Source organism: Durio zibethinus, chromosome 28 (assembly GCF_047325235.1).
Source record: "Durio zibethinus cultivar Kanyao isolate XHJ-2024 chromosome 28, ASM4732523v1, whole genome shotgun sequence".
NCBI classification, from domain to species: domain Eukaryota; kingdom Viridiplantae; phylum Streptophyta; class Magnoliopsida; order Malvales; family Malvaceae; genus Durio; species Durio zibethinus.
The window spans coordinates 4563706-4683909 of NC_143189.1; the positions used below are offsets into that span (position 1 = coordinate 4563706).

The 120204-nt window shown below is 33.1% G+C and overlaps 10 protein-coding genes, 1 non-coding gene and 3 pseudogenes across 18 annotated transcripts; 7 read left to right on the plus strand and 7 right to left on the minus strand.

Annotated features, from left to right (window-relative positions):
* The first annotated feature begins 5824 nt into the window (after window positions 1–5824).
* Window positions 5825–15458, plus strand: LOC111280565 (peroxisomal (S)-2-hydroxyacid oxidase GLO4-like; annotated as a pseudogene). The gene is made up of 11 exons (XR_016335180.1): window positions 5825–6009; window positions 6084–6209; window positions 6290–6336; window positions 6414–6487; window positions 6629–6757; window positions 6943–7000; window positions 13296–13357; window positions 13629–13698; window positions 14332–14432; window positions 14761–14864; window positions 15026–15458. The product of XR_016335180.1 is annotated as a peroxisomal (S)-2-hydroxyacid oxidase GLO4-like (transcript).
* A 123-nt stretch (window positions 15459–15581) lies between these two features.
* Window positions 15582–23940, minus strand: LOC111280297 (protein PHYTOCHROME-DEPENDENT LATE-FLOWERING-like). 2 transcript variants are annotated; one of them, XM_022867526.2, is made up of 12 exons: window positions 23425–23940; window positions 22777–22858; window positions 22612–22676; window positions 22411–22491; window positions 21351–21431; window positions 20759–20920; window positions 20576–20674; window positions 19123–20495; window positions 18585–18805; window positions 18338–18495; window positions 17630–17668; window positions 15582–17537 (listed from the first exon to the last, which is right to left on the minus strand). In XM_022867526.2, the coding sequence occupies exons 1-12, from the start codon at window positions 23551–23553 to the stop codon at window positions 15939–15941; spliced, it is 4089 nt and encodes a 1362-aa protein (XP_022723261.2). In that variant the 5' UTR covers window positions 23554–23940; the 3' UTR covers window positions 15582–15938. The 2 variants fall into 2 exon arrangements, with proteins under 2 accessions (XP_022723261.2, XP_089613494.1); XM_089757368.1 differs by lacking the exon at window positions 21351–21431.
* A 570-nt stretch (window positions 23941–24510) lies between these two features.
* On the minus strand, window positions 24511–44970 carry LOC111281336 (nuclear pore complex protein NUP107-like). Of its 2 annotated transcripts, none has more exons than XM_022869065.2 (24): window positions 44672–44970; window positions 43586–43965; window positions 42946–43015; window positions 42335–42450; window positions 42058–42089; window positions 41794–41919; window positions 34865–35023; window positions 34469–34561; window positions 34222–34389; window positions 33783–33881; window positions 33049–33284; window positions 32894–32951; window positions 32181–32269; window positions 31803–31931; window positions 30779–30901; window positions 29070–29168; window positions 28794–28982; window positions 28422–28593; window positions 28170–28326; window positions 27781–27983; window positions 26990–27131; window positions 26546–26706; window positions 25724–25840; window positions 24511–24966 (listed from the first exon to the last, which is right to left on the minus strand). In XM_022869065.2, exons 1-24 carry the CDS (start codon window positions 44749–44751, stop codon window positions 24898–24900), a joined length of 3267 nt encoding a protein of 1088 aa, XP_022724800.2. In that variant the 5' UTR covers window positions 44752–44970; the 3' UTR covers window positions 24511–24897. The 2 variants fall into 2 exon arrangements, with proteins under 2 accessions (XP_022724800.2, XP_022724802.2); XM_022869067.2 differs by having other exon boundaries at window positions 42352–42450; window positions 44672–44883.
* Window positions 44971–45842: 872 nt separating this feature from the next.
* On the minus strand, window positions 45843–52800 carry LOC111280369 (oligouridylate-binding protein 1C-like). Its single transcript, XM_022867686.2, has 12 exons — window positions 52342–52800; window positions 50525–50586; window positions 50076–50178; window positions 48887–48963; window positions 48751–48812; window positions 48559–48646; window positions 48290–48365; window positions 48160–48190; window positions 47669–47788; window positions 47405–47490; window positions 46737–46913; window positions 45843–46412 (listed from the first exon to the last, which is right to left on the minus strand). Exons 1-12 carry the CDS (start codon window positions 52438–52440, stop codon window positions 46128–46130), a joined length of 1266 nt encoding a protein of 421 aa, XP_022723421.2. The 5' UTR covers window positions 52441–52800; the 3' UTR covers window positions 45843–46127.
* A 1253-nt stretch (window positions 52801–54053) lies between these two features.
* Window positions 54054–56302, minus strand: LOC111280370 (protein TIFY 11B-like). Of its 2 annotated transcripts, none has more exons than XM_022867687.2 (5): window positions 55875–56302; window positions 55448–55634; window positions 54897–55195; window positions 54726–54783; window positions 54054–54360 (listed from the first exon to the last, which is right to left on the minus strand). In XM_022867687.2, exons 1-5 carry the CDS (start codon window positions 56008–56010, stop codon window positions 54222–54224), a joined length of 819 nt encoding a protein of 272 aa, XP_022723422.2. In that variant the 5' UTR covers window positions 56011–56302; the 3' UTR covers window positions 54054–54221. The 2 variants fall into 2 exon arrangements, with proteins under 2 accessions (XP_022723422.2, XP_089613481.1); XM_089757355.1 differs by having other exon boundaries at window positions 54196–54355.
* Window positions 56303–63678: 7376 nt separating this feature from the next.
* Window positions 63679–66097, plus strand: LOC111281161 (pollen receptor-like kinase 3; annotated as a pseudogene).
* A 2462-nt stretch (window positions 66098–68559) lies between these two features.
* On the plus strand, window positions 68560–71389 carry LOC111280709 (exocyst complex component EXO70A1-like). The gene has a single exon (XM_022868122.2). The coding sequence runs from the start codon at window positions 69142–69144 to the stop codon at window positions 71002–71004; it is 1863 nt and encodes a 620-aa protein (XP_022723857.1). The 5' UTR covers window positions 68560–69141; the 3' UTR covers window positions 71005–71389.
* A 1156-nt stretch (window positions 71390–72545) lies between these two features.
* On the minus strand, window positions 72546–76281 carry LOC111281332 (uncharacterized). Its single transcript, XM_022869060.2, has 5 exons — window positions 75916–76281; window positions 74520–75438; window positions 73732–73827; window positions 73336–73472; window positions 72546–73045 (listed from the first exon to the last, which is right to left on the minus strand). Exons 1-5 carry the CDS (start codon window positions 76122–76124, stop codon window positions 72871–72873), a joined length of 1536 nt encoding a protein of 511 aa, XP_022724795.2. The 5' UTR covers window positions 76125–76281; the 3' UTR covers window positions 72546–72870.
* A 1458-nt stretch (window positions 76282–77739) lies between these two features.
* LOC111280566 (protein DEEPER ROOTING 1-like) lies at window positions 77740–78582 on the minus strand. The gene is made up of 2 exons (XM_022868022.2): window positions 78035–78582; window positions 77740–77958 (listed from the first exon to the last, which is right to left on the minus strand). Exons 1-2 carry the CDS (start codon window positions 78575–78577, stop codon window positions 77746–77748), a joined length of 756 nt encoding a protein of 251 aa, XP_022723757.2. The 5' UTR covers window positions 78578–78582; the 3' UTR covers window positions 77740–77745.
* A 7656-nt stretch (window positions 78583–86238) lies between these two features.
* On the plus strand, window positions 86239–88034 carry LOC149510674 (uncharacterized; annotated as a pseudogene).
* Window positions 88035–93214: 5180 nt separating this feature from the next.
* Window positions 93215–94877, plus strand: LOC111280699 (uncharacterized). Its single transcript, XM_022868107.2, has 2 exons — window positions 93215–93589; window positions 94086–94877. The coding sequence occupies exon 2, from the start codon at window positions 94098–94100 to the stop codon at window positions 94578–94580; it is 483 nt and encodes a 160-aa protein (XP_022723842.2). The 5' UTR covers window positions 93215–93589; window positions 94086–94097; the 3' UTR covers window positions 94581–94877.
* A 3110-nt stretch (window positions 94878–97987) lies between these two features.
* Window positions 97988–104267, minus strand: LOC111281212 (aldehyde dehydrogenase family 7 member B4). 4 transcript variants are annotated; one of them, XM_089756999.1, is made up of 16 exons: window positions 104119–104267; window positions 103834–103968; window positions 103286–103368; window positions 103059–103190; window positions 102271–102343; window positions 101919–101941; window positions 101765–101828; window positions 101422–101467; window positions 100605–100785; window positions 100183–100359; window positions 99911–100075; window positions 99282–99422; window positions 99041–99138; window positions 98695–98844; window positions 98452–98526; window positions 97988–98362 (listed from the first exon to the last, which is right to left on the minus strand). In XM_089756999.1, exons 4-15 carry the CDS (start codon window positions 103095–103097, stop codon window positions 98472–98474), a joined length of 1212 nt encoding a protein of 403 aa, XP_089613125.1. In that variant the 5' UTR covers window positions 103098–103190; window positions 103286–103368; window positions 103834–103968; window positions 104119–104267; the 3' UTR covers window positions 97988–98362; window positions 98452–98471. The 4 variants fall into 4 exon arrangements, 3 of the variants coding, with proteins under 3 accessions (XP_089613125.1, XP_022724609.2, XP_022724607.2); XM_022868874.2 differs by having other exon boundaries at window positions 98460–98526; window positions 103282–103368; XM_022868872.2 differs by having other exon boundaries at window positions 103282–103368.
* A 915-nt stretch (window positions 104268–105182) lies between these two features.
* On the plus strand, window positions 105183–105264 carry TRNAS-GCU (transfer RNA serine (anticodon GCU)). The gene has a single exon. It is a non-coding gene; the product is annotated as a tRNA-Ser (tRNA).
* A 1624-nt stretch (window positions 105265–106888) lies between these two features.
* On the plus strand, window positions 106889–107611 carry LOC111281379 (uncharacterized). The gene has a single exon (XM_022869122.2). The coding sequence runs from the start codon at window positions 107015–107017 to the stop codon at window positions 107417–107419; it is 405 nt and encodes a 134-aa protein (XP_022724857.2). The 5' UTR covers window positions 106889–107014; the 3' UTR covers window positions 107420–107611.
* Window positions 107612–120204: the final 12593 nt, after the last annotated feature.

Here is a 120204-nt window from a genome sequence, read left to right on the forward strand (position 1 = left end):
TAAACTTTATCAAACAATTTGCAAATAAAGTTAGAAACTTCACTTTTGATAAAATTCCTTTTTTTCTTTTTAACTTTTAGTCATGTTCTATGACTCCAGGAGAGAGTTTTAGGCTTTTCGCGTAAGATAGCAGCTTGGATTTGTTATGCTTGAAGCAATAATCACAACAATACAGAAGTAATAGACAACAATCAATAATCAAATACGCAGAATAAATAAAGCACACCAAGATTTACGTGAAAAACCTTCCAGTGTAGAGGAAAAAAATCATAGGCCACCAGAAAAATCTTCACTATCAAATAATAGTTATACAAAATTCTTCTCTAGCTAAAACTAGAGCTAATCAACAACTAGAGAAACAATTGGAAAAATATCACCAAATAAGTGACTCAACAAATACACCTTAGATTTGTTCTTAGAGAGCTTCAAACACGCTCTTCACCGTTCAGAATGTAGAACTCTAAATCATAAACCTCCTGACAAGGTTCTAACTCAATCGGACCACGGATCGACTTTCGTTCAACCAACTCTCCCTTCTCTTTTTTCTCTCTTTGCTTTTCTTGGCTTTTCTTCTTTTTCTGCTTGGTTTTCGACACACACCTAAAACAACCCCACCTCTTTTTTATTAAGTAGTTAAGGCTCTGTGTAAAATAAAAGATCAAGGCCCATAGCCTTTACTTGGTCCAAAATCACTTACATGGGACTAGACCCCATTTTTCTAACAATCTCCCCCTCTAGCCCTATTAGGAGGAGATTCATTACCATAGCAATTTCATTTGAAACTTACCTTGGCTAGGGAACTCATTCCGACCAAGTTACTACAAAGCTCAAGCTTTTCCCTGGGAAGTATCTTAGTCAACATATCTGCTATATTCTTATCAGTATGGACTTTCTTCAATAACATCTGTTGTTCTTCAATCACTGAACGTAACCAATGATATCTAACATCAATGTGCTTTGTTCTAGCATGGTACATGGTATTCTTACTCAAATCTAAAGCACTCTGGCTATCACAAAATACCATATACTCTATCTGATTCAACCTCAATTCAAAAAGAAAACGTTTCATCCAAAGCATTTCTTTACATGCTTCGGTTGCTGCAATATACTCAACCTCTATAATTGACAAAGCAACACACTTCTGTAACTTAGATTGCCAAGATATAGCTCCTCCTGTAAAAGTGAACAAATATCCTAAAGTAGATTTCCTACCATCAAGATCGCCTGCCATGTCAGCATCAGTAAACCCTTGTGGAACTCCATAAGTCAAGCACATTTTTTAGGTACCCCTCAAATATCTAAAAATCCATTTCACTGCTTCCCAGTGAACCTTCCCTGGATTAGAAAGAAATCTGCTCACTACACCAACTGCATGAGTAATGTCAGGCCTTGTACAAACCATAAGATACATTAAAGAACCGACTGCAGAAGAATAAGGAATACTAGACATAGCTAGTTGCTCTTCCTTAGACACTGGACAAGATTTCTTACTTAGATGAAAATGGTTGGCAAGTGAACTGCTAACTGATTTAGCATGTTGCATGTTGAATCTACCAAGCACTCGTTCAACATACTTTTCCTGTGACAACCACAGCTTTCCAGCTCTCCTATCCCGGATAATATCCATACCAAGAATCTACTTTGCTGGACCTAAATCCTTCATATCAAAGGACTTAGACAATTGTTCTTTCAACCTGCAAACCATACTAGCATCTTGTCCTACAATCAACATATCATCAACATATAATAATAAGATAATAAAGTTACCATTAGAAAATTGTTTAACATACACAAAAGAATTCGTTGCTGTTCTTTTATAGCTATGACTCACCATAAAAGAATCAAACTTCTTGTACCACTATCGTGGAGCTTGTTTCAAGCCATACAAGCTTTTCTTCAATTTGTAAATTAAGTGCTCTTTCCCTTTCACTTCAAAACTCTCAGGCTGATTCATATAAATGTCTTCCTGTAAATCACCATGCAAAAATGCAGTTTTAACATCAAGTTGCTCAAGTTCAAGATTCAAACTAGCTGCCAATCCTAGTACCACTCGAATAGAACTCATTTTTACAACTGGAGTAAAAATCTCATCAAAATCGATGCCTGGTTTTTAAGAAAAACCTTTTACTACCAATCGAGCTTTGTACCTCACTAGTTTGTCACCATTTTTTTTCAACTTGAACACCCATTTATTCTTTAATGGCCTCTTCCTTGTTGAAAGTTTAACAAGATCATAAGTACCATTCTTTCACAATGACTCCATCTTTTCTTTCATTACTTTTAACCAGTGCTCTCTATCCGAAGTAACCTGCACATCTTGAAAGCTTTCTGACTCCCCTTCACTAGTAACTAAAATAAAATCTAAACTTGGATACCTGGTAGATGGTCTGCGCTCTCTAGTAGATCTCCTGGGCTGAAACTCTATATCACTTGATGTCGAAGGTAGCTCTCCCTGCTCAACACTCTTAAGCAGAGAAGATTGCTCCCCTTACTCAAAACTAATAGCATCTGGCTCATCACTAACTGTGGCTGGCTCATTCATATCCCCAAGTTCTATTTCTTGCTCATTTTCACCATCTGTGGCTATTTCCTATGAAATCCCTGTCGGTGTTGAAACATCATACTCAACAGTAACCTGTGTAGTCTTCTCATTTTTTTTCAAAGTCTGCTATGGTTTCTTCTTCATGAAAGACCACATCCCTGCTTTTGAATGTCTTTCTCTTTACTGGATCCCATACCCTGTAGCCAAATTTTTCATCACCATATCCTACAAACACACACTGTGTAGCTTTACTGTCAAGCTTTGATCTCTGCTCTTTCGGCACATGCATGAATGCTTTACACCCAAAAACTTTCAAGTGAGAGTATGAAGTATCTTTCCCTATCCATACTTTTTCTGAAATGTCAAAGCCCAAAGAAACTGATGGTGACCTGTTAAGTAAATAACAAGCTGTGTTGACTGCTTCACCCCAGAATGGCTTTGGTAATTTTACCATCCTCAACATACATCTAACTTTTTTCACAATGGTGCGATTCATTCTTTCAGCTATACCATTATGCTGCGGTGTTTCAGGTTCTGTCCTCTCATGCCTGATCCCATGCTTTGAGCAATACTCTTCAAAGCCTTTAGATGTGTATTCCCCACCATTATCAGTTCGAATACACTTCAAGGGTAACCCTATCATCCTTTCAACCATGGCATGAAATTTTTAAAAATACTGCAGTACCTGACTTTTGTATTTCAACATATACACCCAAGTCTTACGTGAAACATCATCAATAAAAGTAATAAAATATCTGCTACCACCTAATGACTCAACTTCAATGGGACCACATACGTCAGAATAAATTAATTCCAATCTATTTTCTTTTCTCTGAGAACTTTTACGAAAAAAAACTCTATGATGCTTACCAAACAAATAATAATCACATGAATTGAGAGACATAAATTTGGTCAAGGGAATGAGAGAGTGCCTTGCCAAAATCTGTAACCCTTTTCACTCATGTGTGCCAGCCTCCTGTGCCACAAGTTTGCTGAAGCATCATTTTCAACGGTATTTACCTGGTTACCGTTCAATTGCATCCATGTCTTATACATTGTGCAGCATAGTTTTCCCCTTGCAACTACCATAGATCCTTTGAGAAGCTTCCACTGTCCATTCTTTTATCGGCTTTCATATCCCTCCTTATCAAGGACATTAATAGCAAGCAAGTTCATTCTCATATCTGAAATGTGTTTGACATCCCTCAAAGTCAACATGCAGCATGTACTAGTTTGTACAACAATATCACCAATCTCAACAATCTATGACACACTCTTATTTTTCATCTTGGTACAACCAAAGTCTCCTGCTTTGTAAGTTGTAAACAGCTCTCTCTTAGGAATACAATGATATACCGCTCTTGTGTCAACTATCCACTCAATGCCGGGATCACTAACATGATTACAATCACCATGTGTACAAATCAAAGTAACTGAATCACTATCTGAATTCACTGTTGTAACATTGCTGTCATCTGAACTCTTGTCTTTCTCATTTTTTCGCTCTTGCTTCAAGATTTTACAGTTTCGTTTTATATGACCCGCCTTACCACAATGAAAACACTTCACTTTACCTCTAGACTTAGATCTATGTTTAGACTTACTACAGCCTTTTGAGTCCTGACCTCTGTCGATGTTTCTACCCCTGTTTTCTGTGACTAGAGCTTGATTCTCAGGGTCTAAATCTTTTCACTTTGCTTCTTCATTAAGCACATTATCCTTTATCATCTCCAATGTCACCTTATAATCAGGAGCTGAATTAAGAACAGTCACAACTAGAGTATTTCAGCTGTCTGGCAATGAACCCAAAGAAATAACGCCTTCATTTCATCATCCATCTTAAGCTCCATATTAGTCATCCAATTAAATATATCTTGAAAATCACTCAAGTGCTCTGTAACAGATCGTCCATCCCTGTACTGTAAAGTTACAATCTTTTTAACAAGCATAACTTTATTCATATCTGTTTTTCTCTCATACAATGCTGCCAATTTTTTCCAAACAATGTGAGTATCTGACTCCTGCGCTACATGATGGAACACACTGATATCAACCCATTTTTTGATTGTAGCCAGCGTCTTTCTACTTACTTCTTCCAGCTTTCATCTTTCATATCTGCTGATTTAGCCGAATCACCCAATACTGGCTCATACAAATCTTTACAGTATAGATGATCCTCCATCATAGGCTTCCAAATTGAATAATTCGATGCTATCAATTTTATCATGGAACCTGTATCACCCTTCATGATCTCAAACAGAATTTACTTCTATCCTGGGTTACTTCTGTATCGATGTCTCAAAATAACCCTTGCTCTGATATCACTTGTTGCGCCTGAAGCAATAATCACAACAATACAGAAGCAATAGACAACAATTAATAATCAAATACGCAGGAAAAATAAAGCACACCAAGATTTACGTGAAAAATCCTCCAATGTAGAGGAAAAAAAAACCACGGGCCACCAGAAAAATCTTCACTATCAAATAATAGTTATACAAAATTCTTCTCTAGCTAAAACTAGAGCTAATCAACAACTAGAGAAACAATTGGAGAAATCTCACCAAATAAGTGACTCAACAAATACACCATGGATTTGTTCCTAGAGAGCTTCAAACCCGATCTTCACCGTTTAGAATGTAGAACTCTGAATCATAAACCTCCTGACAAGGTTCTAACTCAATCGGACCACGGATCGACTTCCGTTCAACCAACTTTCCCTTCTTCTTTTTCTCTCTCTACTTTTCCTGGCTTTTCTTCTTTCTCTGCTTGGTTTTCGACACACACCTAAAACAATCCCACCTCTTTTCTATTAAGTAGTTAGGGCTCTGTTTAAAATAAAAGATCAAGACCCATGACCTTTACTTGATCTAAAACCACTTACATAGGACTGAACCCCATTTTCTTAACAGGATTTTCTGGGAAAATTTATATGTTTGTATTATGTTCTCCATGAACTTTGTTACTGTAATTTTTTTCATGAACTTTGTTACTGTAATTTTTTTATTAAATTTGACTTTTTCCTATTTCCCGATTATTAACCATATTCTGAATAAAACCTGATGCTTATGAGACCAGCTTTTGTCAAACTAGTCTAGTTTTTATCCTAGTAATATCATATCTCAAGATCCTTTCCTTTTATGATTAAATGCTAGTCTTTTAAGGTTCTGGGTGGGAGCAACATCATTGTAGGTTGGTTTTGCAATAGAAATTCAATTTTGACCTTAAATCGATATATAAGTTAAAGATTCTGGAGCATTGAAAATTGATGATGCCTTTTTTTTTTTAGCTGTATCAGTAGCTTTATTTCCAGGACAAATGGCAGCTGAACCAGTTAATGTTAATGAGTTCCAAGAATTAGCTAGGCCAGCACTTCCCAAAATGTATTATGACCACTATAGTGGTGGAGCCGAGGATCAGCACACACTAAAAGAGAATGCGGGAGCATTTCATAGAATACGTAAGGTGTTAAACCTGCTGATGAAATTAATGTAGCTAGCAAGGTGAAAAATTCTACTGATTTGGTTACTTCCATTCTCAGGATCCGGCCAAGAATACTTGTTGACGTCAGCAAAATCAATTTGTCAACTACTGTTCTAGGGTACAAAATCTCGGTGTCTGTTATGATTGCTCCAACCGCTTATGCATAAGTTGGCACACACTGAAGGTTTGGATCCTCTTAAGCTGTCTGTTTTATTTTTTTTATTTCTAGTGCCAATTTTACTAGTTATGTTGTGCTTTTAACAGTTGAGGTTGCCACAGCCAGAGCAGCTGCTGCATGTAATACAATAATGGTATAAATATAATATAAACATTTTTAGGCTCATTGGCTTGGCTTAATTTTGAATACCGAGTTGTGTTATCAATGCAGATTTTATCCTACAAGTCTACCTGTACCGTTGAGGAGGTTGCTTCAAGCTGCAATGCTGTTCGGTTCTTGCAATTATCCATATTGATGCTACTTCAACTATTTTAGTTAATCTTCAATCTGTTTTTTTTTTACAGCGGTCTTCTTTATCCTTTAGAATTTCCAATGCTACAGCCAAGAACTGAATTTGTAACAGTTTAATATTTATCCTTCTGTGAATGGGTATACAAGAGGTGATATATATCAGCTAATTTAGTGCAGAGAGCTGAAAGGTGTGGATACAGGGCCATTGTCCTAACTGCTGATACTCCTAGATTTCGTCGAAGGGAGGCAGACATAAAGAACAAGTGACACAGTGTCTCCTTTTATTCATTATGTATCATTCTGATAGATTGATATAATTGCTTTGTATGCTGTGGATAGGGCACAAACTGTTCCCTAATGTTGTAGAGAATATTAACTCATCCGTCCAGACATTTAACAAGAAGCTGAAATTTATGCCTTTCATTTGAAATTTTTCGTACTTTTGCAGAATGGTTGCTCCTCGGTTGAAGAACTTTGAAGGTCTCATATCGACCGAAGTTTCCTTTGTGAGTGAAAATATTTTATTTTCCCAATCATTGCTAAATATACCAGGATGCAATGTCTGACCACTACTATTTTATTGGAAATTGTGAGAAAACACTTATTTACAGTGATTTGTAATCTTGTAATCTGTATATTTATATTTGTATCTCTAGAATTAAGTATTTGTATCCCTAGAATTAAGGAAGATTTAGTTTCCTAGTTTAACCCCTAGTTAGTTGTATATAAACCTAAGATCCTTGTATAATTAAAAATAAGCAGTTTTTCAATATACATTCAGTTTCACATGTATCAGAGCTTTAGGCTCTTCTTGGGAAGCAAAATTTTCAGCCTTCATTGCTGACTTTTTTAAGCCTTCATTGTCGAATCTTGTTTAGGCCTTAATTGTCGAACCCTTTTAAAGAAAGATATTACTACCACCCAATTTGAGAAAATATTAACTGAAAAAATCACTGGAGTACTACAGATGTCTCAGAAACAAAGAGAGTTCAACAGGGAAGAGATTGAAAAGCTGATAAACTTATTGAAAATCTTTGAAAAGCCTACATGGTATGTTCTTTGGGTAAAGTTTCTAGTTCAGGTAAAGCTTTCGGTTATCATAGATTAAATGTCTCGGTTAAGTCTATTCTGAGTTCTTGGATCATTGACTCAGGAGCCACAAACCACATGACACATTACTCACAAAAGTTTAGTACTTATAACATGTGTCCTAGTAATAAAAAAATTGTTGTTGCTGATGGTTCACTTACCACAGTGGCAGGATTAGGAAATGTTCAAATTAATCCCTTGTTTGTTCTAAAAAATGTTCTTCATGTTCCTGGATTGTCTACTAATCTGATATCTATATAAAAATTTACCAGAGATATGAATTGCAAAGTAACTTTTTATCCCTCTTATTGTGAATTTCAGGACCAGAGTTGGGGGAAGATGATTGGACTTGCTAAGGAGAAGGATGGACTATACTATCTTGAGATATCAAATAACACAAATAGTATTAAAAATAGTTTACCTTTGTCATTTCTTTCTGAAAAATCTTCCAATAAAGATAAAATATGGCTTTATCATTTTCGTCTTGGACATCTTTCTTTTGAAACCTTGATAAATATGTTTCCTTCTTTATTCAAAGGATTAAATGTTGAAGATTTTCATTGTGATATTTGTGAGTTTGTAAAACATAGACGTGTGTCTTTTCCAATCAATAACAAAAAAAGTTATACTCCCTTTTACTTGATTCATAGTGATATTTGGGTTCTCTCTATAATTTCTAATATTTCTGGTGCGAGATGGTTTATTTCATTCATAGATGATTGTACTAGGGTCTCTTGAGTTTTTTTACTTAAATCCAAATCAGATCTGAATAGTATATTTTTAAACTTCCAAAACATGATCCAAAATCAATTTGAAGTGAGAATCAAGAGATTTAGGTCTGATAATGCAAGAGATTATTTTAACCAGAGTCTATTCACCTATTTCTAAAAAGAATAGATTATCTATGAGTCATTTTGTGTTAATACTCCACAACATAATGGAGTGGCAGAGAGGAAAAATAGCCATTTACTAGCCACAACCCGAGCTTTTCTTTTTCAAGCAAATGTACCTAAATCTTATTGGGAAAAAATTGTTCTCACTGCCACACACATTATAAATAGGTTACCTTCAAGAGTTTTGGGATTTAAAACTCCTATAGAACTACTCTCATAATTTTATCCCAACCTCAATACCACAAACAATCTCACACTTAGGATATTTGGTTGTACATCATTTGTTCATGTTCACAGTCATAACAGAGGAAAGTCGGATCCAAGAGCGATTAAGTGTATTTTTGTGGGGTATTCTTCAACTCAAAAAAGATATAAGTGTTATCATCCTCCTACCAAAAAATTTTGTGTCTGCAGATGTCACTTTTGAAGAAAATAAACCATTTTTTACTCAACCTTATCTTCAGGGAGAGACTTCATTCATGGAAGATAAGGATAAAAACTTATTTTTGCTTGATTTGCCCTCTTTTTCAACATTTACACCCATTAATTCTTTTGAATCAAAACCTGTTTCTGCTAAGCCCAAGTCAAACATTGAATTTGAGTCTGAACCCATTCCAAATGCAAAAGATGTGACAAAGGATAATATTATTCTTGATTCTATGAAGGAATTATAGGTGTACTCAAGAAAAAAAGTTTCAGATCCTGAACCAGTGCCAGTCCAAGAACCTGATCCTAACTCTGAAAATGAAGTAACTACAGTTATTAACTCTGTTTCTCAAAATGAGCATGAATCTCCTAAAACTATAACTAGTAATTATGATTTGCCTATTACCATTAGGAAAAGAACTAGAGAATGTGTCAAGTATCCATTATACCCAATATCTAATTTTGTATCATTTGAAAAATTCTCACCATCCCATAAAAATTTTCTTGTGAGTCTAAACACTATTTCTGTTCCAACTAAATTATCCGAGGCATTATCCAGTGAGAAATAGATGCAAGCCATGAAAATAGAAATGGAGGCCTTAGAGAAAAATCAAACATGGAAACTGGTAGAGTTACCTAAAGAAAAAAATTCAGTAGGGTGTAAATGAGTTTTTACTGTAAAATATAAGACAGACGGTACTATTGAAAGGTATAAAACCAAGTTAGTGGCTAAAGGCTACACTCAAACCTATGGAGTGGATTACCAGGAAACCTTTGCTCTAGTTGTCAAGATGAATATAGTTAGGATTTTGTTATCATTGGCTATAAATTACAATTGGCAGCTTCAACAATTTGATGTAAAGAATGCTTTTCTATATGATGATTTGGAAGAAGAAATATATATAAAGGTTCCACCGAGATTTGAAGGTCATTTAGAAGCAAACAAAGTATGCAGGCTGAAAAAAGCTTTATATGACCTTAAACAATCTCCTAGAGCTTGGTTCGGGAGATTTACCAAAGTGATGCTAGCAATGGGATATAAACAGAGTCAAAGAGATCACATATTATTTATCAAGCACTCTGATTCATGGAGAGTCACAATTCTATTAGTGTATATTGATGATATAATTGTAACTGAAGATGATAAAAAAGAGAGAGAATCTCTAAAACAGTGTTTGGCTAGAGAATTTGAGATAAAAGAGCTAGGGAGATTGAAGTACTTCCTAGGAATTAAAGTAGCTCACTCACGACATGGTATTTTTATCTCACAACAAAAATATGTGATGAATCTTCTGAAAGAAACTGAGAAGCTTGCATGTAAACTTACAAATATCCCTATAGATCCTAATCATAAAATTGAAAAAGCTAATGAAGATGCTGCTGTAAATAGAGAGACATACCAAAGATTAGTTGGAAAACTCATTTATCTCTCACATATTAGACCTGATATAGCATATGCTGTGAGTCTGGTAAGTCAATTTATGCATAGTCCTAAAGAAATGCACCTACAGGCTGTCTACCGTATATTGCACTATTTGAAGGCCAATCTTGGAAGAGGTATCTTATTTAAAAGAAATTTGGGGTTAGTTCTAGAAGCATATACAGATGCTGATTATGCAGGTTCTGTAATTGATAGAAGATCCACCTCAAGCTACTGCACTTTTTTAGGTGGTAATCTTGTGACTTGGAGGAGTAAAAAATAGAATGTAGTGGCAAGATCAAGTGCTGAAGCAGAGTTCAGAGCAATGGTTTAAGGAATTTGTGAACTACTATGGTTAAAGATTATCCCAAAAGATTTGAAGATCAAGTGGGATGGACTAATAAGACTCTACTGTGATAACAAGTCTGCAATAAGCATTGCACACAATCCTGTGCAACATGATAAAACAAAATACATTGAAGTAGACCGGTATTTCATAAAGAAAAAACTAGACAGTGGGTTGATTTGTATACCTTATGTATCAACCAAAGGTCAACTTGCAGATGTGTTGACTAAAGGTCTCAGCAGTGCAACATTTCAAGAAATTATTTCCAAGCTGGGAATGGAAAATACCTATTCACCAACTTGAAGGGAGTGTGAGAAAACACTTATTTACAGCTGGTTGTAATCTTGTAATCTGTATATTTATATTTGTATCTCTAGAATTAAGTATTTGTATTCCTAGAATTAAGGAAGATTTAGTTTCATAGTTTAACCCCTAGTTGTTATATATAAACCTAAGATTCTTGTATAATTAAAAATAAGCAGTTTTTCAATACACATTCAGTTTTCACAGAAATAAATATGAATTGATGCTTATATCCATGTTCATGGAAAAATAGAATTTTATTGTCTGCTATGTGGTTTATAGTATTCTTAAAAAAAAAAAAAATTGGCCCGGTCATATAAAGGCATATCACCCTTGGGTAAGACAAGACGGTATCTCCAAGCCAGAAGGCTCAATGCCAGCTTGGGGTTCACTGTGTTGGGCTAAAAGCCTCCAATCAAATCACACAAGCGAAAGCAAAATCAAACAATAAATCAAACACACAAGAGATAATAATTTCACATGGTTCAGTCCAACTGACCTACATCCACGGATGAGAAACAAGATCCACTAGTTATAGAGAATTACAAACTTACAGCAAATCATCAACCTCACTCAACAATCAATACTCATAAGACACTCTCAATCTCCTCTAGTCCTATGGAGTATTCTCAACCCAAACAAACACAAACTTAAACCCTTGTGCATTCTTTCAACATAACCAAATACATACCCATATGCTCCCATACATCATACCTATGTGGACCCTCTCAATCTCCTCTAGTCCACTCATAAACAAATATACACACCCATAAGACGTAGAACTCCAATACTCTTATGGGGTGTCTATCCCACAAAACCCTACAACTCTTTTACATCTTTTTCTCATACCTAACCCTGTAAAAACTTCATCTATTTATAACCATACAAACTTGCCCATTAAGTATTTCTCTCCTCTTAGAATTCTTTTTCTATAAGTCAAACTTGCCTATTAAGAATCTTTTTCTTTTTAAAATACTTCTCTTGCATGTCAAACTTACCTATTAAGAATCTTCTTTCTCTTGGAATTCTTTTTTTATAAGTCTTCTTGTCCATCAAGCAATATCTGACAAATCTCGAACAAATCTCAAACAAATCTTTTATGGGATTTGAGTCAATATTCCCAACAATCTCCACCTTGACTCAAATTCCATCAATCATCTGTCTTCATGCTAGACATGCTTGGCTCCACCTGCAATGAAAGTCTTACAATCATCTTCTCTTCTCTTGTGTCTTCACGCTTCATACAAACTAATCCTTAATCTTCAAAACTCAAACTCGAACTTTTCTCTTGAATTGAGCTCCTCTAAGCTTACTTCTTCCCATGTCTCAAACCAAGCTCTTCCCATATCTCGAACTGTCAACTCTTCTCATGTCTCAAACCATCGGCTCTTCTCACATCTTAAATCTTCAACTCTTCTCACGTTTCGAACCTTCAGCTCTGATACCACTTGTTGGGGAACACCACAGCTCTGATACCATTTGTTGAGAAACACCACAGCTCTGATACCATTTGTTGGGCTAAAAGCCTCCAATCCAATCACACCAGCGAAAACGAAATCAAACAATAAATCAAACACACAAGAGATAACAATTTAACGTGGTTCGGTCCAACTGACCTACATCCACGGATGAGAAACAAGATCCACTAGTTGTAGAGAATTACAAACATACATCATATCATCAACCTCACTCAGCAATCAATACTCATAAGACACTCTCAATCTCCTCTAGTCCTATAGAGTATTCTCAACCCAAACAAACACAAATCCAAACCCTTGTGCATTCTTTCAACATAACCAAATACATACCCATATGCTCCCATACATCATACCTATGTGGACCCTCTCAATCTCCTCTAGTCCACTCACAAACAAACATACACACTCATAAGACGTAGAGCCCCAATACTCCTATGGGGTGTCTATCCCACAAAATCCTACAACTCTCTTACATTTTTCTCATACCTAACCTTGTAAAGACTTCATATATTTATAATCATACAAACTTGCACATTAAGAATCCCTCTCCTCTTAGAATTCTTCTTCTATAAGTCAAACTTGCCTATTAAGAATCCTTTTCCTTTTAGAATTCTTCTCTTGCAAGTCAAACTTACCTATTAAGAGTCCTCTTTCTCTTGGAATTCTTCTTTTGCAAGTCTTCTTGTCCATCAAGCAATATCTGACAAATCTCGAACAAATCTCTAACAAATCTCAAACAAATCTCTTATGGGATTTGAGTCAATATTCCCAACACACTGATGATATATATGTGTTGAGATTCATTATAAGCATGTAATATTCATCCAGTATATTGAACTTTTACAGGATGATGGCTCAATCTAGAAGCTTTTGCCAAAAATACGTTTGATGCCTTTTTGTCTTGGAAGGTATAAAACATAAACCAATAAACAGGATTGATTGACTTGGCACATGCTGTTTGGAATTCTTTTGAATATATTCCCATCCTTATATTAGAAGCAAATGATGAATATACAGGATTGTTCTAGATAGTTATGTTGTTTAATTTACCATCATGTTAGAAGCAAATAAGGAAGCTCCTATATGATTTTTCGCTGTTATTGTTACTCATAAGCACGTAAGCACCCTTGTTTTTTTTCATTCCTGTTAACTTGAAGCAGTGCATTGCAACATTTGCAGGACATAGGATGGTTAAGATCTATTACAAACTTGCCGATTCTGATCAAGGGAGTACTTACTCGTGAAGATGGTAATAAGAGGCTCATCTTATCAGTTGCATTGTAGTTTCTTGCTTTATAAAGTAAATGATGAAAATGGACATTCTCAACTTTTCAAATTTGAAATGTTTTTACTAGAAAGATTGCTATGGCTGTAATCTTTTTGAACTTTTTTTATAATTAAATGAATTCACAAAGATAGACTTTTGGAAACCTTATTCGCTGGAATTCTGGAAAGAGGCCCTTTTCTTAGCCGGACTTTCTGTTTTATGGTTAAATCCTATACGCTGCCAGTTCAGCTTAGCTAAGTTGGTTCAAAGGATAGAATATGGTTAGAGATTCTTAGTTCAAGTTCAAGTGCTCTGCCACTGTACGTAAGAAGAAAAGAAACAACTTTAATCTTTCTCATATTCATACATTTATGCAATTCTGCTAAAGAGAATGCTCTTGCTTGATTAGTAATATCAGCTTTCTTGGGAAATTTAAATAAGATATTTCTTCACTATAGACAACACCATAGGTTGATAATGTCATTCTAGTTTATAGAACACAATAGATTTTTTATTGTTTAATTCAAAGCTTTTCTCCTCTTTTTCTTTTTGGATACTCTGGTTTATTCCATGATATAAAACCATCACTTAAGATCTGATATATAAAATTGGTAGCAATAAAAGCTGTTGAAGTAGGCATTGATGGGATTGTTGTCTCCAATCATGGAGCTCGCCAGCCAGGTTATGCTCCAGCCACTATTTCTGTTCTGGAAAAGGTAAAACCTCTCGCTGTTGATCATGCATGGTTGCAAAGCTTTTAGATTTTCCAACATGATTAGATTTGTATAGAAAGTGATTAATGCAGGCTATGTTTTGCCTCTTTATATTTATAATCCATAAGAGAATCATAGTTGTTGGTCAAGTACACGAGGGAAAATGAAATTGCAAATTGGTTAAATGCATGTAAACAGCTTTGTTTCTCCCAATCCGTGTTTTCTTTCTTATGCTTTTTCAATTTGAATCTGCGTTTTCTTATGCTCTTCTCTTTCCATCCTTTTTGAAGATATGGAACCAATGAAGGCATAATTTTACCGTGGTTTTCAGGTGGGTCATGCTGTAAAAGGAAAGATCCTGTTTTATATGATGGAGGAATAAGGCGAGGAACAGATGTTTTCAAGGCGTTAGCCCTTGGTGGGCAAGCTGTCCTTGTAAGTTCATTTTGCATCCTACTGTTGCTATTGGATGCATACTAGATTAATTTTCCTATCTTGTTCGTGGAACTTTTAGGATTCTTGAATTACTTAAGACTCTTAACACTTTTTCAATCTTCAATCAACATTTTGTGGACATTGACATGTAAGAGTTGCAGATTGGAAGGCCTGCTGTCTATGGGCTTGCAGCAAAGGGAGTATATGGGGAGAAAAGGGTTGTTGAAATGCTGGAGGATGAGCTTGAACTTAGCATGGCCCTTTCCGGATCCCCTACCGTGAAGGATATTTCCAGAAACCATGTAATAACAGAGCATGCAAGACTCCACTTTATGCTTTAAGATCTTTCATTATTGTTATATCTTCTTAGTAAGTTTGTTCAGATCATTGTTTACGTCAAACAAAGTGTGGAATCTGTCATCACATAATTTCATGGTTATAAGGTGATATAAAACTAATTGTAATTGAAGGACTAATTATTCACATGACTTATATTTTAATGCATATTATATGTTTGATTGAACAATTAAATGTTTCATGCATTGGTTTTGATTTCAATGAAATTTACCGGTTAGATATGAAGGAACTCTCAACAAATCAAATTTATTACAACCAACAGAAAAATTATCAATTGGAGAAGGTAAAATTTTTCACAAAATCTTTGCCCGTTATGTAATTATATGAACAAGTAAAATTTAGTGGGGTAAAAATAAGACATTTTTAAGAGGGGATTCAAATTCATCTCTTTAAATGGGAAATACACACACCAACATTTATTCAAGTACTCAGGTTCTAAAAACTTTTATTAGTTACAGCAACACAAGAAATTTTTGGGAGTTCCGAAGTGGAAGCTGCCCCCATTGTAAATTGTCTGTGGATAGCTTGGCACCAAGCGGCTCAAGTATTAGCTTTTGCACTTACCAAAAAGTACCTCATTCCTTTTGATCAAGCTGCTTTCCACCGACAGACACTGATCTGCCTGCAAAATTAGCTTTACAGGTTCTTCTACGAGAGGTGTGGCTTAGCACCAAGGTGGCTCTAGTATTAGTTTAAGATAAGAGGACTCAGAACATGCTATGTATTGCCAACAGAGTTGCTTTTGTTCACACCTAACTCCATAGGAGAATTTGTGATGCTACTAACTGAGCCAAGGGTCTGGGAGCTCAGTTGGGGGCTAGCTGGACAAGCCTCTGGGTTACCAGCACTTAGTGCATGGATCGCACCTGAGCTCAGTTGTGGACTCATGGGAGTCCTTTGATTCATTTGTTGTGGGCTGGTCTGTTGCTGGGCCTGTTGTTGCAGAGGTTGCTGGTTCACTTGTGGAATTCCCATGGTTGATGGTGAGCCTACTTGTGAAGAAGAAACAACAGCCTGTAGTGGTGAGGTTGTTTCTTGCTGCTGCTGCGGCTGTTGCTGTTGTTGTAACTGTTGTAATCGATGCTGGTGCTGCAACTTCTGCTGGTGCTGCTGGTGCTGCTGATGCTGCAATTGCAACTGTTGTTGTTGTTGCTGCTGCTGCTGCTGCTGCTGCTGCTGCTGCTGGTTCATGTAAAGGTGGTTCATCCCAGGCATCATCTTTGGAGGACCCATGGGCCCCATAGCAGTCCGTTGCATTGAGTTCATGTTAGCCTGGTTCAGATTCTGGCCCAGCATAGAAATAGTAGCAGAACCTGGATGCATCTGTCTGGCTCCAGACATCCCAGCTATGCTTGATTGAGGACCACCTAACAGGCTTCCTCCGCCCATCCTTAGTTTTGAAATTAAAGCAGCTTGAGCTTGCGTTAGTGTTCCAGACCTAAGCTGCTGGCTTATTGCATTGGTAATACTTGAAGCTGGGTTACTACTAATTGAGTTTTGGCCCATATTACCCACGCCAGAAATAGGTGTCATTGGAGCTGAGATTCCTGTTCCACCAATTCCCCTTGCACCTCCAATTCCCATGGCATTGCCCAGGCCTCCAAGCCTGACCATGTTAGTGCTCATGTTTCCCATACCTACAGCAGTACCTAGTCCCATCATCATTTTCCTCGACATTTGTGCCTGCTGCTGTGGCTGCTGCTGCTGTTGTTGCTGCTTTATCATCTGAAGTTGAAGAGGGGAAGGTTTGCTGATCATTTGATTACCCAACTGCACGTTTGAATTCTGCCCAATTGCATTCAACTGTGGGAGAGGATTTGATGCAAGCATCATCGGTGATCTCGGGAACTGCTGATGCTGTTGTTGAAGCAAAATGTGTTGTTGACTTTGCTGCTGCTGCGGCAGCCGCGGCAGCTGTTGTGGTTGTTGCTGTTGTGCTTGTTGTGGCTGTGGCTGCGGCTGAAGTGGTGGTTGTGGATCTAATTGCGGTGGCCTTGTAGGCATTGAAACCCCAGATAGGAGTCCTTGAGACATCTGTAAGGCCTGAGGGTTTCCAGGAGGCGGCGTCCTAGTGTTTCCTAGCACACTCGGGGATGGATTTATAGATATGTTATTACTGCTATTCGGCTTTGCAACTTCATTGGTTGCCTGACAAGGAGCAGCTTCGGCATACTGTTGCATTGTATGCTGCATATCAGCTGCAGAATTGTTGGGAAAGGCTACAGCAGAAATCGGTTGACTGCTAGAGGCCATAAGCACTCGAGTTGGTTTTGCCTGAACATTATCTTTCACAAGGTGATGTCCTTCATGCTGCATCTGCATAAGCAAGTTAAAATAAAATTGATGTGAAATAATAATTGTAACCTAAAATCTTGAACTCCGAATATGAAGACCATTAGCAGACATACCAGTGAACAGAACTGCTGTGCAAGTAAGTCTGCCAAGTGCTGTTGCAGGAATTAATCAGATGAACATGTCAGAACAACAATGGAGAAATTCTTGCATGGATAAGAAAAGTGGAAAATACAAAGGCTCAATTGTTCAAACTTCAAGCTGCAGTGAAGCACAAAATTTGATGTTTACTATATTGTTAGCCATTCATCCCTTTAGCTTAATTATAAACCCAGAGTGGGATGACATAAAATACCAGTCTAAGAGAAAATTTCTTAATAAACAATTGCATTATTGACTCAGTTTTTCTATGCTTCTCCATATGGTTGAAGTCTGCAACTGAGTTTCACAGAACAGAATGTAGGCCCCAAAAGGAAACACGAATCAAAAAGACCATATTGAGGAAAAGATCTCTAAATTGACAGGGACGTGAGGTTAGATTAGTTGATGTTAGACCTGCAGGAAATCCTCCAGGATGCACCAATGAAACTTCAGAATATGTTGATAATATGTTAGTAAGACAACGGTGAGCAAACAGAACCACCCCAATGAAAGTCTAAGAGGTGAATGTTCAAAAAGAAAAATACTAGCAAAAAACTCTAAACATAGTAATGGCAGAGATTTGCTTTCACCACCCAAAAAACTGGGGCCCTGAAGTTCTCAATTTGTCTAAAGGGAATATTCTTCTTTCAGGACTGCAAAATTTAACAAGTAAACAAACTTACAGTATTTGGAAGCGTAGGAAGATGAGGAATATGATCCTCGACACCAAGAATGTCACCATCGTCTATGTCTCCATAAATCATTGCTACGGTCCCATCAGTTGGTTTCTCAGACATTATCATTCTAGTTTGTACCCTAGAAACTAGAGAAACAACATTCCCTGTTAAAGTAGAGCAAAGTCAAGGCAAGGGATATAAACCGCTAAATAGTTGAGGGAACCAGAACCTGACAATTAACAGCAAAGCAAACCTTGAACAACATGATCGCCCTGAACAAAATTTAAGATTCTCGTCTTGTAAGTATTCATGCTGCCACCAAAAAGTGACTTTGATAGTGGATACAAATCGTTTTTAAAATCCTCGTTACTGGAAAGACTGGTTAGACAGGCAGATAAAAGTTGAGGAGAATGTGTGCTGGGTTTCTGGATGTGGTACTCCTCACCCTTGCTCTTTTTGCTGTTGAGTTGATACCTGGAATCGAAACCAGAACATGAATATTGTCATCCATACAACTTTTAACACAAATGGTAAGACATGAATTTTACTTCCTGAAAACTATGAATAACACAACCAATCAGGTGTCATAATATAATAATCCTCCCAAACAACATTCATGTTTTCGCGTCGCACCAGGACAAATAAAACATCTAGAGTAAACTAGCATCCTATAAAGTCTAACAAGATGATGCTAACATTATATACAGCATGGAAACACAAATTTAATTTATTCAATGGCTAGAAATCAATCAGAAAACTTCAGTGCAGTAGTAATTCAATTAACATCATACCTCATAGTCACAGTTTCAATCTTTGAGAACCTTTCAAGCATTGTTTGATCAGCCAAAGGTGGGGTTCCAACAGAAGGACTGCTTGCATTGAATGGAACACTGATATTGCTAACACTCACAGGAGATCCAACTGCATTTATTGCTGGGGTCTTGGGGAGGGAATTTGATCTTAGCTTGGCAGCAACTTGAGCCTGGTGTTGTTGTTGCATAGAGTCATTTGCACTGGAAGTCAAAGAAGGGGTACCACCAACAGCAGGAACTGAGTTAACAGCTGCCTTCTCCTTTAGAGATGCTCCAAGTGCAGAAGTTGTTGCAACAGCCCCAAAGTGAGGTCCTACAGAACCACTTGAAAATTCCCCAGATTTTGATGATAATGGAGATTGAGGCAAAGCCCCACTCGATAAACGTGGACTCTGTACTGATTTCCTTTTTTGGAACTGGTCCTCCTTTCTTGCTTCTTTCTCTACATGCTGACTGATATTGTTCCAAGGTGTCTGAGGGAAACCAGGTCTGACAAATCCATGGGGCAATCTTGGTTGAAGCCGTGTCTGCTGTGGGTCCAAATGCTTTGTATCAGTTTCCCTATTGAGCTGAGACCCATCCAACTTGTCTGGATCAAATGGCTCTTCCTTGGCACCATATCTCAATGCTTGCTGTGCTGCAGCAAATGGCATTGCACCAGCCTCCTGATTCAGAACCCCTTCAAAAACCTGCTGTGGATACTTCTGCATGCCTGGATTTGCATATTGAATTCCTCTTGCCATTGCTTGCTGGGGCAGTAACATATTCTTCCAGCTGATATCCGGTCCATTAAGGCCATCCATATGTGGCACAACTTGTTGCTGTGGCATCCCATCTGGTCCAACAGCATTAAGCCTAGTTCTTTTATTAAGGCCAGATAAGGGTGACATTGGACCATCTGGATTCTCCCGTTTCGCAAGAAGAGAAGAACCAGAGTTTATGCTCTCAGCATATGGCATTGTCATGTCCTGCCCAGCAGCGGAGGCAGCTGCATTGACAACGGAACTAGACCCATGATCCTGCATGCTTCTTGCATTCAAAACCCCCATTTGATACCTTGGTGACGGGGATGTCATGGGTAGTGCTGGAACAGAGGAATCTGGGACAAAACTTTTAGGTCTTAATGCTAACATATTGCTTGGACCAATATTTTGAGGAGTCAGATTTTCCTGGGCTTGTTGCGGCATCAAATTCCCTGAAACAATTCCTGCCTCTTCCAACCTGCCGTTAGAGCATTCCGGCACTCTATCTATGCAAACCTTCTTGCCATGGATCTTACGAGTAGAGGTAACTGTAACTTCTGGAGCCTGCCTCAATCTCTTTCTCCGCAAGCTACAAGAAGCAAGGTTGAGCTGCAAGCTGAAAATGGTTAAGAAAGACACAACCGATGCTCAAAGCAGAAGAATTTGACAATACTCTCTGAACTCATTACCTTAGTTGGAACAGGGTTAGTACAGAGCCTGTCCAGTTTGGGAGTAGGATCTAAATAAAGTTGTGGTTGCAAGGCTTTCAATATCCGTGACTCTGCTTCCTGAAGTCAAAAGGGGATTAAATGTATAACAGCTTAGCAACATGTAAAACAGTAAATTGCAATGGAGGAGCTGTCTGTATGTACCATTAAATCACCATAAGTCCACGAATTATCTGAAATCAATGGAATATCCTTCACTACATTCTCCAAAGACATCCTAAGACGCACTTTATTGGTGATAGGTGACCCATCCATAGCTGGGATGTTAGATCCTTGTTGAGGTGCAACTTTTCGATAATCCCGCACCTTCAAATGGGAAAATACAAATTTTAAGTCCTAAATATGATTCATTAAATGCACATTACCTATGCTCTAATAGTTACAGATGGCAAGTATTTAAACAAACATAAACTGCTACATGCTAAGCTCTCTCTCAGAGACACTAACAAAGAAGTTAAAAGTCCTTTGTCCACAAAATGCAAGGGTGGAATATTAAAAAGACAAAAAATGGGTTGAGATGGTGTTCTTGTGAGTGACTTTTGAGTCCAATGTTGGACACAGACAGCATGGTGATAACAATACAGAGCTGGGTTCAAGGGCTAGTTCAAGTGCATTGAGACTTGCCTAATACTCATGTTAATACTTTTGGTAATAGAAAGGAACTAGCACAGATGGATACGCTTGACTTTTTACATAAAAAGATAGAGATGTAAAGTATGATAATTTTTTAACTCACCTCACATACGAGTGTCCCATCAACATATTTGCACAGTATATCATCCAAAATATCTCCTGGCAATCGGCCAGATTCAATTGCCTTCGAGCACATTCAGACATATTTGAGGGGAAAACTTATAAGTAGAGGTCATGGTAAGAGGGGAAAAAAAAAAGCAAGAAAACATTGAGAGTAATTATGCTGCAGTTTCAAGGTAATACCAAGTAATTGCCTCATTAAATTAATCCAATTCTTCCTGAAACCCAAATGATTTCTTTTCTCAAACCAAGCTTTAAGAGATGAGTAGGTTAGCTCCAACAGCGAACCAATCAACATCACAAAGGCTTGATTTGGATGTTACTTTTGCTACTTGCTTTTTGTTATTTAAATTTTGCTAAAACTAAAACAAAATAATAGTTGATTAAACATGAAGAAATGGCTAAAATGTAACACAAATTCCACTATCATGCTTCTATGTGAACAAAAAAAAAATGCTGTTTCATACAATGAAAGTCTTTCTTTTTTCTCAAAATATATTTTTCTTGTGTATCAAAAAGCAGTATTTCAAAGTAGCAATATTAACAACCAAAGAAAGTTACCACTTATCAAAGGTAAATATTCTCCTATCTTTCAAAGAATATTTATGAATGAGCTAATCCCAAGGCAAAATAAATGAAGTTTAAGTTAGGTTACTAGGCAACATAAAATCATGGTCAGGTATTATGAACATTGTTTCCTCAGATTGTTAACACCTGAACCTAGGGCACACCACTTTGTCAACCCACTTTTTACAGACAAGTGATGCAAAGAAGGGGTTATAAAAAAGAGTTCATGCTATCCCATCCACTATCCACCAAGACTCCTGAAGATGGAACCATACCAAAGACCTTTGTTAATCACACCATTTAAATCGAAGATTTATTCTTTACCATCTAAAAACGAACTTCCCAAACGTTTACCCAAAACATATTTGATGTAGGAGACCCCATTTTACAACATTTTAGGAATAACAAGGAAGATAAAAATTATTTTGAAATAAGCAGAATGAGGAAACAGGAAAACTATTAGATTAAACACTTACTGAGAAGAGAGTTTCAGATGACCTATCATATGGATGCAACTTTGAAGCATCCTGAAAGGTAGCCTGATGCAAAGCCTCCTTCTGAAAATTCAAGAATTGTTTTAACTTAAAAGTGACTTACAAGAAGGAAACAAAAGAGTCTGCGGGTTTAGTACACTTTTTCAAATGAATAGAGTATCACTAATATTGTCTTAAACAAACCTCTTGGGGTTTTCCAATAGAATAGCCATCCGGGTAAAGGTTCAAAGTGAAGGAAATTTCATGGTCTGCAAAAACAAGAAAAAACCAACATACTCACAATTCAAACATTATCAACTATCCGGAGAAGGAAAAATAAAAACAAAACACAAAACTAGTTTCCCTAACCTGCAGGAACACAAAAAGCTTCATCAGCAACAATTGATTGAGACAACCGCAGAACACGCTCAACACCTTGAATGACATCACCCTAGATCAATAACAAATCCAAATAATCAGACAAAATCACAGAAAGAAAAAAAGCATACAAACTAATTTCTTTTCGCTATTCCCTCTTCTCTCAGTTATGGGCTATGAATCAAACTGAAGAGAGAAATCGTTCTAAAATCAGAACTTATGCCAGTTACTAAAGAAGTTACAAACTTAAAACTAAACAAAATCCATTAATTACAGTAATTATTACACCAAAAACATAAGGGCAATAAAAAAAGGGCAAGACAATGTTGTATGAAACGAGCCAATACATGAAATCAAGCTCCTGCTTAACACTTATGGAAATTTATTTTCAATAAATAAAACATAAAAAAAAAAACTTTCAACACTTCAATTTATTTATAACTTAAAGTTAAATTACGGTAAAATAGAATAAAAATACAATTTAATATAATATTCTTGAAAAGAAAAAAAAAAGTGGCAGGATTTGTTCAATCAAAAAAAGTCCAGAATTTCCATCCACCCAAATTTATCCTTTTTTTACTTTCCAACAATATTTTAATCAACAACATAAAGGAGGATATGGGCTTTTATAAAATTTACCTGGAGCTTTCTAGGCCGTGAGCTTTCTTTAGAATCATCAGAGGGAACATCAACTGTAGCCTCTGATTGAAGACAAGGCTTCGGCTTGAACCTAGTACCGGTTTTTGAAACCTTAAACGAAACACCCATGTAAAGCCTTCTCTGCTTTATCAGGATTAAACCATGAGAAATTGAGCTTTAACGGGTTTTGTTTGGATCAAGAAAAAGATAATTAAGAACCCAGATTGAGTTTTCGAGTAAAAACTGGAGAAAAATTAGCAAAACCGTATTAAAAATCTTAAAACTTGTTGGGTTTATTATGGGCGAAATTGAGAAAGAGAGCTGGGGATTAATTGAATCGCTGGAAGGGCGTGTTTGGGTGGGGAAGAATAAAATAAAGAGAGACAGTTGGGGAAAGACAAAAACCAAAGTGAAATCTGAAATGTCGGGTTTGATGCAACCAAAGAGCCCTTTTAACAGAAAATAAGGCCTTGGGGAACTCAGAGTTCCAACTGAAAATCGAAATTGTAGAGCTCTGTTAGAAAAAAAAAATGATTGGTATTTGTTGGTGAGAGACAAGGAGAGACTTCGGTCCGGTTCGGATCTCGGATTTTAACAAAGTATACCCTCTTTGTCTGCGCTTTTGGTCGCCCAACGTTTTAATCCTTTTTAACTTGCAATAAAAACAAAAATAAGGGAAAATGAAAATTTTATGGCAAGATTTCCACCAACTAAAATCTTTTCTTGGAAAAATGTTCCCAAAAAAATACTATCTTTACATTTATAATCACTTAGATTTGGATTTAAGTTATTAATATAATAATGATTATGTTAAATTATAATACGATATGAAATAATACAAAAAATATACAAATATAATATTATTTAAAATTTTAATAAAAGTTATATATTAATTAAAGAAAAAATTACTCATGTTTAACATGTCAACACATAATAATTTTTATACTTTACATATGTTTAATACAAAATAATAAGAATATCTTTTTTTTCAGTCAAAATAATTGTAAAAAGTAAAAAAAAAAAAAAAAAAAATGAAACGAAAATTACTATATTGCAAAATTATAGAAAATTTTGAAAAGGAAAATCTAAAATAAATTACTCATTTTTCATTGAATGTTCAAAAGAAAATAAAACACAATAAATAATTCTTTCTTGCATATGGAAACCATGATTGGTTAAGTGTTCAACCTTTTCTTTTTTTTTCTCTCCTCCCCATTTCAACTTATTACCCTCAATTGTTGCCAAGATCCATATGCCCATGTAGGTTTAGAACCTCAAATTGTCGTGTCATGCAGATCCAGGCTATCCAGAAATTTGGAGTGTTCCCTGTTTCAGAACTCTCACTCATCCAGACATAGAGAGGCACATATAACTTGGTAACAAATCAAGCAAAATCTCATTTCATATAATTTACAACATTTGCTTCTCTTTTTTCTACTGAATAAAACCAGAATTTGATCCCAAGCTGCTAAATCACAAGGAGAGTTCCTCTTGAAGCTCCATTTTGCATATGGAATATTCCCTCTCAAATAATAAAAATTCCTGCTCATGAGACAGAAATAATTGTTTGGATAAAATTGTGATAGTCAGTCCCCAACAACATGGGAGGCAAAATGAACAAAAAAATCAAAACAATAAAGTAATTTAAGGAGCCATGCAATTCCAATATGGATGAATGAGTTAGCTGCCAGACACCACATTTAAAGCATCAAAATTATAGCAAAGTTGACAGAGTTCAGTGACATACTCCTACTAACATCATCTATACCTTGATCTTACTAGGGTCCATTATAATGTCAAGTCAATGAAAATGCAGTTTACTCTTCATGTCTACAGTTAATAGAGGATTTCTTCATCTAAGTTATAATTCTTTGTTTCAGGATTGGCTTCTAGTAGTTACATATGTCGATATTTCATACAGAGATCCCCATAACATACAAGGCAAGAAAAAAGTGAAGTGATTGAAAGTGGCACTAATATCAACTATAGAGGGGAACCTAAAATTTTGAAGGTTTAGAAAACTATTTACAGAGGAGAAACTCAGAAACACATATACAAAATATTATTCCAAACATATTTCAGGTGAATATTAGCAGAACAAAAGGAGTGCACATGAGTTGAGGGGAAGGGAAGTAGATTTGTGAATTGCATTTGTCATGTCAAGTCCGTTCAGCATGTTAAAGAACAGTAGGAACAAATGTTCCACTACTCTGACAGATAAAAAGGACGAAAAGTTGCTTAAGAGGAAGGACCTATATGAGCCTCTATTCTCACATAACCAATAAAAATATCCACTTACCTGCAATTGTTGCTGACTGAAAAGATGGATGAACCCAGTTTCCAAACTTGAGACTAGCTCAATCAACTGGTCATGGCTTTCGGTTGGATTACCTGACTCCATAAGAGAAACAGAAACCTGCAAATGAATCAAGATATGGTAAGAACAAAAATATTGACATGGTGAAAGTTCTAAAATAAATGCACTTCCACAACTGTTGCTTTCTTTTTCCTTGTTTCTTGTCCTTGCTTCAATTAAATTTGCAAAATAACGTTCCCACAATGATGATATTTTTTTTGTTGTTTCTAGTCCTCGCTTTTTGGCAAAATAACAGTAACAATAGTTGGTTAAAAATTAAAACAGGGCAGTATAACTCAACTAAGAAAACAGACTCCCAAACAAAAGCTATGTTACTATGATTCTTCATTTTCCTTGAAGTACCTATGTCCAACAAAGATCCTAAGGACATGGGTATGGATGATCAATCTTCCATAAGGAAAAGCTTAGAATAAATTGAATGTAGCCATGTTGGACACATACCCATGTCCAGAACTAACCACTGAGTCCAAGTAACATAGAGCAAAAAAGCAAAGCCATCGTTGCCAACGTATGAAACATAACTTTAATTTTTGAAGCCATAAAATTTTGCTACACTTAGGTGTCTATTCTTGCCTTTTCTTTCCCCTTTTGTCTTTTGGAAAACACTTCTTTTTAATGAATCATCAGGAAAGCGTTTTTAAACTGACTCTTTCCTGCTTTTAAAAGCAATGAGGCACTTTTCCTAAACAAGGTGCCCATATTAAAAATGATTAATGGGCATCATTCTTCCATAGAAAAGTTTACCTGCATGCATCGAAGAATGACTTCAGGAATACAACACCTACGACAGAGGCCACGCACAATATATGTTGCAGGCCCTTCCAAGGAACCATCTTTGCTTGAAAACCAAGCATCTAATCGAGATATCTCCATTGTAACTCCTGCTTGGAATCTAGCAAGCTCACCTGCATTTAACAAGTTCAACCAATATTGCAGAAATTTACCACCATGTTCCTATCACTTGCTACTTGACAGAGTATATTTCTTCCTCGACTAGTTATGATATCATACAAGATTTAAAAAGAATAGGTGCCTCCATCAAACAGTACCATGAATTTGCTCAACAATCATAAATAAGCAATTTTTAACATTTACTTTATAATTAAGTTTCTCCCAGGGGTACACAAGACTATGAAAGTCTGCAACTACAGACAAGCACAGCAGATTGGCATCTTCTTAGTCCCTTACCTTTGAAGCCAGCTGCCATAACAGAACCCAGAAGGCCACCATCATTCAGGATGTGTGAACCAATACCATCACCCTCTACAGCCAAGCAGCGCAACACAACCTCAACACTGTAGCTGTCCCTTGAAGAAATGGCAACATTTACCTGCCCATAAAGAAATAAGATAATGACTAAAGGAAAAAGGACAAAAAGAAAATTTCATAAACCTAGGTTCATTAATGCCAAGCAGAAATTCTGGCCAAAATTATATATACCGGTAGTTTAAATCTTATAATGAGGTTAAATCCAAACCATGTTTATTTTCTTATATCATTCCCTTTCCTTCCCAATTTCTTACGGTGTGCAAAGCCATTTACCAAGAATGACTCCTTTCAAACCACAAGCCGTGAGTTGCTATTCTTTCTAATATCCAGAACTAGAAGGATCCTTTTCCTCACTTGATCTCTCGAGCAAACCTACTCTCATGCATGCTTTCTCTCAAGGTTTTAGAGAAGCAACGATTCAGTGAATGATATCATCCCATCTCTCTTCAATTTATATGCAATTACCACTAGGATTAAGTGGAGTTGACATCTAGAATTTAGCCTTGAAATGATCCAAGGCCTCCTTTTGCAGAGATACATATGTTGGAATTTAATTGTTCAACATGATGAAAATACACCACTTACTTTTATAAACAACTAGATCATTGAGGTTTTGGAATTGCAAAAACTATAGCACATCAAATCAACAATTTAATATCTGCATGGGCAACAAAGTTGCTTAATTTGGATAACAAAATAAATAAGCATACCATTAACTGACGTTCTAAGACAATGTCCTCAGCCACTGAAGAGTAAAGTGCACTCATTAATGCAGCACAAACAGTGGCATCTGGAGACATGGATTCACCAGAAGGCAGGCGGAGCATTGCAGTAGCATGCAATTCAAGAAATAGAGGTTCCATCGATTCATTTACATGCTCCTCCACAGAAATCAGCCAAGGGTTTTCTTTTCCTATAGTAAGCATTAAGATCATTAACCATCAAAGGCATCAATATGTTGAGAGCAAAGGACATGTATAAAACCTCCACATTCAGTGGAAGCAAAGTTTATCACACAATTGCCAATCGAAATATCTCCTTCAGTCAGAACACTGCTTTTATGCATGGAACATACAAGTCCGATTGAAAATATACTTACTCATTAGCAATGACATAGACAAATTTAATGTCTCTTGTGCTGCTGCAATGGCTTTTTGTTTTTCATCTACTGAAAGTTCAACAGGAGAAACATCTGCATTTTCTAATTCAATTTTGAGCCAGTTGCGATACGTTGCATCACAGGAGTAGTATTCACTCTATTTAAAATGAGAACACAGATAAGCAAACAGAAGAAAGTAAAGAAAAACTTATTAGTGCCACTAATTTATTTAGTAGAAAAGTAAAAGCATACCCAGTGTTGAAACTCTTTCAGATTCTCAGAAACATAATCTTCAAAAGTATCAGGGGTTTCAGAAAGCTGCTTCAAAGGCTCAGCAAGAAGACTAAGTAATTCATGTGCACCTATGGGCATTGCTGGCACTCTCCACATAGAAATCAGAGCAAACTCCCTGAACAATATATTGCTGTAGAAAGAAATGATGGTTACATGTCGAACAGAAAAGTTTTCAAACCAGGTTAAATTAGAATTGAGACAACTTCAAGTAATGCATAAATATCTTTCATACTTAAAGCAAAATTAAAAATGGTACACCAAACTAAACCAGAAATTCATTCACGACTATCAATTCAATATAGCTACAAGTAAAAAAAAGGAAAAGATTACCTGTGTATTAATGCTCCCAAAAGAAGTTTAGCACTAACATCTTTAACATCAGTAATTGTGGAGGGAGGTGTAAAGCAGAGATATTGGACAACAAAAGCTTTTTGAAGACTCTGCAGCCTATGTTGCTCCACAACATCAGATGATTCATCATATTTTCCAACTTTGGTTTCTCGTGACCGTGATAAAAGCCTGTTATCATGCCAAAGAATTCCAATTTTATTTGAAAAGAAAGGATCATTACTGCCTCGAACATATGCTTCACAGACACATCAATACCTCTCAATAATTTCTTCAAAGCTTCCTTTCAAATCATCCCCTTGAGAAAATGGCAAATACTCCATGGCAGAAAGGAAGATTTTATATTTGACATGCACACTGTTACCAAGCGAAGAAACAAACACATTGCAACTTAAAACTAAGAACAAATGTGAAGAGTTATATATGGAGAAAGACTAGTAGGGTCTCATTTTGCAATATCTTAAACTGATAGCTCTAAGTTTTACACTTCACTTGGACATACATCTTAACTGATCTCTCAAACTAAGATCAGCAATAGACAAAGGAAAAGCATGGTTTCCAGCTATTTAATCACAATCCAGGAAGTCCATACTAAATGCATCAAAATTAAAGAAAAACAAAAGAAACAATAAACAAAAAGGATAATTACATATGATCCCAGTATTCAGGCATCAGCATATGCAAAGTACATTTAGAAATTATGACAACAAACAGTGATTCCAGCTGTCTTTTCTTTCCTCTCTCCTCTTTCCTTATTTATATTATTTTCTGCTTTTTTGGTGGTCTTTGGAAAATAAAACATATGGTATATAATGTACTCCCACCTCTACTTTTCATGGCTTTATTGGCCTCAAATATGGCTTAGCTTTTGCTTCTCCTTTTAACTTTCTTAAAAGATATCTTTTTCCATTTCCTCACTTTCCTCAAAATGCTTAAAAACAAGGGAAGAACAATTAACATTAAGAATATATTCTGGACAAAACTGCAGCGAGGACAATGCAATCAACTCCATCAGCAAGAAAAGCACCTCAGTCTAGTTGCCACTTTTAATGTTTGTCAAATTTTAGCAACATAATCAATTGTCTCACTGAGGAAGGACAAAGGAACATTTTTCCTTTAAAATATTTGAATGCAGACGATCAGGAAAACTATTCCAAAATTATTGATGTTTAGCATTTCCATAGGCATCCTTACTTTCTTTAAGTATACCAAAATGATATTCAAACAGCCTTGTCATCTGGCCAAAAAGAAAAAGAACATCCGTGACAGAAAATGTTTCCTGCATGGGTTACCTGTAAGACAATGTAGTCCTCACCCAGAAGAGCAGATGTCTTATAAAAAAAAACATGTGCTAAACAATAATAACAACCTCAATCACCAGAATTGAGTGAAGCAGTGGAATGTCCCATTCAGGAAATATTTTACAGACTCATGGTTTCTAACAATTTATTTTGTTTTAAAAAAAACTTCAGCGAATATTTCATTATTCACATATTTTGTTGCTTATCTACATAATTAGATGCATCATCAAGCATCAATCAAGCAGCAGCAAAAACCCAAACAAAAAATTGAAACACAGACTTAAACCCTTAACACCAAAATTAGGTTAACATTATTCATCTTATCTATTCACATTTATTCAGACACAGGCCGTGCAACAAAATATGGCACCACCAGACATATTATAAAAATTAAGGTGCAAGTAGTTCTAAAACACTTTCTTTCCTCTTCTGCAAATTAATATAATATACATAATTCTATAATACCAGGTCAAAAAGTTTTGGTTTTGATGTTTCTTTGTTGATTAAAATGCATTATAGTGTAAATAAATATGCAAGTCAGTGTTGTCCACGTAGACAAAACATCTTGCCATTAAGTACCCAATGATAAAATGTAGCCCATCACAAATACTCAGTATCGAAGAACGGCAAAGGAATAGAGGATAGAAAATATTATATAGCTGTTACCTGCTATTTAGCCTTAGCTCCATCATGTGCACAAAGAGGTCGACGCAACGATGACGTGCAAGCTGAGAAGCATAAATCCCCACCAATTCTTCATGATGCTTTGAGAATAGAAACATAGAATACCTGAAATTTTATTTTCCAATTAAGACAATCACCAACCAAATTGGGCTTATCACTACTGTCAAGGTAGTTTCTCTTTTTCATATAGAACGCATATTGAAGGACTTCTGAAATGTGGTTGACAGCCCAAAGGAACACAGTATTCTATGAGAAATATAATGGGCTGTGGGCATCTAAAACGCCTAACACACTAAAGTCATGTTCAATAACAAATTTTCCAAGAAAATAAAGACAGCTAGAACATGTTAGAAAACTAACAAAGCTCATCATGCTTTATTATTTGATAAAAAAGGATCTTTTTATTGGACAAATATATATACTACATGTAAAAGAAAGTGAAAATTGAACGTTTTAATAAAATAACAATGTTTGGGAGCTTATACAAAAGTGGGTAAGAAAAGGTCGCACTTCATAGCCCAATGTCTTCACAGCCTTTATATCTTTCTTACATAAAAAATTTCATCAACTGAAGGTTATGCATTCACAATCTTTATTCCTTTCTTAAATCAAAATTTTCATCAACTGAAGGTTATGGGTTTCAATCAGCTCAGATGATTGCATTTAATTCCATGTTGTTATGTTTAAGATGCATTTTTTTGCATAGGTTCCAAAGACTTCCAACATTTTTTATGTTTAGAAGAGCTAAGCTAGGCACTTGGAAATTCACTTTGCTCATTTGAATCATGATATTTCAACATAATGCACAAATGACAGTAACTAGCAATGCTTCTGTAGAAGTAAATCAATGCCTGCAGGTAGTGACAAGAATTCAACAGCTTTAACATACACAATAAGTGAGTTGATTCAAAAACTTAGATATTTCAGTCAGGACCACTATGCAGTTCAATTAGCTCCCCACCATGGTTAAGAGAGAAATGATAAGACCAGAATTTGAATTACTCACATGTGTAGAATACGATCACCAACAGTCATAAGCTTTTCTCGGAAGGGATCCTTCATTTCATCAGTAAGCAGATATCTAAGAACAAGTACAATGTGTGCACCAAACCGAATCATCTGAGGATCACGAGGCCTAGGAGAAATTAAGCACATGTAAGAAAGAATGTTCCCACACAAATGGGACACCAATCCCACTGATTTTACCTTTTCCTGCAATACAATATCAATTAAACTACCCAACCTACAACCCTTGTTAAAAAGCTCACTTACAAGAGTCAGCTTAAGTGGGAAACAGGATAGAACTGGGCCCAAAGTAATTTAGATTGCAATTGCTTCTATTTTATTAAATATTATTTGTTGCAGTGTTTTCAAGAAGCACTACCTGGAGATGCTTTGATCATCTTCTGAAGGTGCTATCCACAACCATATAAGCTCAAGGAGATGTGGTATATTCCCTAACATTAGATTCATCTGTCGAGTATTGTAAGGTTAGAGAAGCCACCAAAAAATTTATTGGATTTAATGAAATCCATTTAATGAATAAAGAAAACAAGACCTACGACACCACTTTTGATGTGCATGTATCTAGAAAGAATTACTAAACTCTTAAGGAAAAATTTTCTGTGAATGTCAATGGTGCATATGTGTTTATGGTGACTTCAATACAGGAAGTCAAACTACTGAAGCCTATGTAGCTAAGACCAGAGATTGAATGAGGTAAGGAGGGTGGAGTTCCCAGAAAAGGTAAAGGGAAAGGTTTTTAACCAAATACAAGCATTTTCTACAGCTTATGTGAATCAAAAGGGGAAAAAGACCATTTGCAACCAGGCTAACTAAACGACAACCAGATTTCTCTAACCAAATCTGCAGCTAGAAGAGGGAACTCTTTAATTCACAATCCCAATGCAAAAGACTCCACTTCTTACGATCTATAACAGCTAGTTTCAATTTCAGTTCTTCACACCCAACCCCTACCCTTTCCTTTTTTTTCTTTTCTTTTGATAGATCAGAAGGACTATTCAGATCATAGCACACATTTATGCAAACTTAGCATCAGATGAAAACCAAGTGTTCACATGTCTACTTGACAGAAACCTCAATTTGGCGTTGCTGCTCCTTGCATCCCCGAGTAACAGCTTCATGCACCATTTCACTACATCAGGGGAACAAAAGAAAAATAAAGGATAAACAAATTAAACAATACGTAAAATGCAAACTTAATTTTAGAAAAAACCACGTTATAAAAATACCCTGAATGAAGTTTCTGAAGAAGAGCAGAAAGGTCTCGTGGTTGCTGGTTCAAAACTGGCAGTGGCCAACTTTCAGGTCCAGATGAAGGCTGAGAGGTACCATCAGTTCCTCCAGGGCTAACATCAATAACATCTCCGTAGCTTTTTAATTGTTCAATCCTGCCAGGTTGTGAACGAGCTAATTCTAGATCTACCTGGATTTCAAGCCATGATTTGGCCATTGCCCAACAGGCTGTCTGCAGACATAAGGGACATCAGATTTTAATTACTTGATGTTTGGTAAAATTAGAAAGAGATTATGACCATTTCACAAGGGATATATATATATACATATGCATATATGATAAGTATCCAACCTAAAATCAATCAACAATAGGTAGAGAGGGCTAACTTGAATATAAGACCACAAAAAACCCAAGACTTAACATATGTGGTATAACCCCACTTAACACTCCCCGTCAACTCCCCCTCACGTGTAGCTCAACAAGGGCTTACACATGGATAACCTCACAAAGGGTAACAGGCAGGAAGAACATAACAAACCTGGGCTTTGATACCATGTTAAGCATCCAACCTAAAACCAATTTGTGATAGGTGGAGAGGCCCAACTTTAATATAAGATCACATGAAACCAGAGACTTAACAGATGTGGCATAACACCACTTAACAATAACAAGAACATATTAGCATTTAAATTGCCTCCTAAGAATGTTTATCTAATCAGAAAAGTATACCTCCCAGTCTGCACAGATCGGTAGCATGCGCTTTAAGTTGCTACATTGGGCTGCATATACAGCTATTTCATATTTCCCACCATTTTGCTCAGAAATTCTCTACAAAAGATTTTTAAAAAAATAAAAGAGAAATGTTAGTGGTATAGAGAGCTACGAATCACTCCATTAAGTCAAGATAACTCAATTGACCTTGTGCATTAACCACCATCCATGCATTTAAGAGAGAGAGAGAGAGAGAACTTGCAAAAGCACCAAGTTCCAAACACCAAAGAATGATATATATTATTCATAACCACCACAAGCAAAGAACTGAGATAAAATCTAAGAGTTTAAAACCTGAAAGGATAAATTCAACCAATAAAACTAGGTATCAAACATGTCTTGGGACCAAAATTAAAGTGGTAACAGAACCATCAGATAGGATTGTCGTTATATTTACCTCTGATGCACAATAGGAAGCCCATTTCCAAAGGCGTCGTTGATGACCAATACTGCTCTCCAGTTCAATAGCTTGCAGAGTTCTATTTTTCCCATTCTTTACTAGGGCTTCAATGGAAGGAAATAGGTCTAACCCTCCAAATGGGAATATAGTTGCCGATCTCCATGGCTGCGAAATTAAACTGCTTCTCAGACAGCATGCAAAGTAGGTTACTCTACATTTATTAACCTTGTCAAATTCTGAATACCTGTCCAGCAGACCGGCAAAGGTCACAAGCCTCTTCTAGTCTTCCAGCCCTTAACAGAGTCCAGACATCCTCAAGTAGAGACTCATCTTGTTTCTGTCAAGGAAAAACTGTCACTGCCACACTAAATAAACAATTGATATTTTAAAGACAGTTACAACCCTACCACAAACTCCTAAAGGAAATCAGACCAAGATGGTAAAACACAATTAGAAATATGTGCTTCTCGCATATATATATATATATATATATATATATATATATATATATATATATAAGAATTCTCCCTCTCACCCTCTCTTTATTCAAAACTGTGCTTCTGCACACATCACACTGGGAGATAAAACCACATAATCAAGGAAGTCATTTGAATTTTTAGAACAGTTTCAGAAAGAGTACTTTATCATCAGGTAGCTGATGGGCATGTTCCCGTGTTGGAGCATCAAAATCTAAGTGATGTACAGTGTTAGCAGCAGAGGCACCCTTTTTAAGAAACCTCTGAGTATGGTGCCAAATTCCAGAATTGGGAAGATAGGTACCAACATGGAATCCTCGCACCTGCAGAAAAAAATTTTAAAAAAATCAAATATTCAACAAATCTAATGCAATAGGGTATTTTTATGAAGCTTCATCACAAGCAAAAATTAACCAGAATCTAACAAAAATTTACTAAAACATCATGCATGCTCAACAGAAGCAACTGAGAACCAGGTTTTCCCGCCCACAAGTAAGTTGTCACTGAAACGGTTGAAGGTTAAAAGGTTACAGTTGTTAAAAGTTATAAATTAAGGTTAATTATCCAGAGAATTCCTGTGGTACTAACCCTAGGCATAATTACCTAAGACAGCTATACATAATGAATTAAAAGGAAAAGGAAAAACATTAACAAGAGAGACGAGAGAAGTGAACTGCATGGAAAGAATGATACCTTCCAAGGAGGCTAAAAACATGATGTTTCAAACAATTATGTATTGCCACAATAATCCCATCAGCATGGAAGCAGTTGCTAGTCTACAGAGTCAATAATCATAAAACAAGAATGCTGCTTAGCACAACCTACAATATCATTGTTCATAGCCTGACAATCCCCACGGTACTAGACTTCCCGAATGTGCCAGTTTGTTTCTAGTTCCACTCATGAAGTAAAACAAACCTGTTGCAAACCCACTTATTGCTTATGACACATGAAGCCTTCTCAGACATCAGATTAGCGATCAAGCATGCGACATGAAAGAGATGTCAAGCAACCTCATAGTTTGAATGGTTGAAACATACGAAGATAGCAAATGCTATACAATTAATAAAATAATGCCAACTATTCACCATATTCAGCGGATCTAATCAGATCAACCACTATGAAACTGCATAAAAGTGCAATTAAAAGGAAAACATGAGAAGATAGTGTAGAAATCTGATTCTCCATAAGAAGATAGTGTAGAAATCTGATTCTCCTACATTAGTGTACATATGATTCTCCTACATTAGTGCAGCTTGATTTCCTAATTTATTTTGGGAATATTTCTCATTTACTCTTCTGATTTAGTCAACTATTCTGATTGTCAAGTTTTTAGGGATTTGCTTCTATTTTAGAATAGAATAATTCTCCTTCCTTTTATTATTTTTTGTTTTCTGTTTCATGTAAGTTGTTTCCTAATAAGGAACTTCACTATTCTTATTTATTTAGATGCACTCCTTTATTGTAGATAGGATAAGAAAAAATAAGGACAATTGTTCTTTAAGTTTTCTACATGATATCAAAGCAAGTTGGCCTGAACCATTAGATTGTAGCCACACGAGTTTCCGTTATAGCTAGCAAGAGTGAGAACTCTTTTTCTATAGAGGTATGGCATGAGGAAAGTCACAAAAAGGTGATGCTCCAACAAACCCTTCAAAACAAGTTTGTAACCTTTGGAACTAATTTATTGCACAAAAGGTAATTTCCTAAACACCTTAAGTGTTCAACGGGGAAATACACAATCTTGGATTGTTGATTCAGGAGCATCAAATCACATGACTGGAGATGCATCCTTGTTCAACACATATAGACCTTTTTATGATAGTTCCACTGTAAAAATTGTTGATGACTCTCTCTCAAAGATGGCGGGAACAAGTTCTATTGTAGTTTTGTAAGACATAATACTCAACTCTGTCCTCCATGTCCCTAATTTAAGCTGTAACCTACTTTCCATCAATAAGCTTATGAAGGATAAATGTTGTGTCACTAAATTTTTCCTAACTTGTGTGAATTTCAGGAATTGGGCTCGAGGAGGATTATTGGCAATGCTACGATGTGTGCAGGGCTTTACCTTCTTCAATATGATGCACTTGAGAGACCACAAAACTCTTGTACAACCTTAGCCTCTAGTACTGGTAAGGATGACCTTATTATGTTATGGCATTATAGATTTAAGACATCCAAATATTTCATACCTAAAAAGACTATTTCCCTTATTATTCAATAACATCTCTAAAGATTTTCAATGTGAAATTTGTCAACTTTCTAAGCACACTCGAAATACCTACCCTAGCCTTTCCTATAAATCATCTCAACTTTTCTCAATGATTCACATTGACATATGGGGGCCGTCAAAAGTTAACAATACCATAGATTCTAGTTGGTTTGTTACATTCATCGATGATCATACTCGACTCACATTGGCATTCCTTATGAAAGTAAAATCCGAGGCTAGCCAAATCTTTCAAAACTTCGATAGCATGGTACAAACCCAATTCCAAGCCAAAATCCAAGTCCTAAAAACTGGCAATAGAAGGGAATACTTCAACTCTATTCTTGGCCCTTACCTCACCAATCATGGCATTATCCATCAAAGCTCTTGTGTTGACACTCCTCAGCAAAATGGGGTTACCGAACACAAAAACAAACATTTAATAGAAGTGACTAGATCTCTCTTGTTGACTTCCAATGTGCTTAAATATTTTTAGAGAGAAGCTGTCCTCACTACAACTTATGGTTAACCGAATGACTTCCCGAGTTCTTGGCTTTAAAACAACTTGTCAAACTTTCCCTGCTTCCTACCCACAAAATCAGTTGATCTCTTCCATTCCTATCAAACTCTTTGACTACATTGCCTTTGTTCATATTAGCCAACAAAACCACAGCAAGCTTGATCCCAAAGCCTTAAAATGCATCTTCCTTGGTTATTCCCCAAACAAAAAGGGCTATAGGAGTTATTCACCCGTCACAAAAAAATTCTATAACTCTATGTATGCCACTTTTTTTTAGGATCTTCCATACTACAGCAAGAATGATATTCAGGGGGAGAATACGACTTAGGAATATCAACTCTTAGCTGTTGACTTGCCAATTTCCCAACCAACCCCTTCAAAACTATATTCCCAACCAGCCCCTTCAAAACTAGAATCTCAACCAGCCCCTTCAAAACCAGATTCTCAACCTACCCAACCTATCAGCCATGCAGATTCCGAAACTCAACCTATTCAAACAACTCTTGACTCTTCAAACCCTAAGGTTATGCAAGAAAAAACAAAAGAACTTATAGTCTACTCAAGGAAGCAAAAACCACAAGAAGAAATGGACAACTGAACACAGCCCAACACTAAAAATCAACCTGATCCAAGTCTCCAAGAACCTAAAACTAACACAGGTAAGTCCCCTTCAGGGATTTAAATTGCGGTCGCGAACACGTCTTCGATCACGTTGTGTTTATCAGGGTTACGGATATAACGGATATCATCACAATCATTGGTCATGAATTTCTTTTAAATTTGCACAACTTGTTATAAAACACCGTAATTATAATTATAAGCATAAAAATTTTTTTCATGATTTTTAAAGTAATTAATGACACTTTAATCTTATTTTATTTATATAAAACAATTATTTACAATTTTTTAATATTATAGTAAAATATTCACATTTAGAAAATTAACAACATACAAATATTAAAATAATAAAATCATTAATAAAATCCCAATAAAAATAGAAATCAAAAATCAAATTAATACATTAATCATTTAATATTTTATTTTTTTCATCTAAATTATAATATAATATACCTCTCAAATTTACATTAAACTCTTTCATCTCAAATTTTTCAGTCAAAATTAATTCTCAAAACTTTTCAATTTTAACTAATTATTTTTTCCCAAAATTTTGCCCTTAAATTTATTTAAAAAAAAAAAAAAAAATTTTTGTTTGGTCAAGAATTGACCAAACTTAATGCCCACCAAACTCCCCACTACACTTAAATATTTAGGTGTCCTTATAGGTGCTAATACCAAAAGGATTACAGTCTAGACCCCAATCATAAATAGGGTGCAGTCTAGGCTTGTGATGTGAAAAAGAAAATATTTGTCTTTTGGAGAAAGAGTGACTCTAATCAACTCAATTCTGTCGAGCCTGCTAATTTATTACATGTCAATGTTTAAAGCCCCAACAAGAGTACTTAAGAAAATCGACCGAATATCCTCCAAATCTTTCCACTCAAACTTCTTTCATTTTTTTCTCAACCCTTGCTTTCTACCATTCTCGCAAATCATCCACCAGCCATGGCAACCAACCAGCATCCAAGCTTCCACCCTCATCCAACTTTCCACCCAATGACTAATCTAATTTCTTCTTTGATCCAACCAACACAGTCCCAAACCCATGCCCACAAAGTGCTCATAGATGGGTTTTTAAAATTTTAAAGTTTCAAGCAAAATCTCTCTAAAGTCCAAGTTTTTCTAAGTCCTATACAACACAAATTTGCAAACACTTAAACATGGAAGAAAAGGTAAATTTAAGTATTTTATTATTACTTGATTTCAATAAATTTTTCTTGATTTTTGATTGAGCCTTTTTTTTACTAAGTCATTATAAATCTAGAATTTCCTTTTTGTGTTTAGAGCTTTACTTTGTTAAATTTTGAAAATTTTAATGCTTGATGATAAAAAAATTCTTCATGAAAAAAAACGAAAATGGCGCCAATTGCGTCCCACTATTGCCGCTATTAGCCACTATGACCTTTTTTTGCGGCCGCAATGAACCGCTAAAGATGTGAATTTCTTCATGCCCAATATCGGTTAAATAGCAGTGGCAGTGGGTGCCGATTTTGCTAAATAGCAGCCACTATACTACTATTGCACTGCTATTTGAATCCATGGTCCCTATTGAATTTAAAACTGAAATTTGTGAGCCAGTTGCTGACCTTGACATTCCTATTGCATTAAGAAAAGGTGTGAGATCATGCGACCGGTACCCTATCTGCAAGTATATCTCATATGACAAGTTAAATCCAAACTTTCAAGCCTTTACTACTAACCTTGACAATGTGCAAATTCCAAAAAATATTCGGGAAGCCCTTAATGAACCAGATTGGAAGGCAGCAATTCTTGAAGAAATCAAGGCACTAGAGAAAAATGGGACATGAGAAATTTTAAATTTGCCCAAAGAGAAAAACCTGGTTGGATGTATGTGGATCTTCACAATAAAGCACAATGTAAATGGAAGTATAAACAGGTTCAAAGCTAGACTTGTTGCAAAAGGGTTCACTCAATCCTATGGGATAGACTATAAGGAGACATTTGCTCCAGTAGCCAAACTCAATTCAATTAGAGTTCTATTGTCACTAGCAGCCAACTTGGATTAGCCTCTCCACCAACTTGATATCAAGAATGCATTCTTAAATGGCGACTTGGAGGAGGATGTCTACATGAAAATTCCCTCTTGTTTCGAAAGGCAAGACAACATGGGCAAAGTGTGCAAACTCTGAAAATCTTTGTATGGACTTAAACAGTCTCATCGGGCTTGGTTTGAACAGTTAACAAAGGCAATGAAGAGGTATGGATTCCTTCAATGTCAATCTATCCATATTATGTTTGTTAAGTTCACTAATGAAGGAAAAAAAGTTATTCTTATTGTTTATGTGGATGATATAATCATCGGAGACCACAAGGAAGGAATAGATGATTTGAAGAAACTCCTTGCAAATGAGTTTGAAATAAAGGGGTTCCTTAAATATTTTCTTGGGATGGAAGTGGCTCAGTCTAAGAATGGAATATCAGTGTCTCAGCATAAGAATGTACTTGATCTACTCAAAAAGACCAGCATGATTGAATGCAAACTTGCCGATACACCCACAGACAAAGGGTGATACCAAAGACTAGTTGGGAAGCTTATTTACCTCTCCCACACACGACCTAATATTGGGTTTGCAGTAGGGATGGTGAGTAGATACATAAATAATCCAACCAAAGAGCATCTCAAGACTGTTCATCGCATCCTATAGTACTTAAAGAAGAGTCCTAATGAAGGTCTATATCTTAAGAAGTCAATGGACAGGACAGTCGAGGTGTACACAGATGCTGACTGGGCTAAATCAATAACAGATAGAAGGTCTACTACTGGATATTGCACTTATGTTTGGGGCAATTTGGTCACTTAGAGAAGTAAAAAGCAAGCTGTAGTAGCTAAGAGCAGTGCTGAGGCTGAGTTTAGAGCAATGTCCCATGGTATTTGTGAAGGAATTTGGCTGATGAGGTTACTTGGAGAATTAAAAGTTGACATCTAAGACACTATTTTGTGACAATAAGGCTACTATAAGTATTGCCAAAAATCCTGTTTGTCATGATAAGACCAAGCACATAAAGCTGGACCGACATTTCATAAAGGAAAAGATAGAAAATGGGTCAGTTAAACTGGCCTATATCCCTACAAGTTCACAAATTGCAAATATTCCAACTAAAGCTCTTCCTAGAAGCATTTTTTACGGATTGAAATCCAAGCTGAGTATGATTAACATTCATAACCCAGCTTGAGGGGGAGTTAGAATTCCGATTCTCCTATATTAGTGCAAATATGATTCTCCTACATTAGTGCAGCTTGATTTCCTAATTTATTTTAGGAATATTTCTCATTTACTCTTCTGATTTAGTCAACTATTCTGATTGTCAAGTTTTTAGGGATTTGCTTCTATTTTAGACTAGAATAATTCTACTTCCTTTTATTATTTTTTGTTTTCTTTTTCATGTAAATTGTTTCCTAATAAGGAACTTCACTATTCCTATTTATTTAGATGTATTCCTTCATTGTAGATAGAATAGGAAAAAATAAGGACAACTGTTCCTTAAGTTTTCTACAGATAGAAAAGGGGGAAAATAGTGAAAGATTGCAAGATTCATTTTTCAGAGAAGTCACACCACATGTAAGGGCATGCCATGCCACTGGCTTTATAAAATCCTTATCAATATTCAGGACAATGAAACCATGCTCCTTCCATCACAAAGTATGATGAAAACACAATAAAAAATAACACCAACAATGAAACAGTCAACATAATCCATATTAATTTAATAAAACCAATCACCTTGCTCTCCAGATCAAGGGCTTTAGAGGCCAATCCTTCTAGCCATTGAATAATACGGAGGCATAATTGTGCTGTGTGATCATTCACAACAAACTGGCAAGCCTCTATATGTGATGTTGAAGGGGACTGTCGCAAATTGAAAGATTTAAGTAAGAGTAAACCATTTTAACTTGAATTAGAAGGTAGTCAAAAGGAAATGCTAGCATTTATTAGGAGTAAAAGACTCAGTTCAAAGGAGAAAATATTGAAAAGAAAAAAAGATACCAGAATGAGCTCTTCAGGAGGTTCTTCAGTCACTGCAAGAAGAATAGAAACTGTCAAAAAAAAACCCAAAGCTCAAGGATGAAGTTTGCACCCAGTAGAAGTAATCAAAATAATATATATATATAAACAACTATTTGCAAAAGATAATGCACACACTATGAACAGTGTGATTTGAGAAACAAGATGCAGATAACTTCAAAAACTTCATAACTGAAATAATCTTTTTCCTAAGAAATCAATTGTTGCCAAAAGTTTTCAAAGGTTAGAGACTCATTTCCTTTTCCATAAAGGTACCAGAGTAGAGACCAAGTAGCAGCCTCATCAAGCAGAAGCTGAGCCTTCTGTCTCATCAATTTGTCCTCCACAACCCGATGACGTATGTTGGATTCATATCTGTGCAAGCAGCAAATCATGATGCAGTTAAAAGGCCACCCAAGAAATTGATGCTAACTAATTTACAAAGGCACTTTGAAAAAGAAAATGCTTGAGCAGCTCCTCAACAAATAAAAAAACTTCTGAAACACTTGTCTCTACTTCATAATTTTAAGTGAAAAATGATAATGCCGATGTTGGCATCCTTAACTCTCAATAAGACAGACTTAAATAATTATCTATCCATAGATAATAAGGTATAAACAAAAGCACATTAAATAGTGTGCCATTGGATCTTCTTTCTTTCTGGGAAAGGGGTTGCAGGAAAAAGAGGAACAGGGGATATGGCATACTAAAATGCTCAAAATCAAGACATAAGCCAAATGGAAAAAGAAGATGAAACAGTAATAAATTTGTAATCATAACCAAATCCATGGTATTTCAAGCACAAGTGCGCCTATATTGCAAGATACACCTACACCAAGTTATAAATATACTTGATGGTACGAGACAAACCTAATCGACTCTGAAACATTCCGGCATGATCTCTCAAATTGTAAAATCAGATCAGTAATTGGCATTAACCCTGCAAAACATGAAAATATGAACATATATAGCTGCAATAGAAATCAGATGCCATATCAGGGGGACTACAGGAAACAACAATATAATTTTAAATTACAGGGCAACTTATGGATATTCATAATATCTGCACCAGCAGGATACTATCTTTTCTTCTTCTTTTTTTCTTTTTATTGCAACCAAATATAGTGCTCCAATATAGAAATATAGACATATTGAGCAGTCAGTCAGGCTTCTCTACTTTACTGTCTCATATCTTAGAATGCAACATTTAATGGACTTGATGTACAAGAACTCAAAGTAAAACTTTATTTATAAACATGCTTATTACAAGGACCTTCAATCAATATTGCATTTTCTAACATATTCAAGCCTAATTTTATGCAATTATCAGTTTCCTAACTCCTAGAAATTAATACAGCTGATATGAATCAAGGATCTCAAACAAATTCTATGACATATTGATCAAAAACAATCATCAGTCACATTACATTCACTTGAAATAAGGAAAGCTAGTTCAATAATTTCAACTTTGAGTTGTTGCACTTAATAGAAGTGATAGTACTTCGAGCACCTTGAAGAGCAGAACCAAGGAGAGATGCAAACAAAACAAAGGTTGTGTCTCCGTTATCTGCCAATAAATCCTCCTCAATCTTGCAGGCTTTTAGTGCATGACTTCCTATTCTGCGAATTGAATCAACACCATTATCAACCTTAGCAATTCGAAGACCATCATTTGATGGTCTCCTCTTAGAAGCCAAGTGTGTCCCTGCAGGTATTTCTTCAAAATAGTCAGTATCAAAGGTCTCAGCCTCTTGTTTGATGTTTTCAAGAAGAAGTGCAGCATTAGTTGGGCTGTGGATAATTGGCCCTTCATACAACAACTTAGCTTCATTGAACTTTGAAACACCACTTTCTTGCCATGGAGATATGCTTGAACTTGAGTTTCTTTTCCTGCAGGCAGTCCATATTACATAATCCAACCAAGTGAGATTTAATTGAAAGGAGCAATACTTGTATTAAACAGCATAAAGAACAACCTAAAACAGAGTGACACTAAACATCTCAGTTTTTATCTCTTCTCCTCCCTTCATTTTCCAGGACCGCCCCTGTTATCTTTTTGTGTTAATTGCCACTTCTCAAGTCTTTAATCAACAGACTCCACTATTAATAGCACCTTTTAGTTTCTATTTATCTTCATTTATCTTTTTTTCTTCTTTTTTTTTTCTTTTTGGTGTTTTCTATTGCTTGATAATGTACATAAAACCAATGAATCGTGTCAGTAAGTACAAAACAGTAATTCATGTCAATAAGTAAAACCTTACATACTATTAACAAGTCAATCCAAAGTCTGAATATGAAAACCAGTTCCTCAACAGTCATACTCAAAACCCAAATTCTAACGATTAACAAAGAACAAAACCATCACCAAACAAACATAACACATTACTTTGAGAAATGGGTTGTATGGAATAGGCTCCAACCCATTAATTTCTAACATCAAAACAACTCCTAATAAGAAAAAACACTTTAAAGATTGCACCCAGAAAACCCTAATGAAACAACCAAAATTTCACATTATCATAGAAAAATAAGTAACTCTATAAAAATGTATAATGTTTTTACGAAAAAAAAAGAAATGGGTTTATTAGAATGGTACCCATAACGACGAAACTTTTCCCTAGCGGAGTGATCTTGAGGGTCAAAGTAGCTGGGAGACGTCTCCATTTCCAAATCCATAATGGGCGTGGGCGTTATAATGGGAGCGTGGATAGTTTTCAAATCGAAACAAACGCTGGGATTTCAATGGATTTGAGGTTTTGTTTAAAAACTAAAGAAGAAGCTTTTAATTTAAGAGCGGGAATTTGCGCTAAAAAAAAAAAAAAAGAACCTAAAAAATGGCTTAAACTTTGAAGCAAAACCCTCGACTTAGTCAGAGTTGAGAGAGCGAACACTGGCGAAATGGGAAAAAGAGGTCAGTCCTACTGTTTGCCAAACGAGGTCAGTCCTAAACGCACCGTTTAAGTATTAATTTACCTGATTTTTTTTTTTTTTTAAGAATAAATTTCACATACACCTACTGTTTGCAACTTTTTCACTTATGCCTTTAGTGTAAATTTTTTTTCACTTATAATTCTACGATTGACTTCAGGATAACAGCATAAAAAATCAATCAGATTTTGGTAAAATTACAAAAAAAATTCCTGATTTATTTTTAATACTGTTACTAAAAGCAAACTTCAAGATTATAAGTCAAAAAAAAAATCAGAAGGGCTGTAAGTGAAAAAGTAGCAAATCACAAATAATGCATACAGAGTTTACCCTTTTTTTTTTTAACTCTTTACTCTATATATTTGCTTGACTAAAGAAGATTTGTGTACGATCCTTTTTAAACTCGCAACCTCTAAACATAAGCAAAAATATCATGCCTGACTTAAATTTTGTTTGCCTTTACCTTTTATTTCAACTTGACTGAACAAAATATTTATGCACAAACTCATTTAAATTCGTAACTTATAAATGTAAAAAAAATCTCATGCTAATTAATTCATACGTCGATAAACATTTACCTGATTGGTATTTGGTATAGTGGCAAGCAGTAATTTAAACATTTTCCATCAAAAATATAAACGAGAAACAATGTTGGTTCTATTGTCTAACCCTTGTCTATAATGGTCATGTCCAGAGTACATATATCCAGTATTTGCTTCATAAGAATTTCATGACAGAAACCGTAGAAATATTCCATCAAAAAATAAACCCAAACAACTATGACAAGAGAAAAAAAAATATATATATATATAAGTACAGTAGAAATGTAAGTGTGGAACTCAAGAGAAAGGTGCAAATATGCTTTATATATCCATTGGGATTTGGGACAGCAACCGTATGAAATACATAGCAGAAAATACATTAAAAAGCTTCCAAGCCTTGTAGAACTCAAATAAAATCTGGAAGGCAATCATATGTACTGATAAAAGCAGGGTGCAACCTCACAGATTAAAAAAAAAAAAAAGGAAAATACACTGAAAAGCCTCCTAAATGTTGTGTTTGGAACTCAAATAAAACCTGCAAATGCAGGAAATAAGGGTATTACCACACAAACTCTATTTTTATTACTGATAGTACATTAGCTGCTGGGCAGCAGCAACGTTCTGGAATCCACCATCATAAATAGCCTGGCTTGCTCCAGCAGAACCCACTCCCATTGCTGCTTGCTTGAGAGGATGCTGTCCCTGAGGGTGCACTAGGGCATGAACACCGCCTATTTTGTTCATGGCAAGTCGTCGCTCGTAAGCTAAAAGGTCAGCGGTTGAAAGGCCAGGTAAAGGTGCAGCTACAGGTGGGGGAAGTGGATTTGAACTTGTCCCTGGTGGTGTAGGCTTGCTGCCCCAGGAGCACTGCACAAACAAATTAAACATGTCAATTTCTCACTATCCAAGGAATTAAAAATTGAAAGTTGGAACTCCGACTACAACTACAAGATCATTAGATAAGCAAAATTGAATTTAATGAACATCAACCATCCCTAACAATCATCCAACTCATTCTACGGATCATTTTAGGAATACTGAAGGGTCAATGATTCAATAAAAATAATAACCGATGCAAAGAATTTCCAAAACATCCTCCTCCAAAGACTTCAAATGTACACATTATGTTAAATATTTATTTTTCTCAAATACAGAAGGAAGTCAAATTTTGACTAAAAGAAGAGAACAAACCTTAATTTGCTTGCCACACAGAAATGACTGAGTGTTCCCCATCTGAATAGCCAACGCTGCCTCGGCATGAGTACTGTATCTCACAAAGCCAAAGCCTTTATCACACTGGACTCGAACCTCCTCAATCACCCCAGCACCAAGTGCATGGAAGTGACGATGGAGTTCAAGTTGGGTGACCTGAAAAAATTAAAAAATTATTGGTTTTATTGGAGAACCAAGCATGTTTATTTACAGTACAAAGTAACTGGAGCTTTCAGAACACAACGCCAACTCTCAAATGCACTAAGAACTTTTATTAGATGATTGGAGTTCTCACAGCCCACATACGGACAGCTGGTTCAGGCTCATACTATCATTGGTTGAGAAGCTTGAATTGATAGGTAGGGGCCCAATTATACTATCATTGGTTGAGAAGCTTGAATTGATAGGTAAGAGCCCAATCATTCTTTTTACTCTAGCTGAGTTTTTAAAAAAATAAATGACTGAAGTTTAGAAAATTTGAGTTTTTTACGTGCATCTAGAAAGATGAGATTTCCTAAGGAAATGCTCATTTCACTGGTCCCATCTAAACTAAGCCCATGCCTCTTAATGCTTTGTAAAGCCCATTTCAATATTAACTTGCATGTGCAAAATAATAAATAGAAGAGCTGTTGGAGACAGTTACTTGCCTCGGAAGCAAGATTGCCGACGTAAACAGTAGTATATTGAGGATTATTCTCAAGATCCTCATTATTGGTTGTCTCTTTACCATCCTCTGCATGCCAAGCTAATAGATGTAAGTTTATTTTCCATTTGGCATAAATTTAAAGATCCATAAAAGGTTGAATAAAAGAAACAAAATACTCAGTTTTGGGGTTTGCATTGAACAAAGCAATAATACATGAATGGTTGATTTAAAGAAAAGATAATGATTCTCGCCACAACAAACACACCTGATGGGCCATTGGTGAGTTCCACCACACTTTTGGCATCAGAGCTCTGCTTGTCATCGTTGCTACTGGCACCCTTTGTTGCCCAGTTACAACGAATCTGCCGACTACCAAGCCACTTTCCTAGAAAAATGAATCAAAAGCACATTAGAATTTTCACTGCAATATCAAATAACCACAATTCATGCAAATGATAATTCATCTAAAAAATTAGAACTAAATACAATTCTTCCACCTCAGCCACAATAATTTAGTGGATCAATACTCTAAACATGGTGATTTTACAGAAAAATTCATGAAAGAATAACTAGGGGAAAAGAAAAGGGAAAACATTTTTAGATTACTATTTCAGCAACCTATTAGGATTACTTCAAAGCATAAAAGACATGAAATAAAATTTTGAATAAAAAATTCACAGCTTTATTTGATGAGCTAAAACTGCGACCAATAAAGATTACAAAGTACACGTATAGAGTAAAAAGCATCAATCTTACCACTTAAGTCATTAATTGCACTTTGTGCATCCTAACAGAGAAAAAAAAATGTGAACATAAATAGATGAAGTAACATCATAATGGAAGAGAAACACAAAGAGCCACCAGAAACTTAACCAAGAAACAGTACCTGCTGGTTGCGAAATGAAACAAACCCAAATCCTCTTGAACGCCCAGTTTTCTGATCCCACATAACCCTCGCATCCCTGAAATCCAGTTAAGACATCATTTTTGTTATTTATTGTGAACCAATAGATCACTACTTTAAGCAACACAAAAACATTAATCAATTTTTACTGACTAATAAATTTGCACATCCTGATAGTTTAGGGATTTACTTTTAATAAGTTACAGCACATGCATTAACGGAAATCAAGATAAAAAAGAAAAGATGCTTACGAACAAGTGGGATAAACAGAAAAGCATGCAAACAGCATAGCATCAGTAACCTCAGGACTGAGATCCCCAACAAAAATGTTAAAGTGACCTGCAACAGTTATGATAGTATCAAACAGTATAATTAAAAAAATAATTGCCAGCACATCATAAATATTTCAGAGCAAAATTTAGCAAACAAAAACATCAGCAAACCTGATGTATCCTCTTTCTGACCACTAGCATATGCCCAATTGACCTTGATAGGCTGTCCAAATCTGCAGATTACATGATATGATGTAAAAGCACAATCAAAATAAAGTATGAGGAAAACATTAAAGTTAATACTTACAAATGCCTTCCATTTAGAGACAATATAGCAAGAGCAGCTGATCTGCGATCGAAGTAGTGGATGAATCCATATGATGACTGATTAAGTAGAGTGAGAAACAAAAGACATATTAATCATATGGCAATCAATAGGCTAAAGGAAAAGGGAGAAAACAAAGTAGAGTGAGAAACAAAAGACCTGTCAATCATATGGCAATCAATAGGCTAAGGTAATGTTTGGATAAATATTTATAAAGGAAAAGAAAGGAAAGGAAAAAAAAGTTTTTTTAAAGAAAGGAAATGATATATATATATACCCCTTGTTTGGATAATTAAAATTAATAAAAGAAAGGAACAAAATTCCAACACCCATTGTTTGAATAAAGAGTGAAAAAAAAAAAAGGAAATGATTCATTATAATAATTTTTTTCAATTATAACATTTCATTGCCTGTGATTTTAGAGCACTCCTGAACCATGATACGTTTGCTATCTTGTATGGCCTCACAATTGCCGCTATTGCCGCTATATCAGTGGTTTTTAATAAAGTGAAACAGAAAAATGTTTTACAAACATGCATTGATGGATTTTTTTATTATTGCCAAAATTTCAACACACTATCACTTTGGCAATGTATTCATATAAAAACTATTAAATATAAAAAATAAAATCACATAAAAACATTACATCTCATAAACCCAAAAAATATATCTATTCATATTCATTCATTCATCAAAATCAGATAACCAAAAAATTATAAAAAAATTTTATATTGGAAAAGACATGTGAAACTTACTTAAAAAAAGAGATGGCTTTGAAAAAATTACAAGAAGATTGTGATGTAGTTAGGTTTTCTTGACTAGGTTTTTAATATTAAAAAGGATGGATATAATAGTCTTTTTATAAAAATAAATTTTTTTCAACTTTTCTTTCCTTAGCTTTTCCCCCAAATTGGGGTATTAAAAAAGTGTTGAGTTTCCACCTCTTTCCTTTCCTTTCCTTTAAATTAAAAGTTTATCCAAACAAAGGAAGGATTTTTCTATTTCCATTACTTTCCTTTATTTTCCTTTCCTTTCCTTTCCTTCCCCTCAATCCAAACATAGCGTAAAGGAAAAGGGAGAAAACTAAGTAAAGAAAGTTAAGCATTGCACAATTAGAGCATCCTCATAGTTTCATATGGGAAAAAAGAATCTACTATATTGAAAATAGTACCTTTTCCTTTCTGACAAGCTTGCAACCTTCAACAGGACCAGTACTTGCAAAAACCTCATGGAGTAGTGGTTCCGTCACTTGTGTATGGATGTTTCCCACATACCTGCAGTTTCTCAAAAATAAAAAACCTAGAAGTTTAAAAAAAAAAAAGAAACAAAAAAATAAATAAAAGGCTTTAAGTAACCTTCTGAGTTGCTTGAAAGATGAAAGAACATACAAGTATCACATTCCCAAAACCATTTAACTATCAATTAAAAGATCCATGGCTTAGAATTTAGCACCATGGGTAAAAGTAACGTTTCAAATCATCAGATTGATGAAGGAAAGTGTCACCTATGTATATAGTCATAGCATTAAAGTGACTAGGGTAGTTGCTTAAGCAAGAAGGGGAAACGACAGACACACAAAATGGGGAAAAAAAAAGTTAAAATATCTAGGCAAACACTCACACACTGCAGCAAGTACTTGGATCAAAACCGGGAGGCAGATTTCCACTTGGGATTGGCTCTATCTGCAAAATAAAAAAGTGAAAAACAAAAAAAATAAAAAAAAAGAGGGGAAAAGAAGAAATGATGTATAAAAAAGTCTCCTCCCACTCAACCCAATTCTAAAGCTTTCAAGTCCTAGAAAGAAGATAAGTTTTCGAAGGTATCCAACACTCAACCTAGAAAAACAAACAAGCTGCTAACCACAACAACAACACACTAAACCATATATCCCATACTCTGGGGTCAGTTGCATGAAAAACCAAATAAGAGAATCAAGTTAGATTGTAGTTTGAATCTTCTTGCGCCACTTATTTCTATCAACAACCACCTTTTCATCTAATTCCTTGACCATCATATCGTTTTTAATTACTTGCATCCATATCTTTCGTGGTCTGCCGCTAAATGTTTTGATCTCTCCACTTGCGTGTTGTCACACTACCAGTCCCAAGCCCGGATAAAGGAGGAGGGTTGCAATAGGTTGACAGCCAGTGTGAAACATAGTCAAACCATGATGAAAGACCAAAACAAGCTGCTAACTACAACCATTAGAAACGAGAGCATCACTTCTCCAACCTCTTTGAAAACAATTTCAACTTAAAGCCAAAAAAGACTATATTTTCTTGCTTTTTCTATGATCCCTTTTTTCCCCTTTGGTTTTACGGCGACAACCAGACCAAAATATTCCACCTCATCTAAACAAGACATACTTCAGCAGAACTGTAGTCCACAGGACAGTAAATTCAAGGATAATGCAGCTCAAAATTCCTTTGAGCTCCCTCCTCCAAATTGAAAAACAAACCTATATTTTTCTAAAAAATTGAAACAAAAAGATCTGCAGGAAATGTAACTTCAACAGAATGCAAAAAATATTGATAGTATCCTAAACTTTATAAATTTACTTCATGCTGTTATAGTCCAGCACTATAAACCTAAAGAGTCCCAAAATGAAATTCAGGAACCATCTTTTACGCTCTAACACTTGAAACAAGAGAGCAAGAGAAATAAATTGCACATTTTTATACAATATTAGCAAGCAAGAGATACAGAGAGATACATAAAAACATAGAAAAATAGAATGATTGATTGATTGATTGTGAGTGTGTACAAGAGAGATGGCAACTAAACGATACCCAAACACATTCAATCATTTCGCATTTGCAAAACAGCAAAAAGATTTCGATTAGCAGTAAGCTAAATAAAACCAAAGTAGTGAGAAACCCAAGTAAATGAGAAAGAAAACACCAAAAGCGAACCTACTAGCTTGCCGATTGCAACTTCATATAACAACATTGGAACTTCATGAAATGATGAAAATGTAAAAATATTAAGAAACAAAACAATCTCTCATCAAATTTCAAACCCAAAACCATGAGCTTAACTTTACACCAAAAGCATGTTAAAGACACAGACTTTCTCATTTCCAAAAACAAAATGTAAAAATTCAACATTCCGTCCAATAAAGCATAAAAAAACTGAAGAATGAAAGAAAAATACATTCAACAACCAGAAAACAACAAAATAGAAACAAAGTCCACGGAATTCAAGCAAAACCCATGGAAAAAACTTATCTTTCAAAAGCTAAATCATAACCGCATAAAAGTCCCAAACTAACCCTAGCTCCACCAGTCAATCACAAACAATAAACAAAACACGAGCTCGAAGATCATAACACGATTTTGAAAAATCCAACAAATCATTCCTAAAAACCGGAACAAAAACTCGTAGAAGAGAAATTACCGAAAAATTAAAGAGATAAGAGAGACAAAAGAGTGGAAAACCTGAGGAGCTAAGATGCCTGGGTGATAGAGAGCCTGTTGTTGGAGGAGAGCTTGCTGCATCAAGGCTTGTTGCTGTTGCTTCAGCCTCTGGTGCTGCATTTTTTTCTCGGCGATTTTTAGGTAAAATTAATCGGGGTGTGTGGTTTCCGAGGAAATTATCCCTTTTTTTTCCTTTTACCTCCTTCGCTAGGTTTCAGAGTACGGATTTGAAAGAAAGATTAAAAAAAAAAAAAAAAAAACCACAAATGAAAGAGTAAAAAAGGCCTCTGAAGGAAGAGGAAGAAAAGCGCGCGGCTCCAAAAACGTATTTATAGTGGGAATATTATTGAGGGAAGGAGAAAGATAAAGCTGCTTCTCAATGTTACTTTGTTTGTCTATAACAAATGAAGAAATGCCACGTGTGAACATATCAGAATATTGCCTTTTTGGGTCGACAACATGTGAAATTTGTTGTCGCTTGTGTTTTGTCCAAGACTAATAGGGAACTAAAACTCTAAAATTGGACAGGCTTAGAAAAGTACAAAAGCTTAGGCCCAATGGCCATGTTACGGACCAGATAATGGGCTTTTTTTGACACAGCGGCCCATGTCTGTCATAATAAGATTTCTTATTGCTAACAATTTTAAATAAGATACAGTAACAGGATTAAAAAATACAAAAATCATATGATTTAAAATTTTAATGAAAATAAAAAAATATGTCTTGCATTTTACAAAACAAATTATAATACGATACAGATATTAGAATTGTTATATCTACATAAAAAAATAGATTCAGCGGTCTAGCATTGATCACATATTTAAATCAATCACACAGTTTGGTTTGGGGCTCTGGACTAGTAGAAGATGGCATCATTGTTCCCAGTGCCATCCTTTTTTAAGGCTAGGAAACCTTTTGCCTCAAAATCTGTTTGCTCTCAATATATAGTCGAAGTGCATTCATACTTCACTGGAAAATCTGCTGTTTAGTTTGTATCTTTTTAATTTCTTATGTCAACTTCGAACTAATGTATTTCAGAATTAATGTAGCCTTACAATTCTTACCTGCTCAATGCTTCTGCTGCCAATCCATTTTTATGATAATGCTTCTTCTGCTGATAATTAATTTTTTTTCTTTTGGAAAAGAAAAAGCTGTTGAGTAAAGCTTTTATCATTTATGTCATGCTGGAAACTCTATAATTTCTTCTTCAAATCAAAGACCTGCCCCTCATAGCCTAGCATTATACTTGTTTCTTTTCGTAGGATGCCATTATTATAGCCATAAAGACTATGTTGTCAAGCCTTTTCTGAATTTGAACAAGCGCTGAGACTTGAGTGTGCAAAACGTGATCTTTCACTCACCTTGCATGATGAAAAAGTGGCACGAAAGGGGGAAAGGAAAAGCCTAGGAATCCGACGCTGTTTGCTCGGCCTGTTCAATTCTGATGCGGGTATTTCACATGCTTTGCGGTATTGCTTGGCTTGGTTCTTGCTGTTGGTGGAGTGTTTTTGCCTGTGAATGCTCTGCTGAGCGGGAACCATAAGTCCACAACATAAGACAGATACCTTTGCTCCTCTGAAAACAGAGGCTTCAACACTCAACCCCTCTTCTGATTCATCAATTTTAAACCATTTAATGAACTGGTCATTTGCCAGCTTCCAACTTAACAACAAAGTTCGTCAGGAAGAAGATATAAAGCAGTTTTGGGGGTTTAAACCATCAATGGATTAAACTTCCATTAAAAAAACCAATCTGATCTCAATTTAATTGTAACAGTTTAGTTACAAAAATTATACTGATAGAAGTATAAAATGCCTAACAACAATAGTTAAGAATTAAGGTCCTTATGCCTGTGTCACTAAGGTATCCTAAGTTGCAACACAATGAAGTGATCAATATAATTATAAATTGAGATCAAGATCTCTTGATGCTTCTTTAGGTGATTGACCTTCCTCATGAGAGAACTTGCTTTCATCAGGTTTAGGTGGAGGAGAAGATCCTAGTCGGTTGTTAACTTGGTACGGTGCTCTTGCGGCTGCTCTGAAAATGAAGCCAAGGATCAATTTAGTGATCATTTAATGAAGTCAAGAAGAACAAGATTACATTTGAACTAAGGTCTTTCATATGGTAGTCAAATACTACCTTTAAGGCCAGAATACACATGGTGTTTGATGGATTAAATGAAAAAGAAAAAGGGTTCTCTCTCATTTTCTAGTCGAGCAAAAAAAAGTTAGCAATAGAATGCACCAGTTTTGTTTCATTTGTAACAAGATATGAGATCCCTAGTTCTGCATAATCCAAGCAAGTCCCATAGAAGAATGATATCCTAGGATCTAGAGAAATTAAACAGTTTTTGTGAAGCATAGCATCCAAAAGTTTTTCTAGTGCTGGCAAAACTTGCTTACCTGTCTTTTCTCTTCTCAAAGAACTTGTGAAGTGAATTTCTTCTTGCAATTCGCAAATCTGCAGCGAGCAAAGACATGCAAATGAATTAGAATTAGTCATTAATGGTAAAAAGCTTTCAACATTTTCAACAGCAACTTCCTTGATTTGATTCAAGGCCACATATCAATTACCTGAACCACCAAATTGACGCCGCTCAACAGAAGAATCTTGAACAGAACTGTTTTCAGTCGTGGAGGTGATGTTCAGGTCAGGAATATCAGAATTGCTAGAGTGACCTCCGTCTATGTAAGAAATAACTTTTTCCATGCCAGAGTCAGCAACAATACCACCACATGCAGCTGAGCATCCTTGGCTGGCCAAGTCCATGATCTCCTTGACCTTGTCCGCTGGAAAGTCATTATATACTAGCACTTGACCGCCAAAAAATATGGTGAGCTGAGCATTCTTTGGCTCCACTAGTGCTTGTTTCCTAAACCAACAAATACAATATTCTCAGTTCATAGATATTTTTACAATTTTCAGTCAATAGTATGAGTATTTCGGTGGTTTCTCATTGCCCTTCTTGCTTTAATTTTTAAACAGGAAGGCATTAAACTTGTAATAATTCCTCAATGAAATGGTAAAACTTTTTATAGCATTCCTTTTAAAAGGTTGGGGTTATAAAAAATCAAATGAGAGGCATCTAAATATATTGTGATATAAATGGAAAAAAAGCACACACCTGAAATCTGTCTTAGCAGTATCTTCCTTGAAAAAGAAGGCACCAAAACTTTGAATATCTGGAAAAAAATCAGAAGATTTCACATTTGATGTAGACGCCACAACATTTGGTCTCGAACTCTCAGAAGAATTATCCAAATTGGGCAAAAAGTTCATTGTCATTGCTTGTTGCCTAGATGTTTCAAGCCCTGCAACATCACCAAACATAGAATATAAAACACCCTTCTTCCCAAATTCAAGAACTTCTCTTTCCAATAGCATGCACAGAAAAAAAAAAAAAAAAAAAAGAAGGAAAATCTTTGATACATCAACCAATCGTAAATTCTTCACTCAAAACCACCCATAGAAACCCAAACAAAAGCTCAGAATTTCACTACGGCCTTTTTCCCACCAACAAACAGAAGCCCAGAAAGAAAGCAAAAGGGTACCTTTAGCTTCAGGTTTTGAAGTCATTCCAATGCTGATATTTCCAAGATTTCTTTTTTCTTTCAAGTACTGGCTAAGAAGATTGACAAAACTTGCACTCTCAGGAGCCTTACCAGACCTTTGGCTTGAATTGGACATTGCTTACTTTTTTTTTTCTTCTACTGTTTTTCGAAAGCTCTCAAGTTTCTTACAAAGCAGAATGAAATGATTGTCAAAGATTTAAATCTAGTGAAACATCAAGTTTCAGGCGCTCATCTAAGTTTTTTGCCACTTTGAGAGACTACCGCTGAAGGTGTATGACAGGAAGGAATGCAAGGGGGAAGCAGGCATCTCCAAATCTCACCTCGTTCTACGAACATGATTTAGCTATCTAACTTGCCCTGGTTTCCTTATTCTATATAACTTGTCCTGGTTTCTTTATCTGGAAATTATTTAAAAAATAATTATTATTATTCATTTTATTTAAGCACGTTTTTTTTTTGCATTAAAGAAAAAGTTAAGAAAGAGAAAATATTGTATGATAATGTTGAAGCCGATAGTGGTAGGGGAAGAACAGTCAAGTTGAATAGGCTTTTCCTTGCAGTTGCCTATTTCACTTTTTCCATGGTTGCCCTTTGGATGTGGACCAAAGTCCTTTTCTTTTTTTCTTTTTTTAAACAATTCTTAAAATTCATAATAATGGAAAAACAGCAAATTCAGTGGTCCAAATCCCATGTTTATTATTAAAATATATTATTAATTATTTAATTATGATTATATTTTTTAAATAATTATTTATTAAGGCTTTTATTTAATCACTAAAATTAATTTTTTTTATCATTTAATTATTAAATTTTAATTACGTATTAACATGATAACATCAAATATTATGTAACATTGCCACATAACCTTTTGCATCAATTATTAATATATCACAAGACACATTAAATGATGACTCAAATGAAATATTGTGGATATGATAATGATATATAACGATGACACGATCATATTATATCAATATAACATTAAAAATTTATTATTGAGTAATAACAAAATATTTATTCATACTTAAATTATTAAATTAAAAATATTAATAATTAAGTGCCTATTTCAACCTCTTTACTTTCAAGTAATTTTTCCAATTAAACTCATATTTTACAAATGTATGAAAAAGAAAAAAAAAACAGATTATAATATTAATATATAATCATATTGCATTTTAATTATCATTTAATGACTGAAATATGAGATTTGAATCTTAAAATAGTATAAAAAATATTGTAACTTACAAATTAAAAAAATATTTGTAAATATTAAAATTTACATTTCATACTTACTAGATTTTTTTTTTTTTTTAATGATAATAACATGAACCTACTAAATTTGGAATTCGAAGAAACTTTTATCATATGACCATGAAATACGCTTTTTGTTCAATGAATAAGTTGCCTTGGGTTGTACGTAAAATAATAAATATGATACAATTAGGATTGGATTTTAAAGATATTTGTTGACTTTTAGATTTAAGAAAAGGAAAATGATTAATATTATGAATGATTTTTAAATTATAATTGAAGGTTAATATGTAAAATAATTATTGTATTAAATATTTTCAGTCATTTTGATATTTAAAAAAATAAAAAATTATTTTAATATTATAATTTTTATTTTCTCAAATATTTTAAAATTTTATATTATTACTGTTAATTAAATAATTAAAATTATATAAATATTTAATAAAATTATATTACGTGTCATAAATATTTAATTACCATCGATCAACTTTTCTTACGTAATTAAAAAATAAATTCTAGTTTTACTAAAAATAAAAATAAAAATAAAAATATTAAAGGAAAATATTGGAAAGAAATAAAGGAATAGGGAAAGGGAAAGAGATAGGACAGATAGGGGGAAATGACGACATTGCCAGTCAACCATTGGCAACATAGGGGCAAGTCGACGTTGATCTACTCGAATGGGTCGAGTCGTTCTATTCTAACGGGTCTAATTGCCGTCGATTCGCTACGTCCACAACAAATTAGCCTCAATTCGTATTAGATCGGTTGGTGCCACCGCCCCTACTTTATCATTTCACTTTTTCTCTCTCCTTCTTTTCCATTTCCTTATTCTCTCTCTTCGATTATTTTCTTTTATCTTTTTTTTTTTAATTTTGAATTAAACATATATATTTTTAAAATTTTTGAATATTTTATCTAAATGATGATATAAAAAATAAATGATATAAACATTGATACAAAATATCATATTTTATTAAATATTAATGTCATGTGTGTAACTCAACTAATGGTGTTAATTTAAAATAGTAAAATATTTGACAAAATAAAAATTTAAGTACAAAAAAAAATTATTTATTTAAATACTAAATTAACAAAAATTATATAATACAAATAATAATAATAATAACAACAAATTAAATATTATATTCCATAATTTTAATGTTGATTGTATAAAAAGTAAAAACATAATCATGTTTAGTAATAGTTTTAAATATTTTTATGCTACTCATTTCAAAAAATGTATAGTACATAAGGATTTTTTTATATTTAATTTATAATAAAATATTTAATATAATATATGAATTTTAAAAATTTTTAATATAATATATAAATTATGAATTTTATGAAAAAGCTTTTCCTACTATTAAATTATTAAAAAAATTAAAAATTTCTTCATTCAAAAAAACTTTTTTTTTATCAAATGAGTGAAGAAAAAAAATTTTATTTTAAAAAAGCAAAACTCTACAACAAGAAAGAGAAAAAAAAAAAGAAATTAAACTCAACCTTATATTTTCTTAAAACGTTTTTTATCACTAGATCAAGACGTCCAAGAGATTTAAATTTTTATCTTTCTTTCGAAGTAAGATACTTCTGTGGCCAAGAAATTAAAAAATCAAATAGAGATATTATTTTTATGTATTTATTATTATAAATAAATAAAAATACATTTATTAAATGAGGGTACTTTGGTAATTAAAAGCGTATTGTTTGCACTGCAAGACGCATACGGAGTTAGGTCGCTTTATGATGGTGTTGGTAGGTGGAGTTATCTGCCGACAGACGGAAACACCCACGTGGGTCCCACGCAAGTCAAGTTTATTTTTAAAACATAAAAAACGGTTGCTTCGATATAATATATTAATTTCCATGACTTTTTCGTGAAAAGCGTGTAATACAGCACGTGATAAAAAATTATCGTCTCGTTGGAAGAGAAAGGCATAATGGGCGCAATTATGCCATTTTAAATATAACCCGAGGCAGGATCATTCAGGTGTTGTATCTTCTTTTCCTATTTTTTAAGATAAGAATAATAATATCAATCTGAACAAAAAGAAGTATTATTTTTTAAATGGAAAAACCAATCATGGGCAGCCACATGGCATCTGGATTTCCACGTCATATTTATATTTTTATCTAAATAATTGTGTAATAATGATTTTTTCTTAATCATAAGAAGTTGATGTTAAAATTAAATTTAATGATTTATATATTTTATATATTTATATCATATTTTATATAAAAATTATATATTATAATTTATATTATTATAAAATATAAAATATGTTTTTTATTTTATTAAATTTATATATAATTATTATTAAAATTTAAATTATATTATTTTTATATAAATTATTTTATCATATTTTATATTATTAAATCTAATCAAAACATCCTAACATACCTAAAAAAAGGCGAAAAATATTTTCAATTGTCAGTGAAAGGAGAAGAATCCATGTCAAATACGTCGACTACAACGGCAATAAAAGAGTAGGTCAATTGGAGAAAAAAAAAAATCTGCGGTAAACAGTGTTAACAACAATATGGAAAAAGGAAAGTGAGGTTTAAGTTTGTTCTTTACATGAAAAAAAGTATGTGATTTTATTTTTTTACAATGATGAGATTACATTAAATTTTTTTTTAACTTATATTAAAAGTAATTTGATCAATAATTGTATAATATGTTAATAAAATATTACATTTTTATTTTCACAATAAAATTATTTTGAATATCTCAAATTAACAAAAAATCATTTGCATCAGAGGGATCAACCTTTTATAAAACGTGGGTTTTGGATATTACGATTGCTTGAGTAGTTGCTTTTCGATGTGGCTAGAACTACGGAGAGAGTAGGAGATAATATGACAAATGACAACGGCTGGGCCATCCAGAAAAGTATGTAACGTACGGTTTGGCTTTGACGATGGGAGGGTCGAATGGGAAACGGTGATCCATCACACGATGATAATGTGCCAAAGCAAATTGATGACTTTTTTTAGCCAACAGTTGCCGGCGGGTGCTGCTGAGGCATTATTTTGAATGCTGCCGCTTTTGTGCTCTGACTATGATCTATAAGATAATATATAAGATAAATTAAGAAATTATATAAGATAAATTATTTCATATATTAATAATAAAATTTAAAATTTTTTAAATAAGATTAATAAAATTATTTATATTTTTAAAATATATTTTAAAAAATAAAATATATATCTCCTTAACTTTATTAACTTAATTCTGAAACTAAAAAAGATGAAACAATTTTATATTATATAAGCTGAAAAAGTGTTCCCCCCACTCATAACATCAATAAAAAAAAAGGTTGAAGTCAAAGTCCTTGAGGTGACTTGTCTAAGCAGTCCCATCACTTGTTGGTATTCCCAACGTCCTTGACCATACTTAATTTTTTACTTTGAACCATGGTTTGGTTTGGTTTGGTTTGAATTGAGTTGTCGTAATTAAATGCACATCAATGCTGATTTTGTAATGTGTGGAATTGCCATCATGAAAAGGAAAAAAAAATGTAGAAAGTTGGAGTTGGATTTCACTTTCAATCCTTGCCTCGTATTGGTTGTTAGATTTAATATTTTTAGAGCACACGATATGAACAAATTCTACAATAATTTAATTTAATCGTATTTTATATTTTAATTATGTTGATATAATTAAAATATAATATTATTAAATTATATTTTAATTAAATAATGATAATATATTTAAATTATTTTTAAAAATTTTAAAAATTATATTTATCATATTATTTTAATATTTAAATTATAAATATTTTATTTTAATATTAATTTTAATATTTTTTAAATTAATTAATTAATTCTATTTAATCATATTATTCATATATAATCATATTAATCATATCATATTTTGTTAATTAAGAATAAATTAATTTTAAATATATTAATTGTATTATATTATATATAACACGTATAATAAATATATTATATTTATATTTAAATTATTCATATTATATTCGTGTCAAAATTATTCATATTATGTCTAAATCGTATATAATATAAAATATGATACGACCATTAATATTTGTCCTTATGGTAGGATATTTATTTAAATATGAGTTTTTGATTAATATTTAAAGGTTATGAGTTTAAAAAATTTTATTTTTATAATAAATTTTTAATTAGTTAAATATAAAAAAATAAAAATATTACGAGTAAGTTAAAAAATTCAAAAAAGTATTTGTTTATATTTTTCATCTTGCCTTTTAGTTTTTTATTTTGGATTCTTTTTATATAAGAGAGGTCAAAAATTGAAAAAAAAGGATTAAAAAATTATAAATATTTAAAATTAAATTTCAATCTTATAAAAATCCATCTTTCTTATCTCACAAGAGGGGTGGGATTTTGGATTCCTTTTGCTTGTGCTACTGGAAACTTTCCCCGTTGTTTAATAGTTTTTCTTGATTCGGTTTGAAAGGAACAAGTAATTACATGAATAATGTCAAATTATAGTTTCAGTTATTACTTGGGTTTAAAATTATAAATGATGCATTAGTATTTATAACATATTTAAATTATATTCGAATAAAATTTAAAATTAATTTAATTATTATCGAATCGAATTTAAATTCAAGTAATTTAATTTATCGATCGAGTCAAATTTAAACATTTTTATATTAAATTTGAATTGTTTACGAATTTAATTAAATTTTTATATTTTAATTATTTTAATTAATAAAAATATTTTAAACTCTAATTTAAGTTCAAACATAAATAATTAAATTTTTATTAAATATAAAAATTAAAATTTTTTTACATATTAATCGAATCTAATTAAATAAATTAAAATAATTTAATTTTTATCTTAAATCAAATTTAAATTAAAAATATAATACTTGATCAAACTTAAATCAAAATTTAAATTTAAATTTAATACTATATAATATCTTACATGAGCCGAGAAAGAAAGCCACCATTTTTGACGGCCTTAAAAAGCTAGCCCCAGAATGACTGTTAGGCGAAAAGACTACAAATTAGTCCAAATATATTTAAATATTGGGCCAAAGCTGCCTTTTACTTCGCCCTCCTGCCCAATTTATCTCCAAAACCCACAAATAGACTTATTTTCGTAACAAAAAAGAAATTAATTAATACTTGGAATTGGTTAAACAAATTGAAGTTTAGTTGATTTCGTGCAAATATTTTTAAATGATATTTAATATATTTGAAATTCAAATTTTAATATTAATATATATTTTTTATTTTTAGCTACAATTTTTTAAATAGTAAATTTGAATGTAAGGTGGACATTGTTTTAATGCACAAGTAAAGATTGAAGCATAATTTTTGAGCGGTGATATTCATTTCAATTCGTGCATAATAGAATTAAATCCATTTTTTGGTGCGGAAGTAATTTTTATTTTTTAAAAAATTATGTTAAAAAATGATAAAAGTAATAGTTTTATATTAAGTTTTAATGAATGATAATTATAGATAAATATAAGTCTATTTATTTTTAAAATATAAATTATAATTTAATTATATATAGATGTAATTTGTATTAAATTAAAATATTAAATAATATCTTATTAATATGATATATATAAATATAAATTAAATAAATAATTAAATAAATTATTTGTATCTCCAAAAAATTCATGCAGAACACCTAAAACTCAATCTATTGAAATTAATCAAAAAGGCAAACTTAGCAAAATCTTTATTTAAAAAAACTACATCCATTGAATCGAATCAAATCAATCGAATCAATCGGATATAAATTATTTTATTATCTTTATATTTATTAATTTTTTTTACAAAATTAATTCAATAAATAAAAATTTTAAAATTAAAAAAATAAAAAAATTAAGATGACGCATGAATTTATTAAATTATTATATTAAATAATTTTTTTAAATAAAATGTATAACAAATATAAAATGAGGCTTAACATCTAAAACTTTACTCTTATCCAAGTTCATTTTAAAAAATTAAAACTCAAATTAACAGAAAGCACACAAATTAAATTGAAACAAAGCAAAACCTATTGAATAAGATTATATTATCATTTTTATCATAATTGGTTTTTTAATTACACAATTTATCTAATAAAAAACAAAAATTAAAAAAATCCATGAAAAAGGTAAAAAAATGAACAAAAATGAACAAAAAAAAAGGGTGAATGTGCCAATTGGATACTCAAGACCAGACAAAATACTTTAAATCTGATTTCAACTAGATCCTTTAAGAAAAAAAAACCTATAGTGAATGTTGCAAATCACAATTAATTAAATGCAGATTATTTGATTATTTTATTTTTTATTTTTTTTGAGAATTTATGTAATAAAAAAAATTTTAAAAAATAAAGAAAGGATAAGATGGAAGGTGGACACTTTGATTCACCCATTCACTACGAAATTAAGCACGTAGATTAGCGGTAATAACGGATTTGACTTGTTCAAGACTTGTGCTCTTTCCCTCTTTCTACGTCTCTCTTTTCCCTCGCAAGTAAAAACCCAAAAAAAAAAAAAGGGAAACCGATGCCATGAGGAAAACACAACAACAATCAAAGCCAATACGAAAAATTAGCACAACAACAGCTTCCCACAATCATACTACTAAAAATACATTGCCAAAAACCGCACCGAGGCCTCCAGTGTCCGGTTAAAGTAATGGCCGGGGCTTGGTTTTGCAGGTCATTTCTCCTGTTGTCATCTTTATTGGTCCTGTTGCCTTTGATATTTGCGGTATCAGATTCTGAGGCCTTGTTAAAGCTCAAGAAATCTTTTACCAATGCTAGTGCTCTCGATTCTTGGGTGCCCGGCTTAGCCCCTTGCAATGAACAAGTACCTTGGAATGGACTGCTTTGTTACAAGGGCATTGTCACGGGTTTGCGTCTTGAAGGAATGAGATTATCAGGAAACATTGATGTTGATGCTTTGGTTCAGATGAAGGGTTTGCGTTTTTTCAGTGTTATTAACAATTCTTTTACGGGCAACATTCCTGAAATCAATCGTTTAGGTGCTTTGAAGGCTTTATTCTTGTCAGGAAATCAATTTTCGGGTGAAATTCCATCCGAGTATTTTGCCAAAATGGGATCACTGAAGAAAGTTTGGTTATCAGATAACAAATTTATAGGGAACATTCCATTTTCATTGGGTCAGTTGGCTCATCTCATGGACTTACATCTCGAAAACAATCAATTTAGTGGACATATTCCGGATTTTAATCAACAAACTTTGAAGTCTATCAATTTATCGAACAATAAACTTGAAGGGGAGATTCCTTCTGGTTTGTCAAAGTTCAAGGCAAATTCTTTTGCGGGAAATCCAGGTCTTTGCGGAGAACAGGTTGGTGTTCACTGTAGCAAGGCAGTTGAAACATCTCCGGAACAATTGTCAAAAGCAAAATATACTGATAGTGGACATCATAAAAATAATAGTAAAAAGATTATTGCTGCAATCATAGCGTTAGGAGTGATGCTATTTTCAGTGATTCTCTTCTTTGCAATTAGATTAAGGAAAACGAAGCAACAGGATTGCAATGTGGTTGGAAGAGGAAGCTCTATCGAGGCAGTTGAGGTGCAGATTTCAGTGCCAGCTAGAAGAGAAGTGGAAGAAAGCAGAAAGACTGAAACCTCTAGCCATAGAGTATCTAATCGTAAGGCCAGAGGTGGTGCTGTAGCAGAACTAGTTATGGTAAATGATGAAAAGGGTGTTTTTGGGTTGCCAGATTTAATGAAGGCAGCCGCAGAAGTTCTTGGAAATGGAGTGCTGGGGTCTTCTTATAAGGTCACGATGGCTAATGGAGTCGCTGTGGTGGTGAAAAAGGTGAGGGAGATGAATGCATTAGGGAAAGAAGCGTTTGATGCAGAGGTTAAAAAGCTTGGAAAGCTACGACATCCCAATATTTTGACACCTTTAGCTTACCATTATCGGAAAGAGGAAAAGCTTTTTGTCTACCAGTACCTTCCTAAAGGCAGTTTGCTTTACCAATTGCACGGTATGAAATTTTCTCTGTTCCCATTTTGGCAAAAGATGGCTGAGTGTCCATTTTACTGACTAACTTTTTTCTTTTTTCTTGCTTCAAAATCATTGCACAAATGCTCTCCAATCTGTTGTCGGTTTTTAACTCATTCAGTATTTTTTTTCCTATATATGCTAATATTGTTATACGCAATACTGTATCATCCATGGATTCTGATAAAAAAACACATAACTCTCCAGGTGATTGTGGCACATCCCGTGCTGAACTTGATTGGCCTACCAGACTAAAAATTGTGCAAGGCATTGCCAAGGGACTAGATTATCTTCACACTGAACTTGCTTGTCTTGATGTGCCTCATGGCAACCTCAAATCAAGTAATGTTCTGCTAGGCCCTGATAATCATCCATTTCTCTCGGACTATGGATTTCGGTCATTGGTAAACATTGACGTGATAGAAGCGCTGTTTGCTTATAAGACACCAGAAGCTGTACAACATGGAAAAGTAATTCCTAAAAGTGATGTATATTGCCTAGGAATTATCATCCTTGAGATCCTTACAGGGAAATTCCCTTCTCAATATCTTAGCAATGGAAATGGAGGAAGTGATGCAGTCCAATGGGTTACATCTGCTTTTTCGGAAGGGAGACAGGCTGAATTGCTTGATCCAGAGATTACCGGCTGCCAAAATTCAGTTCGCGGCATGGAGAAGCTCCTTCATATTGGCGCACTTTGCACTCAAACTTGTCCTGAGCAGCGATTGGACATGAAAGAAGCCATTAGAATGATAGAAGAGATACAAATTGAGGGAGACCCAGAGTATTAACTCTCAGGCAAGAACAATGCAAATCTTACCATCTCTTCCAGACGGATTTGCTGATGCACCAAATAGAAACTCGTATAGTTTCCGAGAAGGTCAGGTGTGAGCACGCAACAAGGAGACATGCATCAGAAAGCTTTGAAGATAGACCGGGCCGTCATGATGGTAGTAGTTTTGTCTTCGGCATCTCCTAGCCAGCTACAAAAGCGCAACTATGTAAAAAGAAGTTTTGATTCTGTGATGATGTCTGTATATAATTCTCAACGGAGAATGTATTGCAGTGGCTTCTGCATTGATCTGTAGGCCCCTACTGTATAAATTTTAGGTTGAACTTTAAAATAAGAGTGAAAATAACATGTTGAAATGTAACTTTAGCAATTTCCAATATCTTTTAACCGATAGATTGCCTTGTTTTAACTTTCCTTAAACATGTTTTATAGCAATTCTAAACTTTTGAGTAACAAATTAATTAGGAACTTTCAGTGTCAACAGGGTGTTCTGGCTTCTAGGTGTAAAATAAATACATCTCATCCCAGTCATCAAAGGGTTTTTTTTTTTTTTTTTTTCCAGATTGTTTTGTCCTCAAATCTCATTTTTATTGACAGATATGAATCTCACCTCCTCTAGCTTTTCCCAACAAGGTCAACATTTAGCAAGTTACCAAATCCAAAGACAATTTGGTGCCCGAACCCATAAAAGGACTTTGCTGTACAGAAGCTTGGCCTTTATTGTCAGAAAAATTTTCATCCATTTCTGATTAAATATTAATCCATGATTTTTGGAATTTTCTGCATTATATCAAGCTCAAGCTTAACTGTTTGGCCCTGAACACTCATCTTCTGACGAGCAATTTTAGAAACCTTTGCGACTTCCAAGTTTCCAAGTCATTGACAGATGAAAAACATTATATTTGTCAACTGTTCTCGACCTCGTATAGCTAAATACAGCTGGAGATTTCAGAAAAATGAATAATTTAAACTGACCCAATTTATAGACTCTGGAGCACTAACCTGGCATACAACAATAAGCCTACCTGTGCCCTAGCAATCACATTAACTATTTGAATACTGTAGGTAGCACTTGCATGATAATCATCCAAAATTCATTTAACATCTTCCCAAATTCCCAGCGTTGCACATTGAACCAGGAGAGTGATTCGGCGCCTTGGGGCTTTATTATAATCAATTGGAATTTTCATTAAATGGCTTGGGTTGGAAGTGAAAGAAAGACAAAGTTTGCTTACTGTAGAAGTCTGGAAATTAATTATAGCCCACAATAATCATACAAGAGTGCAACAGTATCAAATAGACATATCAAAACATATTAATTTTAAATACGATTCAATAATAAATAATAAAAAAATAAAATTAACACGATTTAAAAATTTAAAAAATAAAAAATATATTTTATATTTAACATGTTAACATAAATTATAATATTATAATTTTTATATTTTATACATATTTAATTTGAAATAAACATACATGATACAAAAAATCATAAGATACATTGTAAACTAATATAATGTTGTGTCATAAAATTTGAAACAGTAGATGATTAGCATTAGGGAAAATGTGCATCAGCAAAACCAAAAATATGATTTGTTTTTTCCACTTTCTTAGTCACTCTGGCCAGTAGGATGCAGCCACTCGTGCAACTCCTCATTTAAAAACCACATTCCTCTCTCCTTTAGATTAGTATCATAGTGGTTATTGTTACATATTAATTTTAGGTCTAATGAAGATTCATGAAATCGAAAATTATATACGTGCAAACGGTGCAAAAAGCATGCATGCACGTGAATGGCGCCCTAATTTGGCAGTAGATTAGTTGACTTCATCAAATTCATTGATTAATAAATGTTGTTGGGTATGTGGTCAAGCCAGCAAATCTAACACAGGATTATATGCTAACTTGTAGCTGTTATGCTATTACGTACTCTAAAACTTTATAGCTAGTTTCGTCGAGTTTAAATTTTAAGATACAAAAATAAATTTATGAGACAAAAAAATGAATTTAATTATGAATTAATGATCCACTTAGCAAAGTTGTTCGCAGGTCATACGATAGTCAGTTTAGAATTGATCATATTACTAAAATAGCATAGCTTGACTGTTTGGTAATGAAATCTCATTAAGAATTTGGAGTTTAATTTAATTAATTTATATATTATGTTTAAAAAATAATATTTAAGAAATTTGAAATTTAATATTTATATATTTTTTATTTTTAAGTTGCAGTTTTTTTATATAAAAATTTTTACTAATTTTAATTTCTTTAATAATAAAAAATAACTAATTATTATTATTATTATTATTATAGCTTTGAATTTAGATATTATCTGAACTCGAGACTTAATCAAAATGATTAATCCAATTTTTTTCTCCAATTTTTTTAATGGCGGCTTCACTTGCATTTAAAAAAACAAAAAAACATGTGGGGAAGCGAGCAAGCCTATCCAATCGAGCATGGAATTTAGATGGGCCTTGGACCCATTAAAACCTTGAAAACAAGGGCCCAGTTAGGTCCAATTGGCCCATCGAATTGGGACCATTATATTTAGTATTAGAGGGACCCACCCAAGATTCTGAAAATATCTTCTTTATACACCATTTTTTTTCTTTTTTATTTTTTAACGAAAAAGAAGAAACACAACATTCAAAAGAAAGAAAAGAAAGGAGAGGAAACAGGAAAAGTAGAAGAAGAAAGTCCAATCAAAATTCTAGGAAAGGCAGAAGGAGCAAGAATCGTGGCAAGTTCGCCAGCATGAGCCACCAAAGATACAACCGGCGGCAAATGTAGGAGAAAAAACAAACTTATCTAGAAGATAAAATAAATAAAGAAATAAATATAGTTAGAGTGTCAAAATAAAAATTCCACAAAAGAGACCCATTTTTCTCTCTCTCTCTCTCTGTGGATTCAGACAAAAATCCCATCAGCTGCCATACTAGACTACCCACTTTGCATTTTATTATTAGTAACTCTTTCTCTGCCTTTTCCCTTCACTTTCTCTCCAACACCGCCTGCACTGGCTACGCCTCTGTAGCCACCACCGAAGCCTCTAGCTTTTCCTTTATACTCTTACAAAAGAACCAAAAAGTTTTGCAAATTCATTATTTTACTTTTCCTAAACCTTTTTCTTAGAAAAGGGGTTTTTGTTTCCTTTTTTGTTTTTTCGCAAATTCTGTGGTGTTTTTTTTTTGAAGTTCTTGAAAGTTAGTTATGGAGCCGCCGGAGAATAGTAATAAGGATGGTAAGGGCTACGAATTGGCGGAGAAAATCATCCTACGGTGGGATTCAACGGCATCGGAGGAAGCAAGAGAGAGAATGATATTCGAATCGGATCGTCAAGAAGCCGATCTTTACCTCCAAGCCGTCGATGAAATCCAACGGTCCTTATCCAACGCATCAATCTCAACCTCTTCCAACAACAACGCCGATGATCGGTCTAAAGTCAACACCACAATCCAGATCGCCATGGCTCGTCTCGAAGAGGAGTTCCGCAACATCCTCATCACTCACACCTCAGCTTTTGAAACTGATTCCCTCTTCGATCCGGCGTCGTCTTCATCATCAACTCCTTCTCATCACGAGCACGAAGAAGATGACAGCTTAAGCAACGACAATAGCATTAACAACATTCTCCTTCAGCTTCATCACTGTGGATCTTCTGATAGTACGAGTTACCGATCTACGAGCAGTATCCGAGAAGTGGATCTGATGCCGGCCGAAGCGATTTGCGATTTACAAGCGATTGCGATGAGGATGGTCTCGTCTGGGTACTTTCGCGAGTGTATTCAAGTGTACGGGAGCGTCAGGAAATCCACCGTTGACTCGAGTTTTAGGAAACTCGGAATCGAGAAGCTGAGCATCGGAGATATCCAAAGGCTTGAATGGGAAGCTTTGGAGAGTAAAATTCGGCGTTGGATTCGAGCGGCGAGAGTTTGTGTCAGGATTTTGTTTGCGAGCGAGAAGAAGCTTTGTGAGCAAATCTTTAAGTGTGTCGGAACGGATATTGATGACGCGTGTTTTATGGAAACGGTTAAAGGGCCAGCAATTCAGTTATTTAACTTCGCGGAAGCCATAAGTATAAGTAAGAGATCTCCTGAAAAGCTTTTTAAGATGCTTGATTTACATGATGCTTTGATGGAATTATTACCTGATATTGAGGCGGTTTTCGATTCTAAATCATCGGACTCGATTCGAGTTCAGGCTACCGAGATTTTGTCCAGGTTAGCCGAGGCTGTTCGAGGGATTTTGTCTGAATTCGAAAACGCAGTTTTAAGAGAGCCCTCTAGGGTGCCTGTCCCTGGTGGGACGATCCATCCTTTGACTAGGTATGTCATGAATTATATCAGTTTGATATCTGATTACAAACAGACTTTGATTGAGCTTATAATGTCGAAACCGTCCACGGGTTCGAGGTATTCGGGTGATCCATCTACCCCAGATATGGAATTTGCTGAGTTAGAAGGGAAAACTCCTTTAGCTTTGCATTTGATTTGGATTATTGTGGTTTTGCAATTCAATTTGGATGGGAAGTCTAAGCATTATACAGATGCATCTTTGGTACATTTGTTTATGATGAATAATGTTCATTATATCGTTCAGAAGGTTAAAGGGTCACCCGAGTTGAGGGAAATGATTGGGGATGATTATTTGAGGAAGCTGACGGGGAAGTTTAGGCAGGCCGCCACGAATTATCAGAGAGCTGCCTGGGTGAGTGTTTTATATTGTTTGAGAGATGAAGGGTTGCATGTGAGTGGGGCTTTTTCTTCTGGGGTGTCGAAGAGTGCATTGAGGGAAAGGTTTAAGACTTTCAATGCTATGTTTGAAGAGGTTCATAGGACTCAAGCAACATGGTTGGTACCTGATGCTCAGCTCCGAGAGGAACTAAGGATTTCTATATCCGAGACGTTGATCCCAGCTTACAGGTCATTTCTTGGGCGGTTTAGGAGCCATATAGAGAGTGGAAAGCACCCAGAGAACTACATCAAGTATTCAGTTGAAGACTTGGAAACTGCTGTGTTGGATTTCTTTGAGGGATACCCTGTGTCCCGGCACTTGAGGAGGAGATCTCAGTGAAGGAGTGATGTCAGCTGAGATGAGTTTTGCCATGGTAGAAACTAGGAGACATTCTTTCAATTTTTTTTGTGGGGTATTTGGGCTATATGGTGCTGGTGAATCTGGGCTGCCCTGAGCTCTCCAGTTTGTTTAATACCGGCTGGTTGAATTATTTCCACGGTCGAGGAAGCAACAAGATCAGGTGTTAGCTTTCCAAAATAGCCAGGCCCTTGGAGCCTGAATGCTTTCTGCTCTGTAAGCATTATGTTGGTTTTGTTACCACATTCTAGATTTTGTTCCATTTGTTCATAAGGTTATTGTTGTATTTGTAATTTGTAATTTTGTATGTGTGTTTGCTTTTACTATTATTAATAATGTGAAGAAGCATTTTTTTCCCCTTTTTCTACCCTCTTTTCTTTTATATCGGTAACCACATTTTAGGTTTGCATACCTGATTGATTGCATGATAAGAATTATGCATTGATGTTGATATTTTAGTTAATTTTTCTTGGCGGTGACTTATGTTCACTTACCTGTATAAATGGTGACAAAATGCATGAGGAAATTATAGTTTTGCTTGAATTGAAAGGTGATGCTGGAACCTGGAAGTTGGCTGGTCAAGTCAACTTCTCTGGTTTCCTTTCTGATATTCAACTTGAATATATGTAGGGCAAGACTTCGTGTAATGGTATCCCTTGACATGTCTGCTTATTGGATTTAGGGCAAAATTTGTGTCTATGATTCACACTCAACATGCTCCTATCGGTTCTTATTAAGAGCTCTTTCAAATTGGTGGATCACTACTTGACGTATGCACTTAGCTAAAGAAAATAAGTGGCCCCGAGAATTGAGTTTTGCTTGAAGATTCAAGCAGTCAAGGCCTTGCCAATGGTCCGATGCGATTCATCCAGGAAAGTTCCACAATTTCTCAAAAGAAGAAAAGAGAGGGTAATGTTACAATTTAGAAAACAACGGGCAACTCAAGAATAAGGGTACGATGGTTACCGTCAAAGAAAGAAAATGTAGTGCCGTCTTGACAGGAAGATCATGTGACATTTACCATGATGTCTGTTGTTGACGTGTCAATTTAAAACATAATAATACAAATTAAAATTTTAGTAAAATTATATACGAATTTAACAAACAAAAAATGTAGTTTTTCTTTTATTTTTTGTGATATGATATAAGAAGAATAAGAAAAAAGAAAAAAACAAAAAAATGACTTGAGTTAAAATTGTTAACAAAATAATATATAAAATCAACAATATAAAATAATATATTTTTTATTTTTTGTATTAACATAAATTATAATATAATTTTTATATAAAATATGATATAAATATATAAATTATAAATATTTTATACCATATAAATACATAAATTATCAAATCTTTCCATTCTCCTCTTTTTATGGTCAGGACAAAATGGCCTTTTTGACGAGGATTCTGGAGGATAAATCGCCTTCAACAAGAGTTGGTGACTTCTCATTTCACGGATTTTCTCCGACTAGTAGAGGCTACCAGTTCAACATAAGATTAAAAAAAAAAAAAAAAAAAAACCTGTTAAGATAACGTGTCACAAACTATATTAATATAAAAAAGGACATTGCCCAGATTGCCTGTTCCCTTGGTAACAACTAATCGATGAACAATTTACTGAAAAATTTAACTGATGAACAAATAAAAAGAAACAATATGTCCTTGAAAAGGGAAACAAAATGCTCAACAAGTGACTTTTGTTTGCACTGATCGGCTTGCCATACCCCAATTGATATCATTGTAGTTCAGAGAAAAGTTGGATCATCGCAATAACAAGGCCTCAAATTAATTGAATCATAATGTTGAACTGAGTTGAAAGCATCACAGATTCACAGCTAAGGTTTTTCAGTCACTCCGTTTTGTCTTCTTCCACATCACCATTCGATGCTCCATTACTGCCCTGCACTGATCTAGCTTCTGGTGCACTTCTAAAATCTTTTGAAGCCGTTGGGGAGGGTTTTATGAGTGTCAAAGTAGTGTCATCTTTTTCAAAATCTTCACTTGCTTCTTCAGAGTAAGCATACCTATTAAGATCAGAAAAAGTTACATTGAAATGAGTTCTCTGAGCTCCAAACCAAAACTAAAATGCTGGAACTTCAACACAAGCCACAATGGAACACGGCTAAATGTTTCTAAACTCAGAATCAGAGAAACTACCCTAAAACTGGTTAACACATAACAGTTACCTTGATTTTTAACACAATTGAGTGCATGAGTTTTTTTTGAATGTCCATAAAACACTTCATAAATGAACTAAGATCAGAAAAGGAACAGCAGAGAGAGAAGCTTAGCACTCAACAAGCTAGATTTTTACCGCATTGAATTCTGAGAGGGTGCCCAAAGAACACAGATGACACATAGCAGAGAGAAAGATAAGACTTGCCAAAAGGCTGGGATGATCCAGGCATTCTGCCACTGCTCATTGTAAACATCATTTGACTTGAAATAAAGCTGAAAATACAGAGTTACAAAAGTTGTAAGATGCAAGAGACTTGACCACAATGCCATTTCTAAAATGTTAATTTACATTTTCCTCACACAACACATTGCAGTTTCTGATTACTTTATCCCATGCTTCCTACTGTAAAGATGCAAGACTGCACGATTTAATTGCTTGCATGTTCTTTAAATTCTTGTAAATTGCATGCTGAACTTAAATCTATTGATAAAGCAGCCAAAAGAAAGCATTGAAGATAATGGACTTGACTACCTCATAACATATCCATCCAACAGACACAATAACAGCTACTGCCAATGCGTTTGTGAACTTCCTGTATATATCCAGCTTTACCACCATCCTTCTAGCCTGTTGCACCCATTAAAAAATTGCAAAGCAATGTTTTATGTAAAGCTCAAATGTCATTACTTCACTAATAAAACAAACAACAAAGATAGGTAATATACTATTGTTACATTTGCATCATAGAATTTCAAAAGATTAAATCGCAAGGCGTTAGAAAGAGGTAAACTTACTAGAGAATCAATTCTTAGACAGCGGATCAAGCTTATTGTTACCTTCTTTATTACACCTTCAATCATTTCTACAAACAGAAACAAATTCGTCCAACTGGATACCGGTGCAGTAAAAGGCACAACACGTAATGGATAGATTTTACGATTTTAGATTGTATCAGAAAATTCAATGATTCTTCCCATTTAATTATGATAAATACTGTTGCTGGAGGCTGCTAAACTAGCTAGTCATCCAACATGAAGAACTTATAAGGATCTCCATCTCTATTTCCATTTACTTCATATCAACTAAACATAAGGATTTCCTCTAGTATTTTTATAAGGATTCTAAAAAATCATATGTTCATATTATGCTGTTAGTACCAATGATCACTTGTATATATCCACTTGCAAAGAGTGAAAGATGGGCAACTTTATCATAGAGGATCTAAAGAATTCACTCTTAAACATGAATGTGTTGCCAAAGAAAAATATGAATGATGCTATTAACTCGACATCACTGACAAAGTTAAAGAAAAAAAATACCTGAAGTTTATTTAAAGTTGCTGAGAGAGAAGTAAATATCCAAAGAATGAAGAAGGCATCTAAGGTTGCTACAGGAAGAATCAAAAACAGTCTTGCCTTTCCAGAAAGATCACTAACTGCACTAACATTTTCTACCAATTCAAGAACTTCAGATGCCAGGAAGAAGGTTGCTCCAAGCATGATTACCTTTGAAGTAAGCCCACCAAGAGTAGGTCTCACAACACCATAACCCATGGAAACCATCAAAATAATAATCCGTGAAGTTGTACGTTTAATAGCACCAAAGGTGACTGCCCACATGGTGATACCAACAGGCCTGATTCCACTCCCGTTGAATTCAGCATAATCAAAATACCAAAGAGCCATCTCAAGCATGCCAAGTGTTATCACTAATGTTATACAGTTTTGCAAAGGAAGAACCTCTCTCCAAAATCTTGCATACTGCGAGAACCAAAAGATTCCCAGGATAAAAAAAGCAAGGGACATGAACCCATAGAAATTCATCAGGGGTGCCATTCTACCAGGTAGATAGCCAGTAGGATTTTTCCATACAGTTTTCCCCACTACAGTCAAATCCTTAAGATTTAAATCACAGTGAATGAAGTATAAGTTATACATCCCACTTTTACTAATCTGTATAGACTTTGATGGCAATGTTGCAACCTCATCATCTCCATTAAACGAGATGCCAGACACTTTGGGCCAGCCAGGATTCTCTGTGGAAGGGCGATGAATAACTTCTCCTTCTGAACAAACACCCAGTTTTGCAAGATCTGCCGTGCAACAAACAGCCCTTTGACCCCCATAAGCTGAACCACCAATAGTCTCTCTATCTTCCACTTCAAAAACAATTACTTGGATAGACCGTGAGCTAAAGTTAGCAAATACTTTTGGTCTGCGGAATGTAATCTTCTCAAAACTGTTCAAGATTACACACAAAATCAAGCATTCAGAAAAAAAAATTGTAGAAACATCTTCAATGCTCCCCGGTCTTAAAAGATCTAAATATTAAGTCAGTTACACATTGAAAATCATATGCAGAAAACAATTTTTTTTTTTTTTGTTTCTCTAATAAGTTAGTACCATGTTCAAATTGACTTGACCCGACCACGGACTTAATTAAAGAAAAATAAGCAAGAATCTTAATTTTGAGCAAAATTAGATCTTTCGTTCTTCCGGGTACAAAAAATTTGATCTTTTAGTTTCATTTCACTTCAAATACATAATTAAATTCTAATTCAGTATCAGATCCTAACAGTTCTCAAATCCCACACAATTCAGACAAAACCCCACTAAAACCATCAACAAAATAAAGAGATCTAAAAGTTAAAATCAGTAAATAATTACATACAACACGGGAAATGTAAAGAAAATAAATGGGAAAGTGAATAATCACCGGATGTAAGAGTCACCACCAATGGCATTTACATTTTGGGGGTCAGCAAATGAGGAATAAATGCCTTCACTGCCGCCATGGACGACGAATGCGTTGCCTTTACTGACGAACTTCTCTCCATTGTACTCATGAACTGAAGCTTCAGTGATGAAAACAAAGCAGAGACACAAAAGGAGTAGAAGAAAAAGAGAATTTTGAAGCTTCAGCATTGCCGACCAAAGTTGTATTAGACAAAAAAGATGGGGATTTTGGTTGGATCTGCTGATTTGCAGGGTGAAATGAATACCTTCTTTTCTTCAGGCAGAACTCAAGGCCAAAGTAAAAGGAGTAAGTAAACTGGGTAATAACGAGAGAATGATAAGGTACGGTGATGACAGGCAAAGCTGAAGACATTTTAATCCTGACCATTAGATATTTGACATCTGGGTTCAAATGTAAGATTGTGAATGATTAATGCTTAATGATAATTAAAGAGAGATTAATGTAAAAGTCAATGCTGTCAATTTATTTGTACCTACTCCCCGGTTTTGTCTATAAAACTAATGCCAATCGTTTGACATTGACAATGAGCCAATGGAGCCATACCCTCCTTTTTTTGGCAATCTACCGGCCATGCCTGGGGTGCCCAGGATTAATGCATTTTCTACCCGATTTTTCCTCTTAGAATCAACTACTGAATACAACCAAAATTTAAATCCATTTTAAAGCAAATTGCTTAAGACAGCCAAAAAAGCAATATATTAATTTACTTTTTAGCTGCCACAGCGAAAAAACACCTTTCTCTTTTTCTCTGGTTGCATTGAAAAATAATGCATTTGAGCATGACAGTTTGATTAAAACATATTGTATTTGAACCTAACAACAATGTGCTTTTGTTTGGTTTTTGGAAAAAGTTGAATATTTGAACCATAAGAATTGAAGGCAAAGTAGTGATCTCCTGAATGAGGAGTACTCTTATGTCTCTACCTTGGGAATTCAGAGATGTTAAGAGTTTCCAATAAAATATAATAGCCATGAAAACAAGCATCAATCCAGCGTAAATTTTCAAAATTTACATTTATTTTCAAGATCACTTATTTTTTTAACTTTTGATGTTATTTCCCCTTATATTTATCTGGATTATCATTTAAACTTGGTTTCTAATAGGCAAATAACTATTGGAACTCAAGAAACATGAATATTTAGGAAATCAAGTGTCCCATATCTCAATAATTTCTTGTCAATCAAAATATTACTCACCTCAAATTTATCTTACAAAAGCTGAAGCTTTAAACAAAAAGAAAAAAAAAAGATGGGTGTAGAAATATAGGATAAAAATAAAAAATGTCTAGCTGTGCCACTGCTAATACAGAAATCTATTGCAGATGTCTTATCAACATGGGTTGCACTGCATCCACACTACAACCATGAAGAAAGAAAGGAAAAGAGGAAGCACAGTTAGCACAAAACAGATATTGTTGTCTGAATCATACAAAATTTTTTTTTTGTCTTGTAATTTTTGAGCCACCAGATATGAAGTTTATCCTTGGAAATTTCTGTCCTGAAATCAATGAAGGCAGTTATTCAAGTTCTTGAATCCTGGATTTGAACATTGGAAGCTGCAAAGTTTGATTTCCATGTAGTCAGAAATTAATGGTCATTTATAGGAAAAAGAATTTTCTCATTCTGACAAAAATATTCCTCTTACCTTGTAATCTTGGTGCTTTCAAATATGTATAGAGGTAGATTTTAGATCTCTAGAACAATATCTGCAATATGAAAAAAAAAAAAAAGTCAAGAACTAGGAATTTTTTAAAAAAAATTTAGAGGTTTACTTTGTGCATGTTTTGGCTAATAATTAAATCTATGGTGAAAATCAAAGATGAACTTACATTCAGAATCTGTCTTGACCCATTTATATCCATCTTCACTCTTTCTCTCCTGTGTTTCATCTTGATTATTTTGCCTTTTTGGTGTTTGATTGTCCTCCAAGTATTTCTTCATGGATGATGCTCGAGAAAGATTTTGACTGTAAATCTTCTTGTGAAGCATTACCCTCAAAAGCTGTTGATGGCAACTATTCAATTATCGAAAGAAGAAAATATAGTATTTGCAGTTAACAAAGCTGCTTGATTTTTACCTTCTCCATTCTTGATTCTTGCAGTGTATCTCTCAAACTTGGTGCAGGTGAAAACCCACTTCTACAAACAAACATCTTCTTCAGAAGGAAAGAAATTGATTTTTTCCCAATGGTTTTCTTCTTATTTTCAGCACAAATGTCTTTGCATCTGCCAAGAATAATACTAATGGTCCGATCAATATCTTCCTCTGATCTATCCCCTGAATCACTGCCAAGTGCATTACTAATCCTCCTCTCCACTTCCAAGCTCGATGGACAATTAAGAAATCTATCCAATGGTAAATTTGCTAGTTCTTTTTCCACATCGGAAGTCGGTTTTCGAGACAAGAGTTTTGTTAATTCCTTTTGTAGTTTCCCAACTTCTTCAGGTGTGAACACTTGCAAATCCTCGGATGAAGATGGTTCCTCTTGAATATCAGACTGATCTTGTTGAATGAGGTTTTGGGATTGAGGATTTCCTTTAAGGTCATTGTTACCAAAAGTTCCTATTGCCAACAATCCATGAGGCCAATCGCTGAACTCTTCTCGGGGCTCTTGTTTCATATGATCTACAAGAAAGAGTTAGAACTTTTTTAATTGGTTCTAGATTGAAGAATATCACATGTACAACATGTCCTACTTGTCCTATGGCATTGTCAGGTTTGTCAAGCCTCATTGGTGCAGTTTTCAAATACAAAAGAACATGAATTCATCAAAGACTTAGATCCCCTGTCTCTTGTTTTGGTTTAAAAAAATGTTGAATAATTTTCTCGGAAAAATGCATGAGAATGGAACACTGATAAACAATAATGTAAGATAACTTAAAAGTTACAATATCCTCAAAAACATTTCATGTGACTTGGAATAGTTCCAATCCTTGTTTATCAATTTCAATTGAAACTTAAATCTATTACCCTATTGACTAAACTCTTTGTGGAAATTACTTCTCTTTGACACACTGCTACTGACCCTGATATTCTCATTTAAGATCTTAACTCAGGCCAAATTAAAGCTAGGGTTCTAAATCTTCAAATATTTTCTTGGATGTAGGAAGATGGTATGACAAAATTTTTACTTCATTATTTCCAAAATTAGGATACATATAGCATAAACATTAAAATTTGTGTGGCTGAAAGCATGTTATAACTCTTAAAACTAGATCAGAAGAAATGATAATAGAATGCTTACGAGTAGTAGAAACTGCATTTGATTTACAGCTGCCTTGTTTCCCATTAAGCTTGTTTTGCATCCAACCAAAGAACTGCAATCAAACATGTCAGAAAACTTCATCAAAATTATGTGGTTGGAATCCACTTCTAGATATAAATAGCAAAAGAAACTTACCTTCATTTTTTAGAAATGAACTGGGGGGCTTTTATGCAATGAATATTTTGGAAAAGGGTGGAGGCGCTGGTGGAAATGTATTTGGAAAACTCAGTGAAATGAAGCAGATCTAAAAGGCCAATGAGAATTGAGGATTGTAAGTATGAAAAAGGGTATTGGATTTTGATGAATTTCATTAACATTAAACTTTATTGGTTCAAGTTCCTAAACAGCGGCCATTTGCAACTTCATCCCCTCCTTCCCAATCCCACCTTTTCTTTCTTATTCAACCCTTTCTTCTCTAAGCTCTTTACCTCTTTTCCTCTCGCCTTATAAAACCAATACAGCCACTCCTCACCATAGCTTAAAGACATTCTCTTCTAAATGTATATATAATCTATGCATGTATGTCCATATCTATGTAATTACACGTGAGTTGCGGATACCATGGTCAGGTTCAGGAACATACGGCTGCAGGCGCCCTCGTGGCACCAGCTTAGTCCTTTAGATCGTGAAATGCTGATTTCAAGACAATACTTTTAGTAAAAGTGTAAGAATCAATCTCTATAAATTATCGAACGGTTGTGGGAGTGACACGAGGAGATTTATCGAAGATATTTTGCAAAAAAGGTTTAAACGACAACTTGTAAACAAATCTTGTGCCCTACACTGTTTCCCTTTTGATGTTAAACATAATTTTCATGATCGATCACCTTTCATGAACAAATATATATATATATATATATATATCATACGTATTAAAATATGTTGCATTGTATTTGTACGCATGTTTGTTGGATTACTGAAATTAAAAATTTAATATTTTACTAACGACTGTTGGAACGAAGTTATATAACCTAAAAGTTATCAAAATTTTGTTAAAAATTAATTAAAATAATACCTTGCTTAAAATTATTGACGATTTCATTAATACTGTTCATTCGATTACAAATTAGAAAAGGAAAACTATGTTTATTTAGAGAGAATTAGGCAGCTTATCGAAACATGGTGGATCTGTCCTACAAAGCATGCATTTATCCAATTCTCTTGCATAATTTGTCTGCAACGCCACGAGTTTCCCTATCTGTTCTTAGTAAAAGACGATCTATGTATCATCACATTGTATTTGGAATCATTCTCGATTACTAGTATATAGTTTCAGTGTTTTACTTTTGATCTGCTAAATTCAGCAAAGAAAGCAAACTGATTTTCTGAATAATGACCTAAAACCGAACATTATTGAAGCATGGATGGTGTGATTTGGACTGACTGCTATAGGGGTAACATTTCAAGAGAAAACCCCACTCTCTCGTGGGAATGTCCCCCTCACCGACCAAATCAGCGCCTGAATCTCACTTGCTACACCAAGACCCTTTACTTCTTTGATTCCATGAACAATATGACGACGACTAAGAGCATTTCTAGTACATAACAAAATAATGCTTTTCCATGATCAAAAAAGCTACGGAAATGATACTGGCTACACTAAAAAAGAAAAAATTCCATGGGAAGACAAAATCCTTTTCCTTTCATGTAACAGATGAATGATTTTGGTTAATTTGTAACAGGAATTGTGTCTTTTAATCACATGTCATTCAGGGTGGAATTTGGTAGAAAGGGCCAGAAAGCAAGAGTAATAATCTTAATTTCGTCCTAAAATATTTTCACGTTCATTGTTTCATGTTTTCATGTCTAATACTCGAAATGCTGATCTCTCCTTTCGTTGATTGCTAAACTATTAAACTTATTCATGACTTGAAACTGGAAACACAAGCAAGGCTAAAGAATACAACTTTTGAACGATAGGAAGATCAAATCTTTCTGGCTTTACTTTTTTTGTACCACAAATCTTAGAGTTATTGACAAAAAAATGAATTACGAAGATCTTCGAGACAATGAAACGGTACTGCCAGGCAAGAGGGTGAGCAGTAAATTCCCCGAAGGAGGCACAGGGTCTCCAATTTACCGGCAACAATGAATGTTAATTTCAAGTAGGCATGCAGAAATTAGGAGCCAATCACGTGATGGATCCCTGTCACGTCAGAGTGGATGTCACAAAAGGTACGGGGTTGCGTTCGCCTCCTTTGGTTAAAAAAAAAAGTTGGGGCTTGGCTCGGTGACAGCAGAAGGTTACGTGTCAAACAGTCAAAGACAAAGAGAAATCCCATTATCCGCTTTGGTCAACACGTTTCCCAAAGGGCGGTAAGGTTGACTTTCCCCAAACCCGGCATTAGAAAAAGAAAACCTGTTTTCATATGATCAGTCACCTGAATTATCCCTTATCAACAGATTCAAACAGTATCTAATGCAAACCAAAAGATGGTAATCATGTTAGAATTAAAAAGGGTTCTGGATTAATCTTAACCCGTTTTGATTGGCTGCTGACACGAATTCAGTTTTGGACCACAAAATGAAAACCTTCATGTATGAGAGCTCGTGCCTGCCATCCCGCCAGCCAACCAGGAGGATTAATTATAATTATAAAAAACTGGATTGGTTAATTGTGTGGTTTATATGGTTTAACGTGGCTAATCCCTTCCATTAAGCATGATTAAGAACACAATGTGCTATGTGTAGGATGTTCTTTGGTTAGATTTGTTAAACCCATGCAAATAATATACATTATATCGTCACCCAACTCGTCACAATGGTGCTGATCAAGTAATAAACTAGGGTTTCTCTATTTTTTTGGTGAAGAAGAATGAATTTCTCGAGATGCATGCAAATCATGAGGAAATGAAAAAGGGGAGTCAAAACTCGAAGGATCACTCCCACCAAGACTAATGTATGTACGGTAATAAAAAAATTATTGAAAAGCCATCCACCATGGGAGTTATTGTATCCACTAGATGTCTAGGGTTTTGGAAGCCAAACTGAAATTTGAAAAGCTTACTAATTCTGGGATGTTTATGCGCATTGTTTTTGTAAGAAAAAATTTGAAGGTAGATAAGTTGTTTAGTCCTCAAGATCAAGATAAAATGTGTCGTACTTAATAATTTAAGATAAGTGACTGTAAATCGTGCATTTGAAATGACTCAAATAAATTACTATCAATAAAATTTGAATTCAAAATTTTTTTATCGAAAAAGATGATTTTAACCTATTGAACCAATTGTTGGTATGTTTAGGCACATTGGCTAACATAAACTAATGCCTACGGTGATGTGGACCTCAATCGTTCAGGAAGTGGAGGCCATCATGCATTGAGCCATTGACTATAGCTCGCCTTTTATTGGATCTTAACTACTTTTTTTTTGTTAATCAAATCAAATCAAATCAAATATTAAACAGAGTTTTGCATTAAGATTAAGCAAATGTTCCTGTGTGCTGCCAGAAGAGCCGTGATGAAGCTGCTAGAAATGTACGGAAAATTTATTTATTATAACATGGATGGTAATAAAGCACGGCCCTTTGTTCTCAATTCCTTCATTCTTGGCCGCTGACTAGGGCATTGTTTGTCTATTTACGTTTGACATTAGGATAGCCCTCCCCGGAATCTAATCTACTTGTATTTCTGGGAGTTTGAGCCTGGTACTGATCATGCTTAGTTATATATATATATATAGTTAGTGAACCTATGGATGAATTATCTCCACGTAGTCTGTCAAGTCAGCTGCCCACGTGTCCATATGTTTGAACACGTCGACATATGTCCATTTTTGCCATGTGTGCATGCGATAGTTGTTACTGTTAATATCGTATATAATATTTTAAGTACTAATTTTGTTATTCATTTTTTATTCAAAGAAATGGTAAAATGGAAATCTCGAACTCAAACCCTTTCATAGCAATACTAAACTAAGTTTTAGACTTTGCCCATTTCAATTATACATTTATATGTTAGATATATAATTAATAACCATGCATAAACTAATTTGCCCCACTACCTTTAAAGCTAACCATGCACTATCATATACTATTGCATTTGCATCCTTAAAAGTGGGAGGCAAACCCGTTAAAATGGCAATTGATTATGTTAAAACTAAAAGGTAATTCAGTTATAATCAACAAAAAAATTAAAAAAAATTTATATTTAATACATTATCGATGTATAATTCCATATGCTATAAATGAATCATATAGGATATAATTCATAATGTCATGAAAACATTTTAACATCTCCTTTAATAATTTTATATTTTTAATTTTAAAAAGAAAAAAAAATCATAAGTACTATAAGTTTGATAGACAATATATAAAACTATATGCACTAGCAATTTATGAAATATAAACTTAAAATTTACCATTAAATTTAAGCCGAATCAATGTTCATTAGCAAATCATAAAATTTTGCCAAACTAAACTTAAGAGTAGCTTTGTAAATCACTCTTTCCTCTTAAGTGCCTTGGGATTTTATTCCTTTTCCTCTAGCATACATTAAAAGACCAAGTTAACATCAAGTCGAGCAATTCGTCTGAAAATGGTGAGTGAGGTATGCTATATATACATGATAATGACAACGAAAATAATGTCCCATCCCTTAATTTCAATTAGGATCGCAAGCCCACACGAAGCAAAACATGGAAGACAGTCTTTACGAAGCAGCATTAAGTGGGAATGTAGCTACCTTGGATGCGCTGCTTCAAGAAGATCATGAGCTTATTCAGTCACTTGCTTCCATAAGACTCCACAACACATGAGTGTAGAACGTTCCTTTTTCAGACGAAAGGGCAAGGGAAGTCGGTATTCTTTGGTGGGAGTACGCTTTTGCAATGGCTGTCACAGAATGGAAAGTGGCCGATGGATGAGGAAGAGGTGTGGGAATAATCAGTTGTGTGTGGATGGAGATGCTGCAGCAACTGGAAAGATCACAAAATACAGCCGAGGCATGAGCATGATGTAGGAGTCATCACATCGGGGCAAAGCATGATCGCATCGAATAAGTAACAATCTTATAATTGAAATGTTGTTACTGTTGGGATAGGTTCACATAAAAAATCTAATATCAGTAAGAAATGTAAGTGAGATATGTTTTATATACATAGAAGATCCTAAAACCCAATAGCTTGAATTTTTAAGTTAAGTAATACCCAACATATAAGTATGAGTTTTTTAATATATTTTCATTAATTTCAAGTGACATATTTCTTCAATAGTTGGTATCACAGCTCAAAAATTCGATTTGAAGGCGACAAGTATGATAATATCCGAAAATGGAATGCAAACAATTTTATCATCTAATTTGTTTTCAGCTTCTTAGGCTAATAGTTAAAAAATATTTAAAAAACATGTAAAGTAAAAATTTATCATTCTCATCTTTTATTCTGCCAATAAAATAAAAAATTTTATCTACTTATTATTCAAAAATTTTCTTCAATATTTTTAATTACATTTCAATTACTCACAATAAATTTTTTTAATAATAGCATTAAACATTTAAAATTTTTAATCATATTTTTTCAATAACTTTTTAGATGCAATTTTCTTTTAACTCGGGAGATTGGGCACAATTTGTCTTGAACAACATATTGATTTAGAGTCCGGGGTTTCACTAATTTATGGGCCCAATCAAGAGATATGGTAGGTATTGACATTTCAAATCACTGGGATTTTGATGCTTAAAAAGATCATTAAACCCAGCTTAGCTTTAAGCAGAGGTCGGTTAAAAAAAAAACCTAATTTGAAAACCGAATCGAAATGTAGGCAAAGATGCTTTGAGTATATATCAATTGTTGTTGGGGATTAAGAGCATGTTCCGCAAATACGATAATCTAAACAAAGAATATTGTATAAAAACATCAAAAATTTATAGTAATTTACCCTTAATATAAGAGTTACGTCCACTTTTAAAATTGCGGTAAGATTTTCCTATGACGAAAATGTATACAAAAATTTTACCTGGAATGGATAAGTTACAAGGAGAAACCAAATCCCTTTTAAAAATGATATATAAAGAAGTTTAGCAATCTGGATGGAAAGCTTTTCTGTAGCGCTAGGAGCTGATTGTTGAGTTAACAGAAGTGCTGATAAAAAAGCGAAAGTCAGAATATAAACAGGGTAATTTGGGTTAATGAAATTTCCACTCAGCAGGAGATTTAGTAGCAGCAGCTATTCGTTAGATAGCAAAGCTTGCCACTTATTTTCTTATTAAAGCCCTTGGTCAATATCCAAGGTAAACGCATAATTTGCAATTTATGTTCATATTTGCTTCCTGTAGCTATTGTTCTGTCTATATCGTTGCTTGACGAGAATGCAGCTAGTTTTAATTAATAAAAATTCCATCATCAATGATTATATTTGTTACTTTCTAAAATATTTTAAAAAGGAAACATTCTACATATTTAAAATTTTACTAAAAGTAATAGATTTATTCAATTTGGTTTAACAGATTGTAGGGCATTCAATGGGGCGAGGCACTGGTTCACTTTTAATTTATGTGCTGCGGGAGCAAAATTGAGTTATCAACAACTACCTTTGTCACTTTTGATCCAGGTTTGTCTCGTCCTCTGTTAGGCTTCAAGAATAAACTCCTTCTTATACGGTCACATGTAGAACATTTTTGCCATAATGTGGTATGGTACCCTTAGGAATTCTGTTTAATATGGTACCTTCATTCCTTGAACATGGTTATAAACTTACTACATATATGTAATGCATGCAGCTGCTTGTATGATGTGGGAGTTAGCAGAATCAGGGATTGATTTTATTACTTGTGTTATTAACGGAGCAGACTTGGTGCCTACATTCTTGATTGCATCTGTTGATGATTTGGGTGCAATATAACATTCCAGATAGCTGTTATTCAGGAATTATATTTCTTCCTCATATTGAAAATAGATGACGAGATATTTAATTGTAAGCAGAACTACTGGTGCCTTACGATTAATTTATTTGCTGCTAGAGTTAGTTATGTAAATATGTCTGTTCTCCTTAAGCTTTTGTTGCCTTTCTTTGCAAAGAAGAATAATAGTTTTTAGTGGAATGATTGTTTGTGTGTGTACAGAGAAAGATAACAGAACGATCTTAAAGCCCTTAATAGCAAATAAATAATTGGCTTACTAACTCTTGCTCGCCTTACCTTCAATTGTCTGCCCTGTTCCTTCCTCTGCTACTCACTTCTTGTGTTTTGGTTGAATGGTCCTCTCCCTGGGCGTAATTGTTTGAACGCATACTTTTGACTTGGCTGACATGGTTTGCAGGTCTTGATAGCTGATAAATTGTTAGAGCTTGGCACAACTAACATTTCATTGAAATGTTGTTCTAGACAATGTCTATTTCATTTACTTCAGGGCAATGTAATATATATCCTGAAGTAATTATTTATTCTGTTTAAGGTGACAGCATCTGCTTGGCTGAATGATCTGAGGAATCAAATTGAGCATATATGAATTCTGAGACTGTTTATCGATCTCCTTACACATTGGGTTCTCGTCTTCTACCGTAGCCAGTGCTAGGGCAAAAATTGCTGGGGCTGGGGCAATTTTATGCCCAGACATGTAGTTGAATTACTGATGTCCGAATTCTTGCTTCTCCATATAGATCCTGTTATTTATGTCTTAAAAAGTTTTTTTGAGCTGAATTTACCTTAGAAGTAGTTTCTTTCCAACTTTGAAGTGCCACAATCCTTTGGAGGTCGAAGATATTTCTCATTCCTTTGGCCTTCATTCCAGCTGAGCTTATGTTTGCACTTGATCTATTTTTAATTCTCTTAAAATTGTTGTTGAGTTTTGGTAGTTTTTATTTCTAAGCATTAAGCATGTCTCAAATGCCCAAATATTTGCTGGTAATTATGATGAACTACATTTATATCTTCAGTTGTGTTTTTGTTATTCACATGTCGTTATGAGAAGAGCCCAAAGCATGGCTCAGGTAACATGGACACGTCCTGCCATAAACTTGTCTTCTTGGTCATGCATTGGACCCCTGGGGCACAGTGCTTGATCAAAGGAAGAGGGAGTTCCCAAGAATCTTCCCCCCGACAAAGCAGAAACATCTGAGCCTCTTCTAAAATCTGCCAGAAAAAACTCATCTTCAAGTACAGATAAACCATTGAACTTCCCTGTGTCTTTCTTCATCAGGAGTTGAATGGACTTTGGACATTGAGTGTTAGTGTTCCGAAGAACCACACCATGATAGGAATGCTGATCTGGACGATGATGGAGACCTCATAAGCCACAACTCACATGTAGACTGCATGAATGAAGTGAAGCTGTGGCAACAACTAGAGCATGAGCTTTACGAAAGGACCGAAGTGAGGAGCCTGATGTTGCAAACCAAGTAAGGGAAGAAGAAGCAGCAGCCATTGAAGAGGTTGGTGAGGACCAGCCAGAAAGCTCTGCTCCAGAAACGAAGGAAGCGCACAAGTTTTTCCCTGCTGGAAAGATTATGCATATTGCTACATTTCATTCTGATGCAGTGGAGTCTGACGGTAATACTCCCACCTCAAGTGACACTGATAACAGCCAAAGGACAATGGAAGCTAAGATTGAGATTTTCCTTACGCCTAGATCTCTGTATAGTAAATTGCGGCTTTCAGAAACCATGATAGAAAAGCTAATAAAGGAAGAAAGGAGCTTGAGGAGGAGCAAGTCAAGCTCTGAATGGTCATAAACTCATAATCATGGTGGATATACTGGGTAAGTACTCTTGTAGGAAACAATTTGATTTTTTTTTTTCTCTTATTTTTTGATGGAAACAAATTATTGTAGAAATCTCTTTATATGTTAAAAGTACTAACCCTGAAAGTACTAAAAATGAATTGGCTTATATATCTTTAAAAAAATAAAATTAACAATTTTTACCCTTTAAATTTGTACTACTATTACTTTTAGTGGTTTATTTAATTTAAATAAAATTTAAAAATAAAATTAATAATTTTAAAAAATATATGATGATATAATATAAAAATAATACGAGAATAATAATATATGAATTTTGAAAAACGCATTTAATCGTATTAAAAAATTCAAGAAAAACTCATTGATAATGTGCACAGATATAAACATACAACTCAAAAGTCGTGGATGTAGTCAACGATCACGAATGACAAAACACAAAATTCTTAATTTTAATAATAAAAAATTGACAACTTCAAATTAAAAATACAAAATCAATGTAAAGGCAAATAACTATTTTTTTTCCAAAAATATATAAAAAACTAAAATGGCTGATGTAGTCATACATTTTGATAAAAATATTAATCTTATTCATATCCAAATAGAATTCAATTACTCAGAATAAATATAAAGATAAATATTATATTATGAGTATAAAGATGAGAATGAATGCGATTTTAAATTTTTATTAAGTACAAAAACGAAGAAGATTAGTAATCTAGCTTGCACTTGTACTCATTATATATATATATATTGTAAATAAATTTTTTATTAAATAATATAAATTATTATTTTAGATTAATTAGAATTAATATTTTTATTGAAAAAATAAAAATTAATATATTTATAAAAAAATTATTTAAATATACAAAATAAAAATAAAAAAGTTAAAAAAAATAAATTTTTATTTTTATTTTTTAGAAAAAGTTACGAGTGTGAAATTATTTATATTTATTAAATATCTATGGATAAAGATGAAAATAAAATTAAAATAACTATTAGGTATGAATACGAAAATAAATATAATATAAAAATTAAAAATAAAAATAAAAATATTTTACCCTTCTTATATCTTATCCATTAACATTCTTACTTTTCAGACAAAGCTAGTAAATGTTTGATTTACCAAAATGATCTTTTACTTATTAAACCTCTAAGAATACTTCATTCCTAACTTTTAATCCTAGTAGCAGGTATTCTACTAGATCAAACCAGCAACTATCATATCCAATTATCATCACCATTCAAATAATACAAATGAATCTTTCAAAAAAAAAAAAAAAAACATTGCACTATGGCGCGGGCTTCCCTATAATATGTTTACGTTTAAACCTTGAAAGAAAAATTAACTGATAATCAAGCAATCAAATCAGACAAGTTGCCAAGGAAGACAAAAAAAAAAAAAAAAAAACACGCACACACACAAATTTGTTTAATGTTGCCTTTTAAACAAGTTATTTAATGTTGATAATTGATAGGAAACATGATTTGAACTCATTGAAAATAACTTTCAACAACTTTTGTAGTATAGTTTTTTTTTTTTTTTTATATATATACACATGGAGAGAGACTTAGTATGCACAAAGTGTATACTAAATAATAAATAATATAGTAGCATTTAATTTTTTTTGTGCACTTTGTTTTTGTTTGATTTGACCTATTAATTAATTTATATAACTTTTTTTTACCACATCAAAATTATTATAAACTTAATTTAAAGCATAGGAAGATTTTTTCCAACTTTATTACTCAAATTTACTCAAAAAAAAAAAAAATCTACTAGTACTATAGACTCCTTTTTTTTTTTTTTTCAATGATATATATATATATATATATCATCTTTAAAAAACTTGAAAGATAAAAAGGATATGGATTCTATGAACCAGAAATTTTGCTAATTTATAACTGAAAATTAAATTAATTAAAAATTTTGGGTTATTAAGGCTTATATTCTTTTACAAAGGATCAAGAACTCTTTGCAGCTGAATTTGAAAAAAAAAAAAAAATTGTGGCTATTGTGAAAGAACCGTTTTGATAAGAAATCAGCAATCAAACAAAAAAACATGTATTTGACAATTGTCATTCCAACTTTCCTTTTCCAACCACTAACTACCAAACAACAATTTTTTCTTAAAATTTTCTCCCCTTTTTTCTTTTCGAAAATTAGGGAAAAACAAATGAAAAGCAAAAAAAAAAAAAGCTCAAAGAATTCTTCATTTTAAAATATTGATCATTAATCGGCTTTTTCCCAAAAAGCAGTAAAAAAGATGGGTTTAATTTGGTCATATGATTATAAAAGATACAATTATAAACATGATTAAAGCTTAAATCACGAGAGAATAATAATAATAATAATAATAATAAATAATTTATTACCACTTGATTATTAATTAACGTGATTAGTGTATGGCCCATAATCCTCATATGATATTTCTAAATATATATTAATTTGTGATCAATTATCAACATTTCGTGATTCATGTTAATATTATCATTTTCAATCAGTCAGATTGACTTAAAAAAATGAATTTATATATATAGTAGAAATTCACTTATTTTAATGTAAGAATTATATTTTTTTATTCAATAAAAACACAATAATAAAAAAAAAAAACAATGAAAATGCAATTCATATCCTAGTTGCAAAATGTTGAAACCAACACACGAAAAGACAGACAAATCTAAAATCAGTGATAGACAACTTAAATCACTGTTTCTTAGTCGTCAAAGACACAAGAAATACATATAAGAAAAAAGGCTTAGACAAATGCATGTGAGACATGCATGAGAACAAAACTGAAAATGAGATTTTTAACTGTTTAGTCTAGTGATCAAGATAGCCGTAAAGAAGATATCAAAACGGGAGTTCGAACCCTAACCTTCCTCTTAATGTAAGATTTTACCCCCCCTTAAATGATCCAAAGAAAAAAACTGAAAATGGGGGCTGTCCCTATTTTCCCATGTATGAACCAATCCACTGCTCCCAACAAACTTCCATTAAGCATTGACCTCTTTTTCTCCCCCCTTTGTTTATCGTGATAAGAAAGAAAGAAAGAAATGAATGAAAATGAATGATTTGTTTTAAAATTAAACTGTCAAGATTCGAATTTATATCATTAAAATTAAGAATTTAATATTTTATCAACAAATATTTAATTATTAACGAAAATTAGAAATCTTCACATGGGAATAGATAGGAACAGGACTAGTGGTTGAGTTGTCAATTATCTTAATAATTAAGCTTTCAAAGTGTGCAAGTCTCGATCACAATCGATGCATAGGTCCATAATTTTTGCACTCAGGGGCTAGCTGCAGTTCTCGTTGCTTCAGCTTTGGCAAAGCAATTGGTCCATGCATTTATTAAACCTAAAACTACCTGATTCGAGTGTGACGGGTGCGAGATATCGGTTGCCATTGCCCCTGCGATCGAGGAGGGGTGGTTTTCGAACCAGGAAGAATCGCCAACAAGGTATATCGTCGTGCTTGGAAATAAAACATGGAGTGGGGACTATGACAAGGAAAGGAGTTGCGTAATTTGCACTGCTATTCAAACCAATAATTAAAGGTTTGATAACTCCACCTCCTTCTTGCCTAACACGTGTTTCTTTTTTTAAAGTTTCCTTCCAAAAATTCTTATCGTATTTATATATCCAAAATTTTTTAATGAACTTGTTCATAGCAAACATTTTAGTTTTAATATTTATTAACATTAATGGTTAATCTGGTGGTTAAAAAAAAGTTATTGTAAAAAAAAAAAAAACTTAAGTTCCAAGATACAATTAATTTAAATGATGGGTTTTATTTATTCATTTTAACTCGAAATTTTTTTAATGTAAATTATGACATGAAATAACTGAAAGGTTTTTTTTTTTTTATTGATATATCTTTTCATCGAATTAGTTTAAAAAAATTATTTATGTCTAATCTAACGAATTCGTAAAAATTATTTTCTGACAATTTTTCAACAAATTTAAACTAAAACAATAAAAAAAAAAAGAGAAAGTTCTCTTGCTACCTGACCTAATATCTGTTGGTGAAATAATTGAAAGTTATATCAAACTCCAAATGTGCACGTTACAATCTTTGTTAAATTCCAAGTCTACTGTATTGCCGAGATTCAAAGCAGCTTATAGTTGTGGTCCTTGGGACCTATAAATACAATCTAATAATGCCAATTAGCTACCTGATCTAATGGCATAATCAATTGGAGAGGAAGGTTTCTGCTTTGCTTGAGAAATTAGCTACTTTATTAGATAAATTAATTGTCATGGATAGGCAAATGAAATGGACTATCTACGAAGTCTTTATTTTTTTCCAACTATTTGAATGAAAATTCAATTTCATTTTCTGGCATAGACTAGCTGCTGAAATTTTACATGTCAATATGAAAGAAAAAAAAAAAAAAAAAAGCTAAAGTGATTTTCAATTTAAAATTTAATTTGATTGATTTATGCGATAATTATTAAAAAATTAAAGTCCAATAAATTTTATTTGGTTTACTTTTCTACAAGATATTTTTCTTATTTAGTAAAAAAAAAAAACTAATGAAAATAATATTCTATCCCAATGCCTTTTTCAAAGAAAATAAAGATTTTGTTTATGAACAAAAGGCTGTTTAATACGAGTATTTTAATAAGAAAAAATCAATTAAAATTACTTAAGTGTTGTTTTGCAAGAACAAGCAAATGGTTTGAGATCCACAAAACCAAACAAGCACATAGTGTGAACATGTTTGAACTCAAAACAAACCCATAAATAAATTTGGACCGTTTGAACCGTAATTAGTGCTAATCATCAATTTTTTTTTATTTTTTTAAAATTTTTAATCTACTTTTAAAATTTTTTTACCTAATTATATACTTAATTAAAACAAATATTATGTTTTTAAACTCTCTCAAATTTATAACTTTTAAATATTAACTCTAATAATATATCAATTAATTTAAAAAATAATCGAAATTAAAGGTGATTATCTTAATCGTTACAACTGTAGCAATTTTAAAAATTATTATAAACTTACTAAGCAAATATACCCAACGGGGAAATCTTCAAAGTTGTCCCTTACACGTTTTTGGTAGCACGTGGCGAGAGATAATTGGTGAATAGTGCAAGAGAAAGAGGTATGAAAAGAACAGAAATAGTCTTCCCAATTTGATAACGCTTGCGTAGCTGCCAATCAAGAGATCAACGGCCACGATTCACTTGCAGCAAATATTGCTGACGTGGAACATACTAGAGTCCACCCCGTAAAGTTTCAATCATTGGGCTCCCATTCTCTCTCTAAAAAAAAAAAAAAGTCTTTCTTTCATTTATAAGTGCTTTTGAGCGGAGAATTTTGTGGAAGAGAAGCAAAAAGCAATCTCTTGGGTTATTTTTGTTCATTTAAAGATTTGGGTCTCTGGGGTTCTTTCAAAGTAATAGAAAAAAAAAGGGTCTTTGAGGTTTTTTGTATAGTTCTTTGAAGAGAAAACAAGAAAAGAAAGAAAAAGGAAGGGAATTGAAGGTTTCTAAGAAATGGTTTTTATGTGTGAGATTTACTTCACGGGCGGAAAGTTGGAAGGAGAGTGGGAGAAGGAGAGATAATAGGAACAAAAAAAAGAAACATTTAATTTGCCAAACAAGCCATAGTAGCAGAAGTAGAAAAGGGAGATTTTAAGCAAGAACAACAACAAAAACTTTTGTTTCTTCTTCTCAGTTGGTAATTCTTTTTAACACCCTTTTTCTTTAATTGCTTTTCTTATCTGTTGTTGATTGTTTCTGTTCTTGTTATTTCTACCAGGTTTAATCTTTGGCAGCCTCAAATATATATATATATATATATATATAAAGGAAACTGAAAGTACATAATTAGCTGCATTTAAATGATGATATTTGGCTTGTATGAACACAGTTTTCAATCATAATGGCAAAACTGCTTAATCCTCTGTTTTTAGTTGAGAAAAAGAATGAGAATTTATTGGTTTAGTTGTTGATAATGCAAATGGCAGCTAAATATTAGGTAAGCTGTGATAGAACTCATGTCAACGTTATACTTTCACATCTTTCTCACCATGTTCACATTGAACAAATGTTAGAAGCAAGAAGAAGAAAATGTTTGCTAGTTTGGCGAAGAAAATGAAATAAAACATGACAGAAACCCAAGTTAAAAGTGTATTTATTCACCTTCTTTATGTTTGTTGTATTGTTTTTAACAGGACTTGCTGGCAATGTCTGCTACAATGATCAGTGACCCAATGGTGGTATCAGCACCAGCTCCAGAAACCCAAGCAACATCACCAAAACTTGTTGCACAAAGTGAAGTTGAGTTTGCTAAATGCGATTGCTGTGGACTAACCGAGGAGTGTACCCCAGCATATATCGAAAGGGTACGCGAACGGTATCAAGGAAAATGGATATGTGGCCTTTGTGCTGAAGCCGTCAAATATGAGACTATAAGGACAGAAAGGCTTATTAGTGCTGAGGAAGCAATGGCTAGGCACATGACTTTCTGCCAAAAATTTGTCTCCCCAGGACCGCCTCCTGATCCTACAGTTCTTTTGATATCTGCTATGAGAAGTATTCTTAGAAGAAGTTTGGATTCTCCAAGAGGTTTAAGATCAACCCCAAATAGTCCTACCAGAAAGGTTGGTGCAATTCGGGGTCCGGGGCTTACCAGGTCTGGAAGTTGGTTCCCTACCCTGTCCGGTTGATGAAGGTAAACATTGGGGGGAATTTGATTTGATATGCTGCAAAAAAAGAGAAAAAGGCTCATGGGTGTTTGGCGAGATACATGTGATTCTCATACTTGAAAGAGTTGGATTCAAGTTCGTCATTCCTAATTGTATCATTGATTAAAAAGAAAAAGAGGAAAGAATTAAAAATGAAGCAAAAGAAGAAAAAGGAAAATGAGATTGATGTTTAAGTTTAGACTAAGAAGCTTATGTAGATTTTCAATGTCAAATATAGAATTCCTCTGTTGTTAGAAATCTAATTCTTCTTTCGGATAATTGAAGTTCTCTTTTTCATTCTTTGAATCTGCTTGCTCATACCAAAGCAACAGATTTTGCATTCTTGGATGATTGACTATTTGCCCATGCTTCTTGCCATTAGTGTTTTACAGCTGTTTTGTAGAAGGAAATACAACCAGTTTAGACTGGTTTTTTACCGACTACCATGAAAGTAGTTTGAGTTTGAACTTGAATTTGAACTTGAATAAGCGTTCTACAATCGAATTTGTACTTTTTTTTTAATCAAACCGAAACATGTTTCAAATGGAAAACCTGTTACCAGTTGTGGGGTTTTGTAAATGTTGGTTATGAACTCTGGGTTCCTTTTTCTTTTTCTGGTGCCGCTGATTTTTGACAATTGAACACAATGATATTCATGTTTAATACGTAGTATTCAAAAGAAAAAAGCTCTATTTATATTCTTAATTTTGTTCCTGCTAAAAAAAATCTAAAATCTAAGATTCTGTAAATAAAGATTGAAATTTTCTGATATTTGGTTTGGGATTTGCATGATTGGATCGAAGAATATGGTTCCAAAGCTGAGTTGTACAAAAATCCAAGAGCAACATGGAATATAATAATGGAATTCAACCTACCTTTATTCCCTAAAAGTGATTCCATTTATGCTGAGATGCCATCAATGGCGTTTTCTTATGAGATACTCCAAATTCCAAATCAAGGAAGGGCATACCCACGAGCTCAAATCATTTGTCTAATGCCAATCTACAGCCAAGCACGAAGAATTAGTTAAGATGCCACTTGGAACTGAATGACAATTTGTCGAGTTGTTCTTTTTTTTAGCATGAATGGAATGACCTGAGATTTCTTTCTCAAGAGCTTCAATTTGTTTACTCATTCCACTTGCATGCCAATGATATCACTTGATTCAGAGCTTTTAAAATTCCTTTCATGAAAAGAGATGTTGTATAATCATGGTAGATGATCAAGTGGAAGGAGATTTTGAATGGAGCATGACTCGGAAAAAGTATGATTCGATGGCTGGAAATGGTTAGAAAATACTGGTTTAAAGGTATGATTGTATTACTATCTTTAAACAGCGACTTCACCCTGTATGAGCTATAGAAATGCAAGATTTGGACTGAACAGTGATTCAGCTCTTCTACCAGAAGCTGGATTTCCTCAAAAATCGTTAGCAAGAATGTGCTCTTACAGTGGTAACAAAAAAATATAAATAATATAAAAATATTATAATTTAAAATTTTAATAAAAAATTTATATATAAAACTAAAAAAATATATTATATATTTTTTAACCCGAATTACAACTTATAATTTTTGAAAACTTTGTCATTCTATAAACCCTATGGATGGCAGCAAACATTAGAATACGCTGTGGACAGCTCTGCTCTGCTGTGCTGATGTTCTCTTAAGTCTTGACAGGCAGAAGTTTCTGTAAGTGGATTCAGTGCATGATTGTTAAGTGAAACTTATTACGGGACAAGACGTCCGAACATAACGAGTGGGGTCTAGGTTTCGGATTGGGTCTATCAAGGACAGATCATCTGACTCATCCATGGACCCCACCGATCTTCTTAAGATTCTGAAATATTATTGAAAGGGCAAACCTGTTTATTTTGGTCTGAACAAAACAGCAAAGATTAAACCATTGCTTTGTTTTATTGATGAAATCATAAAACAAAATAGTAAAATAGTTGCAGAGTAGATTTGGTAGAATATTTATGCCAGACATTTTTTTTCAACACTTTTTAACTCTCCAAAAGTACAAAGTGAGGTCTTTCCAGGGTATGATATGGATTTTGGAAAAGCAAAAATGTTGGAATGGGTGAATACTAGCCTAAAAAATATTGGGTTTCTTCTAAATTACCCAAATTTGCCCTTTTTTTTTTAATCATATAAATCTTCAGTTTCTATTATGCAAATTTTTGATTACTCACTAAATTATTATATTTGTAAGAAGGAAAACATGAATTGTTTTTTTGTCTTCTTTCTGCCTTTGTTTTTCATAATATGATTATCTTATATTCCTATGATTAGAACCCGAGTTGGGTGTTGACTTTAAAAAGGAAAATAGTGGTAACCCCTATATTAAGAAGGGTAGCTTATGCCTGGCAAAATTTTACATTATTATTGCCTTCTTTCTTAGATCCAGCAATTTTCTAACCACTAATTATTAATAAATATGACAAGTCAAGATGACAATGAGTTGAGTAGGGACAGATTTTGCTAAATTTAAACCTGGCCAAAGTTTGGGTCTTTTTTTTTTTTTTTTTCAGCTTTAGCTCTTTGCCCTCTTGTCCATTAAAGAAATGAAAAAAAAAAAAAAAGGCTTGAACTTGACCTGATTTTGTTCATTATTTTTTCTTTTCTTCAATTCAAACAAAATGAGAATCAGAAGCAAAACAACAAATCTATTTGAGGGAAAAAAAAAGAACAATTTAACTAATTCAATGAAGAAGCCTAAATATATTATATGTCCAACCCACAAGCACCTACTGATTTATTAATCAATGTAATATCCATTACACCATGATTTGTCTCTTACACCTAAAAATTAGAGTGGGGGCAGTGTCTAAAATTTCAGTCTTCTTACCTACTTTCCATCAGTTCCATCTGATAATGATTGTCATGTTAGATAGATGATTGCATTTTTCATTTACTACTTTTATGTTTCTATCATTTTAGTGAGAAAATAAGCAAGGCATATGGATTACCTAATTTCTTATCATGTACGGTCTTCTATTGGCATTCTTATTTAGATTTAATTTAAATTGATATATAGTAAAATCTCTTATTTTAACCCGAAATTTAACTTATATAATTTTTATAATTATTTTTAAGAGATGATATTTAACAAAATTGAAATTGAAATTTTAACATTTATAACTTATTCCTTTATCTCTAAATTACAGCTTCCTTTATCCTAAACCAAAATAATTCTTGAAAACGGAATCGATAAAAGTTGTTTATGCTTCATTCAATAAGGAAAGAGGAAAAATATTAAAAAATAATTATTGAATTAAATATGACGTCTTTTCTTTTACTAACAAACACAACTTTAGATTAAGATAAACCTTTTTAGCATTGTGAATGCATAAGTAATGAATCAATAAGGGAAAGGTACAATGGATAGAAAAAACATGAGCAAAATATGCAATATGAAGTGAAAAAAATGAAAAAGAAAAAAAAAAATACAATGCCTATTCAACACTGTTCTTTGATAATTATTTTGTAAGTATACAGCAGGTAAACTAAATCTGCAGATTTAAAAAAAGACGAGATTGTTCTCTAACTTCATTGATTTCTTTATTGCAAGGCATACGAACATTGTGCCTTTTTCCTTTTCCTTTTATTCTATGTTATTATCCAATGTTTTTAGGCCACAATTATGTAGACCAGATGCCAGTCTAGAGAATAAAAGAGCTCTGGCAAATCAACGAACCAAAGCAACAAGGCCGGCACTGTTGATTTTGCAGGACATGCAAAACTGGTTCCTTAGGCCTGACCCTGCGTTTGAAAAATTGAAACTTAAGAGAGGTAAAAGGAAAAAAAAAAGTCTTAATGCTAATGATGCTATGTGAAAATAGTTAATATACGCTTTAACCATGTGGCATTCCTAGCCGAAATTGACTCCTTGTGCCAGAGGTAACTCGTTCCCGTAATTTATTGTGCTGCCAAAGACATCAAACAAAGAGCTCACTGAGAATGTTTTAGCAGGATATCAAACAGTGAACCCGAGATGAGCAAAACGCAGAACTCAACTTTCTCCATGGCAACTACTCAGTATATCAATGAAAAGGATGTAAAAACGAGGTATTGGAATTTATAATCAAGTTTACCAGGTGGAGCGTCGCATATATTGCTTCCAACAGTCGCTTCCAGCTTCACGGCCTCCTCCTGTAGCCTTTTCGCCACCAAAAGCACCACCTATTTCAGCCCCATTGGTTGGCATGTTCACATTAACAATACCACAGTCACTTCCTTGAGGCCTGCACATATAATTAGGTGAGAAGCATGATTTATAAATTACAATGCCATAGAAATATCAATGATCTAAAGATTCATGCAGGTGATGCACATATTTTGATTATTGTAATAGGATAACAATGAACAAGCAAAAAGAAAGCCTTTGACTATAAGAACTGAATAATTTATTGATTAATGAAACATGGGGTAGAGACTCACCCAATCCATTTGAAGATGACTTCAGGTTTACGAGTGAATATAGAACTGCTCAATCCTTGAGGAACAGAGTTGTTTATTTCAATAGCTTCTTTCAAAGTCTGCAGAATTAGTTAAGGTTTTCAGAGAGCACCTCCTTCCATAACATTAAAACAAGAAAGAATTTGTATAAGGTGCCTCCTATGAACAGGGGTAGCCGCCATCAACCTACCCCAAAAGAAAAAAATTGTGAAGAAGAGGCTACCTTAAATTTCATGACATAAAGAACAGGAGCAAACAACTCTTCTTTAACAACACCGGCAATTGGAGAAATCTCAACAATTGTTGGCTGCACAAAGTTCCCCTCAGACTCTATCAGATCACCACCAGTTAGAATCTTCCCTCCCTGGAAAACATCACAAGATAGAATAAGGTCAGGAACCACGGCCAAAATACAAAGCAATTGAAATTCTTACCAAATCAGCTTCCAGGTGACATCAAACAAAACCATACATAAGTCAACACACAAAGCTTCACACTGCAACGTAGAGAGTTTCAAGACTACCTCCAAACAGTGTTGAAAGTCAATAATTTATGAGATCTTATTAGGAACAATTGAAAGCTAAAGATATTTATTCATGCACAAAGTAAGATTATAAATATGGGTTGGCTACTATAACACTATGACCTGCCTTTCTGAACATTTGATGCACGTCCATGACACCTGTAAATGTGTGGTGGAAGATTGAGCCAATGAAATCATGAAAAACGAGTCTCTAGATTTATGTTGTATTTTAATTTACTAACCCAAATTTTGTTTTATAGAAGATAAGAGAAAGCTTAGACATGGGTTAAATGAGGTGCAAGTGAGAAATGAATAAATAAATAACACACCTGTGACTTGATTATCTCTATTCCTTTCTCAAAGTTCTCCCTCGAAGAAGAAGTATGCAAAGGCCCAAGCAAGGTACCCTTTTCCAATGGGTCCCCTATTTTAACTTGTTTGTACACATCAAGTAGCTGGTCAAGTACCGTCTGATATATACTTTCATGAAGAAGCTTCAATACAAAGCAAACAGAAAAATTCAGCAGAAAAAGCATTAGCAGCTGTCAATACACGATACATATATCAAAATTCAGAAGAAGATTCACATAATTAAAAATACCAGTCTACGGCATGTGGTACAGCGCTGACCAGCAGTACCAACAGCAGCAAATAGTACAGAGCAAACAGCTAACTGTATGTCGGCATCATCCATGATAACTATTGCATTGTTTCCACTTAGTTCAAGCAAGCATTTACCATATCTCTCATTTACTGTTTGTTGCACCTTTAAACCCACCTGCAGTTAGAATGTGCAATATAAATTAAAATCTTGGTGTATTAAAGCATGAATGTATCTAACACATATTGAGAAAAAAATTCTTGTTAATTGATATGCAAAAATATCAAATTTGAAATGTTTCTTCGACAATTAGTAAGTAGGTTTTCCTTTTTTTCCTGCTCAAATTCAACAAGAACATGAAATATCCTATCCTGTAATTCCAAATAAAATAATCTCATCAAATAGGCACAAGATAGAAGTACCTTTGAACTCCCAGTGAAGGAAACTAGAGGAATGCGCCTATCTTTTGCCATTGCTTCGCCAATTTCAACACCACCACATAATGATGTGAAAATTGCACCTGGTAAGTTATTCTTTTCCAAAACTCCAGCCACTATCTTTGTCATTGCTATGGTGACCAAAGGAGTGGTTGGAGCACCTTTCCTACAATTCATGCCAGTTTTCAAGCAACAAGGCTGTAAAAATTAACGTGTGGAAGAGAACCTTAATCTTGTTTAAAGCAAATCACGTTAACTAAAGAAGACACAATTTATTAAGTAGAAATTTGTTTAAGAAAAGCAGATCATGCAAGTGGGTAGTATTTGTTAAACTCTAAGTTGCTGATCACCATGGCTAATGCATCAATACAAGATGTGGAAAAATCAAAGAGTTTTTGTGATCTCCCAGAAGTGTAATTATTTCATACAGCACTAGAGCATCGAACCAATTTACAGTTCAAGGAAAGCAATGATGTACACGCTAATGGACCTTAGTGAGAAATAAAACAGTAGAATTCACCATGACAGGATGATGAAGTTCCATCAAAGGGAACCCAGAATATGAAAACCATAAATAAATACCAAAAGTAATTTCAATAATGAAAAAGTAGCCAAGGAATTCCCATCAACAAAAAAGGCATTGTACTTGATGTACATGAATCTATGAGTTAAGATAACTGATATCTAATTAATTATAAAGCATAATAGACCTGCTAACAATATAAATCAACTGAGAGGTTTGAATATTCCCCAAAAAGGGGGAAAAATAATAATATTAGAAAATATAGACATCAAGCCTTACCAAACAACACAGTTTCCACACACGAGCGCAATGCAGGCATTCCATCCTACACAACGTGAAATTGTAAGTAGAACAGCTATCACAATGCTAAGAGAAAGTTCAATTAATAATTTGATTCCATGCTCTACTATGAAAACCATTTTTTTCTTGATAAGAACAAAACCAATTATCATAAACTATCCATAGATAAGAATACAATTGAATGAAAATGCAGAAGCGACAATAATAACCAAGAAAAGAAAATACAATTCACAAAGTTATTATACATCAGTTGTCTCACAAAAGTTTAAGCCTCTCAGCACCAAAAATGCCAAGTTTCTAAGTTAAAAGGAATGCAGCTTACCAAGAACAGCACATGGGAAGTTAAATGCTGTAATTACACCAACTATTCCAAGAGGATTCCACATCTGTTCCCAGAATACATGAGCAGAATGTCAACCTTAGCCCCACACTTTACCTATGAGTCTAAGTTTAAAATGTTTAAACACATAGCTCACCTCCAGCATCATGTGATTTGGGCCTGTTAACAAGAGAACCAATCATATTAGGACGGAATTCCTATCGTCTAGAGTATCATGCATATCTACATACATATTATACTGTAGTAAACTGTATCATATCATCTCATGCTATACTATATTTATACTATATTTAATATAAAAACCAAACTGTTGATAGTTTATAATAATAAGTAAATGCCTACAGCAGTAAACATGAAAATTTCAACATTCCAGCAAAAGTTTTGCACTTTAGTTCATCAGGAGCTCATAAAACAGAATTCAAGCCATTCACAAAGCAACCACAAGATGATGTACAACGTAATGACGATTAATGAATGCATGCACTTACGTTCTGAAGGTATTATTGATCCATTCAATTGCCGGCTTAACGCCACAGCAAAGTCACACATGTCAATGATTTCCTGCAAGATTAGCATTTTTTAATTTATAAACATAAAGACACTACATATATATTTAGTATAATCCTTATGCGTTATTAAAGCTTTGGAGAATGACCAGTAAAATAACAGAAATGATCCAGTCAATAAAGAACAGTAATAGGAATGTTATATCATGATAGCTAACATAGGACCAAATGAGATTAACATAGAAAAAAATTAGATGTGGCAGACAAACAAAGTGACAATCTTCCACCCATGATTGCATACCACTTATACACCTTAGTACATTAGGCATATGCTGCCACCAAAAGTTTCCTTGCAAAAACTTTCTGACTTCCGTGAATAGTGACAGTGACAAAAGAAAAAACGTACTTGATGTAAGAGAGAAAATATCTTAAAGTAAATAGTACTGTTATGTAATTTGGTGAACCAAAACTATTCACAGTGAAAAACCTTAAACTTAGAAGCAAAGTCTTGTTGCTGCATTGTTTTGACCGTTAATAAATAAATTTTCTTTTAACAAATAATCATTTATATTTTCCCCATAAAATAGAAACCCATTACTAACGACCTCTTGATTCATATGAAGATTGAAGAAAATACGTAAGATAACTTGGCCATAAAATAAATGGCTTGAGAATTTGCAACAGCTAACAAGTTGTTCAGCACGGGCCACCTTATAACATATTATGCAAACAACCAAATGTAACAACAGATGCAACAATGCATAACATACTTGAACTTCCCCAATTCCTTCAGGAAGAATTTTTCCCATCTCAAGTGAGACAAGCCGGCCAAGTTGCTGTAGTTTGGTTCGTAATGCATCACCTATTTGCCGAACTATTTCACCTCTCTTAGGGGCTGGAACCTGAGTTTCAGAAAAGTAAAAATGCCATTAATAAATGTAAATTTTCCAGCCTAAACTATGAAGTTTTGATTATGGTATCTGTCAATTTTACTTGCATCCACATCTTCGCTGCTTCACTGCAAGCTTGCATGCCTTCCTCGTAATCTTGGATGGAAGACTCCCTAACTTCGGCAATTTTCTGCATAATCAACACCAAATGCATGCATTAAGTGATTTTCATACGCCACAACTAGCAATTATGCTTATATAATAACACTACTATCAGAAAATGCACAATTATAAATAAGAGAAAACCTGCAATATATAAGTAAAGGAGAAAACCTCAATTGCCCAAAAGTAATAATATTCAAAGGCAGTAAGATAGAGAAAGAGAGAAGTTATTGTGAAATAAATGGAAATAAAGCATACTGCCATTAAATAGAAGCACAGGGACCACAAGGCCTCAACATTGGTTCGTGCTTTTTTGCGTAATTTAAAGGTGGATCACAGATAGAAAAATACCATAAGGTTCATATATATATATATATATATATTTTTTTAAAAATACCTGTTCCATTCATAGAATAAGAACTTGATATTCACTGTCAGCAAAAGTAATAATAAAACCATCTAGCATGAACAAACACATTCATAGAATAAGAACCTGATTATTAGCGGGATTCACAGTAGAAACCACAGGGCCACTTCCTTTCCAGGTGCCATTCACAAAACATCCCAAATTACTAGAACTCAACCCGATCTCACTCAAGAACTCGTACTCTTTCCTTGAAAAACCCATCTGTACAATTACACAAAAAAAAAAAAGAAAAATACTCGCTTTAAAATCCAACCAAAAAGAACCCAAAGGGCAAAAACTCAATAAACGAAGTGAAAAAAAAGACTTTCAGACACCCTTTTGATAATTCATCATGAATTTGGTCTCTTTTACCTTGCTTTCACAGAGTTTTTTCTTGGCAACCAAGCAGAAGAGAAAGAGAGAAGAAAAGCTAAAATCTTGAATTTTAGAAGACAGGTAGGCAAGATTTCTTCTCTTTTTTTTTTTTTTGTTCTTTTGCAATGAAGAAGTAGTTTTGACGTGGAGTGAAGAGGAAGAAGGATGCCTTAAAATACAGCAAAGGACAAAGACGAAGACTGAGGTTTTCGTTTATGATTCGAAGAGCTGTGTTAAGAGAGCCGTGTAAGATGGGGGAATTATAAGATTTGATTGAACACTGATTTTTGTCCATTTTAATGCTCTTTTGCTGGATCAAATAACGTCATCTTTTTCTTTTTAAACGAATTGACTCCACATTACTTTTGAAAAAAATATTGGCTAAAACAACATGCCGTGGATTTCGTCAGAGTTTTTGGTTTATTTATACATTTCATTTTCAGTAAGTTTACATTATCAGTTATTTTTTTAATAGCCAACTAAAATATTATATCAGTGAAAACCAACGGATATTTTAATACATTTAACATAAGAATTTTAATAAAATTATTCATTAGAGTGATATTATCAAAATAATATAATATGGGAACTGAATTTTTTGTTATTATATAGAGATTAAATCTCAAATTTTTATATCACTGATTGCATAATTTGATATTGAAATACTTGGTTTACAAGAATGAACCTGAATCAAGTTGATTATGCAGGAAAATTGTCTTTTTTTTTTTTTTTTTTTGCATTATGGAATTGATCTCATTAACTGTAAGTTTGTAATTATACAAGTGAAAGGCCTTATTTGAAGGGAAACGGGTGCGCCTAGAAAATTATAATGCAACATGCTCATTTCTCAGCAGAAAGATGGTTGAATTTAGCAGGGCGCGCCCCGTCATGGATGTTGTGTTGTTGCTAAAAATCCAAGGCCCAATCTGAAATGAAACCAGCCAACAAAGTAAAGTTCTTTTGCAAAAGGAAGACTCGTTGCTAATGTCCCCGACAGAAAAAGATAGAAGGATCAACTAAAACATCACTAATAGGAATTTAATAAAATAATTCTCAACAATGACGCTTTGGCCGAGTGGTTAAGGCGTGTGCCTGCTAAGTACATGGGGTTTCCCCGCGAGAGTTCGAATCTCTCAGGCGTCGTTACTTTATTTTTTTCCCACTTTCAGAAGGAAGAAATGTGATCCCCCTTTGGAGAATTTATTTATGGCCGCGGGAACTACCGACCTCGGCCACTCCTGTTCGGAAATAAACGAAGAAGTGTTTATAAACAATGATGAAGAGGGGTTTTTTGGTGGTAACCGGACCCGATGATGAAGAGGGTCCAGCCGCCTTCGGTCCTCCGAGCTGGGGCCATAGTTACGTTGGTCGACGTTGAGCTCAAAGGAGTGTGCACGGAAGAGAGATCAGTAACTTGAGAGTTGAGAGAGAAGGAGTTCTTGTTACGTGATATAAAATTCAACTAAAAAAATCAAAGAAAATACACTTTTTTTTGTTACGTGCTTTCAAAAATTATGAAAGAAAAAAATGAATTTTAAAAATCATGAATGAACATAAAATATTACAAAAAATTCATAGATATGTAACCTAATTTTTTCAAAATATAATGCTAATAAAAATTAATATTGAATTATAATATAATATAGTAATATAATATAACATTCAAATTTTAATGTGAATAATGAGCTGGATACTTGAAGCAATCAGCCCAAACTAGACATTCACATGCCAAGGAAGCTCCAAAAAGATAAACTAAAACTACTACTTGTTTTTACACGAAGTTCAACAAAATTTTAGACCATATCCAATTATATCGACATGAATGAACGTTAAAAAAGTTTTGTCATCTTTGTTGTTATTAGGACTTGAAGAGGGGACCAAATTGCAGAGAGAGTGACCAAATTATGCTTGAAAAAAAAAATGTTATGGGCTTTGAATTTGATCCATTCAAAACCTAAAATTTATAAATGTCTTGTTTGTTGATAAGCTGCCTGCCATGCCATGCTTCGTCAACTAGATCCCATCATCATCGATTCGATATCTGTGTCAAGGGCCAGCTCGATTTACAAGACAGAAGGCAAAACCAGGCCAGTCAGTCAAAAACTCACATTTAGAATCACTATGATTTGGAATTATATATTTTTATTTCTATAGATTAATTAACCATCAACATCTTATAATATTGCAATTTTTTATTATTATTTTGGTATACGTAATGCATGATGTAATCTAAGATTAAAAAAATTCTATACAATATTATATTTCTATAATATATGATAATATATGCTCCTAAGCAATTATTTTTTATGTAAAAAATTATAGTTTAAGGATTAAAAAAATTCAAATATATTAATTACCATTTTTTAAAAATAATTGTATAAATTAATAAATTATTTTATTAAATTTTGTTGGTATATTGGATTTTTTATTTACTACTTGCATCCAAAAAAAATGAAAAAAAAAAAAGAGAAGTATGAAGAATATGATGCAAATGCACAATATTTCAATACTTTTGCGATTGATAAAGGTCTGATCAATGTTTACTGGAGTGAAAAAAATAAATGGACTCAAAGAATATTGAATTTCTTATTGCAATTCAAATAGTATTGGATTATATGTTTCTTCCGTATGTTTAACTTTAATCTTAAACTCCATCAGCAAAATCCATTGAAATTGAACAAATATTAATTATTTTTTGTAACGGAAAAAGAATCATGCCATGACTTTGATTTATTGAAATATATTAGTGATAAATGAAGCTGAAGGGAGCACCTTGCTCCAAGATGCTTCTGTCCGCATATGGTTAACTCTCTTTGTCTCTTTCAAGCCTCAACTCTCATATAAACTCTTCTCCCTATTCTCTCTTTAACTCTCTCCCTAACCCTCCACCAACATGGCTGTAGATCATCAGCAAACCACCCCCAAAACACGACCTCAAACCCATTTGGCCACCACATTCCAATGCCAGGCACGGCGGAGAATCTTCCTCCGCAGGCGTAACAAGTTACCGACAGTTCGCCTCGGTGGGAAGAAGCCACGGCGAGGGTTTTTCATAGTGAGGGTTCTGAAGAAGATGAGACTAAAGTGGCTGAAGTTGCAATATAAGTGCATGTTGAGGAAGCTTAGGAAATATTATAGGAATTTGATTAAGGATATCGTTGAAGCAGGAGCAACTGTGGAGGCTTTACAGCAAAGAATGTTCATGGAGTCGACTTTCGCTGTCCCGGTTATGGGTGTTTCCTTCTCTAGCTTCCTTTCTTCCGCTGGATCTGATCTTCCTCGACACTTGTTCTTTTGAAACTTTTTACTATTTGCTTCATCAAGTCCTCAACTGCCTCCTTTTGTTTTCATTTTTCCTTTTTTTTCCCCCACTTTTTTTTGGCCTTTTGGAGGTTAAAATCATCAATCTATATGAGATATAGAGAAATGAAAATGTACAAATGTTTTCTTGTAATTACTAGTATTTTCCTTTCCATTGCTTTTCCTGATTATTAATTTCTAGCATTTCTGAGTAACGAAACAGATGCAAGAAAATGGTATACATTCACGAGACCAGCCTAGAAAACATGAATGGGGTTGGAAATGCAACCTAAGTTAGCAGCTTATTTTATGGTTAATATTACCACTTTTCCAGCGACCGATTTGTCAAGAAAGCTCAAAACCAGGGCTGGTTTCAGGGGAACCGACGAATTCAATGTGTTTGCTGTCCTAGATTAATAGATTCTATGGAACCTTTTGGGTTCTTTATACAACTTAAACATGTGACTTGACAACTGATTCGAACGTATTGAAAATTACTTTCTAACAATTTATTCGAAACAAATTACTTGTTCTTTATATTTTTTATTTGAAGATAAGATAGCAGTTGAGATTTGAATAACAACTTATTAAATGATATATGAAAAATCATATGATTTTTAAAAAATCAGTAAAGCAGAATAAAACTTTAAAACTAACAAGTAATTGAACTGACATATATACGATTTTATAAAGCTTGAAGAAGATAATATTCAGGCAACATTCAACAACATCAATGCCATTAGCTGGATTCCAGTAGGATTGTCATAAAACTACAATCAGGAGAAAACAGCATTTTCAATTCTATATTAGAACTTAAATAATGCTTGAGAAAATGTGTTAAAAATTAATTTGAATATGTTGATGAAATGAGAATGAAAGCAGAGGAGTTTTGGATACATCATTAACTACAACAATAATTGTTCAACAAATACCAAAATCTTCATCTTTTATATTTGTCTTCTTTGGTGATCTGTCGACCTTTGAGTAAGCTTTTGAAGGGCCACTTCCATTTGCATTTTCTAGTAAACTTATTAATAAGCTAATTAATGTTTTTGATGACAATTAAACCATCTTAAGATAATAATCTTAAACAATAAAGAAATGGAAAGTTATATGAGGAAATATACTATTTCTTTTATTTGGAAAATAAGATAATTAAACTTTGCTCTTTGAATAGGATGTCACAACAATCACTTGAGCCAAATGCTCATGCAAAAAGAAAGATACTACTTAATTTCTGATCTAAGAAGAATTGGACGGTAGCAAAAGCTGACCCTCACGTCATATGATGTTTGATGTTTATTTTAAAGAAGTAGTTCGACATATGGACTTTTAAACGTTGGACAGTTTTAGATTAAAAAAAAAAAAAACCCAAACCTATATCATGTGCTGATAGCTGTAAAATCACTTAATATAAACAATTATTAAACAATTGTTATTCTGAATCACATGGACTGGCCACCATATTGATGATTTTGTGGAGGGAAAACAAAATATAAAACTGCCCTTTTCCTGATCAGATCCCACTGAGGAATGCTCAATGAATATGATCTCAATAATCTGTGCAATTTGATGAAAGATGGAAAGGACTCCACCCAACAGCAAGAACATTCTGGCCATTGCCTCATCATGATGGCCATGTAGGTAGAGGTTGATTCAACGTGGACATTTTTTTTCTTTGTTTTCATTATTAGTTGTCACCTGACACCTGCATTTCAGTAACCTCCCAAATCCCTTTCAAACTTTTAAAAACTAATCTTAGCCCTCAATGTCAAACCTCCAACAAGCACTCAAAGGTCCTCTCTTAGCTTCAAATATTTATGTAACAAATGCACGAAAATAGTGATATAATTATATCATTTAAATTGTAAAAGATTTTTATTCTTTTAATATAAAGTAAATTAACTAAAAATAATATTGATTCTTGTTTTGACTAATATGAAATTGAGAATGATGCTTTTGGTGGTCATGGGTGATATCATAAAAGGAACCATATTGATTTCCAAATACTATGGATTTTGGTTTTGTACATTATTTAGCCAACATGTCGCTCTACCCTAAGGTAAAAAATTCCAACCCCTCTGGAAAATGTTATGTTTCGTGGCTCAAATACTCTTTGAATTTAATTTGATTGTCACTTATTTCTCAAAAAAATTTTTCACTTCAAAGGGCATATTTTTCTCTCTCCTAAATCACATTTTACATGAGAATACAAAGGACTTAATATTTAATATAAAAATTGAAGATTATTTTTTGGGTTTAAGATTACTAAATATTTATTCAATAATTGATGTATATATATATTTTATTTTAAAGAATTATATTCAAAAATATTTTATATAAAACAAGTTATAGTTTGGAAATAGTGAAAGTGATTTTAAGTGTTAAAATTTAAATAAAAATTTATTGAATATCAAATTTTGAAATAATTATTGTAAACATTTAATTTTCTTCCATAAAAGTAAATTTTAATCAATTTTTTAACTTGATTGCAAGTTTAAATTTGAACCCATTTTTAACACTTTGATCAATCTTATTTTATGTTAAGCTTTGATGGGTTTCTTTTTACGTGGGCTTAAAACCAATTTTGAATTATGATTAATTGATTTGGACTTAAGGATTCAAAGCCCAATGATGTCCAAATTCAATTGTTAGGATTAAGTCATATCTATGAGGATAAATTAAATGGTTTTAAAATTTATTAATATATATATATAAAGGCAAGCTCGTACTAAGGCTCAACATTATCATCAGCTTTCTCTTTCTTCCAAACCCATTGCCTCCAATTGGTGCACCATTTCTAGCTTTTCAATTTTCGTCTTTTGTTTTACCCACTAATTTTAGCATAAATTCATCAAGTTTTCTCACCATCTTAAAATCGACACTGTAATTCCCATTTCGTGCTCTCTTTGTTTTTCTTTCGATTTTACCTTATTTTATCATAATATAATTTAATTAAAACTCTTTACAGCATTACATTGCTATAAATCTGCAAGTATTAAATTTCGTTTGTCTTGTGTGAATGGCGTGCTATAGGAAAAATACAAAAGAAGCAGACACCACCTGAGGTCAACCATCAGCACCAATTCACATTATGGCCTTTGCAAAAAAGCACAAGGGACCTACCCCATTTAACTCTCTTACAAAGAACAAGACTACCTCTAACAAAACAATCCACCTATATAAAAAATACTAGTTCCCACACTCACACTACTACCCAAGTCGTGGACCTTCACCCCTTTGTGACCTCCCAAACTATATCATCCCAAATCGCACCAGTGCCAAACACCCCTAATGCCAACACTTAAAAACTTAAACCAGCACCCTTAATCACCCAATCTGCCAATACAAAAACTATAGTCGGAACCCAACAGTAGATAGATTTCAAAAAAAAAAATTTTGTTTAGAAACCCTTTGGACACCATTCGATCACGACAAGAAATAAGAGATGAGAAGTGTGCTGACCTGAAAAAAAAAAGAAAGAGAAAAATGGTCAAATTCCGTTTTCATAAAAGAAAACCACAAAAAAAGAGGAAAATGTCAAAGAGCGATGCCGGAGACAAAAACCTATGGGTGCTAACAAATAGAGAAGATGGGCAGCATTAACCCATGAAGAAAAAAAAAGTCAGTTTTGGCTTCTACCAAGGAAAAGGAGAAAGAGAAAAGAAAAAGAAAAAGAAAAGTCAATTTCAGCTTCTGAGAGAGAAATGGAAGAAAAGAAGAGAAGAAAAAAAAAAGAGAATGAGAGAAAGAAAAAGAAGAAAAAGAAAAAAAAAAAGTAAAGTGCCACCAATCAACAACGACATCGATGACAAAAAGGAGGCGGCAGCTGACATTTTGAGTTTTTTTTTTTAAAAAAATATAGGTTTTTTTGTAAAAAAAAAGATAGTGAAATGAATTAAAAAAAAAACTTTGATATTTATAGTATGTTTTAAAGCCCAAAAAAAAAAAAATCAAACGGGTTTACCTGACTTACAACCGACAAGAAAGTTGAACGACTTGTCTCGTAAGCTCCTCCATAATCGATCTAATCCACCCGTGGTTCGACCTTTCTAAACTCTAGCTTCAACCCCACTAGGATCCAGCCCACCTTTATCTTGTACTCCAAGCCCATCTCTGGCTTGCACTATAATTCAATAGTTCAAGCCCAATCAATTCACCAATTTAGTCTTGGATTTTAAATTAAGTTTAGTCCAATTATTTTTACATATTTTTTTTACTTTATTTAATTCAACTATTTATTTATTATTTATTTATCTATTTTTCATGCATTTTATTACTAAAAACGTTTTGCATGTAAAAGGTTGGAATCATCAGTAATAACATACAATATCTTGAAAGGGAATGATGATAATCTCTTTTTAAAAATGTTTTAAAATGGAGAGCTGTAGAAATTAAATAGAACAATATTTTTATAAAAAATAAGTATATATATAAAATAAAAGAAAAAGGAATTTTGGAAACATTGCCTTGATGTTTAAGGGAATCCAAATCGTATTTGAAAAAAATTAATTTTGCTTAGATATTAAAGAATTAAATAATAAAAAATATATAAAAAATTATAATTAAGATAGGTTGAATTGGAATTTAAAATAAAAGCTAAAATTTTCACAAATAAATTAAATAACTAATAAAATTTATTTTACTTTTATTTTTGAAATGGAAATGGTAATAAGTAAACAAGAATAAATATGTATAAAATTGATTAGATTAGTTGTTTTAATTTTTAACATTCATTTGCATAATTGATTTGCTCAATGTCACATTGATATAAAACTGTTAAGAAAAAAAAGAGAATTACGAAAATCAAACTTACTTTGAAAGTTTGTCTAAATGTTGAAGATAATCGAGGAAGTTTGGATTTTCGATAATTCTCATTTTTCTCATAAAAATATAAAAACCAATAAAAATTGTTTTGAAACATTAAAACCTTTAAAATTGTGAAACCTTAAAGCTTTTAAATCCCTAAATCTTAAAACCCCAAAACTTCAAAACAATAAAATCCAAAACCCTAAAATCTTAAAACCCTCTAAACCCTAAAATTACAAACCCTAAAACCTCAAGACCTTATATACTTAAACCTCAAAACCTTTAAAACCCTCAAAACCCTATAATTCAAAACCCTAAAATCTCAAGACCTAAAACTTCAAACCCTAAAATCCTTAAATCATTAAAGTCTCAAAACCCTACAAATCCAAAACCTTAAATCCTAAATACTCAAAACCTCAAACTTTTAAAACCTGAAACCCTAAAACCATAAACCTCACCACTTCGAAATCCCAAAACCAAAACCTTAGAACCCAAAATCTTAAAACCCTAAAACCTCGAAACCTTAAAATGAGACACTAAACCTTAAAAATCCAAAACTCCAAATCTTAAATACTTAAAACCCCAAAACCTCGACCTAAACCCATTTTTAAATCCATTATAAAATTTTAAGAATAGTATGAAAATCTCACATGAAGTATTTTATTTTCAAATGCTGCTTAGAAGATTGGGTATTTAAGAATTTTATTTCATCAAGTTTTTTTATATGAGTCTTTAACCCGTAATAATAATGAGGTTAAATAAAAAATAAAATTTTAAATATAAATAATTGCACCTAAATTATGCCTAGAGATTGATGAGTCCGGGTGGTCTCATTATATTTAAGAACTCGATTTCAAAATTACATTTTATCATCTTGCATAGCATCCATTGACATACATGCATCAATTAAATTTGTTTGTATTCATTTCACATGTTTGTACTTTTAATTACCATTGCTAGCTAATTGTACTATCATTATTTTTTTAACATAAATTTTTTTTAAATGTAGTTTAAAATATGAAATTATAAAATAAAATAAAAATAACATTTCGAAAAAAATAATTTTTGGTATTTTACCTAAATGTTAGAGAGTCATCAACAATTATTTTCTACAAATAATGTTATTTTTATTTTTAAGGAATGTTATAATAAATTTAGGTAAAAAGAATTATTTTTAAATTTTACCTAGATGTTGAAAGATTATAAAGTAATTTTTTAATCTAAAGATTTTTACAATATTCTTAAATAAAATACTAATAACATTGATTTTCTTTTTCAAAAAATAAAAAAAATTATTATTAAATTTTAAATTAAAATTATTTTATCCAACACCGAAAATAATGCATGATTAATAGATATCAATTTATTAGACGTTGTGGGAATACTAATTTTTTCTCAAGTATAATCAACTCCTGAATACAATTTTATTTTAATATACCAAAAATTATTTTTTTGATAAATTTTAAATTTTATTTTTATCATTTTATTAAAAAAATAAATTTCTTAAATGATAAATTGCACTTAATAAAAAAATTAATAACAAATTTTTTTATTTTTTTATAATTTTAAAATTTTAAACGTTTAACAATTTAAAACCATTATAATAATTATATAAATAAATTAAATTAAATTTTAAATTCACTATATTCAAATCTTTATAATATAAAAAATAATTAAATAAAAAACAAATTAAATAGGGAACCATACCTCGCCAAACATATGCATGCCATTGCCAGCTATCGAGGGCTCATCACCTCGTATTTTCTTGTGGCTACGTGGAGCAATGGTTTCCATATATATATTTTTTGTCCTTTTAATGTGTGTGTAATGAAAGATTTCACTTGTCAAATTAAATTATAAGTTATTGATTTGATAGATATTTAATAATAACTTATCCTTTGTATTTGACTAAATCATACACATCAACATCAAAACTCTGCTATCAAATTAGATTAAAAACCTGATAGTCGCTATACTTTTTTATTAAAAAACATTTAACTTTTTCCTCTCTTAATAAATATTTAATTGTAAAGAAAATAAACATATAAAAAATCTTGTAATTTTAAAATATTAAAATTTGCATCCGATCATTGTGCATCTCTTCATAGTTAAAGAGTTGGATTAGAATTTTCGTTCATAAAAAAAAAAAAAAAAGAAAAAAGAAAAGTTAAAATTTCAAGTTTCTTTTATATGGAAGAAATATTTACAATAATTAAGCAACAGTTTGCAAAATAACCGAGTATAAAAGAAGTGCAAGATTTTAAATGGTTGATAATCCAATATTAATAAAATTAAGGAAGGTGACAAATTTTCAAAATTTTTATAATTAAATCCCCGTACTACCAATTAAATATATATTTTAAAATTATATCAATAATTTTTTTTTTTTACTGATCTTATAAGACAACATATTCTGTTCAAAAATAAAATAAAGAAGCAACATAATGAACCTGGACGGTGATAGATATTAGACGACGACTTTGATGATCATCAATCACTGTAGGGCCCTGAGAATCTCTGTGGTTGCTTCCGGACAACAAAGGCCTTAGGCCGCTGGTCCAATCAAGCAGTGGATGTAGTGGACCGTATCTAATAGCGGCCCATTTCCAGGCAATCGGTCATTCGAGTAGTTCTCTTGGAAGGTGCTGTTGGGCATTAGTTTGACTTTTCCAGTCAAGACCTGAATGGGTCGTTTTGCTCAAGATTTTTATAGCATTTTTATTTTGACAAATAAAAGGGAGGAAAAGGAAAAGGAGGGATATAGGGTTTTTTTTTTTTTTTTTTTTGCTCAATTTTTCAAAATCAAATTCTACGATCCAATTTGGGCCTATGAACATCAATTAAGAATAGAAATTTTAGTCTTCAACATTGGAAGAAGTTGATGGAATTGCAAGCATTAGAAGAAGTTTTCTATTTTTCGCATTTTTTATTATTTTTAATTAATTTTAAGTGATATCATGTATGACATTTTATTGTTGACTTAGCAAATGTGACATCAAATCAAACAAAAAAATATATATCCCTATAATATAAAAAATATTTCATAAGTGCAGAAATTCAATCAATTATATTTCAACATATTGTCAATTAATTTTAAGTGACATCATATATGACATTTTAGTGTCATGACATCAAATGATACAAAAAAAAAATTTTATAGAATAAAATCAAATATTTCATATATGTAAAAATTCAACCAATTATATCCGAACATCTTATTAATGATTTTAGAATGATTCAACCGGACATCTTGTTGATGATTTTAGAATGATAATAAGAATATAATTTGAAGACAAATATTAAAAAAAGAAGAAGACTGCTGTCAATGTTGGCAATGTATATGTAATCTTTGGTCCAAAGTAAAGAATAAGGAAAGGTAGGATAGAAGATTAGTCAAATACTTCAGGTTATATGTTTGCAAGGGGGGTAGGTTTCTGCTTCATCCGTGCTCTACAAAATTTGATTTTGTGCTCCACGCTGCGACCAATAACACATTGAAAGAAAACGTGTGTAGAATTCACGTACCCTAATTGCCCGTTAGACAAGCAAAACAAACAAAGTCAAAGTTAGTGAATATTGAGAAAAGCCGAGGATGTTTCTTCCTCAATAATTGCTTCGTAATTCTTTTGCTTAGTCAATATTACATTGTATAATTAATTACAGGAGTAATTGGAAAGGGAAAAAGAAACATATGGTCAAGAAGACATTAGGGTTTGTCTTAATCTGTACAAATCTGTGGTTGGTAATCAGTGTGCATATGGTGGATTCTGTCAAACCTCTTTCCTTAATATCACTCAAGGGAATAGCTATGGCTTTATTAGTCGAGTCTTCATTGGTTAGGTACTAATATCAAATAAAAGATTTGTTGGGTAGTTGAATCTTATAGATGGGAAAACCAGTGGCGACCTGGTGAGTCCAACAAGAGTTTTTCGTTGATTGAGTCATACTGGGTCCAAACTCCAAACCAAAGATCTGCTGCATTTCTCTTTATTTGATCTTCGTGGAAACACTTGACGACTAAAATCATTAGTGCGTCAAATCTCTGTGAGAAAATACATCTTAAAATCGTCTAAAAAAAAAAATTTTAATATAATAAAACTTGAAAAAAGTTTTTAACTGCAGTATTTAAAAAAGCCAGTTATCAATTTTGTTAACCAGAGTGTCTATTATAATGATAACTTATTAAAAAATTATTAAAAATAAATTTTTATAAATTTATTAAATTTGGTATGATAAATTTATTTACATTTTTTTCAAAAAAAATGCATTTAATAAAATCTAAAAATTCTTTATTATTTAAATAAAATAAAATAAAACTAGCCAAACCAAAGATTAGATACTTATGTTGAAAAAAAAAAAATCAAAGATACTTAAATTACACGTACAAAATTTACATGAAATTTTTTAGATGAAATTTATGAAGTATTTTTTTAAAATGCTTTATTAAAAATTTTAATAAAAATTTTAATAATTATTTTTAATAAAATATTTTACCAATTTTATCTTAAAACCTTTATCTAAATCTTTTCCTAAAGCACGCACTTACATAATCTTATCTTATTATTTCTTAAATTTAATGTAAGTGTTCTCTGTGTATCTATAAATGAAATGTTTAAATTATATTCACGAAGGGAAAATGCCATCCGATTGAATTAATTATTTTATTTATTGAAGCTGGCAATTTTTTTTTTTTTTAAAATATCAAATTATAAAAGAAGTTCGTGGTGGGGGAGGTGAGAGATACCAAGTACTAGGACATCGAAAAGATACCCATTGAAATAAGGCATTACATGTTTTAATGATGCCCCTTTATCTACCAAACACAGCATCTAGCTTCTTCAAAAATTTTATGATTTTATATATTAGGCCCCATTAATTTTTTATTTTTTATTTTTATCGTTAATGGAAAGTTTCAAGCAAAGATTTTCAACTTCTAAAGGCTTTCCTCCATAAATTATAATAATTATTTTTTATGATCGTATTAAATATAATAATATAAGGATAAATCATTAATGTAAGTGATTAAATTTAAATTTTTATAATTTTTTGTTGTAAATAATTTATAAATTTTAAAAATTTTTAAAAATATAAATTATGAATTTGTTTTGATTGGAGTAATCTCTTTTATTTTTATTTTTTTTCAAAAAAAATATAGGGTTACGTCTGACAAAACTGTTGTGGAATTCGGATATACATAAAACTAGACCCAACAAAACTGTTGCTGACTTCAGGAGACGTAAACATGATATTTATATTTAATAATTATTAAAATTAATTGATTATAAATAGAGAGATTTTAATTTTAATATGAATATAAAATTATATACAAAATTATTTTTATAAAAAAATAAATTAAAACTTAAGAAATGTGGATAACAGCTCTTAACATTCTTAATCCGGAGGATTTTTTTTTCCATCAAATTAATCAAATATAAATTAGATTAGGGATTAAGATCAAATTTGCAATTGTATTACGAGTAAATATTAAAATTTATCATTGCACTTTCAATTTTTTTGTTTTTTTTTTTAAATAAGCTTCACATAAAGTAATCAAATTAATGAAAATTTATCATTTACATTAACATAATATTTAATGAAATATTTTAATTTATTATTTTATTAAAAATTTCAATAAAATTAAAAAAAAAATTACAAATTTTGTTATTTACATCAACAAAAAATTGTGTTTTTTTTATAAAAACCAATAAAATTAAAAATATATTAAAAATTCAATAAAATTAAAGATTAATCTCATTGAACTATTAAAATTTTAAGTTTCAAGAAAGGATAAACCCTTTTTAAAGAAAAAAAAAAAAAAGCACAAAGTTTAGGATAATCTTCAAAGTGAGTGTCGTAATAAAAGAATCCACTTTTGGGAAGAAAAGAAGGAAAGCAGTGCTTTGAAATTATTTGTATCTACCAAACCCAAACTGGCTGCACTTCCATTAGCATCGAGCAATAGGCCTTTTACATTTGGAGACCGATCTTGCTTACATATGCAAAGCCACTAAATAATTTCAGCACGCCTTAAATCGTTGCTAATTATATTTTTATATTTCCACTTGTGAAGTCCTATAAATGCCCTCCCTTTTTTTGCAATTTCCTCTTCTTTCATCCAAGAAAATAAATTTTTTTTTTTTTTATGTTTGAGATTATAAAATTTTGATTTTTATCATTATAATTAAAATTTTAATATTAATCTCATACGCAGCACGATTATATTTTATTGTTGAATAATATAAAAGTAAGAAAATTGGAAATTAAGAGGATTATATATATAACTTTTACAGCTTTCATATTCTTTTTGTTTTTAACCATTAAATTTATGTTTATTTTTATTAGTATGAAAATGATTTAGCTAGGGCACTTACCATATCAAAATTTTTGCATCTTTAGATTGGATCTGCCCACATTATGGATATGATTATTTGTTAATGGTTGATCGAGTTTATATTTTCATTCTCAAAAATAAAAATTTTTAGTTCGAGATCAAAATTTAAACGGTCCAAGATAATATTAATCACTTAATGTTCATGAAAATATTGATGCATTTGTTATTTCTTATTTTTTTTCTTTTTTGTATGACTTTTTATAATATACTTATTGCTATAGCATTACAAATTTATGGCACTTTCCTTTGTTTATGTCTACTAATATGATAAATTATATAGATTTTTATGAACAATTTATAAATAATTGTAGAATGCAAAATGAATATTCAATGATAGTGAATTAACAAAGATTTTTATTTATATGTACTATAAAACAAAACCATATTATATTGGAAGAAAAATCTACTAAACACTTATTTATTTGTGTGTTTTCCAAAAAACAACAAGAGGTTGCTCGTCATGCCACAAATACTTAATTATGCCTACCAAATATGATTACCAAATAATATCTTATAAAAATCAAAGATATTTTGTGTATTAAATAAATTTAATTACCAAATAAACTAATTGATCATCAAATATATATCTTCCAACCAATCAAAATCCAACTATATATAAAATTTTTAATTTAACCCGAAACTCCCTATTAGCTAGCTTAATGTTGGCCACGGGTGGCCATAGCCATTAATGCCAGGCTGCATTTATAGGTATAAAAGGAGACAAACAGCAACAACTTCTTGAAAAATCATGTGATATTTTTTCCTTTAATTTACAAGATGAAGGCTCCACCACTGCAGAAAGTTGACTCCATAGTGTTATGCGGTTCGTATCCAAATCTACATTTCCTTAAAGTAAATCCTGCCTCCCACCACAAATATTTGTTTCTTTTGTTTCTTACAATTTTATGTTACAGAAGATTTTTTGTTGCTCTATTTTGGCCTTAGCTCTTTCATGATAAGGGGACATCCTGACAAAATATTTATAAAAAAAAAAATTTATTCCATGCATAATGGATAGAATTTTTAGATTCTGCATAGAATGACATATTTTTTAAATATATATTTAAAACATAAAAAATAAATAAAAAATATATCAATTTTTAATTTTATTTATAAAATTAAAAAATTATACTGATAATATATCAAATATTAATTTTAAATATATATAATAGCATGCTTAGCATTTGATGCTGCCAAAATGTAGGGTTAGTCTTAAGAGGATTAGACTTAGAAAATACTAATATAGCAATTGAAAAAGACACAAATTTTGAAGACTAAAGTTTAATTATTATAATAATATAGAGTCCATGAATCAAAAGAAAACTTTCCACTACACTTTTTTCATTCAATCATGTGAGTTTTAATAATTGAACCGTAAGTTTTGACGTTTGTATTTCATAGTGATGTTCCAAAGGATCAAAAAAATTTTTCTTTAAATTCTAACCATTGGATGTCTAAAAACTAAAAAAAAAAAGTTCAATTAAGGGCCAAAATATTTGTTTTTATTTATCTTTTAATCTTCAATGAAAAGATTTTGAATTTGAATCTTGTCAGTGATCATTTGTTAAAATTATCTTGAATAC

Coding starts and splice junctions, on each gene's coding strand:
- LOC111280297 (XM_022867526.2), bottom strand. CDS start 23,553: ATGGGTGTTTCGTTTAAGGTTTCAAAAACCGGTACTAGGTTCAAGCCG. Junction 22,859..23,424: donor CACGGCCTAGAAAGCTCCAG/GTAAATTTTATA, acceptor TTATTGATCTAG/GGTGATGTCATTCAAGGTGT. Junction 18,806..19,122: donor ATTGAAACTGTGACTATGAG/GTATGATGTTAA, acceptor TTTCGATTCCAG/GTATCAACTCAACAGCAAAA.
- LOC111281336 (XM_022869065.2), bottom strand. CDS start 44,751: ATGGATTTGGAAATGGAGACGTCTCCCAGCTACTTTGACCCTCAAGAT. Junction 31,932..32,180: donor GATGATCAAAGCATCTCCAG/GTAGTGCTTCTT, acceptor AATTTCTCCTAG/GCCTCGTGATCCTCAGATGA. Junction 28,983..29,069: donor TTTGAAGAAATTATTGAGAG/GTATTGATGTGT, acceptor GCATGATAACAG/GCTTTTATCACGGTCACGAG.
- LOC111280369 (XM_022867686.2), bottom strand. CDS start 52,440: ATGCAGCACCAGAGGCTGAAGCAACAGCAACAAGCCTTGATGCAGCAA. Junction 48,964..50,075: donor AGCTTGTCAGAAAGGAAAAG/GTACTATTTTCA, acceptor CTACTTAATCAG/TCATCATATGGATTCATCCA. Junction 48,813..48,886: donor TCTCTAAATGGAAGGCATTT/GTAAGTATTAAC, acceptor TGTAATCTGCAG/ATTTGGACAGCCTATCAAGG.
- LOC111280370 (XM_022867687.2), bottom strand. CDS start 56,010: ATGTCCAATTCAAGCCAAAGGTCTGGTAAGGCTCCTGAGAGTGCAAGT. Junction 54,784..54,896: donor GCGTCAATTTGGTGGTTCAG/GTAATTGATATG, acceptor TGCTCGCTGCAG/ATTTGCGAATTGCAAGAAGA. Junction 54,361..54,725: donor TTTGAGAAGAGAAAAGACAG/GTAAGCAAGTTT, acceptor CTTCATTTTCAG/AGCAGCCGCAAGAGCACCGT.
- LOC111280709 (XM_022868122.2), top strand. CDS start 69,142: ATGGAGCCGCCGGAGAATAGTAATAAGGATGGTAAGGGCTACGAATTG.
- LOC111281332 (XM_022869060.2), bottom strand. CDS start 76,124: ATGCTGAAGCTTCAAAATTCTCTTTTTCTTCTACTCCTTTTGTGTCTC. Junction 75,439..75,915: donor GGTGGTGACTCTTACATCCG/GTGATTATTCAC, acceptor AATCTTGAACAG/TTTTGAGAAGATTACATTCC. Junction 73,046..73,335: donor CCCTCTCAGAATTCAATGCG/GTAAAAATCTAG, acceptor TGATCTTAATAG/GTATGCTTACTCTGAAGAAG.
- LOC111280566 (XM_022868022.2), bottom strand. CDS start 78,577: ATGAAACAAGAGCCCCGAGAAGAGTTCAGCGATTGGCCTCATGGATTG. Junction 77,959..78,034: donor AAGAATCAAGAATGGAGAAG/GTAAAAATCAAG, acceptor TGCCATCAACAG/CTTTTGAGGGTAATGCTTCA.
- LOC111280699 (XM_022868107.2), top strand. CDS start 94,098: ATGTCTGCTACAATGATCAGTGACCCAATGGTGGTATCAGCACCAGCT.
- LOC111281212 (XM_022868874.2), bottom strand. CDS start 103,968: ATGGGTTTTTCAAGGAAAGAGTACGAGTTCTTGAGTGAGATCGGGTTG. Junction 102,344..103,058: donor AAGGAATTGGGGAAGTTCAA/GTATGTTATGCA, acceptor CTAATCTTGCAG/GAAATCATTGACATGTGTGA. Junction 99,423..99,910: donor TAGAGATAATCAAGTCACAG/GTGTGTTATTTA, acceptor GATGTTTTCCAG/GGAGGGAAGATTCTAACTGG.
- LOC111281379 (XM_022869122.2), top strand. CDS start 107,015: ATGGCTGTAGATCATCAGCAAACCACCCCCAAAACACGACCTCAAACC.